The sequence below is a fragment of the Rhamphochromis sp. 'chilingali' genome (assembly GCF_963969265.1).
Source record: "Rhamphochromis sp. 'chilingali' genome assembly, chromosome: 22".
In the NCBI taxonomy this organism is placed as follows: Eukaryota; Metazoa; Chordata; class Actinopteri; order Cichliformes; family Cichlidae; genus Rhamphochromis; species Rhamphochromis sp. 'chilingali'.
The window spans coordinates 28,036,682-28,180,860 of NC_137950.1; the positions used below are offsets into that span (position 1 = coordinate 28,036,682).

Here is a 144,179-nt window from a genome sequence, read left to right on the forward strand (position 1 = left end):
AACTACGACCAGGAGAGTCTGAAGAACGGAGTGAAAACGTAAGAGCGATAATCGTCTCTTACCTAAGAATATATTTTAATTCACAGATCTGGGCTATTTTGACTTTTCACAGGCTGGTGTTATTCAGTTCTTATGGGTTTACCCCTGAAGACCAGGGTAAACCCATAGGTTTTGTTTGTGACAGCTTAACTGCAGAGAGCCATCCCGCAGTTTTAAGGCAAAATATGTTTTTATTCCTGATGGGCTCGTTCTGATATTTTTATTTGGAGAACAAACCATAACACTGTAAATGACTTCAGGACGTATATCACTGTCAGAAATAGAAACAGTAGCTGAGTGGACAGATCCGTTTGATGATTTAAATGGTAAATGGCCTGTATTTGTATAGCGCTTTACTAAATACCTTGTGCAATACTTTTTGTAAATAGTCAACAGTGCAATAGACTCAATGCTTGAAATGTGCAATTCACTTGTATTTTTATTTTTTATTCCTATTTATTCTATTTATCCCCTTTGTATATTTTATTTATATTTGTCTCTGTATATATATATATATATATATATATATATATATATATATATATATATATATATATATATATATATATGTGTGTGTGTGTGTGTGTGTGTGTGTGTGTGTGTGTGTGTGTGTGTGTATATATATATAAATAACAATTCTGTAACTGTAACTTCGGTCGTTGCTGTGCTTTTTTTTTTTTGGAAGTCGAATTTCCCAGAGGAACCCACCCGAGGGATTAATAAAGTTCTATCTTATCTTATCTCTTATCTTATTCCCTAAGGACCCCAAAGCGCTTTACATATCCAGTCATCCACCCATTCACACACACATTCACACACTGGTGATGGCAGCTACATTGTAGCCACAGCCACCCTGGGGCGCACTGACAGAGGCGAGGCTGCCGGACACTGGCGCCACCGGGCCCTCTGACCAACACCAGTAGGCAACGGGTGAAGTGTCTTGCCCAAGGACACAACGACCGAGGCTGTCCAAGCCGGGGCTCAAACCGGCAACCTTCCGATTACAAGCCGAACTTCCAACTCTTGAGCCACGATCGCCCTTTAAGGAGTATAAATCTAGAAATCGAGTTGTTTTGATCTTTTTAAACATGGAGACTACCTGAGTTTGTGTGATATTATTTGAATCTCGCTCTCATGTTCACCCCTCAGCCATAAAAGTCAGACGGGGCGTTTTCAGCGCCCTGCCGGGCAGGTGGCATGGACACCCAATTGTGTGAATGAGGCGATGTAGAAAATTCATATTATAGGTGCATCTAAAAAAATCTACTTAAACGAGCCTAAATTTCAGTGACCTCAACATCATGCTCAAGGTCAGAGGTCAAGTTTTCTGAAAACTTAGGATTTTCAAATTAAAACCACAAGTGCAACTTCTAAGAGGCTGAGAGGAGGTACTGGCAGCCGGCAGTAATTTTAGATTTTACTGTCATGGTTGGCAGCACTAACAGGGGCACTGTTACGGCACAGTCGTTGTTGGAAACAGCAACATGACCACGATTATTGCCATCTTGTTACCTTTGAAATGACTGACTCAAAGACCACTCACAGTCTCTCACTGCCCTTTAAGTCAGCGGTCCCCAGCCCCCAGGCTGGTCCGTGAGTCGTTTGGTACCGGGCCGCGGGAGTTGAGGCTCGGGTGTGAAATGTATGGTTTTCGAGGTTTTTATTGGTTTTTATCGTTATTTTGTATCGCGTTTTATCGTTAACTTGGCGGATAAATACAATAACTTATTTTGTTGTATTTATCCGCAACACCTTAAAGGCCAGTCCGTGAAAATATTGTCGGATATAAACCGGTTCGCGGCACAAAAATGTTGGGGACCACTGCTTTAAGTGACTTTGGTGCTTCAAGACACCAATAAAACAGCAATAAGACAGTGACAGCTGACATTGACTGAATGGGGTAAAGTAGGCAATTAACATGTAAACTGATTGTGATAATACAGGGATTAGCTGTGACAGATTTTACTAAAATGCAACTCTATTGATGTCCACATACACAGAAACGGACTAATTTACATTAACTGCTTACATTCAGAGTCAAGTAAGAAAATACTTTATAAATAGTGACATAGTTTAGAGTTTAGCTGCAATATTACGAGGTGCTTGGCAGCCATGTTTTTATATAGAAATATGATCAGAATACAAGCAATAGGTAATCAGGTGAACTGAATCACCTGCTAAAAAGACGATTAGCTCTCATTGGGACGTGTCTGTATTCATACATCAACTCAAACTTATTTTCAAACCCTCGCTGAGCTGTCCTAGATTGATTCCAGTTATTCTCAGAATTATTCCCACCAAAAGGACAGCCACCAAGTGTTCTCTTAGTCACACGGAGGTAGATGTCCTTTTTCTTGTTTTACTCTGGTGTGACTGAGCCATTAATGAAGCGAGAGGTTGATACTAAGCTGGAAAGAGTCAAGTGTCAGGTCAATTTAATTAGCTTCACAGCAGCAGCAGCTTGATCTCTTTTTGTGGAAGTCTGGTGGGACACCATTAATCAGAACAAAGCAGGGTCTTACAGAGAGCGCCCTTATGTCTTATTTGAGATATTGGATGACCTGAAGCCCATTATAAGAAAAATAAGAGTTTTAATTACGAGTAATGAAAAGCTCCTTTGGATGAACCCAAGAATAAAACTGTGGAGGATAAAATGAGCAAGTTTTCCTAAGAGTAGCTGGGATTTCCAGCAAAACAATTTTGATTAATAACAAACTGCTAAGATGATTTATGATGTAGAAATGCAGAAAATATTTTCATATTTTTAAATTTGACAATTTGCTGAACTTATATCACAAAAATAAATTTTCTGTGCTTTTATTATGTCATTTAAACTATAAACTATCATTTTTTGGACCAATCAGCAATAGAAATATGATCTCTAGCTGGAGCCCGAGTGTGGAATCAGCCTTGATGTTGAAAAGATTAATTAAAACTGAGCTTTACTGTGCCAACACATTGTGCATGACGCATTTAGAGTGCATTCACCTCTGCAGCGGGCACGCAAAGTCAACAATTAGCATTGAAATTGGTAACTCCAGAGCTACATATACAGTGCCATTCATTTTCATTTTGCCAGGAGGGGTGATGGCTTTGTTAACATGGTGATTTTATCGCACAGGATGCAAGATACACAAAGACATTGTCAATGATTAAATGGACACCACAGAAGCTCGGGATAAGGCCGCATTGCTGCGTGCGCCAGATATCTACAGACAAACAGAGAGAGGGATTAACTATTCAGAGAGAGAGAGAGGAGGGGAGGGGGGTATATTCACTGGTCGGGGGGGGTCAGAGAGGGGAGAAAACAACAGCTGTGGAACGGACAGGACTGTTTTAGAGAGCGAGCCTTGCACTGGCAGAAGTCTGGCAAGCACTTTGCTTCTCTCGCCCTTTTCTGAGAGCAGCCACATCCTGGATACATCCTTGCAACTTGTGCCTGACCTCCAAACATAACAGTCAGGACATGATATCCAATCAAAGAGGCAAAAAGTTGCACTCAAGAGTCGGTTCACCCAAATTACAAAACATCCACTCAGGCTGTGACTTATGTAATGAGGTTGCTGATGCTTTTGATTTTATGTGTTTTGGCTTTGAGACATTTGCCACAGCGTGTGCAGTTTTATTGCTGGTACTAAAAACTGGATTGGAAAATGAAATTTACAAAATTCAGAAATTAATTTTTTTTTTTTACTTGACACTGTTCCAGCTGCCTGCACAACATACCGGCCTTGTTTGGAGTTTTTATTAGGACATCAAAGAGCTGCAGCTTTTAAAAAATGCTCACTGTAGTAAAATAGACTCTTATAAGCGACTTTTATTCGTTCCCTACTCTGATCAAAGTTGACTAAAGTAACATGGTTTACAGTCAAGTGTTGTGTCGTTCAGACAGCGGATGAACTGAGGGAATGCAATAAGGCCCAGCATTAGATAAATAAGGATTTTTGAAAAAAAGTTCATGAGTCAAAAAATGAAAATATAGAGCTGAAAATGAGCAGAATACTTCCACGTGAAGTTTTCCTAAAAGCGTCTTGGAGTCCCAGCCGCACACCTTACACCGTGTCTGCACAGGAGTACATCATGCACTTTTTTCTTGTATGCACTAGAGATATAACACCCTCCCTGCTGTGCCCAGTGGTTGCTATGGACACACACAGCCTGGAGTGGGATAACGCTGAGAGCCAACCACGTCAGCTCTGTGTTGACTCTCCTGAGGGAAAGCCAGGTGAAGACAGAGCAGGTACCATACAAGGACATCAGCTAAAAAAGAACAAAGTCAAAGAGTTGCATACAACTTTTTGGCTGATTCTTGTAACTGACTGACAGAAAGGCTCATCGGCGTCCGGAGGCTGTAGTTTGACAACACCAGGTGGAAACTCTGCACCTTCCCCGAGATTTAGCTCCCACAGGGGTGCAAACAGAGCTCGTCTTATATTAACAATGTGGACAAAGAATGTGGTTCAAATTAAAATAAAGTACAGGAGACAAATGTTTTACGCAATCGTTGATTCCTGCATGACTTGGTAAAGTTGGCTTCGCTGCCATGCCAGGACTGGCCCTGTGCCCAACAAGATTATGTCATCGCAATTATGCCTGAAAACCTACTTACTTCCAGTGATAAACACTGAAGATCAAAAGATCTTTCAAGCGTTTTGCCACAAGGCTTAATTTTATGACTTTCTGGGATTTATTTGATTTCACTTTATCCAGAAACATGAAATACTGGTGTCTAGTCTCCTTACTTTCCCAGCTGTTGAGTTTAAAGGAGAGTTCCAGCGTTACTTTTGGATTAGTTATAAAGCTGAACTGATCTGACGTTCAGTCATTCTATAAGCAAAAATAAATATTCACCACCTGCAGCTTCTCAGATGTAGTTTTTAGTCGCTTTTGTGCTTTTTTACAGTTAGAGATCAAACATCTTTGAGTTTCAGACTTTGGATAAGTTGAATAAGACATTTAAAAAGATCTATCTTTGGCTCTTCAAACTCTGTGTGAGCACTTTTTTAATTGTTTGCAATATAATAGCAAAAACTGTGATTTACTTTAAGAATTGCTCTTTGCCCAGAACAGATATTCTTAAAGTAAATGAAGTCTCGAATTTTACTTTAAAACGAGGTGGAAAGCACTTGTAGCTGAAGATGATTTCCACTGCTCACATATGGCAAATCTTTTCAAGACACAAAATTGTTCACTTATACTACAGAGTGGCAGCTTTGTGCAGCTGGGGTACACTCCATCTTCAATAGTCTTATTAATAGCCTAAGTAGTGTGCTGTTCTTGCGCTGAAGCATCAGAGGCTCAATTCAGTCCCGACAGCACCAAGGCAACCAACAAAGAGCCTTCATTTAAACAGTCACGATCAAAGGGGCATTTCTCTAAAAGCCGTATTAGCTAATAATCAGGTAGGATCCTTTTCGAAGGCGGACAGTAGTTTAATGGAAAAAGGGTCATGCCAACGTCGCACAACATGTTATATAGAGCTCGTGGCATTACACATAGCAAATAAAGTTTGCGATTCCAGTTAAAATGAACATTTTGTAAATTCAAAAAATTAAAATTGACCCCAATCTACTTAAAATAAAAGGCTGTTGTGCAGACTAATCACTTTAGAAACACTCCCAGTGTAATTTAAAACCATGTAAAGGACAGAAAATCCTCATCATCTGCCACATTTATATGCAAAAGTCACACAAAAAAATGTGCCAAGGAGAGGAGCTTATTAAAATAGCCCCATCCATCTTTTTTTAATTAAACAGTCACTGCGTTGTTTGTTGTTCCATTCACTGTAAAAGTTGTTTTGTGACTGAGAAATCACGTGGCACATCCGTCTTTAAAAACTGGATTTAAATTCCTCGTTCGTGTGCACAAATAATGACGATTCTGATTCTGAAAAAAAACTGGAAAATGAGACTTAAATAAAAAGACCTGCACAGGTTTGGGGCGGTTAAAACCAGAACGTTGTCATGCTCACACAGTTTCTTGCAAGAGATCACAACAGATTTCAGGAACGCTGCTGTTCTTTGGGTAACATGAGCTGTGCACACATGATGCTGGGGAAAAACCTGCTCAGAAGTCCATGTACACCTCTGCTAAAGAGTTCGCAAAAACACAGCAGGGGTGATTAATGCTGACAAGACCTGGCTTTTTATGGATGCTAATGGTGCTGTGTGTTTAGGTTGGCGTGCATACGTGTGCGTTTGCCACAGTCACCTGGTCTGATGCCCCAGCTGTTCCCGCTGCCTGACTCCTTAGTTAGAGACTCGCCGTTTTGCAGCTCTCACCTCTCCATAGAAACCAGGTAAACAGAGCTTTGATATTCGTGTTAGATTTTAGAACCACATTATATCTGCTTTGCTCTTCTTTTACACAATGACTGATGCCCTGTTTTATTTTATATATAGATAGATAGATAGATAGATAGATGGCTTAATTTAGGGGGTAAAAAAAGATTTGAAAGCACATACAATCAACAGTTGTGCTTAAGACCACAGTGTTTACTGTGGCTCGTCCCTCTGGAACATGGACCTTAAGTACAGGTAAGTGGTCGTTCATCAGACTGCAGAGTATTCCATGTATTTACAGATGATATGACTTTATGACACCCATATTCCTCCCGTCTCCACAAGGTTACAAAGGGTTTGATGCGTATTGTAAAACAAGAATGCCATAAAAAGATGATGACACTGGAATACCTCAGCCTCAAAATGAACTGTTGAACTTAATGTTCACAGATTTCTAGCCGGGATATTTAGAATATAATTTCTCACTGAGCTTCATTGCAGGTGTCAGTTTGGCTGTGAAGAGAGAGCATTACTGTAGAACTGTGCAAACAGCCCGACTGTGATGATGCTATATGTAGGTTAAATGTCAACTGGTTGAAAAGTCTGCATGAACAGCATCACTTAACCGTGAAGCTATCATTGCATGGCAAGTAGACAACTAAACTAGTTAGTAAGCAACCATCATCATGGCAAATCCTGATCTGTCTCAAAAGATTTATACCTGTTAAATCTGAGTAAGCGTGTGTCCTTGAAAGCGTAGGTGAGATAAGTTGATGCATTTACAGCACAGTGCTGTATCATCTTTACCCTCTTTCATTCTCAATGCAAGTCAGCCTAGCTCACCCAGCCGTGTCTGTCTCTCTCTTACCTATATGATGCAATCATTCCACTAAGATGTTATTTCTTTAATGACACCTTGGACCTCAGTGTTTAAATGAATGAATCTTAGACTAGACTTTATAATCCACAGCAAAAGTAGTCAGGTCGCTCCTCCAGTGTTAGTTTCATTAACACCAAAGCAGCTGAGACTGATTAACAACCCTCTCTCCTACTTAACTGACCAGATCAATAACTCAGATGTTTAATAGACTTGATTCTTTACTCTGATTAAAAAGAAGTTTGATTAAATCTATTGAGCAGTGTATAATGCACAAAGTCTCTGTGTGTTTGTCCTCCACCATCAGGAGCTGAGCAACTAAACCTGGCACTCAGGTACAGCTTACTCCCCTGAAGGTTGTCGTCTATATTAGCTGATGTCTTGTTTGTAGTATTTATGCACCAGCAACATCCCATGAAAGCATCCTACTGTTTTAATTTCACAACAATAAGATGTCAGATTAATGAGAGACCCAAAGCAGACAGCTGTGAGTGTTCCAGTGAAGCACTGATGATGGAACAAACCAGCTCAATGGAGCCAAGTGGAATTGAGAAGTGAACCGCACGGGAAAGCCAGAATATGAGACTACAGTAATGCAGGCGCTCCACAAAGGATCCTGATCACATCCCTCGTGACTGGGTGTCAGAGCTAGTCCTTAAGTACTGATTGTTGATGACACTGATGAGCAACAGGTGAACTGGCTGAAAAGTGGGAAACCAAAACTCCACTCAGAGGTGGGCCCTCACTTGCCCAACCCGCCCTAGACTCAGGGACAGTTAGGAGACCACAACAGAAGCAAACCCATGTAGGACTATGACATAAGATCAAAAGTTGAATTATGAATGACATACTATTATATTGCCTAGCAACCGTCTAGCGTCAGGGTAAAATGCCCCATTTTTATCACATAAATAGCATCTACACCCGCTTTTTTTTTTTTTAACTCTCATTGTGATTAAATCCCAATGAGCACAACAGCACAAACAGGCCAAAGAGTGCTGTGGATGTATTTATGCAGCATCCCATTCAAAACCACTTTTATCTGTTCCTAAGCACAGGCATACAAACACACACACTGAGTAAAAAACTGAACTGACATAATATTGAGTCTCCTGGGTCAAAGTACTGTGACCAGATGATGTACACATACGATTAGCAGTTATTGATCCTAATAAAATATTATATACACATTAGCTGATGTCACATGGAAATGAAGCTAGGATGCTATCCATCGACTCAAGGGCAGTTTAAAATCACCAGTTAACAAAACTGCATATCTTTGGACTGTACGAGGAAGCCGAAGTACCGGAGAGAGCCTGGACATGACGGGGGGCGACATCCAAACTCCACAGAGAAATGGCCCTGCCATATGTTGGATGGTGTTAAGAAGACATTCAGTTTGTCCCTGTTGACTAGTGATGGCGATCTGATTATCTGTGAGTCTGAAGGTTGTGAAATGTCTCGTCACTGCACATGCACATATTGACGGTGATCTTCAGTTCAGCACGGAGGACCACTTTCTCAGCACATTCCTTTTTTTGTTTTTAGAAATGTGCTACATAGTTTCTATACTTTCCACATTTTTAGCGATTATTTTCCAGTGTTTGGAGTCAAATCTATGAATTTGCTATACACAAACTTTCCTGAACTAATTACATCCTCTTCGTTTACTTAGTTCTCCAAACCAGTAAAACCTCAAGCACAGAAGTGTTGCCAAAAGCCCTTTTTCTGTTTGTTTTAACACTGTGGTCCATGTGCAGAGAAACTGCGAAAAAAGGTCAAAAAGTAAGAAGTCGATGTTTAACTTGCCAACAAAGCATTACATGAGGAAAACCTGTTGCAGATGCACAAAGAACCACAGGCTTGTGCCTCGGCTTCCTTAAAATTTCAATTTCTTACCGCTGATCTATTTAAAAGTATCTAATTTAATCTCAAGACGATCCGTCTTAATGATGCAATTAAGGAGGAGGAAGGATGGCACAGAGCTTTGTTTCCACATCTAATCAGGATGGCAGGTATTAGGGGAGGCATGAGATGCATCCTGAGATAAAGAGGGGAGGAAAGAGAAGCTCCTTTTATTTGATCATCAATAGGCTGTTTGTTTCATCAGCTCAGAGTCCCCTTCAAGGTGCTTTTGACACACTGGGACCACAGCGCCTGGAGAGTCCACTCTTTGTAAAACTGAGATTATATCATTTTTAAAATGCTCCACAATGACCAGCTTGATGTGAATGCTTAGAATTGGTCATAAGGTTATTCAGTACAAATCTCTTCCCATTAAGAAAGAATGCTGCTAAGGAAACACAAGACAGCAAAGCGAAAAGCTGTTCAGTTTGTGTTTACGAGCCTCGTTCAATACTCAGCTTGGAAGCATCAGAGCGCGATAGCTGAAGGCTGAAACTAAAAAGGGCACCTGTCCCAGCAGATTTACTGGGAAAATCACTTGTTTAGTGAATTATTTAAAAATATAGGACACTAAGGACACATAGAGATTTACCCAAAACTACACCTGCAAAAAAACAAAAGCCAGCAACTCCTTGAAGTCATGAGTTGGCACCATAAACTGGATAAAAAAGATGAACACTGTCACCGATTGGTTAAAGAGAAAGCTCAAATAAGACTGAAAGCACACCTGATTAATAAAGTGAGGACATCGCACGCCCACTGACAAGACTCACCACTTACCTAATAGCCCCCAAAGGAACCCCCTTATCTTTATCAATGATATTAATGAAGAACATCATGTGTTCATTAAGACATTAAAATTCAACGAATGCATTTAGATTCAGTTTATTTATATAGGCCCACATCAAAAACAGCAGTTGTTTCAAGGCGCTTGTAGAGTTATATATTCACGACTACGTCATTTTTAATGAACTGTCACGGTCCTGGGTCATTTTGACCCAGTCTTCTCAGTTTTTCTGTGGTTTTGTATTTTGTTCCTTATGTCCATTGGACTGTTTGGTTTGGTATTTGGATTCCCCTGTGTCCATGCTTTTATTGTGGTGTTTGTTCTGGTACCGTGTTCCCGTCCTTTGTGTTCTGTGTTCTCCTCATCCCCTCGTATTCATCCTTCTTCTCTGCCTCTCTCTCTCTGTGCTCATCTCTGTGTAATGTGTTGTGTTTAAGGTCCACATCTTGGTGTCAGTATTTTCAGTTTCGTGTCCTCCCTGCTCGGTCATGGGTAATTGTCTTCAGCTGTGTTCCCCGTGTGTTCCCACTTCCCTCATTACCTTCTGTGTATTTATGTCAGTGTCCCTTTGTTCTGTGTTGCGTTGTCCCTCTAGGTTGTGTGCATTTTCCATGTCAGCGCAGCTCATTTCAAATTTTACTTTTACAGGAAAAATCACAGCAGTCAGCTCAAGGTCCTTTATACTCTAAGGCAACAGTCCTCAACCCTGGGCCACAGAACGGTCGTTTGGTACCGGGCCATGTTTTCATCGGTTTTAATCATTTTTTGGATGTTTTTTTTTTTTTTTTTTTTTTTTTACATTTGGTTTCCCTGCGTCTTTTCCCGTGTATTATGAATAAATCTTCCTTTTTTAGTACCAGTACTGGTTTTATTTTGTTGTATTTATCCGCAACACCTTAAAGGCCAGTCCGTGAAAATAAACCAGTCTGTAGGGCAACAAAGGTTGGGGATCGCTGCTTTAAGGTAAAGACCCTACAATAATACAGAGAATCAGATGACCCCTATGAACAAGCACTTTGGCCAGTGGGAAGGAAAAACTCCCTTTTAACAGAAAGAAACTTCCAGCAGAAGCAGCTGAGGATGGTTGTACAGAAGGAGTCTTTTAATTGTTGGGCTTTCACTCTATATAAGTGTACATATCATAGATGCCTGGGCCTTGATATGATTTTTATATCCGCTCATTACACAGAGTGTAGGATTCCTCAGTCTGCCACATTAAAACTACTTTTGGTTTCATTTTTGTTAAAGTTAAATACACATTCAGTTTCTTTGATTTATTCATTTCATGACAGTTCAGTGTTTTTTACATGATGACACGCACAGCAGCTCTGCTCCTTCCTGGTTTAACAAAAGAGGAGGATGAGGGTGGAGCTGGGTGAAATCCAGAGGCCTGACAAAAAACAACCATCTGCTGTCAAACCAACTATCAGCTTCTCTCATTTATTTCCACCAATCATTATGACCTCAGTCTGCTTTTACCTGGGCTGGATATAATTATCGGTAACGACGATGATGTCCACAGAGACATGTAGCTGCCTGCACTCTCAGCAGTTTGGCTCATAGTTCACATTGTGTACACACTTTGTTTAGTGCTGACAACAGAGGCAAGGCCAGGCTTTCAGCACGAAAGGTCCTTGTATTTGGAAATCCAGTCTATGGAAGGGAGATTTTGTTGTCTGAGCCTGTGGGTAGGAGTTGGTTAATGTCCACCCATTTAAAGATTTTCCACTGTTTTTAAGCAGCCAAAGAGGTCAAGGCCAACTTGTGATTTTACGGCGCAAGAATTAACTTAAAAGGTATTATTTTAGTATCTCCATATACATGCATTTATTTCTAAAGCTTGGTTTCACTTACAGTCAGTTAATTCATTAAATATTTGAATTTTGGAAAGATCACAATCTAAAGTGAGAATATATGAGAATCAGGTGAAAGACAAACAAGAGTAAATGGCTGGCCGAGACGATATAATGATTCTCATGTGGAAATGTGAGCAGACTGCGGCGTCAAACGAGTCGTTTTGAACTTGCCCAGGACAGCTGACCTTTGACCTGGAGTCGCTTCACCTGTTTCAGCCCCCCTGACCTCTTTTTGTGTTGTGTTTTTTTGTGATCGTGAGAGTCCAAAGAGAATCAAAGCAAAGCTTTGTCTGCATTTCCCAGGAAGTTTCTCAATTTGCTGCTTTAGATCTTTATGAAAAATATAAACCTGCTATTTCCTCACAAAGCTGCCGATCAGAAAACCTTTGCCGATAAATGCAAGTGATTGACAGAAACTAAAGTGCGGAGCTGTTTCATGCACATGATGCACATGCTTATCACAGAATTCAGCAACAGTGTGGTTTCTTAAATGAAAAGGAAAACTAAACTAGTCGGTGCTCTAAAATTAGTAATTGTGCTTATTTAAGAGTTTTTATATGATCAGACCTGTTTTCACATCTTTAAGGTGGTAAAGGAAGTAATCTTTTACTCGCATCAAACATTTGGTTTGCAGCTAATGAGCTGTGCATGCTTGCGGGTGGTACAAGTTTATTTAACATCATGACAATGTAATTAAAAGAAAGGGATTTTTGGGGAGAACACACTGTTATCAATCCTGCTGTGTCAGAGCTGTTAAAAGGCAAACGAGGCATTTGTGAATTCCACTGATAAATGTACAAGTTAATGTGAAGAAATCATTAGTTAAAAGAACGAGAACACAGCTTTTATTTAATTATGTAAACGCATGCCCTGGGAACATTTTGAAAATTACTCCCAGATTGAATCTTTTTATTTCTCCTAAGGATTAGTGGCTGTCCACCTGAACTGGAAAGTGTTATTAATTTGCATTTTATTTGCCAATTTTCTCCAAATTGAGTATGTTTGGATTAGAAGCCTAGTTTCTGTCATAATTGTAAGAACAAGTGGCCTCAAGAGCAAGAACCAAGCAGAGCGATGCAAGTTTAACTCTTTACATTAACAGAATCTACATGAAAGCAGGGGTTTGTGCAACATGGAGAAAAGATGGTCCTGGCTTCAACAGACATAATGATTTGTTTTGCGAGGCTATAATCTGCTAACCTGTGCTGCTGCTCCAATAACCACTCTTGTTCACTCTTTGTTGGTTTTGCTAACGAAGTTCAGCAGAGAGGGAATCCTATCTCCCTCTATCCACCCCCACTCCCCACCCCACCCCCGGGAAATATGGCGAGTCTACACTCAACTAGAAGACTTATTTTGTGACAGTTTATGTGTAGGGTGATGTTAGTTATAGTGCTTAATTTGTGACATGCATTAGCCTGCCTATCAGATTTAATACCTTGTTAACTGATGGAAAATGCCATTCCAGCCCACTTTAACCCATGCAGGTAAATAAAGTCACCATTAACCTATCAGAGACTAGGTTAATGGTGTTTCAGTTATGGTATTATAGTAATGTTGATTGTATATTTTGGATGCTTTATATTGTAGCTTTATTAGAATTCTTTTTTAATATTTAATGTATTTGCATGCTTTTATTTTGAAAGTATAGTTACTTCCTACCCACAACTTCAGCTCATTTACAGCTCAAGCAAACACGGGCAGCAACAAGTTTGAATTTATCTGTCTGGACTATCGTACGGAGGATGTGGAGACGCTGCAGGTGGAGCAGAACGGCAAGAATAGCGTCCTGGTTTTTGTGCTGTGACACAGAAGGAGAAGATACCAGTGGCAGACAGAGCTCAGACCTCTGTCCAAGCCTCCTTCATTAGTTACACCAGACTGGTGTTGGCTTGGCCAAGTGACTGTTGCTGTTTCTCTCGGCACAGGAGGTCTGGGATGGAAGACGTGTTGCTCCATGAGGGTGAACGCTCCACTGCCCTGCAAACCTTTACTGGACTTTTAGGGCTGTTTCAGGAGGCTCTGGGGACTCTTGGCGGTGAAGATTTTATCGTTCTGGTTAGCTCCACTGTTGTAAATTTTGAAAATATATTTTTAGCATTTCATTTTATTCTTTTATTTGTCCCTGGCCAGGGCTGGGTTATAGCTTTATGGTTTTATTGCTGTTACTAGCGTCACTGAATCCTTCTTTCCTCGCCACAGTCTTTGTTGCTCTTCGTTTAATTGGAAAGATCTTCCCTTGTCTTTTTTCAGGAGGTCTGAGGAATGAATTGAAATGAGAAAAATCTGTGGTTTAAGTTCTTGCTTTTTCTGAGTGCAGGTGAGGGAGGCAGTTGCAGAGGACTGTGCAAGTGAATAGACGAAGAATTGCCAGCTCTTTGTTTGCAGGTAAGTTAGGAAGAAGATCCAGCCAAGGTAAAGAGCACAAAAAAGGAGGAGCAGAGAACAAGGTCAGAAAACTAGGAAGCACTCAGTAAAGAGAGCCACAGGTTTGCAAGCCTGATACCACCACAACGGTGACAACGGTCTGGCAAAGAGCAGAGGTTTTAGCTGGCCTTTTAACCTGAGAACTGGTGAGTAAATGAGAAAAGGGTGTGCAGGGTGGCTCAGAAAGTAGGGCAGCACTTCTTCTTTGACCAATCATAATCACAATCACAAAATTGCAGCTGCATCCAGTGTAAAGTTCACTGAGAGACAATGGAGGAAGCATCAAGGTGAAAACTTTGAGTAAGGCAGTTGGAGGTTAGTGTGAGCTACAAACCTGACCATCTGTTTTAGCTGCCTAACCCTAACTTGGCCAGGGCTGACCCATCAGAGCCAACTTTAGACTCACCATCTCCGACAAACTCCCAGTGTGACAAAACTCAATGAAGTATAGAACTGTGCAAAACTCTTGAGCCCTCATTTGTTTTTGCTTCCAGGGAGCCAAAATGTAATTTTGAAGTGGGCTTGAGCAATAGTTCTTCAGCCTTGCAAAGTTTTTCTTTGAGTTTTTTTATTCATAGCAGTAACCTGAAGGCTGTTCCCAATAATTAGTTAATATTTTTACTTCTTCACCGCGTGCGACTCCAGATACTGTAGCTCCTTCATTGTCAAACACTCACCTTAAAGGAGACAACTCGTGAGCTGGAGAGGAAATGGTGTCTCATTAATTTAGAAGATCATCTTCTAGCCTGGAAAAACAGTTTGCCGCTTTGTAAATTTTTACTTATCATTTTTAGAGCTGAAGAAAGCAGAGCTTCCACACTAGCCTGAACAAGCATGATGAGCATGTTGTGAGGGAACCACTTAACCCCTGCTATAATATGTATTTACCATCCTGACATATGACAGGGAGCCTGGAATACCCCCCTAGTGACCCACCGCCGGCTACAAAGCGATGTGTGATGACCAAATCGCTTTATTTGAGAAATTCATCAGCAAAACGATTTTAGTTTTCAGTTTCCACATGTGGGTCAGGGAGCTTTATAAGCCCCGGTTCACATGTGGCTGCTGTAAATCAGATCGCACTCACGCTCAGTTTCTGCTCAGTCATGGAAACGGGAGCATGACTGGGACAATTACATGAAGGCAAGGGCACAGCCTCACTAACCTCCACATAAAACCCCCTCTATTACAAGAGGATGAAATCCTTATTTTCAGAGGCTCTTTGATGGAGTGTCAAGTTGCAGAGCAGTTGCACTGCCCTTCCTGCAGCAGGGGCTGAAACACTCCCAGATCCTCTGGAATCTTTGGATGACACTGGAAACGGGTCAGCGGAGTCTAAAAATGGACGTAAACCCTCCGACAGTTATTGTCTCCTGTCCATCACACCCTTTTTCCCTTCTCTCACAGAAGCAACATGACAGCTGGTTGCAGGGAATGCGCACATTACAGAGGTCAGCATGGTTAGGAACCACACCGAACTGTGGGAAATCCTTGGGCGGGAGGTTCTGAGAGCAGTTAATGGTCAAAAGCATCTGCCAGCTGTTAAACCAATAAAGATGAACGACGATTCACTTTTTATTTCACTTTCTTTTTCAGGCTATTCGGCACAATCAGTTTTTATTTCTCGGTCTTCCCATCATCGAGGGAATGATTTCTCAGTCTGTCCACTTTCTCAGCTGCTCATCAAGTCAGGCACAGTCTAGTTTTGGGTGCACCTAGTGACAAGAGTGTATCCCTGTGTGAGTTTTTACGACCATTTTAATGATGTTAGCACAGAAGCACAGGGGATCCCAGATTATGCAAAAGGAAACTTCTTCTATTGCTACACCAGCACTACGGTGGAAGTTTTGTCTGAGTGGCGACACCTATCGTTAAAGACAACATCGTCAGTGATGGAATAAATGGTGACAGCGCTGTACGGGCACTACAGTTGGCTCCTGACTCAATCCATGCAGTGACCCGTCCCAGGGTATTCCTACTTAAAATCACAGACCAACAACCACACACTCACGTGCACATCTCCCACCACTTTAGAGCTTGTAGATAACCACGGGAATAGAGGACATTTACATGGCGCTTTTCTTGTCGTATTGACTGGAACTTCCTGTTGACGATACTTTATCTGCCTCTGTGGCTCAGGAAGTCACAGCAGGTCATCTACAAACTGGAAGGTTGGTGGTTTGATCCCTGGCTGCCCTGCCTGGCAAAGTGTGCAAGAACCCTGCATGTGTTTAGCGATAGAAATAAGTGCTTGCATGTGTGTGATTGGTGAATGATGCATGTTGTCAAAAGTGCTTGGAGTCCACATGTAGAGAAGAAAAATGCTGTATAAGAGGCGGACATTTAAACACGTGGCTCCATAACCAGCTTTGGTGTATTGTTTATTAGCATTATGGTGAAACTGTAACCTCCCCTCACTCAGATGCTTTTGTGTCACAAACTTCAAACTACTTCAAACCAACAAACAAAAGACAAGAACAAACACGAGTTTGATTTGTGTCCTCAGTGTTTCTGAATTAACGCCGCCTCTTCGACCTTGTTTGGCTCTGGCGTGAGTTTACCTTTTAATTTATTTGCTGTCACCCTCCATTAGTCATTTGGGAGCCTTGGATATTTCCATGGTGGACAGCTGTGATCTAAATATACCGAGGGACTTCCTAACTTCAGGAAAAAGATAGAAGGAAGGGCCGGATTCAGGTCCTCCGGCAAATTTCCTGTAATCTTGTCCCTCGGTGACCAAAGAAAAACACGCGGTAAACATACTGGCAACATGCAGACGTCAGGGTCAAAGAGGTCACAGCCTGGTAGCTTTGGCGGTGTTTTTACCCACCAGTTTGCTCACAGCTTTCAACCCCAGAGTGATAGTCTGTGTTTGCCCTGCAGCAGCCCGCAGGCGTGTTCGACACGCAGTGCTGTTGTGGCGGCGTGGTGCACCTGTCTGACTGACATTTCTGCACGAACAACTGACAGCCCGTCCGAGCTGCTGCAGGCTCACAGACACACCCACAAATGTGGGCTGTGGCTCAACATTTCACCATTGCCGCTGCTAATCCGATGCAGGACTGAGCCGAGGCTTTAGCACAAGTATGCAATGCGGACGCGTCCTTCAGCAGCAGAAGGCTATATCTGAATGCTTCACTCCGTGGGCAGCTATTTTAATACTCTGGCCAGAAACACGAATAAAAGTCCAACATAAAAGTCATAAATGACGTTTGTCAGTAGGTTTGCAATCTTTTCACTTTGAGGAAAAGAGGACACAGAGGTGTTTTGTGATTTACTTTAAAATCGTACTGTTCATTTTTCCATTTGTGGAAGATAAAATTATTGCATTTTGCAATGTAACTTTTTTATATATTTATATATTTCTCTGAGTTGTTGTGACAAGTAAGAAAAACAGATGAGCAGCAGGAATGTAACTTCATACAGTTATACAGTTTATACTTCTATTACTGTAGTTTATATAAGTATTTGTGCATTATATGACCTGTTTGTACGGCACATACAGTGAAATACTTTGCTACTTTGTGATCGTGGCTCAAGAGTTGGGAGTTCGCCTTGTAATCGGAAGGTTGCCGGTTTGAGCCCCGGCTTGGACAGTCTCGGTCGTTGTGTCCTTGGGGAAGACACTTCACCTACCGCCTACTGGTGTTGGCCAGAAGGGCCGATGGCGCGATGTGGCAGCCTCGCTTCTGTCAGTCTGCCCCAGAACAGCTGACTGTAGCTTGCCTCCACCAGTGTGTGGATGACTGGGTGTGTAAAGCGCTTTGGGGTCCCTAGGGGGAACTAGTAAAAGCGCTATACAAATACAGGTCATTTATCATTTACCATTTAGATTTGCTAGTACTGAAATGTCATTTTAGAGTATACTATACAGTAACAGTTTCTTAGTGTAAAATATGTTATCATACTTATATTGACTTATATTCAGTCATTTCATAAGTTTAACAGGGTAACATTTTCTGATGTTTGCAGCACTGTAATGTCCATAAACTGTTATTACTGTTGTATAATATAAGTACATGCTCTCATGTTGAATTCTGAATTCAGTTCATTATTTCTCTTGGAATTTAATAACAATTTTAATGCACAAAAATGTATCATATACAGTTACAGTTTAGTGTAACTGTGTTGTTCGCAGCATGTGTGCGTTTAGGGGAATGGCTGCAGGTAAGGGAAAGCAGCCAAGACAAAACAATGGAGTAGTGGTATAAAAACAATGATAATTTATTAATAGATTTCACAGAAAAGTCAAGTCTTTACAAAAAAGTATTGCCTTGAATTGTTGAGGCGATGCCATTTCATGCTTTTGCCATTATTTACGTTCTCATTCGTTCTCTGAGTTTCAGTCTCTCCGCTTGTTTTGGAGCTCTCCGTTACAGGCCTCTGTTTTTTCTGACAGATTGAGATGAATTGTGTGAACGAGGAGCCTTGGGTCGCTCTGGGGACACCCTTGAGAGGTGTCAGTGTGACGCTTTCACCGGGAGCCGGGAACAATAGGCGGAACCAGCTGCTGCGGGAGTCGGTGTGACACAGTGGGGGAGCTGTTTACAAGCAAGCCGGCCGCTCGGCTCAGGCCGGACGTTGGCCAACGTCACCTCTACTAAAAGTTTATCGCAGCTCGGCCCTGCAGCGCTGCACTGACACATTTCAGCCTCCTCAGTCATTAAGACTTTATTCACTAAACCAGGTTTTTTCAGCACACCTGCTTTTCCACCGTGACTTTTTGTGCACTAAAACTCAAATAAACTGTCATGAAAACAAATGAATAAGTGTTTTCTAAACTTGAAAAGTCCAAAATGATGGAATTTATAACTTTCATCCATTGCACTTCTCCCTTTTTGTTTTAGTTTAGTTTTGATTAAATTTGGCAACAGTAAAGTTCCACTTTAGGCTTCATGTGATGTTTTGAAGCATTATGGCGTAAAGTGAAAGAACCATGTTCTAAAAACAGCTGGGCTGACCTGCTGGATGTTAACCTCATCATCTTGAAAGCTAATCAGTCTGAGTGACAGAATATTTGTGCTTCATGTTAAGCGCTGTTTTCTGATTGGCTGTATTGGAAAACTGAAAGCTAATAGAGTTTGAATTGAAGGGCAGCGCTGCTGGGCTGCACATCAGTGCTCTGCCTCTGTGGTAATTTCCCCAAAGAGAAGTTTTAGTAAAATCTTACTCAATCTTGGTAAATCAACTCTGATTGCAACAAAGTAAGAGCTGACGCAGCTTCCTAGAAATGCATCTCTTTAAGGAAGTACTAACAGCCACTGTTGTCTCCTCTGACCTCTGCTTGCATGTGTCTGTACGAGTATTTCGTGGACTGGCAGCTGTGCCCCTTTACTGACAGGTAAATTATGAGTGCTGCCTTTCTCCTTAAGGCTTCATTCAAAAATAGTTCCTTATGAGCACGTGTCAGAGATACCCAGGCTTGAGTTACTCTGTTGGTGTTTCCCACCTTTCCTATTAACAGAATGATTCCCATTAAGGATCTCAAGTGGGAATAACAGAGTATTTGCACCTCCTGTTGCCCAGTTTTCCACAGCTACAAAAAGAAACACCTGCATGGTTTCATATTGTTTTTTCCGAATCTCGCTGTGTAAATATTAGGGGAGGGTTGGGTTTAAATGTGCCACGTCAGTCACAGTGGAGTGATTATGACTGTGTGCAGCCTCCAAACAAAGCCTGCTGAGTCATTACTGTGCCAATAGAGCGAGGTGGATTGAAGGAGGGTAAGGAAAGAGAGAGGGCAGCAAATTAGGCTTATTTTTAGCATTAATTAGCCATCTGCGCATCTGTTCTACTCACAGAGTTTGATGCGTATCTTGATGTATAGTCAATAAGACAACGCAACAAACAAAGATGATAAATTCACAGCGTGACTCAGAGCGGCCACAATCAGCTGCTATTGTTGTCCATTTGACAACAAACATTACAAAGCAGTTAAGTTATTCCTGATTAATTAAAGCGATGAAGTCGCTGAAAAGAAGCACAAACTGTCCCCGCCCTGTAGAGATGTTTAAACATTCGCCTTTCATGCAAAGTCCTCAACAAAAGATGTGGACATGAAATAATAGTTTCAGAAAAAAATTCATATGAGCACAATTTTCAGTTTCCTGTGCAGACCTGTGTCCTCATACACTGCAAAGCAAATAAGGAAAAATTCAATTTATTTTATTTTCATTTACTTTTTCTTCATCTTTAATGGACCTAAAGTGCTGTCGTATTAACATGAACCAATAAAAGTGTAAAGGACAAATCACGCACCCATAAATGCCACATTTTTTTGTGATGACAATTTCTGATTAAAGGTGAAAAGTTCTGAGACATTAATATATGTACTGGTTCAGTAAACGGGCCATTAGGACATTTCCCCGTGTGCTGATGGTTGTTTTGGCTTGCTGTGAACTTCTTGCCTACTGATGTTACAGACTCTTCTGAGTCCATGTACAAGGCCTGACTCTCGTCTGCTGTGCACACCGGCTATAATGTGCAGCAGAGGCTCATAAAAACACACAAATCCATCTGATTAATAAAAAAAAAACTTTGATTGTGCAGCCACAGGCTTGGCACACCTGGAAAACTCAGCATCCAGACAGACTTGATGTATATTTTTGCATTAGTAACCCATTCCTTTATGAGACAGCTTAAAAACCTTTTTATTATAACCCTCTAATATCTCCAGTTGTTTTGGAGCTTTCAGTTAAACGCTGTGCAGCAGTACTGTTGCTTCATGGTTGCTCAGACCCATCAATCAAGATCAACCCAGCTTTTCACACTTGCTATTTGAAGGGATGCATATAAAGATAGGCAGACAGATGTAGTGAGCCATTACAGCAGATGCAGAAGTTTCCGGGTAGATGTTCAGCAAATCTAAATTTAACTCTTTCTATTTTCTTTTTAACAAGGGAAAGAAGCCGCAATCAGGGAACCTGATCAGGCTTTTCAAATGGAAAAAATGTAACGAGTCAAAGCAGCAGCAGAAGAAAGAATACACCATCTCTGGGCTTTTTTTTATCCATTCAGCAACTCCTTTGATGTTCTGGTTTTACCCCGAGACAGTGTTGGGGGTCTTGAATTACACAGAGGAAGAGTGAGTGGAAATAGAGAGGAGCATACAATGGATGCAAAAGGGGAGAAGTTGTGTGCGGCTGCCAAACATCTCTGCAGCTCTGCTTTCTCCTAACCTTTGCGTGGATTTGTCTGGGAAGTTTACACTTTGGGAATCAAATCCTCCCTGCGGTCTACCACGTGAAACAATTCCATGACTTGTGCACAGTGTGGGGCTCTTATTTTAGATTTTGCTGACATGATGTTTTCGGTTGATGGAAAATGCTATTGTTCAGAGTTATTGCCCTTTCTGTAGTCTTCATATTTAATCACAAGAGGTCTTTCTGGACTTATTAACTTATGGCTATTGAAGAGTTTCCAAAAGAGTTTGCAGATTTCACTTATTTAAGTTTATACACTTGACCGTGCGCCTTCATTTACAGGCGGTCTGTGTATAGTCTATCTACTCGCTGTACTGCTGTTCTTATAGCATTTGTGTCCGTTACTGGCAATGACAAGTAAAATACTCAAAAGACCCAGTTTATTAGGCACACCTGGCTGAAACTAATGGAGCCTAATAAACAGCCGCGCAGTAAAGCTGCCTTCATGAGGACAATAATCAGTTTTTGATTAAACTGTTTCAGAGCTGCTGATCCAACTTTATCACTTTATTTATCTCTACCATTACATGTGGTAAGTGTTATCCGCACGGAGGTTCCAGGTGGAAAACACCTGCCATCATGCCATTCTCCCTGCAGCTTGTGCTTTTTGTAAACTTAACCGAACATCATATATTTATATAGTTTCCACTGCAAGGGTGTTAACAAGAACATAAAACTGATTTATTTATGTAAGATCAAAGAACAGCAACTAGACAAAATAGACCTACATTTGTCTGGATGGATTCATTTTAACCCTTTAAAAATATGTTTATGTTTGTATAAAAAGGTAAAGTCAGAAATTCACCCTCTCATGTTTTTTTGAGATCTTTACGGCACCGGCAGTGGGCGGTGGGTCCACTGGAGTGCTGGCCCATGCGGCTTCTTTGGGTTAAGCCCATGGGTCAAGCCACCGGGGCTATGAGTCTTCTGATTTGTGCTTGGTCTGGATTGGGGGGGTCCAGGGATCTTAGCAGGTGTGAGGTGTGTCAGGAATGTCCTTGCAGAAGGGGCAGACCCAGGACACTCCGAGGAAATTACAGCTCTCAGCTGGTTTGTGAATGTCTATTTGACCAGAAGATGGATTATATTAGAGGCAAAGTTTAGAGTCACGGTTTGGAAGCTCAACAGAAAAACTGAAATACCAGCCTGATGTGAACTGAGAATTCATTTAAAGGTGACATCGTCTAGCTTCTGAAAATAAACCTATTTCCAAACCCAATCACAACCCTGGACCCAAGAATTTTCTTTAGTCTTGTTAATAAACTGAATGTTTTAAATATTGTTTTGTAACAGTAATAAATAGCACCTCTCTGTGTACGTGATATTCTTTGCTATTTAGAGGTTTCTTTAAAATTAGAAAGTAAACCTTTGGTTGTAGTGAAGACGTTCTGGTGTCGTGCTTCTGTAACGAGAAGCTGCCTTCATACACGTGAAGGCCATGTTAGCTTGTGACTCCAGAGGTTGTTTACCTCGAGGAGCTTGAGAAGACTTACTGAGGCTGTTGACCTCCACTTTGTCCCTTCAAGCATGGAGGTGCGTTGTTGTTACCGGGTAGAGTTTCACGTTTGTGGCATAGCACGGCTGCCTTGCGCTGAAATGTGGGAGAGTGGAGATAATCCTCAGTTCCTACTTCGGCGGCCCTGAACTTGTGCGACCTCGGAGCAGCCGCTGTGAGACGTGTGAGCGAGGCTCAGCGGACGATATCAGGTTGGTCACACTCGGTGGTCTGCAAATCGTCTGTGTGAAGGTCGACGTTGATGGAGGCCATATCAAAGTGCATTAATTATATCTGTGATACACAAATAGAGCACATGATTACCATCAACACTTGGAGCTCAACATTATGGACTCAGATCTTTCATCATTCTTTGCTGTCGTGCTGGTGGCTGAAACATCTTTATGCTTCTGGTGTCTCAAGTTTAAGATGCTGGTTCACATCCAAACACCATCAGTGCTGAAAGGTATGTACAGGTTTTAGAGCAACATCAAAAATATGATACAGAAGACTGTAGATTAGTTGAATCCTCTGACAACATTCCTCCCAAAGGTCCGGCAGCTGGTCTCCTCAGTTCCCAGATGTTTCCAGAGTGTTGTTAAAAGAAGAGGGGATGCTGCTCAGTGGTAAACACGGCCCTATCCCAACTTTATGAGACATGTTGCTACTATCAAACTCAAAATGAGCTCATATTGAGATTAAAGTTGTGCATTTTGTTTATGAGATTTAAAAACCATTGCATTCTGTTTTTATTTACATTTAGAACCAACAAGCCCAACTTTTTGAAACTGGAGTTCTACCACTTTAGCAGGCAGGTCTCTGGAGGTATTTTTAAGCATTCAGAACATTTTATCTGTTCTCTTATACATCATTTATGTATGATATGTTTTCTTGGAGCTTTTTTTGAGCTGCTCAGGAACCTTTGAGCATTAGGGGAAAAAATTAATGTATTGCTTGTTGCCAATGTCTGGATGGATGGTAAAGTATTGCTGGTTGCTTCAAACATCCTGTGGGCTCATTTCTAAACTGTGGATATAATCATAATGCATCCTTTGGATAATGTTGGATAATAATGATAAAATATTTTTTGCTGGCCTTGGTCTTATTCTGGAAGTTTATTATACACACAACATGCACCATGTGAGAATCTGAAGCCTAGAGTGATGCATTGTCCTCTTCAAACCTAAAGTAATTCGTGTTCTAAGTTCCCAGTAAAGAGACTTTGCCAATGCTCTTCATTGTAGGTTAGCACATGGATCAAATCCAGGTGTGTTATGGTGTGGTGTGTGTGGCCTTTGATCACATGTCATGTGCAAGTTGTTCTCAGCAGAGGGACAGGCTGCAGCTCACTTTGTTCTAATGATGGTCTATTATCAGGATTCTTCAGTGGTCACTGTGAATCGGTTGCGACTGTTGAATTCTCCCAATTCTTTGAATCTTTGGGCTGAAGGAGGGACAATACTCGGTGTATAAATGCTCAATCAACAATCATTTATTTCCATACAATTCAACAGTCAGAGCATTACAACGTCCGGACGGGAGAGATGCTACCAGAGGGTCAGGCACATGTCTCAAAATGGTGACGGGTTGCTCAGCTTTTTATAGTCTCTATTGGCCCCCAGCTAGTCGTAAAAGCCAAAACATCACATTCTTTCTCTGTTACAGCGCCTAAGTTATGACCTCGGCAGTTGTTTCTCTGCTTTCTGTAAGGTGGGGGTGTGGAATGTGGTCTGTCTATCTCCCCTGTCTTTAGACACAGAGTCTCCTGCTTACAACCTTCTCTTCATGATTCAACAATTAAGCATGTCAAGAAAACAGTGTAACACATTCCCAGCAGATCAAGGATACAGAGTGATGCACATTTATCTAATGAACTAATATGTGAATATGTTCTGTTAACTCAAAAGTATAATGAGAACTAAACTACATACAGCTCACACACTCTATATTAAAGGGTATAATGTGATCTACAGCAGTATTCTAATTCAACTACTTTGATTACATATATAAGGTAACATATAATAACAGAATAATCTAATAATTCCCCCTTTTGATCTCTGAAAGAGATCACTTACAACATGCACTCCAGGGTCGCAAGGTCCAGGTTTTCTTGATCCTGAGGCCCTCTGTCCCCCTTTAACGGGTGGACCATATGTGGGATGACCTCTGTGTTCACGCAGTTCAGATGCAAGCAAAGTTAGATTTACAACCATAACAGCAGTTACAGATGACTCTCCCATCACTCCCCAATTCTCCCACAGCTTTATTTTGGTGCTCCAGTTTTCCACTCCCATTTTAATGCCCCCTTATACCTTTCAAATGTACTTAGACTAGAACCTCTGTCTAAGGAGCTTTTAACCTTTATTTTTATTGCTGCAGCTACCAGTGTCTTCCAGTTGGGTGATTCTCAGCTTCTTTCTTCGACCTCCGGGGTTAGACCACCCTTTAGTCATTGCACAGTTCTGGGGATTATTCTGCCCCGATTTCAAACAAAGATCTGTGTATTTTGGGTTCACCGGCGTGTCCCCCTTTTTGCCAAGAGCCTCTTGAACCTCGTTGGTCTGGTGTTCCTGGTTTTCGCCAACCCCTTCATGGTTATTGCTGTGTTTGTGGGATCCATCTTCTCCAGGAGCCCAAACGTCATGACACTTGACCCCAGTTGCTGTCTCGGCAGTCCCTACATCTGTCTCTGCTGCGAAGGGTCCTCACATCTCCGGGTCCCCGTCTGGTGTCTGTTCCTTTCTCTGCAAGAGACAGAAAACCAAAACACCTCTCTCCCTAGCCTTGATAATCTAATATTGTTATCCATTGTTCTTCTAATGATTCAAATTTGGTTTAAAATATTATGTTCAGAACCTATTCTAATCATAATCTATGTGTGTGTAAAAGAAATCAAAAATTAATGAACCATTTCTAAGTCTACCACATTATAAGCTTAAGTTTTACCATAGCTAAATTATTAAACACACAAATAAAGTCATAAAATGTTCATAACACCATTGTTTGATGTTCGGACTCAACTCCCCCTTTTTGACACACTCCCATGTGTCAATTCATTGGAGCTAGACACTTAAAAGAGAAGGTTAGTGACATCATATCTGGTAACTGGTCCATCCAGAGCTGTAACATTTTGAAATGTACATACAACAAGCCAAACCACACCTTGGTCACACCAACCCTCTTCCGCCCCGAAGATGTCCAATGCCATCCTAGTATGGACTGTCAAAAGTGGCTTTAACGCTGACTATCCTGACAATCCATTTTATAACGTTTCCTGGTCAGATTTGCCAATCTCTGCACCAGGGTTTTAAACTTTTCGCCATTTCCATTAGTTGTTATTTTTATTTAGTTTCGACTCCAGATTTTCAATTTTTACCAGTTGTAATTAGTTTTTACCAATTCTTTGCTAGTTTAGTGTAGTTTTTATTTTCTGAAAATCCTTAGTTTCAATTTAGTTTTATTTGTGTTTTGCAAAAATTAAGTGTAACAAAATCCCAGTTCCATCATATCAGTCATGCTCTTCTGGTTATCCTTGGGTGTTGAGACTAATAACTATTAACTCTTGCCGCACCGTGTGGTCCTAATTTTGGTTGAAGTGAATTGATAACCTTTTGAAGGCGATTGTTTCACACCTTTATTTAGATGTCCCAGTCCTGTTGTCTCGGGATACATCACGCTGCCTTATCTGGGGTTAGCTGTTTTCTGGGGATGCGGGTTGAGTGGGTGAGCTCTTCAAGGAGGGGGAGTGTGCTCCCCCTGATGAGGTCTTCTAGGTAAGCTAGGTTAACCTTCTTGTGTGAGCTTTTCAAGTGCACTTTAAGGTTAGTGGGACTTTTAGTTTTATAAATGTCCCTCATGTCCCCCTGATGACCCAGTATTTCATTTTTGCACACTGTAGTACACATTTTAGTTTTTGCTTGTAGCTCGCATACTCTACTTGCCACTCCTCTAATTCCTGATGTTTCTTAGAGAGGGCAACAGTACCTTTAAAATTATATCACATGTGTGGGGGTGTGGCCTTGCCAATTGCTTTGCCCACCTTTTCAAAATGGCTGGCGTGCCCACAAGCACATTTCATGGAAAAAGAAAGGTAATCTTGATATTTACATTTAAAATGTTTTGTTAAACTCAGATTTTTATTTTATTCTTTTTGCAAGTACCCCTCCTCGGTGGCGAGAAACTGTTGGTGTGGTCAAGTGGGTGCTCTAGAAACAAACGCTCAGGACAGAACAGTTATCAGTCATGTACTTCCTACAAATTTTGCATATGTTTTATTTCATATTGATCCTCTGTGTAATGGTACATTTTAATTTGAATTTATCCAAACTAAACACAATATTTTCTTTATTTACTTTGCTCTTGTTCTTTTTCAGTACCACATCCTATCAAATGTCCCTGTCGATTATATTCTACATTTAATAACTTACTATTTCAAGTGAGAACCTAAATCACGTGGACCAATGTTTATTATTGCATATGTCTATTCTGAATGTGGCCAGTCATTCATAGGTATTGTTCAATTTTGGCGATTTTCCTCTATAAAATTTAATTGACTTTTTACAGTGGCCTGCTATGGTTAATAATAACATATTCCAGTCATGAGTGGCATCAAAAGTCTTCTCCACTGTAGCATTTGGCATTCCCAATAATATAACATGATACCTTACTCAAAACACAGCTAATATAGCACAGTTTTCTTAATGCAAACATCGGTAACTCAAAATCAGCAACCACAGTGTTAAGTCTGCAGTTCATACTTATGTGAAGCTAGAGTCTCCTCCTCCAGTCTCTCTTATCCTCCTGCTCCTGAAAAAACAAAACAAAACAAAGCGAAGCATCCACCCTTCTCTTGTCGGCTGGGTGAATTGTTTATTGGCATTTACGAATCCTAAAGTGGGTGCAGTCATTGTCTCAGTATCAAGTCAGTCAAAACTTTTAGTCGTCAGTCCATCACAGTCCATTCACATGCATACCTCCATACACATTCATACCAGATGTTGCTGATAATGGAGTCTCCCGCGCAACCTATTCGAGCCTCCATCACCAGCAAGATGACGTCATCATTTTAAAGGAAAACAATTCCTTGTTGTTTTTTGGGCCGGATTGACTCGGTGCAATCCTTTTAGATCAGTGTTCCCTATAAGTGAATTTCTCCCAAGCCAATTACAATCATGGAGAAGCACACTTTGCAACTGTTTACAGTAAGAATATTTCATAGCGCTTTAAATTTCAATCTTTCAGGCCTGGTTTAAAGAGCTGATTGTTAAATCATGAACTCACAAAATATCACCATATCACCACCGGTGGATCACACCTCTCAGATGTTTTTTCTCCAGTGCACTGTAACAAAAACGAAAACAGACATAACCAACAAAACACTACTAACAATAACATAAACTAGGGCCCGTTGCAGACATGTCCAAGCATAAAACTATCCCTCTCTCGCTTACGAGAAAGAACACAAGCCAAAGCTCACTGATAACATCAAACTAGCGCTAAACAAAACCAAACAATCAACCAGAAATTCACAGGAACATTTTGCTTCCTGCCGGGACAATATTGTGTGGGAATGAGAACCTCAGGTGCCGTAACACCTTTTGTTCCTCCTTGAATTAAAACTCAATCACAGAAAATGCCGTACTCCGACCTAAAACTTACACTATTAATTCATCATTTTCACTCTGTGCCACTGTTCCTCATCAGGGCTGTGTGAAGCACAGCAAAGAATTCAGTCAAGGCCTTGAGCCATAAACAGACATCACGCACAGACATTGTTTTCATAACCAAACTGTTTTAGACCTTATTCCTAAAATCTACACAAATGCCCTCTGGGTGACATATAACACATTCTAAGTAATCAATGGAAATCAATGGCTCCTCATAAAAATTATGCATTGGGATGTTTGTGTGCAGCATTTTGCATATCAGCATAAGCAAAGCATTCTTCATTGCATCAGCGTGTATGTGTGTGTGCGTGTGGATCACTCTTCATTGCACAAGCGTGTGCATGTGTATGTGTGTGCATCACTTCTCAGTGAATCAGCATTCCCGCGTGTGTGTGTGTGTGTGTGTGTGTGTGTGTGTGTGTGTGTGTGTGTGTGTGTTCATCACTTTCCTGTTCTGGTGTTCTGGGTAAACCACGGCCTGAAGCGTGCCCTGGGGTCCTGCCCCCCCTCCTTTTTCAGTTTGTTTGCGACCATTGCTGCTGCTGCTGCTGCTCAAAATTCAGTCCGTCCTGGTTCTGACCCCAATTGGGGCAGTCCTTTCTCCAGTGTCGATGTTCACCGCAGGTGAAACCTGCATCTTCTTCTGTGTTTTTGTCCATTCTGAGGTGCCTTCTGTCCTCAGTTACTCCTCTTGTCTCGGTCACGCCCTTTTTCGCCACCCGATCATCCGTGTTGGTCCATCACTGTCCTGCACAGTGTGAATGCAAAGTTATCAAGGTCAGCATTCTTTCGCTCGGCCTTACTTTTCATTCGGGCTTGGCGGGCGTCTCGTCACAGCTCTGTCAGCTGACGCAGTCTGGGAATTTTCCCCCGTGTAGTGAAACGGGCCTTAGGTTTAGTGCTCTCCGTCTCGGCTGCATGAGATCACATTCCTGCAGGTCTGTTGACATTCTCAGGTCGTTGTTGTGGGTCCAGCTGTTGCAGCATTTGGTCAGTGTCACGTATGGGGGAGAGCAGGAGTCCAGTCAGCCTCGGCTTTCAGGGCCGGCAAAGCAGCCTGATAGAAAAAACAAAAACAAAACAAAAACAAACGAACAGGAAAATGATGTTGTGTTGGCTGTGTTATTCAGAGGGGAGACACACCGGGACCAGGCCCTGTGTCAGCCTTCTCTCCCCCTTTTTTTTTTTGTTTTTTCTCTCCCGATATAATCAACTCCTAACCCACTAAGTTGACAGGACAACACCGGTATATGTTAAAATTCTTAAGATCATGTTTAAAAACCCAAAAAAGGAACTTTCTTTCATTCAGTAATCACTTTTATTAATCAATCAACAGAAAACATGTCACAATTTGAATCTTTTAACCACTAAATTTGTTGCGTCTTGCCTGGTTGGTTAGACCAGTGTTCCTTTTTTTTTTTTTTTTAAATTAAATTGTTGTCCTGCAACCCAGAGGGTTTCTTTGTCAGTAATGTATAGACTTCATCATTTAAGTATGTTAATTTTTCTTTAACCTTGCTGGAAAATCTTCACGTGTTCATGAGTGTAAGCTGTTTCTTCATTGCGTGTATGTGCATTTGTATAAAAGCAGGTTAATTTTATCTTTTCTCAAACTAGGCGTTACCTTAAAAGGAGCCTTTCTCTCAGATTTCTCTGCTTGTGTGTGTTTTTGTTTCACCTTTTTGTTGTGATGCTCCGGACGCCTTCCCAACCTCCACAAGTCCGTTGGCCCCAATTTTATGTGTTAAAACTTCTCTTAATTTCTCCTCTAATTCTCTCCTCGCTGCTGTCTTTTTCACAGCTGCTGATTCGTGCTGGGTGTGGTTCCCATTACCTATAATTTTGCTTCGGCCGCTGTGCTTGTGGGGGCAGTTGGTCCGGGTCCGCAGCTTCCTGTATTAACACACTAAGAGATTTATTTAATTTCATTTTCATCACATGTTAAACCGATAAGCAGGCAACCCGCCTACCTTGACAGCGTAAACTGTACGCCAGTCTCCCAACACATTCCTCTCTGTACTCCTCCATAATTCTCCACTGCACACCTCTTACTATCTCTCCTTTTTATTTTTATTACACCACAGAGTAATACACCCAATTATGCCCGTCTATCTCCATGTGGCTCCAAATTCCCTCTTTATTTAATTTCACACTCGTCAGGGGACAGGCACACAACAATTTCAACCACTGAAACGAGGAATTCGACCTTTTTTTATATTTCTTTACTAATCTAGACTCAACCTTTGTTCGCAAAATGTGTCTTGTTCTAGTCCGGAATAAATGTGAACCCGTGATTACACGGCCGTTCCAGTGTTATTTCCGTAGCTATGCGGGGGCCCTCACCTCCCCAAGTCACCACCTCGGCATCCGGACGCCGCCGGTCCTGGCCGCGCGTCCACGAACAGGAGGGTCGCCACTCCATAGGCAAAATGTTCCACAGGTACACTAGACATCAACCTTTGATCCTAAAATGTGTCTTTGCTCTAGTGTCCTCCTAATCAAACACATCAACCGTCACTGTCACTGTGTTCAGACTTCACACACAGAAACACACTCAGCGTGCCTCACACATAGCCAGAGCGCGCCTTACACACACAGCGCGTTACACCATCAGTGAGACACACAGAGAGCGTTCCTCATCAGTGGAAGATTACACAGAAACTTCTGAGCTCAACTGTTAGATCTTCTTAAAGCACACTGCACCATAGACCAAAATACCCCTTTCTCTGCGCTTATGACCGCCACAACGGGGCAAAGTCGCATCATAAAAGTGATGCTTGCATCCCCGAAGTTATACCTGACATCATAAACCAGGTTTTGCTCTATGTACTTAAAATTTTACTTTGTATTATGACCGCAGCCCTTAAAACTCGACTGACGCCACAAACCACCGTCAAACCTCTATCCAATGTACTAAAACTAGCACCAACCACTACTGCACTTCACGGCCGCACCACCGGAACACGCCGTATCATAAACCAAACCTACGGACGTGTTTCGCTCTCGCGTTGCCAGCGTTCAACTGCACCGCTAAGCCAGCATCTGCTTTTCCTTAAATCAACTTCTATTTCATAGCCGGCAAAAGCCAGGACGTCACTGACACCATAAACAAAATAAACAAACCTCAACTTCAATGTACTGGACTAATGGCCGCGTCTTCAGAAGAAATTCTAACGTATTATTGCTACAGAAGCCAGTATTAGACAAAATTAAATGTGGAAGGTAAAGTGGCTGCAACTAGCTCAACGTAGTATCTTATTAGTTTCTCGGTAGAAGCAGTTTATTTAACACACTGGAATTCAGCCTCAACTTATGTTGTTAGTATCTTGCGCCAAAAACCAGACACCGACAAATTTACTGTGAAATACATGTGACTCAGTGAACAGATTAATTTGGAAAGCCCAATATGCACATTTGGTATTTATAATACAACAGGCTGTGCTTACCTTTTTATTTTTGGACCGGTCCTCTGTTCACCTCGCCTCACGATCTCACCAAAGGTCAAATCTGCACCTCCTCAGCACACCAAAGATCCGGGTCACACGGCACCAAGTTGTTGAAATCTCCCAATTCTTTGAATCTTTGGGCTGAAGGAGGGACAATACTCGGTGTATAAATGCTCAATCAACAATCATTTATTTCCATACAATTCAACAGTCAGCGCATTACAACGTCCGGACGGGAGAGATGCTACCAGAGGGTCAGGCACATGTCTCAAAATGGTGACGGGTTGCTCAGCTTTTTATAGTCTCTAGTGGCCCCCAGCTAGTCGTAAAAGCCAAAACATCACATTTTTTCTCTGTTACAGCGCCTAAGTTATGACCTCGGCAGTTGTTTCTCTGCTTTCTGTAAGGTGGGGGTGTGGAATGTGGTCTATCTATCTCCCCTGTCTTTAGACACAGAGTCTCCTGCTTACAACCTTCTCTTCATGATTCAACAATTAAGCATGTCAAGAAAACAGTGTAACACATTCCCAGCAGATCAAGGATACAGAGTGATGCACATTTATCTAATGAACTAATATGTGAATATGTTCTGTTAACTCAAAAGTATAATGAGAACTAAACTACATACAGCTCACACACTCTATATTAAAGGGTATAATGTGATCTACAGCAGTATTCTAATTCAACTACTTTGATTACATATATAAGGTAACATATAATAACAGAATAATCTAATACGACCGAGTTCACGTTGGCTTCATTGTTGATTTCAGACAACTGCAGCATTAAGCTCCACTCTGATTGTTAACACAAAAACAAGTAACTGATGAAAGAGCGAGGGCGAAAACAGCAGCAGGGTGGCCCTGGTATGCGTGCATCATCCTCTCTTTCCAGGGCGTGTGAGGTGTGATTGCTACAAGAGTTCTGATAACAGCTGAACCTGTCAGTGCCAGCCGACCAAACAAAAGCCAGAGGGGTGGCCTTTGGCAGGGGTGGTACGCATGTTTTGGCACTGGGTCACATCACGTAGGCACAGCAGGAGCACCTACAGCCCCTCTTGACCAGACAGGCCCATACGTGTCTGACCGGACACACAGGAATAGACCGGCTTTAGGAATCAGATGGCAGGGAAGCTTAAACACGTACTCGCCAAAGTTTTCAACATTAACCAGCAAAACGAAAACTCTGCTTCATTTTGGTAACTGCTTCTCCTTATTTGCCTGTCTTCCCACCTCTGTATGGCTTTCATGCTCAAAAATAAAAACTTTGCAAAAAAACATCATGGTCACATGATTTTTTTTCTTGAGCAGTTAAACCCCTTAAAACTTGGCTCCCCTAGCTGTGGTCATGGCTGCTCAGCCTGCCAGCTCCTCATCTTCTCTGCTATCCAGCACCTCAAAGGTCCCGCTCCTCTTCTTCTCACTGCTGCTCACCCTGCACTCTGGTTAACAACGCTCCATTTCCAGTTTCTTCAGGGCCAAGTCAACCTCAAATCACCTTTCCTGTTCCAGAGCCTGCTAGCATTAGCTACAGCCATGTTCGCTTTAGAACCACTCAGTTCCTGAATCAGCTCCAGAGTCACAGACGCCTCTTCCTGCTGCTACTGTTGAAGATTCTGCTCCTGGATCCACCTTCATCTCTGCATCTCCTCTTGTCTGCTCTCCTGTCTGCATCTTCCTCTCTCCGCTGCTCTGTTTGCGGCCTAGCTGCAGATTTGTAGCAGATTAGCTAACTCAGGTGATGCAGAGCTCAGTTTATTTTTTTAAATTGTATTAAATCTGCATGCAGTAATATATTTAAGGTAGGCGTACATCTTCAGATGATGACTTTTCCATAAAATGTTTGTCGTTATAAACAATTTACAGTCGAACGCAAAATGGAAAAACTCTCCTTTTATTTTGCAAAAAACCTTTGTTTTTGCTTTGGTGTGACTAAACAGACTTTTTTTCTTAACCTTCCTGTCGTGTTCAGTTATAATCTGACAGATTTACAAATTTTTAAAACTCATAAATATTGTGTTTTACATCCGATTCCTTCGAGGCCTTATGACATCCTCCACACTGTGCATTTGAACACATAAAAGTGATAAGCACCTCTTTCGTTGAATTTTGAGTGTTTTAATCAACTTTGTTACATCTGTAGTGTTCCTATGACCACCATAGGAAATGAATGGGAATCCACCCCACCCCACCCCCTTTGGCCTCTAACCCGCTGAATGACCCATTGATCTACCCACTGACCTGTATTTGGTGGTGAAAAATGTTTCTTGTGTTAATTTAAGAGCTGTTAAAACTAACTGGTCAATTGTGACCGGAACACTACAGTTAGGGGCGTGGGGGTGCACACAACAGGAGGGTGAACGTGACATTTTTATTTTTGCACGTCAGATTTTTCTTCTTCAGTTTTTCCTGCCTTTCCTGCACAGCTGACATTACTGTCCAGAAACAGACAGGAAGCAAGATTCCCGAGAAGAAGAAAGTATTTGCTGCTCACTGAGTTGATCGTCTCGGGAAAGCTTTTACTTTTAAGTTACTTCCTGCTCATGCAGGTGTATCCCAGCTGCAGCTGTTATTTTATTTTTGGTTGCAGCACGTTTAGGACTCCTAACTTGTGTGTCCATTTTTACTTCTATTCATGGTCTCTTATTTTTTTTGGAATGATTTCATGTCCCTCTGAATAAAGGGGATTTCTTCAACATATGTAAAGTACCCCTCTCCCATTAACCATGTGATCCCTTAAACACTGCTCTACTCCTAAACTTCACCGATGACTGCAAACATCCTCTTTTTCTCCCGCTCTCCAGCTTATTTCACATTTTTCAGTTTAAGCCTAAAACCCTTGATGAAAACAGTTCCTAAGCCAGAAACAGAAAACCCAGACTGAAGAGAGGCGCAAATGTCCAGATCCAGGGATGAAAACATCCTGCACCTATTATCTCGATTCTGATGAGCCTCATCAGATCACTGTCGGCTTCAGGTACAGCGCTGCACAACCTGCGGCTGATAAGGGCTGGCGGAGAGCCAGGAACATGGCTTTGTCAATTCTGCTGCTCTGTTGCATCACAGATTTTATTCAATAACTTCATAATGTCCAGTAATTTGATGTTCTCTGCAGTTTAATAAGCTATCCGTGCTGCAAGTCAGGAGGTGTGTGTGTGTGTGTGTGTGTGTGTGTGTGTGTGTGTGTGTGTGTGTGTGTGTGTGTGTGTGTGTGTGTGTGTGTGTGTGTGTACTCAGGAATGTGTCTGCTAAAATGAAAAACATAGACTTTCCATTCAGGAGTGTGAGGACCTCTATTGAAGCTGGCTGTAATTTCTCGTGGGTGCTGTATATTTTCCACCTGTGTGTTGTTGTTAGCAGGTTCACGTCTGGAGGTTCGAGTTCTCCGTTTTCCTCTGCTCTCCGCTGCCCGTCCTTCTCTGCTTGTTTTGTGACATTGTGGGCAGGATCAGGAAGCATTTGTTGTGCACAGGATGCCCCCTAAATGCACCGTTCCCACTCGGCTAATAACTTTAACACTTCTTCTTCCCCTTGGCCCCACATACAAGTTACATGCTCACTTCCTCCTTGGGCCGTTGCTTCCTCTGTGGTCCACAGGCATGAGGAGCACTCTGTGCATGTGTGGTTAGTTTAGTAAAGTATAACAATACTTTATGCAAGAAGCGTCTCCCCAAGTTTTTTCAATGCATTGCATCAGCTGTGCGACTCAGTCTTTGCAAATGAATCAATATGCTGATGAATTACGGAAGGCAGTGCTGCTGGGCCGAAGCTGTGGGCCTTTTTCGGGTTTTTCACTATTAAAGACTTTTACTTTAAATAATCCAATGAAATTCAAGGTATTGAGAGAAAGTTATTAGATTTAAAGCCAATAAAGAGAAGAGGTTTTATTTTTCTGATAATAAAAAAAACAGTTAAACAACATTCCCATGACCCTGATATCTACATTTTTTCATGCAGCATATAGGGTATAACTTACATACATCAAAGGCATTTTGTGGTTTACTATAAATGCTGATGATTTGGAGGAAAAACAATAAGCTACTGTAACAGCCAGGAGCAATTTGATGATATTTCCAAGCATGTTGGAGCACCACATCACGGCACTATATCCATAAATCTTCTCTGTGGTATTCCTCGTTTCCTCCTGCCTGGAAACTCCATCCTTTGCAATATATCAACTATCTCTCCTCTGCACACGTCCAAACCAGCTCAGCCTTGCCTCTAACTTTGTCTCCAAAACATTCACCCTGAGCTGATGTGCTCATCTTCAGCTCGTTCTTCTCTCTTCTGTCACTCCTGCCTGTCTGTTGCATTGATGTTTGACACCAGGTATTTCAACTCATCTACCTTCTCTGCCTCTGTTACACCTGTCTCCTTCTCATTCACACACATGTATTTCTTGCTTCTACTGACTTTGATTCCTCTTCTTTCCTTTCTGCACCATGGAAGCACACAGACAATAAATCTTGATTCCTTCCTTTCCCTCGATTATATCAGTCAGCTCTCTCACTTTACATCTAAAGGCCTTCCTCTCACCACCAAACTCCTGCTCTTCTTTCCTTCTTTCTTCTTCCTTTATCTTCAGCCAACAGTAGCACCATTTCCACCAGTGCTCCGTTGACCAACTTGGTTAACAACAACCGGAGGTGAAGTAAGGTAAAGTGACTGATCTGGTATGGAAAACTCATCTCCATGAATGATTTTGCAATGATTTTACACCAGATGCCCTTCCTGATGCAACCCTACCCATTTATCCAGGCTTGGTATTGGCATTATGTTTACCCTGGTTTATGGCTCCACGTGGCTGGGTCAGCTCAGTCAATCTAAAGGAAATTAAAAAGTGGCTCAGATTATGGACAGTTCCACGCAAATTCCGGCTGGGAGAGACTTGTGGACTGAATAATCAGGCCCCATCTTATCTTAATGACCGTGTAGTACCATATCACCCTATTAGAGCACTTCGCTCTCGCTCTGCAGGCCTACTTGTTGTTCCTAGAGTATTTAAAAGTAGAATGGGAGGCAGAGCCTTCAGTTTTCAGGCCCCTCTTCTGTGAAACCAGCTTCCAGTTTGGATTCAGGAGACAGACACTATCTCTACTTTAAGATTAGGCTTAAAACTTTCCTTTTTGCTAAAGCATATAGTTAGGGCTGGACCAGGTGACCCTGAATCCTCCCTTAGTTATGCTGCAATAGACGTAGGCTGCCGGGGGATTCCCATGATGCACTGAATATTTCTTCTTCAGTCACCTTTCTCACTCACTATGTATTAACAGACCTCTCTGCATTGAATCATATCTGTTAATAATCTCTGTCTCTCTTCCACAGCATGTCTTTATCCTGTCTTCCTTCTCTCACCCCAACCAATCACAGCAGATGGCCCCGCCCCTCCCTGAGCCTGGTTCTGTCGGAGGTTTCTTCCTGTTAAAAGAGAGTTTTTTCTTCCCACTGTCGCCAAAGTGCTTGTTCATAAGGGGCCATATGATTGTTGGGTTTCTCTTTTTTGTTTGTATTACTGTAGGGTCTACCTTACAATATAAAGCACCTTGAGGCCACTGTTGTTGTGATTTGGCGCTGTATAAATAAAACTGAATTGAATTGAAATGTAAACTGCCTAATTCTAAATTAATCATTTAAAAATGTTACAATGGATATTTTTGGTGTATAATGTATAATGACATTACATGATTGTTCTGTTTTTACAGTAATAAATGTTTTTGTATATTTCCACACACGCTGTGATGTAGCAGTTCAAAGCTTTCAAATCCAGCTTCCAATAATGGGGAATCTTTACAGGTACTAAGTCTACGATTGCAAGGATTTAATATTATTGAGGAGATTTATATGGAACGCGTAAAATAAGACACGTAAAAGAATGTTTACTGTGTTTTGTTGTTTTCTTTGTAGTAGTTTTTTGTAGCAGCGCGTCCAATTCCATTTTCCTGTTTTTCACTGTTTGACTGCTATCTTGAATTACGGGCTAAGTGAGGAAAGCATGGACTGACTTTAGGCACGTATCACTGCAGCAGGTTTCCTCGTTTTTGCTTTGTTTAGTGCATTTTCAAAATCTCCTTAGTCACTGTTTTTCTTCTTTTACCTCCCATCCCTGTACTCCAAAAAAAATACATCAAGGAAGTAATACCTGCACCAGGAAGCGTGTGCACGGCTGGATGTGATTCACAAGTGTTACAGTATTTGGTTGTTGGAATTTTTTTTTTCCCAGAGCAGGGATCAGTTTTACTATGAAAGAAGTTGCGTCACAGTCAGCAGTCGTATTTTAAGATTAGAGCAGAGTGATGATGTGTTATTGTGTTTTCATTCCCCACATCAGGATCAGACAGGCGCTTGTTCCCAGAGGGACTATTTGAATAAAAAAGATGAATGAACATGTCAGGGGCAGATGGAAGTTCCCCCTTACCCATCCCACCCTTACACAAGTCTAACTCCGACTGATTCATCTCTTTCTCTGTCTACACTGAGGAGCAGGAAAACCCGCATAAACATTTCTGGGATACGGTGAGGAGAAGGAAAGGAAGAGGTGGGGGGTTGCAGGATGTTGTTTGACTTCCAGATCCTGTTTTCTTTCCCAAGAAGCTACACTAATGCAGGTGCATGGGCCGCACTCCCCCTCTGCACCACCTCCAACTTCACCACCACCTCCAGGGCCGGCCCTCATCCTCCTTCCAAATAAGTCCAGTTCTTCCCCTCCTTTGTGTCAGCTCTTCTCCTCACAAAGAGTTTTTTGGCATGCCTGGTCTATTAGCAGCCTGAGGAGATTAAGGATCTGGGATTTTTGAGGAGAGCTTTTTTGTTCATGTAACATCTTTTCTCACCTTGAGAAGACTGAAAATATTCCCAAAACTGCATTTAAGCTCATTTCAGAGCGGAAAGAGAGAGCTGAGTGAGTCTTTGATGAGCTACATCTACAGTTAGAAGCTGTGGGGGCTCCTTTAAGGCCGCACATGTCTGCAGGCTGGACATGGCAGGATGTAAAAGCTGCTTTTCGTTACCTAAAAGCATAAATTTAATGAACATTAAAAAACCTTTCCCCCCTCAGAGTCCAGCGCCGAACCCAAACCTCCCTGAAAAAAAGTCCCAGGGGCTGCATTTCATTATAAATCATTCTCCAGTTTTTTAAGTGCGCTGCTCAGAAGAGTTTCCATGACATCATCAGCTGTCGGTATGGGAAGCCAGTCGCTTATATTCAGAAATTCAAACCAGTGCACGCAGCAGCAACAGCAGCAGGATGGCAGGCGTGCGGCGAGGAATCTCCTGCTGGGCTCTACGTATAATTGGTGGCTCAGATCCTGCAGCACGAACGCTGTGCATCCGGGGTCAGCAATTAGGTTCATCCAGGGGCCAGTTTTTTCCATCTCCGCTGAACATTTTTTGGTTATATAGTATTTCATGTCATTTGAGGTTTCATTTAAGATTCCATATGATGGCTAACAGAGCTAGAGGGCCCTATTTAATGCTCATTTGGTAAAACGAGCACACAAAAACAATGATAGTGGGTGGTTTCATTTACTTATTATTATTTTGGTCGTATTTCTTTGGATAAGCTTTAATTGCACTGCAACATACAACGGAACTGTAAGGTATTAGGGAAAAATCTGGAACACAAACATTTCATTGGAAGGCCCCTGCTGGCCTATCCCTAGTGTATATGACCATGAACTGCCAGAAAAGACACAAAAGAGAGGAGAGCTGAGAGGTCTTTATTGCAAGAATTGAAAAAGGAAGTCATGGCAGCAGGAAAGTGACACATCCCACACTGATCGTTAATCAAATTAACAGCTGAGGCGGCTGTTTTACTCGTAAACTGTTACTTTCCCGTAACCACGCTGTGTTACTGCGTTACTAAAACCGTGATTTTTTCGCGAGAGTGTTTCATGACACTGACGTAAGCGAATAATTAGTTACTGATTACTTTTTTCAAGTAACTTGACCAACACTGCCCAGGACTGGTCGCCAGTCTGGCTCACAGACAACAGCTCACACTTACAGTCACACCTATGAGCAATCATCTTCTGGAATTGAACTTCCTGAATATTTTGTTATTGTCTTTTACCTTGTAAATGATTCTTCCAACCTTCTTGCTGTCAAACATGTGACTTCCTTGCTCGTACAGACCTGCCAGTAGGTGGAGCTGTCTTTAATCACAGGCTCCGAATTTGTTAGTTGTTGTTTCTCATAGGAGACCAAAGATTATTTTTTGTTTTATTATTTATTTTGAAGGCTGAAACTTCAGTTTGAGCCAGTTATGAACATGTTGGGTTCCCTTTGGTGTGAGCATAAGCATGATTTTCATGATCATTGAATTTCGCTGTCCTGCTTTCATGCACAGCATCTCCTAAGGTCCCGTCAGCACATTTCAGCTGGGTTGGTGTCTGCGCTTTGACTGCGTCACATTGAGGTTTTCTTTTTCAGCCTTTCTGTCGCAGATTTGCTGCAGTGTTTGGGATCAGTGTCCTACTGGATGACCCAATTGTGCCAAAGTTTTGCTGTTATACAGATACTTTAAATCTTTACATTTACATGGTTGACATTAAATATCATTTAAAAATTTTAAGAGTACCAAACTAATGTCTGTAAGTTATGTGCATTAATTTGCTATTAAACAATGAAAACCAGAAGCTGTTCACTAACACATTAAAGTTCATTTAATATACATGTAATTATTTGTAATTTGCAATTATTTATAGACAACTGCTGCCATATTTCTAATGAATGCTTTGACTTTTTGAAGTTTTGTTTTTTATGTTTTAAATTAGCGATGATGAGATTGTGAATCATCCTCAGTGCTCGGGAGGCTTCAGGAAATATTTTCTTATGTTGGGATTTCAATTTTGTTTACATCCAAAATGTTTCCAACCATGTTAAAAGCATGTGTGAGTCAGCTGCCAAACAAAAAACCTTTAATCCACCGTATGAACGTAACTCAGTAACACACCGCATGCAAATTCTTATTTAAGCACCTGCACATCCATCCAAAGATCAGTCCATTCAGTGGGCGTTTTGTGGTTGCAAACACAAAACCTTCCACCTGCTGTGTGAATGAACAATAAATCTGAATACCTCTGTAATACATAAATCAAAGTGTTGTGTAACAGTGACACAGTAAACACACTCTGAGGCAAAGAGGAAGCTCAGATGACGTGAGTGATTCACGGATAAAACTCATTAATGGGGAATTAAAAACTAAACAAAGAAAAAAACTGTTGATGAAAATAAAAAAAACAATGTGGTGAAGTTTACTGAACAATAAACATAAAATTGGTGCATGTTTGAGGCTTTATTTTCGTTTCTACGAATGCAGGATGGGGGGGTTCCAAACTGTAGGCTGAACTTTGGTCCCCAGGGGCAAAGAGATGGCAGGAAGGAAGATGTTGTGTGGTGCAGAATGAAGCTTAAAATACACTCGTCTTCCCAACATTAAAGTGGATGAGTGGGCGTGGGGGGGGGGATGTGCGTCAAAACAGGCAGTATGCAGGAGCAGGTGGTTCACATTGTCGTGGGCCTCCTCGCTCTTCGTCCAGCCATCTCTCAGCACTCTGTTTAGCTTCTTTGTTTTCCTTTCATAGCCCCTCACGCGCTCATCCAGCTCCATGTTTTTCAGGGTATTCAGGAGATTCTGTGTTTTTATTTTTTATTATTATTGTTTTTGTTGCACAGCATATCCTCACACTGTACATGCGGGGAAGTTCAACAGGTCCAGTTCCCAGCCCTGACTGAAGCGCAGCGCTTTGGAGCTGCTGCACTACGTGACTTTTTACTATACAAACACATCGGTCGCATGCCAGGAGCCCAATCAAAGGAAAGAAAGATAAGAAAGCAAGTCTGCTGTGATGTTTAGTCTTTTAAAAATAGATTTGAGAAGTAATACGAATGACCAATTACTTCTTCATTTATACCTTAGAAAATATGTTTTGTTTTTTACTTTTTTTTACTGTTTATCACATTTACAGACAAACATGATCTTTGATGGAAGCTGGAAAGCCCACTCAAAATCCCCATTTTATTAATGTTAAGTAGTTCAGCTGCACAGTGATGAAAGTTTAAAAATTTAGACAGTATGTTGTAATTTTTCTACATGTATGTAATGCAGAAAGCAATCTGTCAGTTTGAGTCTTGGGCTTAAATTGTCAGAAATAAATGTAAAAATAGCAGAAATAATTTGCTGTAGTATGAGTGGCTGTGGGAGAGATCTGTATCAGTGTGAAAAAGTTGTCCAGGGGCTGGATTAGAGTTTGTTTGACAAAATGATTGAAACTTAAATTGTAACATCTCATTTTTTGAGCTTTTGGCTAACAAATCTGAACACACCCCTAACCCAACATGTTTTATGGTAGATGTTCAGTTCTGTGTAAACCTCTCTAATCAAGACTGAAAAAAGGAATTAAAATTTGAAACTGTTTAACAGCAACAACTCTGTGCTTTTCATTTCACCTCCAAGTCCGCTTCTCACTTTCTAGTACTTTAGAAGATTTCTGGTGAGCTATTAAATCAATAAACAAAGGACGGTCTCCTGTGGATGGATCGCCTCTCGAACATCTTGTTTCTTACACTCAACAAAAATATAAACGCAACACTGCATGAGGCAAATGGTGGTCACACCAGATACTGACCGGTTCTGGGTCCCCAGACCCCCAATAGCGCAAAAAACTGCACATTCCAGGGTGGCCTTTTGTTGTGGGCAGTCTGAGGTACACCTGTGCACTACTCATGATGTCAGATCAGCATCCTGATGTGGCACACCTGTGAGGTGGGATGGATTATCTCAATATAGCAGATGTGCCCACTACCACACATTTGGACTGATTTGTGACCACTGTTTGGGAGGGATGGTTATATTGTGTATCTGGAATGAATTTTAGGTCTCTACGTCCATCCCATGGGGAATGGGAGCAGTAACAAAGGTGTTGCATTTATATTTTTGTTGAGTGTAAATTGTGCCTATTCAACATGTGGCTAAAGCAAAACATTAACCCTACACAGATTGCTGGTTATGCGGTGTTACCCAGTGCTACGGATCTGAATGTTCCTCCAACAAAACTGCTTCCGTTCATCAACATTTCTCGGATGATTGAACAGCTCACTTCAGGTTCCACAACAGCACCTGGATTAAGGGCTTTTCAAGTACTGAATTGTTCTTCACACACTTTTACTTCCAAATCTGTTGGTTGCAAAAACTGGGACGTGCTCCACGGATCAAGGCAGTGCCAGATCCCACTGTTTGCAATTATTAAAAGTGTGACCATAAACTGCTTGTTTAACATCAGGTCCTTGACGACTTTTATCACCTTTTTTAATATATTAGTTCCCAAGTAAACATATTGCTTTTAGGTGCTGATGTGGGCCTAAACCTTGATGTTCACTCCACCGTGCTTCACAGGAATGGAAGGTTTGTGTGAGGTTAATGAATGAGGTTTCCATGTTGGTGTGCTAAACAGCTGGTTTCCTTTGTGGTGTCCTTCCATTAACATCAGTCCTATTCACTGTTTAAGAGTGTACACATGAAAGCTATGGTAAGACTTCTAGAGGTGTTTTTTTTTAATTTATTTATTTATTTTTATCTTTTTCTAGATTACATGTTTTGATCTCAGTGTGATCTTTATGACAAAACGACATTATTTGTAGAGAGTTTGTCTTATTTTGAAAAAAATGCCTCTTAGAGATTTTGATGCAGCTCTAACGAATCTTCTAAAGATCTTTTGAAAGCTGTTGAGATCAAGTTTTTCATCCAGTTCTGGAAATAAGCAGTTTGTTAGTAACTTTGTACGACTTTAGTTATGGGAGGGACACTTCAGTAGCTCACACATCTCATCCATCACCTCATAGTGCCGTATCACCCCATTAGAGCACCTTGCTCTCAGACTGCAGGCTTACTTGTAGAGTATTTAAAAGTAGAATGGGAGGCAGAGCCTTCAGTTGTTTAAAAGCATGTAGTTAGGGCTGGATCAGGTTTCTTCCTGTGAAAAGAGTTTTTCCTTCCTGCTGTCACCAAGTGTTTGCTCATAGGCCGTTATCTGATATTGGGATTTTCTCTCCCTTATTGTAGGGTCTTTACTTTACAAAAGTATACTAGAGGTGACTGTTGTTTTGAACCGGTGAATTAATTTGAGTTTCATTTTGTAACATCTGACTCTAAGACGCTTTTGAAGAATTTGTAGCTCAGGCTGGACAGCGAATCATTTCTCACTGTGTTCAGTAAAGATACGCAAAGTATAACTGTTTGTATGTAATTTATTGAGAGAGTGTCTGTCTGTAATTCAGGGTTAGACAAAGATCAGATCACGTTTATGAGGAATCGTAAAAAGGAAATGTCCGTAATTCCAGTCCAGATGTCCAAATCGAGATAGAAGATACCACCGTGTTTCAATGTGGGCTTGTTCCACTGTTGCATCTCCATTTTTATTGTGGTCACTAAACTCAAACTAGAATTTATGAGTAAATAGGACATTTTTTCCATTATGAACTGGTATGTCGGTGGTCTCTGAGAACCTCGAGCTTTTGTCCTTGATTCCTGCCTTCTTTTGGCAGAACTTTTCGTCCGTAATCCCCAATGAAGTTCTTTTTTCTATTTCTCAGTGAATAAAGCTCGACGTACTGACACTCTGGTCATGCATTTGATTTAGCTGATCCGATAAAGCCTTTAGCAGTCTTTCCTCCCCACTGCTGTCAGACTCCATAATAAAGACTTTAACTGATCAAGCACACACATCCATACATATGCAATAATACTAAGTGCAATAATCCTTTCTGTCATCGTTGTATTTTTACTCAGTTGTATATAGTATTTGTATTCTATTTTTATCTTATTGTATATTTATTTTATTTTATTCTACTGTATATAGTATATTATTTTATTCTATTCTGTACAGTTGTGTACTGTATTTATTCTTATTGTATTCTAATTTTTGCCTCATAACTTTTGCACTGTCCACTTCCTGCTGTGACAAAACAAATTTCCCACGTGTGGGACTAATAAAGGTTATCTTATCTTATCTTATCTTATCTTAGTCCAAGCATTGTCCCTATAGAAACCTTCAGCTTAGCAATGATCAGATGCTCATAAACCCCGTTTGCTCCAAATAACAAACTAACACTTAAACTTAGTTGCCATGTTTTCAACTATATCTCAATGCGATACTAATACACCGCTGATGAGTAGATCAGATCCGCCTGAGCATCATCTGAATGCTGCATCAATAGAAGGATACAACTCAAGCGAATATGACCTCTTGTCCAGTGGAGTTAACGTGGTCAGTGCCACTAATGCGCTTCAATTTAATTTGTGATCTAGAAATAGAGCAGCATAGGAAATTTTTCTTGATTTTACATGTCAGAGCATCTTGTGGTTTTAAATATCTCTCATCAGCCACGCTACTCAGCAGATTTGGCTCAATACGACTTTGTCGTCTTCTTCAAAATTCAATTCCCGTCGAAGGGTCATTGCTTTGATATACTAGAGGAGCTCCATGTGTAACTGAAAGTGTTGTAAAGCTGAACAAGAAGACCATCCTGAAGACGTCCGCAGACAAATTTAAATCAGTTTACAGATCTATAGTAGATTAGAAAATCAAAGTACACATTTATTGTGGAAGCCCCCTTAAAATCAGATACTTCACTATTCGCAGAATTCCTGCCATCGCTGACGAGCTTCAAACTGTCTTCAAACAAAAAACAACTTTTCTTTCACCCTTTTCAAAAGTGTGTAACAAATGGGTTCAAAAAATGAGTCTAACGACAACTCTCCAACTTCACAATTTGGTTCAATCTAAGAGGAATGATCACTTGATCCCTAAACTAATCAAACTAAATACTAAACTCCATTTAGCAGAAGCGTGGCCAGAGGCAGGACAAAAAACATTCTCTGGCTGTCTCTCTCCACCCTGCTCCTGTTCGGTTTACGCCAGGGGTCTCAAACTCGCGGCCCACGTCGGCCCTACTTGCAGACTACATATCAAAGTGAAGCAGTATAACGCAATTTTGCCCTTGAAGTTCCTTTTTTGTTTGTTGTTGAGTTAAAATAAGTTCTTTAAAAAGCAAAAAGTGATTTAACATGAAGAACTCATCATGAGCAGAGAGCACAAAAATGCTGAGGGACTGGCTGAGTTAGCTCAGTGAGAGGGTCAAAACTAATGTGTACACTCATGTCTCCATGGTGCTGGTCAGGAGCACAGAGCCCTGAGGATGAGTACTAGTGGATGATCGGACCTGAGGCCACCCTCATGAAGTCTGTTTCTGATCGTCAAAGGAGCTTGCAAAGAAAAGCGTCTGGACTTCTTTAAGTTGCTTGAAGACGTTTCACCTCTCATCCGAGAAGCTTCTTCAGTTCTAAGGTCAAATGGTGGAGAGTCCCAGATATAAACCTAGTGGGAGTGACCCCCCACAGAGGGACTTAGCAACTTAAAGAAGTCCAGACGCTTTTCTTTGCAAGCTCCTTTGACTACGATGACCTGGATGACTGAGAACCTTCACAGACATCTGTTTCTGATCATTTGGTCAGACACGTTCATACCGGTGTCCTGCTGGAGGTCATTTTGTAGCTCTGGCACTGCTCACCTTGTTCATCCTTGAGACTGTGCTAAAAGACACAGCAAACCTTCTGGCAATGGCAAGTATTGATGTGCCATCCTGGATGAGTTGGAGAGATCTGTGCAACCTCTGTAAGGTCTAGGTATCACCTCATGCTACCAGTAGTAACACCGATACTAACCAAACGCAAAACTAGTTTAAAAAACAAACAAAACAAAAAAAAAAACAGTCAGAAAAGACAGGGCAGGAATCATTCCTATTTTGGTGGTTGTCTCATCGTTGCCCCTCTAGTGCACATGTTAATTTCATTGACACCAAAGCATCCGAAACTGGTAAACAATCCCCTCTGCTACTTAACTGACCAGCTCAATATCCAGCTTGATGCTATCGGGGTGATTGTGGCTCAAGAGTTGGGAGTTCGTCTTGTAATCGGAAGGTTGCCGGTTTGAGCCCCGGCTTGGACAGTCTCGGTCATTGCCACCTACTGGTGGTGGTCAGAGGGCCCGGTGGCGCCAGTGTCCGGCAGCCTCGCCTCTGTCAGTGCACCCCAGGGTGGCTGTGGCAACAATGTAGCTGCCATCACCAGTGTGTGAATGGGTGGATGACTGGTTGTGTAAAGCGCTTTGGGGTCCTTACGAACTAGAAAAGCGCTATACAAATACAGGCCATTTACTCTGATCAAAGTCTTCCTTTCATTTTTTTTGAGCATAGGTGCTTCACCTGAACCTGAGAGAACTTAATCAGGGGGGTCTGGGCTCAGATCCATTTCTTTATAAGATGTCAGACTTTTGTCCTGCTTCTTTCCATGTTGCATGTTTGTAACAGAAAATGTTCTATGGTTACAATCATGCTAGATTCTTTATAAAGTAGCAAGAAGTACTTCTTGGAAGCAGAGTTATTACTAAGCGGCTTTCCGTCGCAATCTATCCATTGCCTTCCATTTATCTGAAGTTGAGTCGTGGTGACAGCGGACATCCTTTGCCTCAGTGGTTTTCCTCCAGACAAGATGTAAAACCTTTCCAGTAACTTTTGCGGCTGCTTTGAGGAGTTTCCTCTTTCTTGGGCATTCTTGGAAGGGCTAAAGTTAGCAGCTAATATTAGCAAGCTTGGTTATCAAGCTGCATGCATTAATCATACTGGTGCAATCACTGCACACAGCGTTATAGAGAAACAGGTCACTGAGCACGTGGCGGGCAGTTACCTGCGAGAAGTGTGTATCCACGTCTGGTTGGTGAGTGGTTGCTGGCAGCTGCTGTAGGTGAAACTGGTTGCAAAGAGGTGCAGCTCCGAAAACCTCTTCCTTGCAGTTTCCTTACCTGCTAGCAGGTTGCTCCGGTCAACTGTAATTTAAATGAAAGATGCCCTGTTGTCTGCAAAGCCATGCAAAATGAATACGAGCATTTTAGTGTTTTAGCCTAATTTTAAAGTTAACCAAGTGTTCTGTATAATAAATGCAGTTGTAGCATTTGTGTTAAACCAAACGGTCCCATTGAAAACTGTCTGCCATCTCTGCCTCCATGACCTTTCACCTTCTAGAACTAATTGTAACAACAGAGCAAACGGAGCTTATTGTGTAAAAATACCTTTTTATTGAATTTCCATCATTACAATTGCACACAATCAGTTTGAGCAATTTAAAATATTTATAGAAATTCATTGAGCTCTAAATGAACAGTCATCAGTCTTTAGCAGAGGCTTAAAAGACGTGTAAATATACTGAGAACTTCACTTCCCATGGGGCACAGCGTCCCGACCCCCCGAACCCACCCGACAGCAACAAAAAAGGCTCTCTTCCACATACAGTAGCATCTCTGGATTATTTTGCAACCTCCCACCCCCCCTCCCCGAATAAAGGAAAACAACACCGCAAACATCACATACAGCTGTGTGTACCAGCAGTTTACCACCTGCGACTGAGAAACAGAAAGCGCCACGGTTCACAAGTCTCGTTGTAGTTTTCGACAGACGGCTCAGCACGGTTCACAGACGACAGATTTACACTCGATATAATCCGGCCAAACGCACGTCCAAAGGCCCGGAGGAGCCTCCCACACAAAGCAGGCTTTTTTGATGCATTTCATTCATCTGCTGACGCATTTGGAGGACGAGGAAGAAGGTGAGCAAAATTTCCTGATTCTCTGTCTGACATTCAAAATCAAAAAAAAGACGAAATAAATAAGTGTGTGGCGTTCCAGTAAAGAACAATCGTCTACTGGATTTAACGGATGCCTGCTGTTGGACGCTGCACGGATGAACTTGGAGGTTAAGAGGGTGAATTGTGGAGGGATGTGAAAACAGATTGCTCACTAAGGACAGTTTCCACTCGGACATCCTACCCTTGCTGATGCACAGCGACAAAGCTTTACTCAGCAGGTGAGAGCGGGCCACAATTAGACTCATGGATGGGAATTCCCACGTGTGGGCAGGCATGTATAAAGGAGCACTTAAACAAAAAGGAAAACCGTTCTCTGGGTGCAGCTCTGACGAAGGAGGAGAAGCATGATGACTGTTTTATCTGGCAGCATCTTCCCAAAGAGGAAGAGCAGAGTAAAGATAGCAGAGCTCTCTGGCCAGCACAACGATGGGACAGACAAATGTGCACGCACACACACACACACACACACACACACACACACACACAGAGGAAAATCCCATGTGACGTGTGATTAAACTCGACTCTTTTCTCATTACAGCCTATTGAAAAGTGAACATGAATCAACTGTGGACCAGAAATGTCAGCGCTGAGCAGAGGAAACAAAGAGTTGTGTGGAGTTAGAAGGGTCTCAGACAAAACCTGCTGCGTTTCTCATTAGTGTGTGTGTGTGTGTGTGTGTGTGTGTGTGTGTGTGTGTGTGTGCTGTCTATACAACTGTCCTTTGTGGAAACCCAAATATATAATTTAATAAAATGTTTATTTTCAGTGTAAGAGAAACTAAAGTAGCTTTAAGTTATGAAGAACTTGATGCAACCACATAAAGTGACTCTCCCGCTTCTTTCTGTATGTCAGTAGCACGTGTCCCATTACTTAGCTGCATACATTATATATTCTTGTGTTTTGGCAGAACAAGCAAAACTACAAAATTAAAATTCTTTCTTCAACACAAATCTAAAGAATTTTTTTCAATTATTTTGTGGAAAAAATTTGTGAAACTACTAAAAAAAAATGCAATTTACCATGTGCACATTGTGTGGACATGTTTGGAAAGCGGCGTGCAATCCAGAATGTCAGAATTCTGTCTTTTATGAGTTCATATTGTACAGTGGCAGCTATAAAATATTTAATTTAATCTCCTCTGAATTGCAACCATAAACTTAAATTTTTCCCACTGATTTTAACACTAAACCCACTTAAAGTTGTACAAGCTCTCGGCAGACGTTCAGTCACGCCGAGTGAAGCCATTTTCACACGTGAACTCAGGTCAGGGCACTGGCCGAGGCTGCCCTCGCACCGAGCAGACAACAGGAAGCCGCCTGTCTCCTGACAGCCAATCACCAGTTAGTCAGCTCTACACTCACAGTAAACTGTGTTTAACCTTCAGGTGACTGAGTGGCCTCATTTATAACCCCGGCCGTACAGTTCTGTGGGTAAAAATGCTGCCACATCTTTTTAAACCGCTTCTCCTACAGAGTGTCGTTTAGAGGAATTGGCCTCGTGGTGGAGCAAAGAGTTTAACAACTACATTGTGATGTTTGTGGTGAATCAGCGCTAACAGAACGAGCGCTGTGATTTACTGCTGCGTAAGGCTTGAAGCAAATACTGGACGCCAAAAGTTAGGCCACACAGCTATTTTCACTCTTTGTCTGCATCAAAGACAAAAAGACATTAGAATCATTTAAAAATCTTTCATAGATAAATGAAACAGGTCAGGTATGATAAACAGTCCTGTGTAAAAACATAACAGGGTCATAAATAAACCGAGGCTTCAGCTTTACGTTTGCATCCTTGCAGTCTGAGAGCTTGTGTGAAAATGGCTCATTTTTATTTAGACTAAAGGGTTTTGGTGTCGTTTATATGGTGGCACTAAATGTTTCCATCTATATTTGTGGGCAAGAATCACTACAAGGCCGCTAACCTGTAACATGATAACCAAACGCGATCCGCGGGCTTTTGCAAAAAGGTTTTTCACAATAAAAGCCTTTGCTCTGTAACAGGTTTCCGTCGGGTCAGTGTCACCCTTCATCTTTGATGTTGACAGCTGTACAGACTAAGCATGGCCGACGAGTGCAAACAGCAGCAAAAACAAAGTGAGCAGTTGAAGAAAAGCTTGGTATTATTTCAGAATTTTTACAGTATCACAATTTCAGTTAAATAAAAGTCAGAACCTCTAACTCCAAACTCTCCCTCTCACAAAAAAAAAAAAAAAAAAAAGATGGAAAATGACCACACACAGGGCAACCCTTCATCGACTGAATGACTGCTTCCTTACAGTAACACACTCGTAAATGTGACAATGTGATATGACTCCTTGGTACAGTGCAAAACATCACAGCAAATTGCAGTGTCAGTGGGTCCAGGACAGGAACTGAAGGACCAAAACAGTGTTTAAGCATCAATCACGAAGACAGACAAGTGTTTCAATGTAAATGTACACCACAGATATGTACTGTTAGGCACTTAAAACACCTACGAACGCCACACAAACCTAAATCCACTGCTCCGAGTCTACGCGTGCCATGACGAGTTCGACTACCTTTCCCGGCCTCCTAAGCCTGGCTCCAGCTCTTTGGTCACATTTGCTAAGTTAGGTTAATAACCATTTTTCACTAATGGAAAAAAAAGAATCTCGAGGTTCGACCTGTGATGGATAATTTTGCTCTGCTTCCAGAAAGTGTGACTTGAATTTTGTTAATTTCATCATGGCCTAAAAACACTAGGGGCAATTAAAAGTCTCTCCAGTATATTTCCATCTTCGCTACAGAGATGCACTAATGAGGAAGCCCTTAAATGTCCTCGCCGCGATGACTTCTGTCTGCTGCCAGTCCTCACATTCAGCTTCACCACAGAGAAACAGTTGGTGAAGTCAGAAAATGAGAACTATAGATGAAAAATAGAGAACGGTGAGAGCTTCATAAAGAAAAATAAGACAGCTTTGTGAGGCGGGCATGGGCGTGTTCGCAGTACTTCAAGGAATTATCTAAGCCAAAGGTTGTGGGACTGGAGCCCAACGGGGAGCAGGTTATAGGGTGAAAGGAAGGTTTTTACTCTGCATCAAAACAGGAAACTTCCCTGATAACATGACAGAGCGAACTGTACTCGACTGAGGGCAGGAGACTTTGTTTTGGAGTCTGGCAAAACAGCAGAGAGAACATTATTTCTTTAAAATAGAGCCCCAGAGGTCCACAGATGATGTTTTTGGGTAAATGTGGTTGCTCAGTCGTAAAATTGTCCTGGTTGACAAAAAATAAAAGCTAAAAACCATTTTTCCCAACCATGAATCTAGGAGTTTACAGCCCTCAGCACTCACTGAGCTGTCTAAGCTCTGCATCGACTTCAGTTTGGTTGAATAGCGAAAGGTTGATAGGCGCCAACCTTTCTGCTGTTCACTTGGTTACCAGACGGCTTGATCAGACACCCACATGGGTCTCACTGCGTCCCGGATCGCTGTGTTGGAGTTGGTGGTGACTTATTTCCGGACAATCAAAGGTGTTGTACCCGCACGTTCAGGCAGCAAGTCGGACCAGCGCTGCCTCCCAGGAAGATCTGCCGAGTTAGTATTGAGGAAACGTGTCCTCTGACTTTTCAGTCAAAGCTCATCATTATTCAGACGTCTTCTATGAGTTTAACATGTTTTTGAACTTCAGGGAGGACAGCTAGTCGGGTAAAGGCCCAGTGCCACACAGGTTTGTTTATTCCGACTACATTTCCTGTGTGTTTGAAGCCTCTACACAATGATAAATCAAGTCCAACTGGGTCCTAAGTCAGCTTCAATCGGGTTCAGGGAGGGGTGTGTGTCTGTTTTGCTGCTGCACGTCTCACGACTGTGTTTCAATATCTGAGACCTGGACGGATGCGTGCACAGTATGATCCTGGAGACAGGAATGATGGAATGGAAAACTGAAGTCTTCTTAATGGACGTGGTAAGGAGGAATTAGGAGCATTATCATCTCCTTCCACTTTGTTAGCTGGAGTTTGTTTTCTCTCAGTTAGCTCTGATTACAGCTGAGATTGTTTGAGTTGTTTGCAGGTGTGTATACCGGATCTGTTCTGATATTAGCAGCAAACCACGTCTGAGGGAGTGTTGGCAGACAGGAGTGTCCGGGGAAGAAGCCTTTTGTTGTGATGACCTTAAGCATGAATAGATAGAAGCAAATATGATGCGTGTATAGGACTATAAATATCAATGATATGTTTACAGGGTGCTGTACCCCCGGATGGCCCAAAAGTTCTTTCAAATTCGTATAAACTAATAATTTAATACAGCTTTAAATGATGTTGATGTCCAGTTTGACTGCAACTCTAACAGCTAAATCGACTGAAGGTGGACCCCCGAGTTTTAGGGTTTGTGGTTGTATAGTGACGATTTATCGATGCTGTAATGTCGAGCAGATTCGGGGGTAAAAGTCTTGTCAGAACAGATTAGAAGTGTTTTTGGTTCAGTTTTTGACACAGTTTAAGGCCCCAGAAGTCAAAATTAGAAGAAATCACGTGATAATTCAGCTCTGCCACTTAAAACACTTCAAGTTTCCCGTTTTGACATCAGAGTAATTCTTACATGACATCTAGAAGGCGTCAGCTCGGCCTCCACAGAAATCACTGCGAGAAAGAGGCCAAGAACAAAGGCAACGAGAGAGATGAACACAAGCATAAAAACATAAAAAAAACGAGCATGAGCTACGGTACAACAAGGAACACAAAGTGGGATTATGATGCCATGCAGCGTGTGAGGAGGGAGGGAGCGGATCCCTGCATCATTCTTAACATCTCATTTTCCTTAGACGGTTTCTATATAGAGGCACACAGAAGGCTTGCAAGTTACAGATTAAAAGCATTTCACGTGTTTGAGCCAAGAAGAACACGACAAAAAAAACACAAAGAAAAACAAAAACCATACACAGCTCACACAAACACGTGAGGAGAGTCTCAAATGGTTCGGTCAAGTATCCAAAGGGAAAACAGCAGTTATAATAAATAAGAGAAACTGCAGTAAGTATGTCGAAGGGGGGAGAAAAAACCTGGATCTAAATAATAACAATAATTAATATTAATAATAATAATAATAGCAATAGTATCCAGTTCTTTTCATGGTGAGTGGAGAGGGTTGTGATTGGCTCAGTACAGACAACAAGGAGAAAATCTTCCCCCACACAGCCCACACGCACACGCAAACACACACCCCGACATTTAAAGTGTGTGTGAGCGACACGAAGCTGCACGGCTGCGACTCGGCTCCGCCTTTGTCTCAAAGATCTGCGATTCAGCTTCACGCAGGAAGGATCAGGGACGGAGCAGTCAGTGGCTTCAAACCAGCCAAAGCTGCTGGACCTCAGAATCTCATATCTATTGGACTTTGGTGCTTTTGGCTACATTACTTTACAATATCACGGTAAAGTGTAAAAGTTTGAGATCTATTCGCAACTTTCATTGTTCTCACATCTTTTGTTTGGGGTCTTTTGAGGGGTCAAATTAGAAATACATTAAAAATAAATGGACGTGTTTGAACCAGCAGTCATCGCTGAGTTTGCTGATGGGGCACCCCGACCACATGGGTACAGTCACATCAAAAAGCACAACTTCACAATTTATTTAGACGCCTTTCAAATTACAGAACCTTGCTGACACGGTGGCGTCATGGTGGCCATTTCCATCTTTAATATACAGTCTATGCTTGTACTAGACTACCATACTAACTAGTTTTAAAATAAAGCTCTTTATTACATGCGTCACATTTGAACATGATGTGCAGATGCACAGTCGCCTGTACTTTTAAAGCAACGTAAGAGTGTTGCCCTGCCTGTTGAGCTCTTACAGGGGCAGCGAGGCTGCAGAAAATCCATAAAAAAAAATGTTGCGGAGCACGAAAACTGCGTTTCTACTTGGATTTGGAGCCGTGCAGCTCTGTGAACATGCCCCACACACACATGTCATGCACCAGCTCGCACACATTCACGCTCACAGGCAGCCAAGAGCCCAAAATGTGTAGTTGACCTCCACTGTAATCAGGGGGGAAAGCAGTGTAAGTGCAGTACCTCTTTGTGACCACTGGGGGGAGCCCCTGAAGTCAACAATCGGACTCTCCAACTGTTCCTCACTGGCCACATGAGCCCGTCTTTACCCAGAGAGAAATTCTGTACATGCAGTCAATTAATAATCTGATGCAACACTTGCTTCGAGTATGCAAACATTTAGATTATACACAGATAGATTATATCATTCTTCTTTTTTTTTATATAATCTGCACATCTTCTCGCTTCTGCTTTTCAGCAAAAAAGAAACTATGACTCGACCCTTGTGGAGGCCACAGAGTCAGCGCGCTAACAACAGCGCTCGAGGAGGAGCGCAGCGGCGGGGCAAATCGAATCAAACGGGGAGGCTTTGCATACACACATCATAAATTACTCCAGATTCTGTGTGAGGCTCCCGTCTCCCAAACTCCTCCCACCGTGCCAGGTGATGCACAGAGGGGGGGGCTGAGGCCAGGTGGGGGGCGGGGACAGACTCCTCGTTCTGCTTCGTCAGCGGCTCCTCTGGGCTCCGTTTGTCTGCCACTGGAGGGAGGGGTGAGAGGGAATCCTGCGGGTAAATGGGATGGTGGGGGGGGCTGCGATTGGTGTTTTTTTCTTGGATTTTTTTTTTTGTTTCCTCTTTTTTAACAGATTCCTCCCCCTCCCTCCAGTGCACTCAGTCTCCCAAGATGACTTTCACAAAGCTAGCCACGTCGGTTTCTTTGGCCTCGTGGGAAGTGAAGAAGAGATGTTGCTGAGGAGGAAACGGACACCGAGTTAGTCGGGAGCCAAATCAGAAAAAAGCAATTAAAGCATCAATTCCTTGAACTTTGAGGCTGTCGTGTTGTTGTGTTGCAGTTTGCATTGTAATTATGGTCATTAGAGCATTTCTTTGCAGCTGTTTTCAATCTGATTTTAGTTTTTGACACTTGGTTTACACTCATTTGTTGTCATCTCTTGTAGTGACACCTTTGTTGCCTTTTCTGGTCAAATTGTATCTGGTTGCCATACTTTGGCGCAATATAAATTATATTGAATTGAATTTTTTTCAACTTTTCAACGGCACGATTTGCATCTTTATGTGGACATTTTGTATTTGTTTATAGTCGGTTCATGAATCTTAGTTGTAAACAATCCGATTGTTGTCCTTATGCGCCGATTTCACATGTATGTGCATCATTTTGCTTCTATTCATTTTGTTGGTGACTTTGCAGCTCTTAATTCTGTGTCTTCTGTTGATTTCCAGTCATTTGAGTTTTATTTTGCATCACTTGGTCATTTTAGAGCTTGTAGGAAGTCTTGGTTCATGGTCATTTTGCACATTTAAAAAAAAAAAATCATTTTTGTGTCTTTTGTTGTTCGTTTGCATCCATTTCGGGTCTCTTTGTGCTTAATTGATTAAGCTGCAGCCATTCAAACACCTGCACCCCCTGATACTCTGAGCTTTTACTGGACCTTTAGTAAACCTTCCATGGATGAGACCAGTGAAGCATCTTGGCTTCAAGCGTCAAATACAGGGTTTGTAAATAACAATCTAAGTGCACCCCCCAGTGTTTGATTAACAGCATTACAAGGTGCTTGCAGGGAAGTCATGCTTATAATCTGTTAACACAGAAACACTCACCATGAGTTCTGTGTAAGTCGGCCGCTCTTTGGAAACTTTCTTTAAGCTGCAGAAGAAGAAAAAAAAGCAAAGATGAAGATTAAATGGTGGACTTCCCCACTCTTGCCACAGATCTGTTCCAGCGTCTGATTCAGTGTTATTCTATGAAAGCGTCTGAGAAGTCGCAGACTGCCAGCCTCCGAGGGTTTCAAGGTAACAGAAAAAATACAACCAAGCACGATGAGTCACCCAAGCACCAAAGAACATAGTCACATCAGTGTCTTTCTGCATTCTGAGTACTGCTCAAAGTGCGGCATCATTTTCTGATATCACCAGGAAACAATGATCGAAACTGGAGGACGACTCGTTTCTCAGTGTGATCGAGTGTTATTTCAGGTCAGCAGCCATACATCATGTAAGCATTTCAGATTCACCCAGATTCACAGAACACCATCAGGCAGGCGTCTGACCATCACGTTCATTCAGCAGCTGCACATTAAGCCTGAATCTCCCATAGGAAACCAGATGAACATGCACTACTCCAGCAAATAGCCGGCCCCCAAAAAGTTCAAAACAAGCCAAAAAAAAAAAAACATTACAAAGAAAAGAAAAACAATTCAATAATTTGGCTTTGCTTAAAGGCAGCATCACTTTACATTAGTGACAGGAAGAAGAAGTCTGCTGGTGTTGGCAGTGCTGGGCGAAAAGAGTTCAGTATTCACATCACTGCCACAATTATGCAGTTTCCACATTACTAAGGTTCTTCAGTTATTTGCATGTTAAGCATGTTGTGGGTGGGGTGGGGGGTATTTCAGTTCTATGTGGAACAACCGGTAACAGGAGATATTCTTGTCAATGTTCCAGCTGTTGTTGCATGCCACTGTAAGCTCTCAGTCTTCCAAAGGCTGCCAGACTTCTTTAAGCTTCCTGAAGACATTTCATTTGTCTTCCCAAACACTTCTTCACATCATCTAAAAGTTGATCACTGAAAACTGAACAATACACGAGTCAGATCTTCAGGACAAAGCTCAGCGATATATTTGGACTGACAAGCAGAAGAGACTCTCCTGAGCATCCAAACATTTGCATTCTGGACAGAGAAGACAGACGATTTAAGATGGCCCTACATCCACCTGGACCACCTCCAAGGTGACAACCCAACAGCTTTCAGGAAACCTCTCTGGTGTGAAACATCTTCAAGTACCTAAAAAAACAGACCAGTTGCTTTTAACTCAAGTTTAAATAAATGTTATTGCATTTTCAGCTTGGTCGTTGCTGCAGTGCAGGTGGAGTGAAACAGTATTTAAAATATTGGCAACCACCAGTCTACCGATAAGCCTTTCTTCCTGTTGAAAGGGAGTTTTTCCTTCCCACTGTCACCAAAGTGCTTGCTCACAGGAGGTCATCTGATTGTTGGGTTTTTCTCTGTATGTATTATTGTAGGGTCTACCTTACAACATAAAGCGCCTTGAGGAGTCTGTTGCAGTGACTTGGCGCTGTATAAATAAAACCTCATTCTCAGGTCAGTGCATTCACAAAGCTTTCAGAAAACTTGGACAAAGATTGAGATCACTGAGATCCAAACTTCGGGATTTTTAGTATCTACACCTGTGGTATCATTTTGAAAATCCTCGGTGACTTCCTGCTTAAGTTACTGCATTCACAAACCTAGGTGTCCATGTCGCCGGCCCACCAGTGAAACAATACCCCACCAACCTTTTACAGCTGAAGGGTAAAAATCACCAAATCTGTCCACCATATCTGCTTTTCATCTGTGATTTTTAATCTCTGAAGGTTTTTTGCACTTCTTCCTCATTCCTTCTTCAACTGTGGTGGCTGTAGCTCAGGAGGAAGAGCAGATCTGCTGATCGGAACGTTGCTGGTTTGATCCCTGGCTGCTGCAGCTTGCACGCCAAACATCCTTGGGCAAGATACTAACCCCAAGTTGCTCCCCAATGCATCCATCAGATTATGAGTGTAGAAAAGCTCTGTATAAGAATCAGTCCATTTGCCATTTAACCAGCTGACATTATTACTTCATGAACCCTCATCACTGTGCATCACAGCAGCCTCTGCAATTCCTGAACTTCCAGAGCTATGCATGAATACAACTTCTGACTGACTGGACATCATTTGCACTGGAGTAAGGTGAGGTTTACACCTGCATCATCACGGCCTCCCTTTTCTTAAAGGCAAGGTTGTGATGCCCGTCTTAAATTAAGAAAATCCTTTCAGCTCACTCGCCGTACGTCTTCTCGCTGCACAAATACCTGCATGTGTCACTAAGCAACAAAGAAAGAACAGAACCAAAGATTTTTTGGCATGTAGAAGATCTGATCTTGGAGGCACAAACACAATAATCTCGTTCTCAATGGTGCGGTTACAGTTTGGAGGAGTAACGTTACAGAAGAGGATGCACGAAACAGCCGCTCGGCTTTTGACAAACATCCAAAAACGATACGCAAACGCAAAGACATCCCGCTTTTCTCTCTTTACTTTTGTTTATACTCCATCTCTCTGTGCTCTTACTCACAACAGGAACTTGATGAATATCTCAAACATAATTATTTTCGTTTCCAACAATTACGAAAACAATATAATCAAAAACTATACTCAGTGTTTAGAGACTATTACAACTATTAAACATGGAAACCCCTGAGCAGTTCATTCTCAAAGACCCGTGTTTTTCTCTTTAGAATATTTATTATTGCTCGTTACCAACTAACCACCGCCTCATTTTTACCGCCATCATGTCTCACATTCATGCAGTCATCTGCTAACAGCGACCTGCGCTCTCCTGCCATCCTGCCTGTATGACCCCCAAACCTGCCAGCCTCCCGCCTCACCTCTGTGCACCCTCACTGGTTCACACAGTATTTATGCTCAAAACAATATTTGCAGCTCAGTTCTTGTAAATTACAGTGACACAAAATTACATAATTAGAGTAATTAAACTAATACGTAGGGATCCGTAAAAAGTGCACAGTTGCATGTTTACAGCATATTCAGATAGTCCCATCCTGTGAAAACAAGAATAACAAAAACAGCAACAATGAAGCCAATCGAATAAAGGGGAAATCATCTGAAGCCCACTCAGCTGGGATCAGTACACATCTCTCTGTGATCTGTAGCAGCTTCGCGACTCTGCAGGCTTCTCCTGTGTAAAGATCTGGGTGTAAATCTGAGACGTGGATCAGGCTGGAAGAAAGTTGGACAAAGCAAGAAAGTAAACCAGAAAAACACGAACCACTGAGAGGTGAAGTCCACAAACTCAGGGGAGAACTGGTCGGCGGGAAGCTGGGGCGAAGGCTCTTCCACCACCTGCTTCAGCTGCTGAAAAGGTGTCCCCCACGAGTCGTACGGGAAGCGCAGGATGGCGAGCTCGATCTGAGCCAAACAAGACAAAAAAACAAAGAGGTCAAGGAGCGTTTTTAGTGCTTTAGTGAGCACAAACACATAACCTGACACAAACATATCTGCACAGCTGCATTCATGTGATTTTTCACCCAAATCCATCCCACGTCGCAGCGTCATTTAATGACTGACCCCAAAACAAGCACACTCTAAAGATCCCACTCATCTCCAGCAGAGCGGCACACACGTGGCTTCCCAAACATCCGTTACAGTTTTTAACATTACTGTAGTTTTTCCTCTCACTGCTACTGCAGCATTAATGAGTTTCACACTAAAACCTCCTCAGCTGCTTCACCTCCTTCAGTTCAGCTTTCGAGGAACAACAGGTGCTCCAACAATCAGCGCCCGGCAGGTTTTATCCCACACGCTGATCGCTCAGTCTGGACCACTCATTCTTGATTTTACAATTATTACAAAAACCTTCCACTACTCTGAAATCACAATTTTCCTCTTTTATTTAAAACCCATTTAGTGCCCTTTTAAAATTCAGACTGTGCTGGAACATTCGCTGCTCGAACAGCCGATCGAACAGGCAGAGACGAGCGCGAGTCAACTGCTGAATCCTTGATGCCAACATCCTCCTCGGTCCGGCCTGAGCTGCAAAGCTATGAATATTTCACGACTTTTTCATTTTTAACTGATAATCGTGTTTTTTTGCAGCGATGCAGAAAAGGTGAACAAACGTATGCAGGAGCGCGAGGCGGCTTTACCATCGTGATTCCTAAACTCCAGATGTCCGACTTGACGTTGTAGCCTTTCTGGTTGGTCTCAGGATTGATCCTCTCCGGCTGTGGACAGACAGAAGGTCACATGATGATGTCAATAACTGCAGCCGTTGTCAAGGATAACCAGCCCCGCTGCCCCGTAATCCCAAAGCTCTTGTGCACACACAGACCGAGCAACGTACCTGGCTCTAAATACCCTCAGCCAACCAGTGGCCTGCCGAGTGGTTAAAGAGTAACTGGCTCATTAAGCGTGTGGATGATAATGAGGGACTCGGGGTCGCAGATCTAAAGACACTTTTAATGCACAAAATCTACGTTTGCAGCCAAAACCGACAGGAAGTATGTTCTGGTCTACGTTCCCCCCCCAGGTAAAAATACTTCCCTTTGTTGTCCGTCCAAAGCGGGATACCTGCTCACGTATCCACGTGTCGTAACATTCGTCAACATTCAGGCTGACGTGGGTGCTGCTGCATTTTTATGAGCGCAAATCCTCAAAATTCAAAGAAACCTCTGAAGACACCAAGACTGCAGCAATAACAGTGTCATTAACAACCATCCAGGCAGTCAGACTTACTTGTAATTTTTTTTAAAGCGGCCTTGAACAATAGTTCTCCGGCTCTCTGGAGATATTTTAGCGTTTCCTTTGGACACTGGCCGTTTTTCAGCCCAGTCCTTGTATCTGACCATTTTCAGAGGAATGCTTTTGGTACGCAGCTGAACACTGACCTATGAATCACTGAAGCACTTTGTTGTGAACTGGTGCTATATAAATAAAAGTGAAATGAAGCATGAAAAAGAGCACCTAATTCAAAGGCTGAACCAGTGTGGTGTCTACATGTTACTGACAACTTAGCAAAGAACCAATTTTAAGTGGTGTATGTAGACACTTAGTTGCTAGCAGACAGAAAAACATTTGTTCACATTTCTTTATAATAATCTTTGAAAGTTTGACAGACATAAAGCACAACAGGAGTGTCTGTGAAGCACAGTGGAGGCTCCGTCATGGTTCAGGGGCTGCATGTACCCAGTGACTGAATTTTTACTTTTACGAGCACCAACAGATTTTTATCTGGAAAACAGCTGATTGGCAGCAGCTTAAAGTTGGCGATGTATATAACGGGTTTTTTTTATTATTAACAATCTTTGTCTAGTTTCTCTGACCTGCATGGACTAAATCCAGGTGCTGCTGCTCTTCAGCCTGACCTTTAATTCTTTGTGATTCCAAGTATTGGCCAAAATGTATTTTAGAAGCATAACCTTAAATCTTTGAAGTGTACCAAATGATGTTTGAATGAGGTGCGTGAGACGAATGTTTCCTCCGGTGGTCATGAACACTGGTTAAACTGAACAGGCTGGGAATTATGTGCTTCCATGAGACTGGATCCTTGCGTAAACTAGGAGGCTTTCTTGGAATTTTAAGTTATCCAGATCGTTCCGAAAGACGCAGCATTATTTCATTTTTATAAGAAAGTTTTCCTGGAAATCCAAAGAGTCGCTTCTTCAATCCAGGAAAACAGAGCCACGTTTCTCTCAATTACACTGTAGTTTTCTCTTGTCTACAAGGACACACACACTCCTGTAACAATCAAACGCTTCCAAGCTTTCAGTTTTAGTAAAGTGTAGAATTACTGCCTCGTAGTTAGATGCATCAGCCAACCTGCTGCGGTTTATATTTATTGCCTTTCCAGATGATAAAACGCATGTAGCGAGCGAGGCCCTTGAAGGCATTTAACAGGTGGCCACCAAATCAGTATTCAAACAATTGTGAAATAAGGTCAAAGTCTCGCCTGCTGTTCCCGAGTTGTGTGCTTTTGCAGAACGCCGTCGCAGTAAAATGACCTGTGAACTTTTTGTAAATGTTAAAACTCTGAGACGTTTGGCTAAAGCGTATGAATTCCTGAGTTGTGTTTTGTAAGGTCAAAGTGACCGTTGACTGTCAAAGTCCATTTTAGAATCCAGACGAACGGACGATCACATCACCGGCATGCATAACAGGGAGCAGGAGGAGGGAGGGGGGTGTTTGGGACGTAACAACAGGTACACAAACAAAATGACGCTAAAAGCCTAAAAAAATGTCTATAATACCTATAAATTTAAAGTTTTTCATATAGTTTCCATTTGTAAACTACTTCTGATTCATTAACAGGTGTAAAAGTTTCAGTACTTGTCCTACAAGAATCCAAAGCCTTTGTGTTTTAAACTTGAAGAACCTCCTGCTCATGGTCATCTTCTCCTGCATCTCTGGACACAGCTGCTGTCTTTAGATCGCGTCATTGAAGCCCTCATATGTCTCCTCGTGTTTGTGCCCCTGCAGTGAGTGCATTGGGCTCTCCTCCTGATTCAAAGTCATGATTCGTCTGGACAACAACTGGACACTGTGCATCCTCCTGGTCTTGCTCCTCACCTGCTGAGTTACCTTCCGGTTTGGAAAGTTTGGACTGATAAATACTGCATGGTCGTATTAGGAGGCCCAGCGTTCATAACTAGTAAAGATAAATTAAACAGAGTTGATGTTTGCACTGTCCGATCTCGCCACAGAACATCGTGAAAGTTTCCAGAAATGGCGTTCGGATGACGACAAGCAGACGTCGTATCGTTGCATGGAGCTGTCAGCTCACACACTCAACTTCACGTTGGACGTTATAACAAAATAATATCAATCAAACAATCAACAAAGTGAGAAGATTTTGAGCTGTGTTTGGTGGCTCTTTAGGAAGCTCACACTGGACTTTTTAAACTTTTAATTACAGAAAGAATTTTATTTTACACTTCATTTATTTTCACTTCATTCCTTAAAGCATCGCGCTGCTTACCGCCATGTAGGGTTTGCAGCCAGCGTCCATGGTTTTAGCCACAGAGTCCACCAGGTAGCCGCTGATGCCAAAGTCGCACATCTTCACTTGGCCCTGAGTGTTGATCAGGACGTTGGAGGGTTTCACATCTGGAAAGACGGCCAAACAAACAGGACTTTTAGCGAACAGTCGCTCTGTTAGTTCTGTTTCCCTCTGAGAGAGCAGCTGGCTGACCTAGCTGCAGACTGCGGTCGCTGTTACAGACCGACGGGTGTCTTCATTTCTGTGACGTATAGCTGCTTTAACGGTGACTTTGACAACTTTGACCCAACAACAGTAACACGGTGGTAACAGAGGTTTGACACAGGAAGGATCAACTCTTAAAATACCAGCATGAGGTTTGTAAGATTTAGTTCTGTGGCTACAACATATTAGTTCAGCAAAGCTTCTGCTGCTCATCCTCAAATGTGTGTTTTAACTAAATCTATTATATGCATTTAACAAAATGTTAAATTAATGGCAAGTCTGAAGTGAAAAACTACCAGGCTTAAAGTCAGATGCTTGCAAAACGTAGCAAAATATGTATTTTGTTTACCTGAACATACTGGAAAAAAAGAAAAAATTATCACAAAAAACTTTGATAAAAATACAAAAATAATTAGAGAAAAATAATTAAAAAAAACTGAAAACAAAAGCAAAATTTAAAAAATAAAAAACTTTGTTTGTTATCCACTGCAGCGAACACCAACATCATGTATCAATGTATTTTACAGATAGCCATTGTACAAACCACACTTCATTTATCACATATTTGTGAAGCTATTTAAGAATTTCATAATTTATTTTGACAAAAACGTACTAACATTTAATGATAAGTGGTGCAACGATTCTCCTAACACGTGAAAACATCATTATTACATTACGTGACATAAACTGTGTAATTATTCTTAACAACTAAAGACTGTTTTGGTCACTAATATCTAGGAAGCTAACTTTGTACTCTATGAACTGCAAAGCAGAGTAAGAATTAGTAGCACAAAGTAAATAAAAACTCTGCTTATTTACGAAAAATCTGAGCATTTTTATTTTAAAGATTTGTTCAAATTATTGACAAACCAACTAATTTAGGCCTTCTTTTACATTTCAACACAACATCATATCAGCATCGTCTCTGTAATGATAGTGATTTGAACATAATAATAATTTGTGCGTATTTTGAGATGCGTTTGTGTTCCAGTGCAGATCAGGCAGCGATGATGCTTTAACCCAGAGTTCCCCAACCTTTTATGCACCATGGACCGGTTTATGTCCGACAATATTTTCACAGACTGGCCTTTAACCTCCTGAGACCCGAACTCTTCCACAGCATGCATTTTTAATTTCTCTTTGCTATTTGGGCATATTGGGGCCCAATAAATGTAAAAACAAAGAATTACCAGATTTTTTTTTTTTACCTTATTTTTGTCTTTATGAAAAATAAGAGCCACATATGAAGATATTCGTTTAAAATGTTGATAGAACAGTAGCAGTATAATGTCCTCGTCAGTGGATATCAGGCCCATGTAGAGCAAAATTGAGTATTTCAGTCTAAATAACCCAAAATGGGATGTACTCACTCCAAGGACAAAAAGAACATTTTCATAAATTTAGCAGAATCGTGTTATTGTCTTAAATAATCCGACAGCTAACGTTCAATCTAACTGCGCTCGATACATGTGCTGTCATATGCAGCCCCGCCAGCTGAGTGGTCTGAAGCACTCGGTCCAGTTCAGCGCCCCATCGCTGCTGAGGCTGCACCAGCCGGCCTGACGACCGCACACGTGAGGCTGCAATCCACCGTTTTCTGACCCAGAACCAGAGACGGATGCTCGTTTAACTGCTTTAACACAGACGCACTGCTGTGGCTCTCCAGTAAGATCTGGCAAGAGTCTGAAGGGATAATGGAAGCGGAAAACAGAAGCAGCCGCGTGCAGCTGAGAGGAAATTGGCAGTGAGAGTTTAATGGGTCTCCAATCTAAGGCTCTTACCTCTGTGTATGACTTGCAGATTGCTGTGGAGATGCTCCAGAGCTTTTACTATCTGTAATGAGAAAGGCCATCAATAAGCAAATGAGCGTTACATAACCCGTATGTGTCATTAAGCTAAGTTGAGTGTTCGCATTAAATTTTAATCATTCACATTATGCCGCTTTAAGTGAACCTACTGAGACAGCGATCTTTCCCAGGATGTCCTCGGGGATGGTCAGGCCCTTCTCAATCACCTGCTTGTAGAACTTGTCGAGGGAGGTGTCCATCAGCTCCATGCAGATCCACACGTCGCCCTGGCAACAGACAGGCAGATTTGGAAACAGATCAGGACAAAAAAAAAAAAAAGGAAAAAAGCGGCAGAACAAAAAGGCGCCGGCCGGATTCCAAACAGACAGGAAGTGACAGATTTTCCAGTGATTCAGACCCAGTGAGGAAATCCTGAACATCCACTCACTGCTGCAGGAAGTTTCTGCATCAGACGGTCTGCAGAGGTGCCCCCCGACCCCACTCTTAAACTGTTTTAGTCTTTATATCCATTACTTCTTCAAGACCGCTCTGTGAGAGATTTGAATGACTCTGTCCTGACTGGTTGAACAACGGAGAGTTCACTGTTTTTGCACTATGGAATATATTAAGATACTTTCCTTCACTCCTCTCTCCAAAAAGACACACTGCCACGAACGCACAAAGAAAATGAATAACGAGCAGCAGCCTTTCTGTGACTCTACCTCTCTGAATAGTGCTCCGTAGAAGGTGACGGTGTAAAAGCAGTCCACTGTCCTCATGGAGATGTCCAGATCCATGAGCAGCCTCTTCTGCTCCTGAGTGTTCACCGTGGCCCGAATGCGCTGAGGAAGGATGACAAGAAACAAACCGTCAGAGCGAAAACAGTCGCACTTTGTGATGTCAGCAGGGAGACAGGCAAGAAATGTGCAGCCTCTTCACGGGTAGCATTATCCTACTGCTGGTCATGAGGTGAAGAGCAGACATGACGTTTTTTAATCTGGGTTAGAGATTAGAGAAAGGCCAAAAACTGCAGATGAGGGGAAAGAGCAGAGCAGCTCAAGTCAAAGTTTAAAATCAAGTAAAACTAAACGGAGTCTGAATGTGATTACATCCCCACCTCAGCTTTTCACTTTGACTTTTCAGTTCCCCATACCACATAATGAGGAGCAGAGAAATACAATATTTACACCATCCAATCACTATCATTATAAACTTAAATTAAATAATAAATAAACTCATGTGTTTTAGCTTTGCAATAAAAACTAATGCAAGAGAAATATGCAACAGAATGAATGAAGCAATAAATGCCCAGGAAGGATATTTGCAAAGTGTTTCCTCTGGAGTAACAATGGTCGGTAAATAAATAAAAGCAAAGCTCCAGCTGTAATACCCAAGGTGGTGACGAAAAAAGAGAAAAAAGGTTTGACACCAACACAAAATCAGAGTCAGAGTAACCTGGCAGCTGGACGGCCAAGAACACCTGATCTGTCAGCCCAGCAGGAGAAACCCAACAAATGTCCACAAGATCCTTAGGTTTGCTTTACAAACCACTCCACCCACATACGTTACTGTTCACTGCCATACGTAGAGTGATGTGTGCGGTCAACACACACAAAACTGCACTTTTATGTTCAATTCAAAGAACAGCAATCAGGATCACTAATCAAGCAGGAATCAAAAATCCTTCATAAACTCTAAAACTGCTGAACGCACAGATTCAGATTTTTGACACAGATTGGGGGAACCACAGATTAAACCTTTTGTATTTCTATTTGTGGAACAAAAACTATGGAACAGTTTTGTAATTTTCAAGTCTACATATTTATACTGACCTTTATATTTATATTTACACACAGACTTTGCCGTTGTCTCTGTTTTTGTGGGCCAAGTGTGACGCACATGGTAACTCAACAGTGGATTAATGAGTGCATACATCTTCCTACTCCAGGACTGAGTTGTTATTTTATGTCATGTAGATTGTGTCGACTGTGTTTGCGCATGTATGTGTGTATATATATCAGTATGTTTGTATTTTGGTTTGATGTACAGGTGTTTTGCAGGCCTACGGATCGATCATCATCATTAACATCATGATGAGATGATGATGAGAGTCCCATCCTGACCTCCTTCCCTGTGCGCTCTGCAGTTTTTGCATGGAATAACTGGATCTCCATTTATAAAACGAGCAGTTTCCATTTCCATTTCCAAAAGCAGAGCATCAGGTGAGGAGCGAGTGTGTTTTGTGTGTTTGTCACTTTGCTTTAATGGGCTCGTGGCTAAATAAACATTCCTGAAGTCTGGAAATCGTCTTTCCTTTTACCTTAACAGCCATGATCAGGCCACTCGGCACGTGTCTCATCTTGTCCACCACGCCGTACGCTCCTCTGCCGAGCTCGGAGATCTGCTCCAGGTCATCTGCCTTCACCTCGAAATTCTGCACAAATGGAGGACAAGTTCCAGTGGACACCAAACCCACAGGGCGAGGAATCTCTCATGTCTCTTTAAAGCCATGCAAAAGTCTCCTCCACGATGCAGCAGGATACTTCCTAAATTTTTTTTGTTTCCAATTGTTCAAACACGAGAAAAAAAGAAATCTCTTTGACTTGTGGCCAACTCGAACAGAGAACGAGCAGCCAGCCCTGCCAATGGAAAATTCCACTTATTTGAGGAGTTTAAAATAAATATTTTTACTGCCTGATGGGCAATAAAAAGCATTCCAGTCTAACCACAATCAGAAGTGTTCAATTCGGCTGTAATGTTCATCAGGACATTCTTTACAGCCAACCTATGTGGATCGACCAAAATTACACTGGGAGGAGGAAAAAAGTAAGAAGTTATGTAAGAGACCGCGACGAGAGGAGGAAAAACAAGCATCAAACCCTGAATGGGATTAGGAAAGGGGGAAAGAAGACAGTAAATGAGCCAAAGGAATAAAATTACCTTCTCTCCGATTGTTACACAAGCTTTCGAATCCAAATCTCTGGGGGGTCTGAAACACAAAAACATTTGGTTACATATGAGCAGATTAAAGTGTTCTTTAGAGGACACGTCGCACATTTCAGGCACAAAACAGCAGAATTTATTCTTCTGCAAAAACCACCAACTATGAAAAGATGCTTCTGGCTTTCAATTCACTTCAATTTTATGTTATTTACTTCCAACAGCAGTCGCCTCAGAGTGCTTCGTATTGTAAGGTAAATGTCCTTTGCTTTGGGAGCAGCGATTAAAATTAGAAAAAGTCAGAATCTTGAAATAAATAACTGAGCTTTTTCCCCATCAGAGCCAGTGGAGAGAACACAGACTGTATATGAGAGACGGAAGCAGCAACATCTGTTTGGTATTAAACCTAAAACTGAGTATTTTTACGATCTTGGTTTTGAGACAGGATGTAACAAGACCTGGCTTCAATTCAGTTTTATTTACACAGCACCAAATCACAACAACAGCCGCCTAAAGGTGCTTTATATTATAAGATAGAACCTACAATAATACATACAGGGAAAAACCCAACAATCATATGACCCCCTATGAGCAAGCACTTTGGTGACAGTGGGAAGGAGAAACTCCCTTTTAACAGGAAGAAACCTCCAGCAGAACCAGGCTCAGGGAGGGGCGGGGCCATCTGCTGCGATTGGTTAGGGTGAGAGAAGGAAGACAGGATAAAGACATGCTGTGGAAGAGAGCTCCACTTTTCAGGACTGGAAACTGCGTCCATCCTTTATACCACAGGTGTCGAAGTCCAGGCCTCGAGGGCCGGCGTCCTGCAGGGTTTAGATGTGTCCTTGATCCAACACAGCTGATTTAAATTGCTAAATCTCCTCAACATATCTTGAAGTTCTCCAGAGGCCTGGTAATGAACTAATCTTTGATCCAGGTGTGTTGACACAGGGTGTTTTCTAAAACCTGCAGGAGTTCGACATCCCTGCTTTATACTATTCGCTTAACCTGTTTATACTACAGTGAAAAAAACATAGTAAACAACTAATAACAAAACTATATAAAAATATTAGATTAATTAGATATATTAAATAAGATGCAATACACAAAATAAGAAATTAAAATAAGCAGAAAAATACTACACTATTAAACAGATACTTTTGTAATTTAAAAACAATGAGAAGCACAGTTAAACACAATAATGCAGCCACAGTGTTTCTGACATTTCATCTACAAGTTGGCTCTGAACCAGAAACGCCTCTGCAGCTGCAGGTTTCTTAATGAAGAGGACACACTTTAAAAATACACTGAACACTAACTCTTTTTGTTGGTTGCAGAAAACCTGTTCTTATCAAAAGTCAGCTGCAGACTGAGCTTCATGTTATCAAAAATGTGGAGAAAGAGCTCCAAACAGAGGCTTTTATTGTGGCGAGAACGTGCAGTTATCAGGGTAATTAAGACCAAAGAAATTTACTCTTTCATGTTCACACACTGCTTGAGGGTGTGGCTGACTGTAAAAGCGTGCTTACAGAGAAAGATGGTATTAGTGGGAGCGTAACTTCCTCCTCCTATTTCCTGCTGCTGCACAGATTTTCATTTCACATATTCAGCTTTCTGACTTGATTTAAGAAAGGGTCAGACGTGCAAACCGGGATAAATAATCACACAGATAGAAGCATGCGTGCATGTTTCAGTAACATTCTGCAGAAATGACACTTACACTGAGCTGGTACTGGTAGCCTGCTCAAACGCCTCCTTGGGGAGCTTGAGCACCCGCTTCCTCTTACCTGAAAACAAACACAAAACAACACGAGAGAGAAGCTGTGAGAGTTACAGCCGCATGAACAGTTTGAAATAAAATACACCAGGAGATGTCGTCAGAACCACTGACTACAACTGGGGAGTATTTGATACAGCTTGATGATTCAAGCCACACTGACCACCAGCATTAATGGTACAAGTTAATTGTGGAGCTGCGAGCTGCTCAGATACAACAGGGCAGCTGTGCATGTGCAGCTCTGCACGAACGAGGAGAAAGGAGGCAGAGGGAGACAGACACCGGGGAGTCTATTTCTGTCTCCCAGTGAAAGAACAGCAAAAGCTTTTTTTCCCCCCAAACTAATTGTTGACAAGCAAAACCTATCCATTATCTTCCAAATATCCAAAGTTAGGCTGCTGTGGCAGCAGGCTCAGCAGGGCATTCTAGACGTCCTTGTCCCCAGCAGCACTTTGCAGTTCCTGCTGGCGTCTCGTCCCAGCTGGGCGTGCCCCAAACCACCTCAATTGGCTCTTTTAGACATGAAGGAGCAACGGCTCTACTCCGAGCTCCCTCAGCATGTCTGAGTGCCCTTACTCCGTCACCCCGGAGCTCGTCCTGCTCGTGCCTGCAACCCTATTCTTTTGGTGACTACCCGGAGCTCACAGGTTACAGGCTCTCATCACCACAGCAGTCCAGTACAAGCTCATTACTGCTGGCTCAGCAACAATCCACCAGCCTGCCACCTCTCAGCCTTCTCAGCATTCCTGAAGATTCTGAGATGAAGTGATTTCAATGAATTTATCCTTAGTGGTCCCACCTGGAGGATGACCAACTTCATGAGAAATTTGGTTTTAATTCACTTAATGGACTGTTTGTTTGTATCACGTTTCACTTAGGGATTTGTGATTAATGAAACTCAAAGTGGTGAAAATCTTTCCAACTTTGTTGCACATGTGACACAGAGCTGAAGTGTGGAAGCAACGATTTCTTCATCATCTACCTGATCTGTCTGCCGAGGTTAGCTCCTTGAACTGGTTTGTGGGTTGCCAAGATGTGGGTTGAAACTACACAATCTGGCAACATTGTATATGTATTTTAGTTGTTCATAATAGAGTCTGAGAGTCATACAAATGACTACATTTTACCTGCAATGACTGCAAAACTGTGAGATTGTCTTAAAACTTCCATACAAACAAATATCAAAGATCTGTGACATCAAACCAAGAGAAGAATTCTTTCGACACTTCTAGAAGCAAAAACCTCAAGATGACAGTTTTGGTTGAATTACAGTAAATCACATATCTGCTGCAACTCCCTGTATTTGTGCAAACTTGTGTAACAGTGGAGTCTGAGTGAAGCTCAGAGCAGCACAGAGCAGACTCATGAGGCTCCGGAGGATGGGTTCACTGGCAGTGGAGCGTACCCCAAAATGAAAGCATACTTAACTTCTTAACATAGCTCAGGATGAGAGATCAGTTCATCATCCTCCTCGGCCTTTGTTTTCTCCCCTTCGGCAACACCAGAGCGCTCGCTCTGTAAACCTGATTATGTGCATTTTTCTGTCCATTCAGCCAACGTGCAGCTGTCAACAACATTAAAAGCGGGAAATTCATAAGAAATACCTGCATATATCTGCACTCCAGGATGATCAACTGTTCAAACACAGATGACCTCATACTTCTTCAACAGCAACCGGCCACTGAAAAGCCAAAAACGCCCACTGCTGCAAAAGGGACCGAAAGATCCCGCAGTTAGCACTCCCTGACCTGGCCTGGATCAATCTACAATGCGGTGCTTTACGTCTGCATTTTTCCATTTTCTGCTGATACAGCATCTTATCCGTACTCACGCTTGGATGCAGTGGGTGAATCCAGATCCTAACTGACACTGAGACACAAGAAGCCGAAGGAGAAAAGGAGATCTGGGAGCCCAGGTGTGCTTGCTCCATGTGGAGATGCTACACTGACAGTTTAACGGCCAGACGCCTCGTTAATGCGCGCACTCGAGTGTGTCGATGCTCTCCTCGTCTGCAGGTAGCAACTGACTCCAACCTCCTCAGACTGGCTCTTAGCAGCTTAGCCCAGACAGAGTTTGCTCATCGTCAGATTCATTTCCAGATGGGTCTTAGGGGGAAGAAATGGATAGATATTGTGCCTCTGCTCACCCCCATCAGCCTGCTCTACAAAAAGCAAAACCATGCAGTTTACACCCACATGCAGGTCTGACCTTTGGTATGAGACACCTGCTTTCAGTTTAGCAGCTCAAAACAAATGAGAGGAAACCCTGGTGTCTATGCATGTTCAACGGGCCAGGAAGTGACCCACTAATATCCAAATATGCATGTCTGAAAAATAACAGAAATGTCTGGAGTCAGAAACTTTGCTCTACAATTTCACATCAATTACAGAGTAAATTGTCAGTTAAATTTGACCACAATAAAGACCAAATATGGGTCAGATTACTGTCGATTCCCAGTAATGAAAATAACCTGCGGTGAATAAACATTAACGGGAGCTGAAGTTTAGCTCGTTGTTTCCAGCTGTTGTGTGGATCCTGCTACAAACACACATTTATGTGCATTCACTAAACACCACTCACACCGCTGGTAAGCTAATGAACTATGACAAATTCCTGATACGTGAACGCTGGACTGATCCGACAGGCGAGCAGTCGCGCGCAGAAAAGTCTCAAATCTGCCGTTAAATCATTTGTTAACAGTTATTAAAGAGTTTCACTTATTTTTGCTCAGTTTGGTTTTTTTATTTCATTATAATTTATAACTGGTAACAGAGTGAGTGCCTGAAATGAATGAATGCACTGTATGAACGTGTGAAAGAAGCACTAAGAAGCACTTAAAGTAGAAAAGCACTAAATAAGTAAACTACAGCTCCATAATAGATGGCTGTAGTTACTGAGAGATCATCGTCTCATTTTAGAGCCTTGAGATGAGCCTCTTCATCACCTTCACCTTAAAAAAAATAACAAGACTTGTAATTGACCACTCGTTAGCCAATGAATGTGTGGTTTCACAACACAAACCCTCCATTTTGAAATATTTTCAGAATGGACTTCTTTTTTTTTTTAATGAACCAAAATGAGTAACTGGAACCGGAAACTGGGCAGGAAACGGCTCACAGACTTCTGTAGAACCAGAAGCCTTTTTGCAACCACAGCAATCAGATAGAACGCAGCTTTGATGCACTTCCACGCAGGCTTCCTTTTTCTGACCCCGAAGCTACGCCCAGGTTTTATTCTGTCCTTGCAATAAACACGTGTGTCTGTACTGTTGTTCTTCATCTGGGTTGTGAGTTTCATCAAACTGACAAAACAACAGCTGTTTGAGCTCAATGTGTCATTTCAGTTTGTTTTTTATTAATCTAAAGACACTTTTGCTCATTTCAGTGTGTATGGACACATTTCTATGTGGCCTTAGTGATAATAACTACTTCAATGTGGCAACAGGTAGTCTATAATGCACATTACACACATGCACACACAAAAAGTGCACTCAATAATTACACAGCCATATATCCAACAGGCTATATCATGTGCAGACAGCATCCTGGAGGATGAAATAAGGAATTGTCCTTGTCCTGTTTCTTTATGATGAACATGTGGAGAGCACAGACATGTCTGTAGATCTTGCGTAATTCCTTCCTTCCTGTACTCATAATGATTTTTGGTTGTTTTTTTTTACTCATAGTGGTTTACACCCACATGTGTATCCGAAATGCTGAAGAAAGCCACGTGCTATACGCATAACAGCGAGTGCTGAAATTCTTATTAATAGTCTAATGACAAAGTTAGCACATTTTATTGTAAGTGGCTGCGGTCAGAAAGCAACACTGTGCAGCTCCCAAAGACACAGTCGCCATTCACACTTCTGGCATGTTGAAAGTCATGTGTGAATGAGACGTGCACGGACTGGTTAAGGTTTCTTAAACAGTCAAACTATCACAGAAAAATGGCCACAAGATGACCCGCTCTCATTCCCGCAGAGTCAAACACAGCTGCCGATCTGCAGGCCCCGCTGCAGCACGATTAGATGCATAGGAAAATCTGCTCAGCGTGATATTCTGACACATGGGTTAACCGTTCTTCATGTTGTGAATGGACACATTTAACTCAAACCACAACCTCTTCTCAAAGTTGACCCGTGAGTTTTGACCAAACTCAGCTGTTAGTGAAAGCAAAAGTAGATAAGCAAGTGAAAATGAAAGTAAACAGTGGCTGAAACAGGAAAAGAAGAGCGGTCTGAGTTCACCGTCTTGTGATTTATCACTGCCATATCACATGGCCCATAATATGCCCTTTTAAACAAGTTTCAGACATGACAATGATGTTTACAGATAAACCTAAAAAAAAACACCTTTTATTGATGATTCTTATCATAAGGTGCTGCCAAATTTTACATATGGTGACTGATATTGTGGGACCTTATGTAATGTAATGTGCTTAATTTAACCATTGCTCAGAATACACTGCTGCTGCTTATCGCCCACATTTGGGGGCAAAATTCAACCCCAATGTTAAAATACAAACTTCAGATCCTAAATTTGAACATGTTCCTTTAGACCCTCAGAGACAACAACAGACAGAACAATTAAGAAAGTGGGTGAAGCTGTAGTTTTTCTATGTGTATAACTCGGCAGAGTTATGCAAAAACTGTCATTAATAAATTTATGAGGACACAAAAGCATGAAGGCTGCTTGTCAAAGGGTAATCAAACCACAGCGTTTGCTGCCAGGCAGTCATGTTGGATCTGCTTGCGTACTTCCCAGTGAATGGATGGAAAAGCATGCGATGCTTGGAGCAGCTGATGCACGCTCAAAGGTAACATTTAAGGAAACCACAGAGTCTGCTGCCCTTTGATGTCGTGACATGTTATTTAAAGGAAAACTCAAGGTGTGGCTCTTCAAAATGCTGACGAGCACTGCCAGAGCAATTACTCGGATTTCTCACATTGCTATCCTGAGATAAAACATACACACAAGTGACTGTGAGCGGATCTGTAATTTAAAAAAATAATAAATAAAAAAGCTTAAGTCAGATCAAACACACTCCTGTGTGCCCACATTTTTTCCTAACAGGGTGTGATGCCGCTGTGCTATGCGGCCCTCCACCGGTGGCCTCTTGCTGCCGGCCTCCTGGTCTCCACTTTCCAAAGATGCTTTGTTATACCAAAATGTCACTTTGAGCCCCTCCTACGTGCATTTACACAGACAACAATAGCAACTGGAAACCAGCACTGTGCTAACAACTCACACTGAAGACCAGAAAACACTCATAGAGATGACACCTGCACGGAGTCTGCACAACACACTTAAGCAACAGCCTTGTAGAGACATACTTAAGTATGTTTTCAATGTGCCTTAACAAGTCTGGTGGGTCTCTGGCAGCCAAGGCAGCTTCAGGAAATACTTCATTCCTGGCAGGAATTTTAGGTATTAGTCAAAGAATTCTTGGTTAAAAGCTTCAAATGAGTTCCACTCCTGAAAAAAAAACACAGCCAGTGTGTTTCAGTAGGAGACCAGGAGACAATTATGTTTTATTAAAGTGGTTTATCACATTAGCAACTAAACAAATCCCCCTTTCCCCCCAAATACTTGCATAGATAATTACAGGAATGTTGCACAATCCCCATAAACAATTCTTATCAATGGTGCTGTGAAGTGAACTGCAGTGTAGTATAAAGCTAGTATCCTCTGCTATTATATTCCTCTGTATCTAATGTATATCTCCAACAGCAGACAGACCAGTGTAGATACTGTACACCTGAGTATCAGCAAAATAACAACAACTGTACCTGTATATTAATTGTATAGCCAAAACTACAGCTAGCTGGCTAACCGTTCCCTTAGCAGCCACTCCAAATGTTAGCTTCAAATCTCTGCTTTGTTACAGTCTATGAACTGTTTGATATTACACTGAGATAAGTATCAGAGTTTTGGGAAGCTAATCAGCTACCATTCCCCCATATATGATTTTGTTTGTGATATGTTAGCAAGTAAGATATAAATAGTGAGCTAACGGCAACTTAGCTAAGCTGCAGAAACAGCTAATGGGTAGTTCATAACGATTAAGCAAGTGGACAGATAAGCCCTGGAATAAATTAGGGGATTTCTTCCCTTCACAAAAGTATTTTACTTAATGGGATAGCGTGCACATTACCTTAAGATCAGATAGAAGAAAGACAGCTTAGGAGAGTATTTGATCCAAAAACCAAACAATCCTTTTAGGAATCAAATAGTAGCCTAAATCATCATTCAGTCAAACAGGCTTCATTAGATAAAACACTTTTATTCTGGTTTATGTTAGCTAAACTTGTCTGCAACATCCATTGATGCTTATCACAGCAGCTACCTGGCTAATCTTAGCCTTCCTCCTTGGCAGCAAAACACTGCCTGAAATAGTGAGGACTGCATTTACTGGATATATTGTAAAACATGCCTTAGTTTATTCACCTGATAAGAAACATAGCACAGGCAAGATACCAAGAGCACCAAAGATGCTCCCACTGGGGGGGAGGGACTGTAGTTATAGTATTTCTAACAGAGACCACATGGTTATTATGGATATGGTTATACAACACAAGCTATTGTAGAGTAAGTTCAATATCAAGTGTCAACCACATGCCTAGAGACCTGGTGCCAACAATCTGCAAACAACCAGTCTACCAGTCAATTGCTAGTGTGCAAGGTTGCAAGGAGACATACAGTGTCACAACTTTTAACAACTTTGGTTGTTAACAAATGGACAGCGACTTGTCTGCAAATGCTCAAACACCTGTACTGCACCTGAAAAGTTTGATGCAAACTGAAAAAGAAGAATGTTTGCCTTAAAAGTAAAAGTTCCACCTTTGTAAATATGTTACAATATTAGCACAGCCTTTCCTTTGAAAGGGAACATTCTACCCTTCCAACTTAAAAGTTTCACTACATCTCAGAGAGTAAATGGCGAGTGTTTCCAGACACATTGCCATCTTCTACACAAATGGTAGGCAACCAAACGAATCACACTGAGATTTGTGGTGATTTCACCTGGCAACAGCCAGAAACCTCCAGGAACCAATCACCAGCCGGTCAGGAAATACACTTTTTTTCCTAAAACACTACCGATTTCCGGGAGGTCACCAACCAGTCTCGAGGCCTGTATGATGGAGATCTTAATAAACTGTGCTCAGAAAGGAGGAACAGATAAAAATACAGCAGAGGAAAATCCTAAATTTATTCCTGTTATAATGTAACAAATACATCAATTAATGAAGCATATTCACAAATTTAGTCCTTTTATAGAAGCTCAGATTTACCAGCTTTTGCTCTGCGCTCACAGCACCATAAAAATAAACATGTAATTTCTCTTTGACTTGCTTTAACACATCAGTCCGTTGATGAAGATCCAAAGATCCCTCCATGTCTACATTTTACCGGAATATACAATGTCTACAGCAGTATATTATAAAGAAACTACAAAAAAATAAAAATACAGCATTAAAGCATGAATGAATCAAACCATCCACTTGACAACTGCCACTGTTTTTTCTCCATTTTAACATCAGCTGGCATACTAAAACAGCATTCAAAGTGAGTGCTGCCTGGACAAGGCCAAAAGATATTTAAGGAGATAAAGTGATATTTATATGATGGAGAGATTTGAGACGCCAAAGCATGACTGCTAATTTGCCACAAATGCTTCTCGCTAGCTGACTGGAATGACTACAAAAACTCCACTTCCTGCTGTTACAGTAACTTCACACTAAGTGCAACACAAACAATGAAAGCTGACAGGACACGGACCATTTCATTTCAATAGTTTAACGCTGTTTTTAATTATTATTACTTGCAAAAGATTTGTGAATGCAAATTTAAAACTGACAGGAAGAAAAGATACGAACAACACTAGTGTTTCCCTTTAGGAGACATGGGTGGATTCTATCACTATTCAAAAAAGATGCAACATGATAAACAATCAGTTTAAGCACTAAACACAGTCAAAGAAACCACAGCAGAACAGAAGTAATGAGTTCATATTTAACTTTTGCATAAAAGGCCAATAGCACTTTTTAACATAATATTCTCTATAGGTGAGAACAAGAACCGGCAATAACAACAACTCATCCGTGCTTCTCAGCCTGATGGAACTTGAATTGGATTTAAAAGGTAACCTGGTAACAAACAAATAAAAACACAACCTCTGTAGCGGAAGTAACGACAAGTTCCACATTAAGAGAAAGGAAAGATTAGCACTGTTGTATGCATTAAGCAGACCTGGAAGTTTGTCAGATGATTGACCTCAGTGTCAGGACAAAAGCCTCACTGTGTGATCACACTGAAGCGACAGCATCCTTTTTCCTCCACAAGTGAAAAATGCTTCTGCCTTACAGCAGCAAGGAGATCATGAGACAAGAGACAACATGTTCCTCAAAGCCAGGAGACAGCGTTATTCTCCACACTATTGCGGGAATATTAACATGCATGGCATATTCCAGCAAAATCAGTGGCAACATGCAGCAGGGCCAACATGAACAATAAGGGCAGTAGGTGCAAAATGCATCTAAAGCGCTGCTTTAGATGCATTTTGAGGGCTGCACAGCTCAAAATCTGCTGCAACTCTGATGAGAAATGACAAGAAGAGAGGAGCAAACAGAGGTGTAGGAAAGAAGCCGAGAGAAGGTGGTGGAGGGTTGGAGGGGCAGAGCATTATGTAATCTCTGTGGCTGGAAGGAAAATGCACAAGCTCGGCTTTGTAACAAAATACAAGACCACATCCTTAAATTATGCTTCAAGTAAGGATGTTATAGTGCCAAAAATTGACAATCAGCAATTTCACAATTTTTGCTACACTCTTCAAGTAAAAGGACAAATGAGGGAAATGAATTTAAACGAGGGACCTGCTCATTGGCAGGTCTCTCGTTTAAATTTACATCTACCAGAAGAGATTCAGACGCTTTTCCTCACACTGCAACTTTTTATACCCCATCATTTAAGGGCCACGCCTTGATATCTTGGTTATGTAACGTAACCGCAGATTCTATGAGTCCAGGCTACCTAACAGTTTACAAATGCTAACACAAAAAAGAAATGCTAACACAAAGAAAACGCTACATTACATGGTACACAATATTTTCATGCAGCGTTGTTAGCATTTCCCAAATTACCTGCATCATGACAGCTAAAGTCTCTGCTAGCCAATGCTAGCTAAGTTTAGGTTGCACTACAAAGTAGCCCTCAACAGGTCAGTGTTCACTGGCTTCAGATCAGATTTTAAAGTTTACACATACTCCACACAGCTTTGGCATTCATGCAGACAGTTAACGATAATGCTAACATTACACACATTAACTGTGCTACCTCCTAAAACATTGGATATTGCAATAAAAAATAAAGAGCTTATTTGGTTCACATCCGAAGGCGAGCCAAACAAACAGCATTTCCTATAAAACAGCTCACTTTGCAGTGGACTTTGGGTTTTCTAACCATGCAGACCTTTTACACACACTAGAAAACTTTAGCACTCAAGCAAAAACTTTATACATACAGTCCATTTTATTCCAGGTTAAAGAACAAATTGCTGCAAAGCGAGAGCTACCACTTAGGTTGTAGCCAGACAGACAATGTAAAGCTAAACCAAAAATCCATGTTAAGGGAAAGTTAAAGACTTAAAAGCCAGCATGGAAACTGTAATACAGAATTTGGATTGAAAGGAGGAAACAACTCAAACTTATCAGATCTGAATGCCTCAAAGAGAAAGAGTGTGAACACAGTCTTTCCATTTAGCTACTTTCTTCCTGCTTTGATGCAGAGTCCTGGTAATTCATTGACTTTGGTGCCGACTTGTGCAAACTACTATATTTCAGTTTGATAGGTAGTGGAGTGGAATTATAACATAGCATAGCATGATAAACTAAAGTGCTTATAACTCAAGACTGCCCGTCAGTAAAGTACTTGCATAAAAAGGCATTTCAAAGCATACAAGGAAGTGTAGTGAGCAAGCTAAAACTATTCTTTCTTCAGATTATGTTACATAACTGACATGCACAACTCCTTTTATTCTTGCTGAGCTCAATATCAAACTTGAACACTGTGGTAGTGGCAGTGTGGGTTAATTAAAAACAGCAGTACATATCATTCCCGGTGATTTGCAGCACATGAGCTCAAGTATGCAGTGAAATGCCAGAGGGAGGCCACGGGAGATGAGCGCCTGCACGGAGACACTCCTTGTTCCCACTGAAACCGGCGAGAACAAGGAAGGTGAGTAATTAGATATAACACACGCAATTATTTCCGTCTCAAGAAGTGACGGTGACAAGAGAAGAGCCGAGGGAGACAATGCTTCCAGTTTCTGCCCCACCCAGCATGAGCATGCAACCAGCCTTGCATGTCATGCATGACAGTTTGAGAGCAAGAAAAAAGGAAATAATGCAGAGAAGAATGTTTGCAGGAAAGACAGTGCTGCAGAAACAGAGGCAGAGTGCATACAGAAAGCCTCGATGTGTGAGGGCCTGAGGGCTAATGAGCCCGGATGACGGGGGGAACGCATGGTGCCAGCTGCTAACCCACACATGCACTCCGGCTGGAATTCCAACAATCCCAAGAGTTCCTCAATGGAATTCCACAGAGCCAGAGGAAGAGAGATCAATCACAGAGGGAGGGAGGAAGCAAACAACAAATACTGACACAAGGACAGTAAAAGACAGCAGCACAGAGGGGAAGGCGGCTGGTGGCTGGTTTGAAAATAACTCCAGCCAGAGCCCCTCGGCTGTTTGTCCCCCCTCCGACCGCTCTGGCAGTTTGTGAGATACTCTACACTTCCAAAGATTGCAGCTCCTTTAGGTTACAGCTGTTGGAACCTCCTTTGGGAATCATGTCGTCACTGGCTCCTGCTACACTTCCTTTGCACTCAGTTCAACCTGAATGATTCGCAGAAAGCGGGGTGTCGACTTCAGGTCACTTCAGACCACAAATGCTGTTTCAACAGGCTGAAACCAGGTCAAATACCTGAGAACAAGACTGCAAGGCCTCCCAAGGCTTAAATATGTGGGGACATCAAAGATCTTGCTGGCTTAAACACTTCGCTTTGTGTCTACTTGGCTGGCTAACTGACTGGTTTGCCAATAGAGTTGTCCCATGGGGTCAAACTAGCGTCACAAGTTTAGATAAAAAACATTTAAAGCTTCTCTTAGACGACTGGAAAGAAAAGCGAGTGGACTTCAAGTCTGTTGAGGACTTTTCACCTCTCATCCGGAAGCTTCTTTGTCCCTTTAATGGGCCGTTGACCCACTATCGATCATGTGCCCCATCACACAAGTCAAGGTGTGAAAAACTGTGTGAGTCATTATCAGCCAAGATTTCAGGTGAAACCATTGTGAGACCTTGCCTCACCCCATCATGTGACCTATTGAGATCAACTGAGGCAAGATGTGAGCGGGCGTTAAGGCGCCTGGGAAGGATCTCAAAACTGGATCGTAGGTGGATTGTATGAGGGGTGAAGCATACATAAATTAGTTCAGTCGCTTTTCTTTCCAAGCGCATTAGATTACCATGACCTGGATGACTGGCATCTTCCTAGTGCTATTTTTTAATTTGTTGCTCAACAAGTTGGAGAATATTTTCATGTGAACAACTACAGACGACATGAATTCAACGTATATCAAAAAATAGATAAATTACTGACGTAGTTGGGAACCAACATCCTGGACAATCCAGGGGCAAAACCAACCAATGTGAATGTGGATAGATATTCAGTGATTAATTACTGGGCTATTTTTCAAACCAGTAATGACAAACGTATAAGCAAGCATTCAAAATAGCCACAGAAAAAAAAAATGACAATTTCTCGAAGTGCTTGCTTTTTTCCACCTTCAAATTCAGTCTAGGGACTAAAATATTGCGTAAAACACAGCCCCTCCCTTGAGATACTGTCTAAAAATGTAAATAACATGAGGTTTGAATCCTTTTACTGATCTACAGCCCAGCTTTTTTTTTTTTTTAAATCAAGCACTTTTCAGAGTCAAAGTCAAAGCAGCTACATTTTTACAGCAATTCCAAAGTGACTCAAGTCTGACAGGCTACATGACAAATACGGCTATTTTAATAATGTACCCACCAGCGGGGAAGAGTGTTGACTGCCTCTTGTACTCATGATGGTCAACAAATAGGTCTTCACCTCCAGAACACTTAAAAAGACTGAGTCACCGATGCGGCATGAACTATAATTTCTGCATCCATACAGTTAATATGGGAGACCGTGTCCTTGCATTAAGCGTCCTTGTAAGATAAACCGAAATTAACATCTTTGACCTGTTTTAGATTACATATGGCTGTTTGTGTTGCTCCTGCAACTGACCAATCACAATGTTTTGATGTTAAAGCTTTGCAAATTGAGGGAAAATACTAAAATAGGACATGTAATGTGTTGAGATAAAGAGAAGCCACATAAAGAGAAGACCATGGGGGGGTCAAATAAATGACAAACTCGGGGAGTAAATCTGAAGATATTCATTGCTGTCAGTTTTTGGTTAGGTTTTGCCACATTAACTATGGATTAAAATACTTTTCAGGTTGGCCTTTCTTTGTAGCCGACACACCGGTAGACACATTTCTGCCACGTGCATCTTTATCACTCCCAAGGTGCCAAGCTGTGACAGAATGAAAACCTGATTAGACAGTTACATTGATGGCCCTGGAGCCATCAATAACAATATGAAAATATCACACTTTGCCCTGTGATGCCAAGGAAATGTATTCGTCCATCCCAAGTCAAAATTCGATCCACGGCCGGAGCCAGAACATGTGGAATGAACAGGCAAACAACTCTGATGGAATTGGTTACTCATCAATTCAAAAAAAGAAAAGAAAAACAAGGATCAAAGGCAGAGGACATGAGAGTCCGTTCATTGTCTTTACATCCAATCACACACACACACGTGCACAAATTAGAGAAAAAGAAAAGTTAAATGTACATTTAAAACAGTACTGTAAAGGGCAGTCCATTACAATTATAAACACACCGAGCCACAACAAAATCAAGGCTAAACAACCCATTTTAAACCGCGTCATTAAAATTGCAGCCATCTGCACGAAGTACTCTCATTGAGAAATCTAGCTGTTACAGTGCACGGTGGACAAAACATAAGAGACATTAATGAACTGACACTGGGACAGTTCAGGGTCAGTAGCTGAAGGTTCAGACTGTCCTCAGTAAAATATGATGATTTGATGATTAAACATGCAAAAAGAACCAAACGAGCAAAGGAGAAACATGTTATAACTGTGATTACCTAAATGTTCTGTTAAATCCAGCCATCAAAAAAAATGTATTTTCTTTCGGTATGTGCACAAACATGTAACCAAACATAACCTGGCTGAAATTGTCCTTTTTGTCCGTCCACTGCCGAGGTGCTAACTGCAACCGGTGATGGGTTGTTTTATTCAACACAAGTGCTTAAAAAAATAAATGGATAAAAGCTGTTGACTGCTGGGTAATGTCAGCATGAAGAGTACCTTCAGACTGAACTCGTACAATTTATACAGGTTTTAAATTCTAGCTAGAGAAAATAGCTGCCAGTAAAACCACTTTTCTACATTGTCGTCTAAATGAGGAGTGAAATGCTGGAGAATAATTAAATTGTCTTCAGGCAGACGTTCAGCATTCAAATCCAGACAGTCACACATCGCCCCACTGAAGGGGCGAAAGGATGATTTCAAATGCATGGTGCTCAGTGTTTTATGGAGCTGGCATGTAAGCAGGAGGACTGATCATCAATCTTCATATATTTTTCAGGCAATTCTAAATTTAGCAGCACAGACAGAAGAGCTGCAGGTTGGAGTCAAAAAGCCCACGGGTAAACATGCAGCAATTACAAGGAGTACATTAACATCTGCATCCATCTGCACTCAGTTTATTTGCCTTCACTATCTTACAGTGCAGAGCTGTGTAATGAGATCCTCGCCCTCATTCTCATCTCGCCTCAGCAAGAAAATCTCAAATCCTGCTTCCATTGAGACATTTTCTGCACAGCACACACACTCTGGAATATCTCATTATTCTCTACACAACAGGGCTGGAATAAAAAGGAATGATTTGTTGTCTGGATCCAGTGGATCATCTGAACAATGCTCTGAACAACTCTACTGTAACTGCAAGAGGGGGGAAAAAGCCACTACAGAACTGGAAGCAGACCAACAATCAGTCCGTCGAAACAGCAAATTTAGTATCCGCGCAGCTGAAAACGCAGCCTCCATTTGCATGACAAACGGGACATTTGTGCAAGGGGTGCGAGGGCCGGCCGGGGCTGCAGGCGGGACACGAGCTGGGAGGGCCGTCACTGTGCACAGTGCACAGCAGTCAGGGTAAAAACCTTGTTGGGCAACATTCAAGTAGAAGCAGCAGCAAGACTTTTAGCCGTGTCAGAACAGAAGGAGAGGCAGCTCAAACCTCATCACATTCTCTTCTTCAGTCACACTTCTGTCAACGTTAGTTTTTCTTAAAACATTTGACTGACCAACATTTAAGAACACGAGTCGTTTCTCTTGGGGAGATGAAACATTTGAATATTTACCTCCCCTAATCATTTGAATCCAGTCTAGAATGCATATGTGAGCAATTTCTGAGCCCCTCCCAGGCAATAATTACAGCTGAAATTACCTCCTGTTTTTCTCGCTGTAATTTAAATCCCATCCGGAGCCACGTCCTTACATTTCACAGTAAATCTTTCAGGGTTTAGAGAGAGGGGAGACATTTGCTGTGGTAATGTGGGCTCCAGGTAGGCCTTAATGTTCTCTTCAAGTCTCATTTTAGGCCTGTATTTGTTATTCATTAAAAGCATAGAGGAACATACATTGCATATGAGTGTAGTTCACATATTACTAATGGAAACTAAAGAGAAATGGTTACATAGTTACCTTGATGATACACATCAGTATGTACAAATGAATAACACTGACTCTGGTTCACTTCTGGGGTTCCACAAGGTTCAGCACTGGGCCCTTTTAACTCTTCATATTGTACACAGATGGTATGTGTTAAAATTCACTTTATTTTCTGCTGACACTAACTTATGTTGCTCTGGTAAAAGGTCTGGAACAGCTGCGGAATAAAGTGGAAAGGGAACTGAAAGTTTTAAAGAAACAGTGTGGCATTACTAAAATGTATCAACCCAACACATGGAATAGGGCTGTGCCATATCAAACCATGCACAATAATACTGGTATAATATTTAGCTTGAGTTGAACTCGTATGACAGGAAGAACAAGCTGCGGATGGAAACTACTGAACACCTGAAGTTATATGGGAGGTCAAAAAGCAACTGGTTAAAAAACTCGGCCCAAGATACAACATCTCAGGTGGAAAGTAAATTAAAGTAAAAAATTTCAATTTTATTATCTGGCAATACTGTGCAGCTCCAGAGTTACTTTAGTAAGCAGTTGCTTTCTACTTTTACTTAAAATGTCCAGAGAAAACACTACCCAGGGTAGGGCTGTGCGATATGACCAAAATCTCATATCCTGATATAAAACATCCCGATAACGATATAAATCACAAAGATTTAACATTTTCTGTAAATTCTGTGAATCTCGGGCAGCTCGACTTGCGTGAAGTGTTTCCAGCTGTGCGTCGTGTACCTGGAGTCGAGTGTTTTAAATGATGCATTTTTAGATATAAGTTGTAACGGCCGCCGTTTTCTTTGTGAGTATTTATTACACGGCGTGCTGCGGGGAAAAGGTTTACTTTTTAGCACCTGACGGCTCTTTTTTGCTTCTTATCCGTAAATACTCTGCATCTTTCACGTGATTCAGGTTTTTTTTTTAAAAGTCTCAACAGGATCTTGAGCTTTATTGTGAAAGGTTTATGTGGAAAATAAACAAGCGGACACACGATGGTTTTACTGTCGTTGTTGCTAACGACAACGCATAAAAACAGGTGCTTGTCCGTCTGTAGTGTGGTTATATTAAATATAAGAGAAAGAGAGAACTTTAAGAAATTAATATAGCCACTACAGTGACCATCAAAACGATGAAAAAATATTGCCGTAAACAGTTTATTTTGCGACACCATGAAACAAACGATGGCGTAAAATGAAACGATAGACGTTTTTATATCGTCATCCGATATATATCGTTATATCGAACAGCCCTAACCCAGGGTACTTTGCTCTACTTTTTCTGCTGCTGGCACATTGGGTAGTTTATCATATTGATGTGTCTGCTGTGACGACCCCTTAAAAAAAAAAATAAGGGAGCAGCTGAAAGTTGCTTTATCATCAATGACAGTCGCTGGTTGAAACTTCCCTTTAACCTAGTTTGCACTAATAACTGTTGGTTCCTGTGCGCTTCAGTTACCTCTATATCGTCATAAATGGCATTACTACAAATTTTCTTGAAATATCACAACATAAATTATGAGGCTATTGATAGCAAGTAATATGTAATGTAATGTAACCAATAAACGCAACATTGTGATGAATAATGATGAAATATAGTTCATGAAAATAGACTTTTTGGGTGTGATAACCAACCATAAATTATGTTGCAAAGCGTACACATTTACTTCATAGATATTTTTCAATGATTTCTTGCATGCGTGCATATGCACTCCTGCAACAAACAGAATATAAACCCACGAGAAAACGCTGGATTCTCCTGTTTACATAGCAGGTCAGAAAATTCAATAAGCACCTCTGAACTCTATTCAGTTCTGTATTTGAGCAGTATTTTGTCTGTTCGAGTCAAAATATTTGTTGGCTCCAACATCTCTGGTATGAGAATTTCACTAGAAATCAGAGCCGTAACAATTATGAAAACCCAAAGATAACCAGCGTACTATGATGTGCGACAAAGTAAATTATAAAAAATTTTTTTATATTTTATAGTTGACTTATTACTGCTCTATATTACCCTAGTGTACAAAGCTGGAATAAACAAAATGTGTTCTAGGTAAAAGGCCTTTAGGAGTCCTTTTATTTCATATTAAAATGTATTTTTTCTCATCCTGATGTATTCATGTCTGAACAGATTTTTACCATAGTAGTTGGTGGAGCTATTTTTAACTCTTTTATACACAGCTCTGTAATTTCATCGGTCTATAAAAGATCACATTTTGTAATCTGTTTTAATCTAATCACATATGTGACACAGCAGGTAAAAAGCCAAGAAGAAAATGAAGAAGAAAGAGCCGCACTTTCCAACATTTCCAAAATCTGTTTTCTTAACTTCACTTTCTGCAAATATCTCTCAGAATTTTGTCTGAAAATGTAGCTTAAGGAACAGCTTTTGATGCATAAAATGCAAATACACAGCGCACCTCTACAGCATGAGGTGAAAATACTCGCTCAGCGCAACCATAGACACACACACACACACACCTGGGGGCGCGACCTGGCCAGCCAGCCAGCAAAATGTGCCCCCGTTAACAATGCTGCCAACTTTTCCGTCTTTAGCCTGTGGCGATAACGCTGTGTGCTCTGTGATCAGCCGAAGGGTTCTTGCAAACCTCAGTGGAGTTTTTAATCAGAAATTTAATCATTTACAAATGTACTACGAGAGCGTATTTATCTATTAGTATTGATACTAATCCACAGAAAGTCAGAGAAACAACACATCTTTTTAATTTGTTTTGTTTTTTTGTTTGCATTTCATTTAAATGATCGGTCTGAGGCTAGTTTTTACTGTTGTGATGTTTACTGTTTCACACTAAAGGAGAAATATTTGTCAGGTCCAAGATGTCAGAAGCTTTGAGCAGATGTTATAATGACTTGTCATCGTGCAGACATCAGTAAATATATTCACCTACTGAGAAAAGCTGCAGAGCGATCACCAAATCATCTCTCAGCTGAAAGGTGACCAAGTGGATGTCATTTTAAATCAAAGACGAGATCTTAACTGGGCCTACATCCACTTTTCATGCGACTGCACATGTGCAGTTTTCTGCTTCTACCGACGTCAATGGATGACAACAGAAACCGACTTCTGCTCTCAGGAAAGTCCCAAACCAACTCATTCATCTACAAAACATAAATAAAACGTGTTGCATTATTCACCACGTGATAAGCTGGCTGCAACAAGACAATTCCTCCGTGTGGGTGGACACTCAACTGGAGCAGATAAACAGGATCTGACCATTAGGGGGGCTCTTGCTCTCTCCTACCTGTTCACCTCCTGTGCAGCCTCTCAGTGCGTGCATGTGTGCGTGTGTTAGAGAGAGAGAGAATGCTGCATGTTGTGCAACAAACCAGCCTCACTTTGCACTTCTTGGAAATCACGGTGAGAGGAGAGAAAAAAGGCCCGAGCTGCTCTCACTGCAGCTGTTTGGCTCTTCCACTGCAAGCTCCATTCACTGATGATCTTAAAGAGGCTGCAGGGGGGAAGCTGAGCACAGCTCCTCCTCCACCTCTTGCTGCTGCAGGGTGGTAAAGTTGGGTCAAAAGTGTGACAGGCATGCAAAAGGGGGAAAGCTGCACATCGGTGGACACCCAGGGGTTTGACACATATCCAGTTGCTGGACAGAAGCAGCAGCTGACACACTTTGCAAAGCGCAGAGAGTGCGCCCTGTTCCTGAACCCTCCACCTTAAAGCTCGCGGGTCGCTTTGCCATCAGTTTGTTGCATTTTCTCTCCTCACGACCTGAAACAAATTTGCAGCCTACAAACACACAAACTTGTCCACTGACAGCTGCAGGTTGTCACGTCATGCCACCCCCCACCACCCCCTCCCCTATGCACCAAACCACATATTTAGAGCCCTGCACGCGACAAGGCTTTCATGATTTACCCCGAAAAGCGTGCACGCGCCACGCGTCAACTCGTGCAGAGTTCCTAATAAAGACCGTCTATCTCGTGACTATTAAGGCGCCCCGTGCTCTACATCCCTGCCTGTGCGCTGCTAATAGCGCCAGTACTAGTGAGTCCACACAGCATCGTCTTACCAGGAACTGTGCAAAGGGGAAGATCTCAAACAGGAAATGCAACTGACCCTTCTTAGCCGTCTAACTTTAAAATGCACCGGCCGTTCTCGACCTGCAGCGGTGCACGTTGCAGCTCGTGCAGCCGTGATTGCATATCGCTAGTTTTGCACACATCGGTTTCATATTCTTACCTCCCTTCGACTGAGACATTTCCCCTTTGCTTTGATGAGGGGGAGGGGAAGCACAAAAGACTTTGCCTTCTTTCTCACTCCCTCCCTCCATCGCCCTCGCACTGGAGCTTCAGCGGCTCGCTTTCTGCAACAAAGATGCAAAAACACAAGCCTCGATCTTCATGCACTTGGAGCCTTTTCGCGTCCGAAGCGTGCGCGTCCGTGCGCAGGGCGCCGGGACGGATGCACGGCCGTCGGGAAATCAGGTAATTCTGCAAATGCACTGCAAAGAATTCTCCGCAGCACTTACATGATGGGCCAAGGCTGGCAGCGGAAAGCTCCTAACTTGGATCAGTGTGAGCCCCTGCGAGAGAACGTTCTTCCTGCTTGGGCCGCGGAGGCTTGTGGGAAATGTAGTGAGCGCTGCGGCGTTTTATTTTCGAAACTGCAAAGACGCTGAAGTTTGTAACGTATCCTAAAAAAGAGTGGGTGTGGGTTTCGTCTGTGCACACAGGATGCAATGGAAACACTGACTGTTATATTCATTTCTGGTGGGTTTTGTACATTTTCAGCATCGATTTCATGATGCAATAGTTTGTAAAACACATAAAAAAAATCTTGCACCAGCTAAGAAATCTGCACATTCTGTAATAAATTCAATCTGTATTCGTTAAAAAGTCACTCTCAGCTTCTTTTCTTATTATTCTATATTATTCTTAGAGATATTAGAGAGTGAACTCCTAAGGGAGCTCTTGGTAACAGCAAGGAGGAAGAACTCCCTTTTAACAGGAAGAGAGTTCCATGAGATTCAGACTCATGCAGGGGCCATACGCTGTGACCTTTGTGGGGTTTTTGCTTTCCAATATAAAGCCCCTTCAGGTAACTGTTGTTTTGATTTGCCACTTAATAAATAAAACTGAATTGACTGGAGACAAATTAGAAAAGCGAGGCTGAAAGAGTTTAGACGTGTGCTGAGGAGGGATCGTGGATACAATGGACAAGGGATTTTAAAGATGAAGCTGCCAGGAAAAGAATGAGGATCACGGATGTAGTGAAGGAGGACATTCTGAGGGTTGGGGACAGGGTGGGATGGAGGCAGCAGATCCACTGTGGCAACCCCAATAGGGAACATCCGAAGGAAGAATTATGATAGAAATTGGTTCAATGTTTTTTAAATTAGCTGATTAAATCATACCATGGATCAAAGTCAGCACAGAGAAAGCAAAAACAGTCAGTGGGAGAAAGGTGAGTGTGGCAGGTCAGTAAGGTTTAAACCCGTGGCGCTCAGGGATTACTCGAGCCTGCACTGATTTCTTTATTTGAGACTGAGCAAGTTTAATATGAGCAACGAGCAAAGTACAAAAGTTCAAGCACTGATTATGCAGCAGAATTATTGCTGCATTATTATTACTGTTCCTTTCATTTCTGTGCAGCTTTCTGCTGTTGAGCTCTGTGCATCACTTTATTATTTATAGAATTATCATCTGAAGAGTCAGCAGTGATGTCAGTGCAGTGAAAAGTAAAAAAAAATATAAATTTGCATAAAAGGAAACTTGATCAAATGAATCGCAGGTGTTTTAAACACTCTTTGTTCAGGTGTCTGCAAAGAATCCAGACAGAAAACGCTGTGAACCGTAGAGCAATAATATCACGTTAATAAGACGTTACAGGGGCTGCGAGGTACAAAACACAACAATATTTTAGAAATCACAACAACACTTGACTTTACAGAAAAGTTCATGATGTTTTTTCCGTTTCAGAAGATGAAACCAAGTCCTCGGTGACGAGCTCATGTCACTTCTTCTTTCTGTTGTCTCAGCATGTTTTTGTTAGTAAGTTTGAAAGAGGAGGATGGAATCGACGTGATCTGTTTTCTGAATTTTTGCCTTACACCTGAGAATCACAGTAGAAGTTAAACACAGAAATATATCAGGATTATCCTACAGTACATGTTAATGAAGCCATAATAGTACATCTATGTGATAAAAACAAAAAAAACTTTTATTTGCATGTAATAAAGCAGTTTTGTGGTTTTAATAAGAAAAAATATCATAATAATTTTTCATTTTTCTTATTTATTTTAAGTCTATTAGATTTGGAGGGGATGTTACGTGTTGTGTCCATCTAAGGCAAGCATTTTTTTTTGGTCTGCTTAAATGAAGCAGTTGCAATATCAAATCAAAATTTATTTCTATAGCACATAATAATACAACAAAGTTGACCAAAGTGCTTCACAGTCGGTCAGAGCAAAAGGATAAGACAGAATAAAAAGAAACAGTTAAAAGGAGGGCAGGAAACAATATGACAATATGACGATCGTGGCTCGAGAGTTGGGAGTTCGCCTTGTAATCGGAAGGTTGCCAGTTCGAGCCCCGGCTTGGACAGTCTCGGTCGTTGTGTTCTTGGGCAAGACACTTCACCCGTTGCCTACTGGTGGTGGTCAGAGGGCCCGGTGGCGCCAGTGTCCGGCAGCCTCGCCTCTGTCAGTGCGCCCCAGGGCGGCTGTAGACTGGATCAACTCAGAGGAATGAATATAAGGAGTCTGGGAGCTACGACAGCAAAGGCCCGATCACCTCTGGACTTCAAACGAGACCTCGGTTGCGTCAGGAGTTTGATAGGGAGTTCGTTTATTAGGAAGGAGTTTGCATAGATAGCTGGGAGCCAAATGATTTAACATTTTAAATGTAAGCTTGGTTCTGCTTACTTACATGTTTTGTTTTGTTTTATATCTGACAAATAAATTTGATAAAGTAAAAAAAAAAAACAATTGATAAACTGACATTTGCCAGAAAATAATTTTTTGCATGTGGTGACAAAACATAAGCCGGAAGACAATCAGGACAATATTCAGTTTAGTTTTTAAAACTTATGAAACAATCTTTATTACCAGGCGACACTGATTAATGCAGCAGTGGATGTAAGTAACAGCATCGATCACATTAATGGATTCGCTAACGAGGTGCTGCGACATCGGTGAGAAGGAGTACAGGTTGGGTTTCTAAATAAGTTATAACATACAAGTAGAAGAAAAATGTTTAAAAAAATCAATTTACTTTCCAGTAAGCACTGAATTAACAATTTACTGATTTAAAAAATTGAGCCATCTACAATTTTTCAACCATATTTCACAACAACACAAAATATAATCAAAAAAACAAAAACAGCTAATACAAAATCCATCAGCAAACATTAACATCAGGGTATAATTTAATCAGCAAAGCTTTAGATCAGTGCACACCGGGCAGTGAATATCAGCTGTGACCCCTTTATGTGTAAATGGGGTATAATAGCACCAATAACAAATCAGTGTATGACAAAGGAACAACCTCAAGAATAAAGGACGAAGCTGGTGATGTTCTGCATTTTCCTGAGTGCCAATAAATCCCATAAAAAGACCAAAATTATTAGCGTGTTAGCCCATACGTCACTTTAAACTTTAATACCCAAGGTTTTTATGGTGCAGTAATTTTCTCAGATAGTTGGATGCTGTGTTTTTATTAAATACTCTTCAGCCTGGATGAAATGGTGCATTTCTTGGGGACTAATTTCAGTGGCAGATTAATTTCTGTTTGGTCCTCTAGTGAGTTTTTTTCAGCACTTGGACAAGACGAATAAAGACTGTCACCATCTTTCCATTATGATTTTACCCTCACAAAATGCTCTCAGGCAGTCCTGAATCAGGATCTTTGTTTTTTATTTGCTCAGTGACTCCAATGACTCAGGTCCACGTCTCCATGATGGGATATGAGTGAGGGTTGGAGTGAGGTTAATTCTTGGTGCTTATGAGGGTTTGGTACAGTGGCTTCACAACAATATGGAGGAACAGGGAGCTGTCCATGAGATATTCAGATGTCCGGCGGTACAGGTCAGCTTCGGCCAAGAAATCGCCGTTTTCCTCTGTGCTCTGGTGGAAGTTGTAGACGTGCTTCACCACCACCTTCCCCTGCTGCTGAGCCATCACCAGCACCGTCTTCTGGAAGCTCACTCCAGCAAAGTCGGTGCTGGACGTGGCAGGCGTGATGATGATGCGAGGACGCCCGCCTTCTACGCGAGTCGGCTGCATGGCGCCCGTCTCGGTGTACATGGGCCTCATGCTCAGGGGCAACCAGCGCGGGGAGAACAGGACGTTCCAAGTCACGCGTTTGTTGGTGTCATGGTTGCTGGGCCCCAGCTGGGTCTGGAAACTCATGCTGCGGTCGTCCCGTGTCGGGTTGTTGACGATCCAGGGGGACCCCCACACTGGGGACAGGTAGTTCCTGGGCACAAAGAGGCTACAGTTCACGTCAAAGTATTTGGCCATCTGTAGTGGCGAGGCCGAGTGAAACTGGTAGGACATGTAGAGCAGGTCACGCACCGACTCCTGATAGCGAGCCAGGATTGTGGACTGGGTTTGTAGGAGGAAAAGCTCCCGTGGGGGGATCATGGCGTAGCGCACAGCTCTCAAAGCGTTCTCAGCCGTCAAACCGTCCGGATCGTTCTGGATAATCCACGCCTCCAGGGCTGAGAAGAGCTCCATCTCACTCTGCAGGATGAGGTCTGAACGCTGCAGCAGGGACATAAGCAGCTGGCTGCTGATGGTCACCCACTCGCCGCTCTGCAGAAGAGACGACAGGTTCCAGGCCATGTACTGAAGACAACTGTCCCTCAGAGTCACATCCCCGGCCTGCAGGGCATACTCGTACCAGCCTGCCACGTGGCCTGACGGGGTGTCCCTGGCCAGATTTTGGGTCATGTACTGGGTGATGCCCTGCTGGAGACTCAGCACCTGATACTTAGTGGCCAGCTTGTGTAGAGGAGTGGCCTGGTCCAGACGCAGAGAAAGCTCCCCACAGTACAGATACCTGCACAGAGAAGAGAAGCTGACTCTATGACCACTGCTGGGTGTATTTTAGACATTCTTAGACTCATGCTAAAGCTGGAAAAGCTGCATTTTCATAGCAGACATCTTAAGTCTTAGCATCCACTGCCATTAAGTCTAGAGTTAGGTTTAGGGTTTTGACTATGATACCTTTCAAATTAGGTATCATAGAAAAATTAAGTTAATACAATAATTATAACATTGCACTTTTTCTGTTAATGCGGTTGCAGGTAACTGGGACCATTATTTACTAAATTACCAACTGTACACATCAAAGGGGCTGAGGGTAACTTTCCCAAAGATTAGTATGTCAAAACCTAGGCCGCATCCTTCGGAGGACCCGGCCTTCGCGGTCTACGTGGGCCGGGTCCTTCAAAGACCGATAACGCCGGAAGTGCGAGGCTGTGAAATGGGAGGGTCTAGCCTTCAGATTTGCGTCACCGCTGTCTCAGTGGTGTTTAATAAACTCAGCTGTCTGCTCCTTGCCATCTAAATTATGGCAGGACACTGGCGTAAATTCTCAACCATCTCACACTTCTGTTTAATCAGTTTTCTGTTTGGTGTTTATTCAGCTGTGTGAAACCCACGGAAGATTAATAAAGTTTATTTAATGTAATCTAATCTGATCATTTTAATCTCAGCCAAACCGATTTACTCAGGAACAAATGAAACACTGAAAAAAGCCAAACAATAACATTTTGAAGTTATCTAAATGACTTATATATCATGTTCAACATGAGTAGCGACAGACCCGTGGGGGGGGGGGGGGGGGGGGGGTTGAAAACAATGTGCTGGGAGTTCACTGTTCCCCCGGCTTTAGTGACCCTTGAATCTCCGGATAGCTATCGATCTGATGGGTAACAGACGTCTCCGAAAACATCAGAGCACTTGTGCAAATATGTGATGTCTTGATAAACGGCAGATGTTTCAAGTTTACACAGCTGCATTTTCGTCTGAACATATTTTAAAAGTTTATTTGTGACCCAGAAAGTGTAATTAGAGTAATATTAAAACTAAGTAGCTGCCGTCATTGTTGGAAACTGGAATTGGCTGGGCCGCGCTATCAATTCTGGGATAGGTTGGGCCACGAAGGATAAGCCCGACCCATCGTTCAAATTCGGGGGAATGAAGGACGCATTTTTCGGCTGCGTTTGGAGCAGCCTTCGAATTGGGACAGCCTTCATCGCCTGGCAGTGAGGTAATCGGTCTACAAATGCAGCCTCCAAAGGATGCGGCCTATGTTTTGGGACACAGCTTGAATCTTTTATATACAGTCTCTGCTTTAAAGTATGACAGAACAGGGGTATTAGCAAACTAACTTAATGATAGCAAAAAATAATAATAAATCCCAATTTAGGTTAACACAGAGAAATGTTAGCCTTCGTTTGTCCCCTTCAATCCATAATTTACTTAAAAATCCTTTTTCCTCACATACAAAATCTTGAATCATCAGGATTCGTAACATTTTAAAGACCTCATAGTGACCTCAGGTGACTCTAAACCTCTCTTGTTGCTCCAGCAGCTGGAAAGCATTCTTTGTTGATAATGACTGAGAATGAGTCAGAACAGTGGCCTCCTTTCATGATGATTTCCCCCTCACAGAGTGCTCTCACGTAGTCACCAATCCAGTTATTTTTGTTATTTATTAAATTTTCCTTAAAGAAAAAGCACTTGGATGAGCAGATTAATGATCCAAACATCAAACCAGAGGCAGTTAACAGAAAATACACCTTAAGTTAACATCAAAACGAAGTGGTTCTCTTTAGAACAAGAAGGTTTAATCGAAGCAGAATAAGAAAAATAAGCGTAATGTGTGATTTGATTAATCTCATTAGCAGCTGAGATAAAAATAGATTTGCTTATTGATTGCTGTTGCAGGCTTCTCGGTGCTGCTACACTACAGCAGATGCTACTGAACAGCACAGCAGTTTCCTCATTAGTCAATTTGCTTTACATTGTAATCATTGATGGGCTCATATTTAGAGCTGCAGTTTCACACTTCCTCCCTCTAGAGGGTGTGCTAACTCAATCAAACTTAGTTGAAGTGACCCTGAAGGACAAAGGTGTATGTTCCCCTGATGCTGGGGGGGAGGGGCATCCTCTGTTCCCGCCTCACCTGATAAACTTGTCAAACACAGAGGCACAGTCGGAGCTCTCTCTCAGGACCAGCATGCTGCTGTTGCGGCTCAGCAGGATCTCCTCAAATACAGGACTCTGCAGGGAGAGCACCAGGGCGTGGGCCTGGATCACCTTCACCTCGTCCGCATTGGGTGTCTCCACCCGCAGCGACACGTCGCTTCCATTGCCCTGAATCAGGAGGGCCTCCAGACGCTGCACCAGGACCAAGGAATGGCTGATGGTGTCCCCGTTGCTGCCACCATCCTGGGCTCCTTCAGCTTTCGCCATGCCTGGGTTTTTTTTTGAGAAAGCAGAAGGAGCTGGTGAATTTAAAGGATTGGATGCATTTCATAAATAAAACAAAGCTGCGTGTGAGTTATTTATTAGGGCAGATAGTGGGGTAGTATCATCCAAATCCATGCCATTGATCAGCCCAGCTGCGCTCGCTGTCTGGATAATGAAGGATTGTGGGTCATGTTTAATTAAAGCTTTGTCTCAGCTGAGGCGGTTGCATCGCAGCGCACCCCCGCCACCCCTCCTTCCTCTGCTAGACCACAGAGTTACTGTAACTGCAGGGATGTGAGCCTCGATTCATATTCTCAAAGTATAGTTGCTCTTTCTGATTCATTATAAATATTTGACACTTTCTTCCCCACGCTGACACAAACAGAGCACGCTGTCAACTTCTGTCTGTCGGCTGTGATGTTCAAAGGAGTCTGAAGGAGAGGAGACCATCCTCAAAAGAGTCCAGATGATGAGAGAACCACAGCAAACAGAATTTTAAATAGTGTGTTTGGCTACATATTTGAAGATTCACTCAGTGAATACAGTCTCTCTGATTTTTGCACTTTCTTAGGGAGCTTACACAAAATATTTGGTCTGAATCATGTGTTTATCTTAAAAAAATGTCCCCCACATATATTTTGTTTTGTTCTCTGGACTTAGAAGCTTTGAAGAAAACTGCTTTTATTTACCTCTTCCGCCACCAGTTGTGTTTGGTTAACATCTGCTTCTTTTTTATAATTGTTTTAGCAGTTTTAAACACCCAAAGTTGTTTATTTCTTTACCTTTTAGCTTCATATTTAACATCAAATAAAACCCAAACCTAACCCCTGATGGATTCCCAGCGAAAAGGTGGATGTCAAGAGTTTTAAAAAAAACTCAGTAACAGTAGAGCCACTGTTACTGTACAGCACTTATTATTAGAAATAAATCTACTACTCATGCACACGAGAGACCAGTTTCAAATGCATGTGGGAAAGTGCACCAATATGAACTATTTGATTGTAAACTGCTAAAAATAAATACCAGTAAGCCTGAGTTTGAAAAATAAAAAACCTGCTATCACTGTGTCCCAGAAAAAAAAGAAGAAGGTCAAGTCACTTTTTCTTTCATACAGCCGCCAAAATGTAAAAAGTGATCTCAGTGAAAACTATTTCCTGCTCCTTTCACAGTTTGGCTCTTTAAATGTACTTCTAGAAAACACATCCTTAGTACTCGTTTGCTCTCACTCAAAATCAAAATCTGTTTCCATGAGAATGAATTCAGTTCAATTTATAGAGACATTTACAGATAAATAAGGCAATATTACAGAAAGACAACCCAACGATCTTCTAAGAGCAAGAATTGACTTTTAACACAAAGAAACTGCCGCATGTCTCAAATGTTCTGTATTTGTGCTCAACGTACCTGCAGCAGAAGCGGCAGCCTCCATCTGAAGGCAGACAGCCAGAAACAGCATCCCAGCGTGGACGCGAGCAGCCTGTTTCACCATCTTTTCTCCTGACTGTCCTTCCCCGTCTATCCTGGAATTCTGCTTCCTGTTGTTCGGAGGATGATGGGGTCTGCGCCCGAATGACGGATAAGACTGGGGGTTCTCCTCACCACGTCCAGCCCACCACCACTACCAACACCATCGATTTGTGGGTGGAAGCAGGCCGGGGTTGTTTCCATGACTACCGCTTTGATCCTGACTTTCCTATCCTTGGGTATCAACGCTGGCTGGACATCATTGATCCAGCAGTGATGCTGTGGGGAACTAACAAAGCTGAGGCTGGGGGGGGTAGAGCTGGGATGTTCAAAAAGACGAAAAAACACAGTCATCTGATAATTTGTTAATGCCTGCAATCATCCTAGTTGTCAAGCTGACATCAGTCTCTCTCCAGGCCACAGACAAAAACACAAAAACACCTCATATAATCTTAATTATTTATATTTACTTATATATAACAAAACAAAACAGTCCTGACCCTGAAGGTGTGCTGCAGTATCTGGCAACAAGATGTTAACAAGATGGGCCGTGGTGATCAGACGGCCATATTCCGTTGCCCACGTGCCCATCTTTGGTGCCTTCAGCAGTGAACGGGGAGTCCGCGTGGGAACGCTGGCTGGTCTGCGGCTGTGCAGTCCCATACATAACAAACTGCAATGCTCTGTGTTGTCTGAGACCTTTCTATCAGAACCAGCATGAATGTTCTGCAGTTTGAGCTGCAGCAGCTCCCCACGTGCATCTGTGAGTCTTGGCTGCTCATGACCCTGTTGCTGCATCACCACTGTTTTTTCCTTGGACCCTTTTTATAGATCCTGATGATTGCAAACCAGGAACACCCCACCACAGCTGTGTTTTTGGAGATGCTCTGTCGATCCATTACCGTTGGGCTCTGGTCAAAATCACCCAAATCCTTATGCTCAGCTTCGAAGATAAAATGTTCAGCATGTTAATAAAGAAAAAATGATCATATTTAAAATTGAAGGAATAAGTAATGATGTGGGTGTTTGTCTTGTTGGAATGGTGTGTAGATATGTTGATGGTTAGAAGAAGAAAATATCGAAGTCTGTGAGAGAGCTGTCAATATTTTTTTTCTAATGGTTAAATTTTTATTTGTTAAGAAGTTCTGCTTTCAAAGAACATACAACACACAATCAGAGACATGGAGCCACAGACTGGGGGAAAAAGAGGCATCAGAAAACAGCACAGTATGTTACTAAGTGATGGAGCTGTGAAGGCAAGTTTCATTTATATGTGCAGCCAGTTTTATGGCAGCAGGTAACTTGGGATCTGGGAAACAGGCTAAGAAGGAGCTGCAAGAACAAAATTATTGATTTAGATGTCAGATTCAGGGCTTGTGAAGCTGCTGTGAATGCAAGTCTACTTGAAGAAGCAGAATTAGAGCACATTATTTTGCTTTTACTTACTGACGATTGTTTCAGGGCTTATTATAAACAACCTATATGTGAGAAGGCTGCGTAGGACGCATTACATTCATTTAGACTAAATTAAAGCATGATAATAAATTACATATGCCTGGCCCCGAGTGAAACTGAATCACTTAAGAACTCTTATTAGGAGTCCAAATGCAAACAGAGGCGTGGGAGACCTCTGGAGCGGACTCACGGGACTGTTAGTGTGTGAATGTGTGTGTGAATGGGTGGATGACAGGTTGTGTAAAGCGCTTTGGGGTCCTTAGGGACTAGAAAAGCGCTATACAAATACAGGCCATTTACCATTTACCATTTAGTGGTGCTGTCAAGCTTTAGTGGTGGACTAAATAGTCCTATTCAGTTACTGTAGTAATCCATTATGTCCAGAACGACTCAAATCCTTCATTTAAGACATGAAAGTCAATCAGCCCAGAAAATTACAAAATCCCACAGGGCCGCCGCTAACAGATCAGAGACCACATCAATGCTTCCTGTAGTTCAAGCAGCAGACACATCAGCTGCTGCGAGGAGATTGAATCAGGCCTCTGTGACAGAACGGCTGCAAAGAAACCACTGGGGGGCGCGAGGAGAAGGACAGAAACACAATACATAGACTTTAGAGCAGTGAAGTTCTGGTATTTTTGTATTTTTGTGTGTTTTTGGGGTGATTCAGAGAACATGATTGGATGGTATCTGCATGTGGAGGAAGAGCAGTGAGGGTGTTTGCAGCCCCCTGCAGACACACACAGTCTCATTTGGTGGAGATTAGCAGGGCAACAATGGGCCAAAAAACATCTGGAGGCTCTGTAACAGCTGTATCCCATAACCTGACCTCCAGAGTCAATCTAACCCCCCGGAGATGGTTTAAGATGGTGAGTCCTATTATTAATATTTTACACAGGATAGCAGTAGGAGTGCCCCGAAGGTGTTCTGGTTTGGTGGTGAGGATGTCTGACATTATGATGTTGAGCTTTTCAGTCTTTTTCATTATCAGTTTAGTTTTTTTTTCCCAAAAATGACCCCAAAATAAATTGCACAACACATTTTCAAGCAATACATTTTTAAAAAAAGGCAGAAGTAGCGAATATGATGTAAATTAAAAGACATATTTACAGGTTAATATTACATTTTTTTATTTTTTAGAATAAATCCTCCACTTTCAAAAACTTTACATTTTTTTGTAATTATTTCATGGTTCAGGCTTTAAATGAAAAATTGAACTTGACAGTGTGTAGTTATTTATCAAGTCAAATAAAGACCGGTGAACTGACATATTTAAAGCGTAGCAGTTTTATCAGGGATATCCTCCCGCCTGCAGTTACAAACTCCACATCCTGATAAGTGTGTCAGTCTGTTCACCCCGTTCACCACATGTGCGTGACACAGAGACACAAGCAATTTATTCACAGCTCCAGGCTACGGCACGCTTCATCAGGACCGTGAGTAAGTTAAACCATCGATAACCGTCTCTAATTAATCTCCTCATAATCTCCTTTTAAATATGTATAAAAGCAAAATAAAACTCAGAGTCCACAGCCGATGTCTTGGCTGTTTATGTTTATCGTGTTTAGTGCAGTCGATTCTAAATGATGTGATCATGTGACTGTTCTTATCACGGTCTGACTCTGGATAGAAACGAGGTCTCTGTGTCTGGATGTTTGGTCAGTCAGTGATAGTAGCCTTTTAGTGGCCTCGCCTTCCTGTAACATTATTTACTTAAATTATATCCAGTCACATTCATGGGAGCAAACATTTCCATCCTTTAGAAGATTTACAACCAGTCGGCCTGGTCGTCTGCCTCCAGGCTTCCAGGTATCTCTGATTTATGTCATAACATAATAAAGTGATAAAGATAAAATTTCCTCCTGTGATGCTCACAGCTTTCTTTTAATTCAGCAACATTTCTTTCCATAAGTAATGCTTTCGTAAACAAGTACAACACCTTTTCATAAAGAGAGAATCAGACTAAACAGATACAAAGAGGGAAGCGAAAAACAATGTTAGAGGACCATTCAACCTCATCAGCCAAAGCAACAGCAATATTAATGCAGAAAAAGGCTTTGACAAACTCTGGTGGTCCTTCCTACTTGGATATTTAACTGCAAACATACAGTCACCACATAGAACTGCTTGCCATTTTAGTACGTCAAAATTTCAGCATCAAAAGCTATTTAGTTTAGAACACAAAATTAATTTCTACACTGATCGTCATGTGGGCCAAACAGACTCAAGTGCAGATTCAAAGAACGTGGAATAAAAGTCAAAGGGTTTATTTAGAGAACACCAGGCGTTAGATACAGTGTGCAGGGTAGAGGGCACCAAGGGTCCACCGGAAGGAGGGAAGGGTAATGCACGCTCAATTGCGATCACACACGCCATGCTCCTTCTCGCTCCACGCCACTCTGCCAAAACACTCACGCTCAGGAATCCAGGAAGGGAAACAAGGACAGGTCCAGGGTAATCTATATACAAGAAACAGACGATTAGATCAGCGCTAGAAAAGTACAAGAGATCAGAGAGTTGAATTAAGCCAGAGCTACACTAACGCAGGTTGCACAGTGATCCAGCGATGAGAAGCAGTGAGCCACTGCCTTAAGTAGTGGCCATGAGAGTCAGGTTAGTGAGCGGCAGGTGAGTAAATGATCACAGGTGTGTGGGTGGAGCCAGAGGAGAGAGAGAGAAACATATGCCAACAGAGTGAGACACAGGGACCATGACACTGATAATATATTACTGTATCTAAAAGAACCCACAAACTACATAACAACAAAAATATCAGACTTTCTATAAACTGGTTTAAATCAATAATTCTTCCAATAACAGAGAAATCCTGGAATCCTGCACAGCAACAGCCACACTTCTCATTCCCAGCAGGCAACATCAGGTACCGAGCTATAAATGTCTCGTCCAGACTGTCAGATTTAGTTCACCTAAACGTCACTCCAGGTATTTATACAGGTAGTCCCATTGCAACCCAATGTCTCATGTACAAGAGAGACTTATAAGAGAGAAAATGGGTCTGAAGACACTTCATTTTTAATAATACTAGCTAACCAGATCATCAGATGGACTCATCTCAGTAAAGCCCCCAACTCTTGGATAGATTGTAACAGCGTCAGACTTCCAGACCTATCCTTTATCCTTCTTCTATTAAACTCCATTAAAGTGTTTCAAGAACCCGGTGATCTCCACCTTGACAGCTTGGTGGAAAACCCTTGAGATTGGAAACCTGTAGTCTTGCTTCAATTTCCAGATGATAAGCTCATGACAGCCTGTAATCTCATTCAAAGATTTGGATTGGGCAACAATCAAAGGTTTCCTACACTTCACAACCCTTCACCCTCTACAAACATCTACATTTGTAAAAGAGATCTCAAATCTTTAACAAGCAAACAAAACTCTCTCAAAACTGTACAGAGTAATTTCAGTCACAGAATCATTATCCATCTCCCAAAGGACCTTTCAACTGTCTTTGGAGCCTGATTTTTGGACATGGAAATTCACTCATTCAATGCAAAATCTTAATCACATAACACGGGTTGAATAATATGGGTTTCTCTGATTCTGACATTTGCACTCAATGTACTCAAAACACCACAGATGCATATTTCCATGCATTGTGGCTCTGCTCACCTTTGCAGCATTTTTGAGTTGAAATCCCTGAAAAGATTTCCTCCTCATTTGTGCTTACTTGGTTGCATAACCTCGATTTATCTTTCAACAAAGCTGTTTAAATTCACACTCACTGCTCTAACCATCTACAAGAAAAAAAAACTTGTTAACTAGAAAAATTAGCAGATGCTCAGTATTGATACCCTAATAATCTCCTAATTATTATATATAATTAATTATAATTATAATTATTAAAGAATCACAGCAAGTTAATTGGGTGAAATGAGATCTCTGTTTAACACACAACGTACAAACTACAAATATTATTATTATTTTTTTATTTTTTTATTTTTTTTTTTTACAATCAGTGTGTCCCTCAGATCTGACTGTCAACCCATTGTGTGAAAACAACTTCTTCTAATTTGATCCATCAAAATATCAAACATCAAAAATATTCCCAATCCTGAGATTATATAAATCTCAAGCCCACAGACATTTATGTAGATGTGCATTTTTCTCTATAAAAAATGTAGTTTTACATCTGTTTCTACATATTTACTCCTATGACCTGTGTTAACCTCTAAAGATGATTTAGGTAATATTTCTGCAGTTATAACTGTGTAATATATAGAGTGAATTTTGGTTTTCTAAATTGTATTTTTATTTCTTAGAGCGAAGAAAGAGGTCGATGATGTCATTGGGATGAAACGTGACATAAGCTATGACGACTTAGGAGAGCTGGTCTACCTGTCACAGGTACATGTGGTAAATTTAGTTATTCATTTATTTATTTTAATAACTCACCCAAAGTGTGCACTTCTCATTGTAACCTTCCTTCAGGTGTTAAAAGAGACTCTAAGAATTTACCCCCCAGCTCCAGGCACGTCTCGTGATGTTGCTGAAGACATGGTGATTGACGGTATCCACATACCCGGGGGATTTAGCGTTGTTGTGAGTCATTTTCTTTTTAATATGTTTGTAAGTCTAAATGATAACTACATACTAAAGACAACAAATATATGAAGCAAGATATATGGAGTTATGTAGCGAAGAAAAAAAGATAAATAACTCTAAATATGTTTTATAGAGTCCTTCAAGTCCCTTAACTTTGTTGACAGCGCTGTAAACTCTTGGCCTTCTCTCAATGAGCTTCATGATGTAGGCACATGAAGTGGTTTCAATTCACAGGTCTGCCTTTGTCAGGGTTCATTTGTGGTATTTCTCTCCGCCTCAATAGAGTTGGGATAATCAGTTGTGTTGTGCAGAAGTCAGGTTGGTACACAGCTGACAGCCCTTATCTGATTGGTTCTCGCCATAATATGAATTCTAAGTAAAGAAAAAATGACAGTCCTTCATTATTTTAAGAACTGAAAGTCAGTCTGGAAAATTGCTTAAACTTTGGGGACACATTCAAAGATCAGCAAGTGCTACGACGAGACTGACTCACATGAGAACGGCACCAGGAAAGGAAGACCAACAGTCGCCTCTGCTGCTGAGGATAAACTCATCCATGTCACCAGCCTCAGAATTAGCAAGTTAACAGCAGCTCAGATTAGAGCTCAGATAGATGCACACAGAGTTCCAGTAGCAGACACATCTCTTTTTTTTTTTTTTTTTTTTTTTTTAAATGACTACAAATATTATTAATTGTCAATCATAGTAAAGACGTATAAGTGTTACTGTATAAGACGGTAACACTTACTGTAGTTACATGCTGCGTCCACTAGAGAGCAGACTGACTGCAGCCAACATTCAGGACTGCTGTGCGGGATCACTCCATGGAAACACCAGGGATGGAAAGGAGTGCAGCACTTTATCACTGTAGCAGATCATGTAGCTGCAGATCAGCTGGAGACTTTGAGTCTGAATAGAATAGAATAGGCCGTAATTGTCGTTGTACATGACATCATGGGTGCTCCACAACAACTGTGCAGGAATAAATAACAAACCGAAGAAATATATACAAACCAGAGGAATATGTATAAAACAAGACAAAGGCACACATTGGAGGACAAACTCCTTGGAAGTGCAAAAGAACTTGGTCTGAGTACAGAGACCATACGTGAGTGGACAGAGTGATGAGGGCCACTCAGACCATGGCTCAGACTGGTGTCATGGGTCCAGGTGACATCAGCAGAGATGCGGTGCCCTGAAGGTGTTCTAGTTTGGTGGTGAGGATGTTTGGTATTGTGATGCTGAATGCTGAGCTATAGTCCACGAAGAGCATCCTCATGTAGTGCTTCCTGTTCTCCAGATGGCTCAGTGCTCTATGAAGGATGATGGTGATGGTGATGGCATCCTCCGTGGACCAATTTGCTCTGTAAACAAACTGGTGGGGCTCAGGTGAGGGGGGAAGAGATCTCTGATTTGCTGAGACACTATCTGCTCCAAACGCTTCAGACCTGAGGTCAGCCTGGTGAGGATCCCTGCCAGTTATAAATAACACTACAAATAAAGCCAAACCTAAAAGGATACAGATGCTTATGCAGTGTGAAATTCTCACACAGCAGAAATTCAACAGGACCTCATCATAAGAACAGGAAGAACATAAATACTAACTGTTGAAAAGTCAGGTAATCATATGCATCTATATTCATTTAAAGTTAATTATGGCCATGTGAAATTAAAAAGGGAAGAAAAAAGAAAGAGAAGTAGAAATAAAGCTGTCAAGGTGAAAAAAATAGTGAAAAAAGGTAAGAGGGAAAGATGCAAAGGTTTTAATCCCGTATCAACAGACTGTGATGGTGTCGGCTTTCTGTTTTGTGTATTTGATGAATATTCTTCCTTTGTGTTGTCATATCTTATGTCAGTTTCTCTTTGTGGTTTGGATCACAAACACTGCTCTGCTTTATTTTGGTTACTGGTATTGTCTGAGTCCTGTGTCCCCTTTTCAAACTAACAAGGACAAAACTATGAACTGTCATTATTGATTCCTTAACATTAAAGTGCAGCAGCTGCTTTAATTCTCATGCATAATTAATTAGGTTTTTTTTACTGTTAAAAATCAATAAAATTATAATTATGTGTACTAATGATTAGTAATGTATATTTATGTTGTGTAATAAATTATTAAGATACACTAATTGAAGCTACCTTTGACTGCTCTGTTATTCACACAGGGCGGTGACTTTATAATTTACTTTACATGTATGCACTGTAGCAAAGCTGATAAGAGGCAGTTACTATTACAGTTTGATATTTACACACAGATTATGGATTCGTTGACTTTCCCTCTGTGTCGAATATGCAGTTTAGTCAAAGTGAAATCAAAATCTGTCCGTTGTTGCTGATCTCAAACCAACCTGTTCTACTTCCTGTGGCTCATAAAGGAAAGCAGGTCATCTACGTCTGAACGCCCAATATCCTCGGCCAAGACACGAACCCCAAGATGCTCTTCGATGCATCCATCAGCATGTGAATGTCAAATAAAAAGCATAAAGTAATCTAAAAAAGAAAAAACTGCTTGATATTGTTAGTTCATTTTTAATATGAGCATCCATCACTTAACAGCACAGAAAAGTGAGGCAGGGCCCCTATAAGATCATTTTTCTGCATAAAAGGTTAAAAATGTTTTTTAAATGGGTGCATTTGGGAGGTTTTAGTTTCTACTGAGTTAATAACGCAGCGTTAAGTGTTTTTAGTGTTTGTGTTTTGAACCCCAAATACACTTATCATAACCTAACCAAGCTTTTTTTTTTAAAGGAAAAGAAAGGAAAGGAAAAGATCTTCTTTGAAGGAAACTAGATGAAGAGCATTTTAATATTCCCACATTTTTTACAGCACGGTCAGAAACTGATTTATGATTCCAGGTCAGTGTGGCTGGATGGGGGACCCAGTTTTCCATGGATGCAGGCATGTTTGAGAGGGCTGTAAAACATGTGATTTATAAAACCAAAAGCAGCGAGTTGTAAATTCATATTTACGGACATTAAGTCAGGGTCGTGTTTACATTTCTAAACTGCCATAGATTTGGGACGAAAGGCAAATATAATGAAGTTCAAATTCAGAGCGAAATAGTTTTTCCAGAGGGCCAAATTTGGCTCACATGCCTTCCACTGTTATAAAGTCCTGTCTTATTATTAATGATATACTCAGGCCTGGTTGTGTTGTCCACACCGATGTGTTTAAATCTAACCGTGTAATCAGATTAAATAATGATGTTATCATGATGTGCTTGTTTGCTTTACTGCAAAATGTCACACAGAGGTCGTTCTTAAATAAATAACAGAGAATCGGTGCCAGATAGACTCAGTGCTTTGGTATGACTTGAACAAATAACACAGAAATGTAACATCAGTCATGGCAGGGGCAACTACTGATTACTGCTGCACGTATGGCAAACACACCAATTATTTTATTTCATTTCGCCTCATATGCACATATGCAAGCATGAAAAATAATGTAGTATGAAAACACGCTAATGAATTCCAGCCAAAAGGAGAGCGTGAAGTCATGAGTGTGTGCCTGAGCGGTGATAAGGTGGTCGTGTTTGTCTCATGTTTCAGCCTTTGAGAGTCTTACTGTCTGAAAGCTGCACAGAGTGACAGTGCGGGAAGCTGAGGCAGCATCCTGGTGGAGGTGACCTGTGAGACGGGCCCAGCCTCCGCATCAGTTTATCTCTCCGCGGAGGCTCCATCACTTCTGCTTTCTTTTTGGTCGTCCTACAGCTGCTGTTGTTTTCCACCGGTTGATCTACAGCATGCAAACAAAGGCTGACTATAAATCACAGCTGACTCTACAAGCATGAAATCAGCTCGGTGAGTTATACATCCTCCACAGATAAGGTGACTAAATAATTGAATACAACCGCCTGGTGTGTAAACACATACAAGAAATAAGAGCATCTTCTAGAAAAACATCTGAAGGGTTATCGTTTCATGAGTAACAAGGAGCTATTAAAGACAATAACCATTAATAAAAAATACAATAATGTCTGATTAAGACACAGAGGTAGCAAATCAGGGATAAGGAGACGATGGAAGTACGATGCACATGAGACAAAATAAAGCAGGAAACAACTTACGCCAAGATAAAGACTCAAATATCCAAACGTCACATGGAAACACCTACAAGGACGAGACTGGAGGAGCAGAATGGGAATTCACAAACCTTTAACCATGTAAAGCCAATAACTAAAGGCACAAATGACAAAAAGCACAGAGGAATATAAAATAAAACAGAACATGAACCGAAGAGCATGCACAAGCGGTGTGATATAAATGACTTTACAAAACCCAAAAGAAATCACAAAACTTAAAAACTGTGGCATTTTGCTGCCATGATCTAGGTCCGCTTGTCCTTTGAGGTTGAAGGGTCACTGCAAATCAATCCAAAGTTGTTCTGGGTGATTACTTCTGTCCAGTGACCAAATATTTCTGATCTGATGAGAGCAGTCTCTTCTGGGATTACAAAGTCGTTGGGAACAGAGGGACACGCTTGATTAGGATAAAAGTCACCAGATTTCAACCCAGATGAACATCTGTTGAACATTTTGAACTAGCACGTTTCACCAACTTGAGGAATGCTTTTCTATCTCCTCCGATTTGTAGGATCAATACAAAGCATGTGGAAGGTTATATAATGGAGCATGTCCTTCTCATTTTAGAAAGAAGCAGGTCACTCCCAGAAGTAAACTGCTGTACCCAGTCATATTAAGCAGATATAGGAAGGAAATTTAGTGGCCATTATCCCATTTATGAGTACCTCTATATTACTGCTACCATGAATGTACCTTTGTATTAGTACAGGCTGTTGCTTAAGTGATAAAATGTGGACGTATCCTGCCCATAAAAGGAGCTGCACCTCGGCTCGCTTCACCAAAATCAGCAGAAATGTGTTCTCTGTGCATCGTCCAGCAGGACTGACCAACGACAAGCCGTGTCTGTGCATGAAGGCTCATTATTTGCTCGAGTGACCCTCGGGGCCACGGCGGCGTCCGAGCTATAACACGCTATGTGAACTAAACACACAATGACATGCAGCTGCAGGGCGAGGGCAGCCATGCTGGGTCAGAGCGAGCTCACGTAGGGATCAGGTTTGCAGATGGTTTGTCAGCAGGCTTTGGATGAATTAGTTCTTGAGATCCGCTCGTTTAACGCGCTGTTTGCTTTGGAGCTTTGCTATCGTCAACAATTTGCAGACGTGAGACGGGCTTTCTCAAAGGGTTTAGCTAAATTAAGGGCGCATTTGTCATGTACGAAACAACAAGTCAGCTCCCATATCCCCTGATGTCAGTGATTTCCTCACTCATAATCATGCTACTTTCAACTGCTGCTGAGAATAAATAGAGGAAATTAGAAAGCCTTTGCAGCTCAGAGCCATTATTCTTTCTAGTAATGAGACAAAAGGCAGCATACATCATAATAAAGACTCTTTGTTAGTATATGTTTATTAGAATGTAATTGTTTCTTCTTTATGTGCTTAAGATTGTGTTTTGTGCATCAGATGCTGGTTTAGAGATTTAGAAATCAATCCTGATGTTAAAGTTACTAGTTCGGTTATTTCTTCCAACATTTGATTTTTGTTACATCGCCGACAGCAACATGTTTGGATTCTCCATCTTTTCTTGCTGTAGGTGGAGTTTATGTTTTTATGGTGCACTGAAATATGGGCCACCAGCATCCATCGACATCATCGTCCAATTTAATCTAATAAAACAGTAAAAACTAAATCATATTTTCCCTTTTTTAGTAAGCATGACTTTAAATGTGTCACAGGATAAAAACCTTAACCCTAGCATCTCCTGCCCCCCCATCAGTGGCCTAAAAACCTACTATAGTCAGTGTGTGTGCATGGCTGGGGCTTGCTGAGCCTTGGTGCCTATGGGACATGGTTATGGAGGGAGGGGTTCACCCTCCCCAACACTCCTCCGACTGTTGGTCCTGGAGTGCGTGGCTGGATGTTCTGGCATGGCTTGTTTGTCCTTAGCTTTGGGGTATTTCCATACTGTATACCACATATAATGTAGTAACTTTAATAACATGAATCGAAATGAAGACATAAACAGATAAACCCTGAACAGGATCTCTCTTTAGCCGTCAAACCTTCACTCAGAAATTGTTTTGATTTTTGTAAACTTTGAGATTTTCCTCTATTTACTTTCCAGCAGTGGGACTCGGTGGTTTGTCAGCATGGAGGATAAACTCAGTGTTTATCCTCCATGCTGATATGTTATAGTATAATTCATTTAGCCTTGTTAGCCACACAGCACCAGCAGCGTTCTTGTGCTCTCGATGTGTTTGTGACCAGAGGGTGTTATCAAAAAATGAGTTGTCCCCACGACCTTTCTGTCTCTAATAATGAAAATGAATCACAAAATTAATTTAATTTTTTATTCAGTTTGACTTCAAAGCCATAAACTCATCAGGAAAATGATTATTGAGGTCAAAGAGAAATGGAGATGAGGGTCATTTTCTAGTAGACTTGCATACAATCCAATCTTTTTGGCATCCAGAAGAGTCGCCATCTACTCATCATTAGAAAGCGAGTAGATTTATAGTACTTCCACTTTATTTCCCCGTCCTGAAAACTAAACTATGGCCATCTTTTAAAAACCGTACACACTCAGGCCATCCTTGGATTTCCCCACACAACCATCTCCAGGGTTTACAGAGAATGTTCCAAAAAGGAGAAAATGTGGTGACAGACATGTGGGAGAAAATACCTTGGTGATGTCAGAGCTCAAAAAATAAATGGCCAGACTGCTTCGAGCTGATGGGAAGGCAACAGTAACTCAAATAACCACTCTTTAAGTCAAGAATGTTGTTGCTGACCATGTCCACCCCATCTCCTCATGGCTGCTTCCAGCAGGATACCACACCAGCTGAAATCATCTCAGACTGGTTTTGTCACAATCAGCAGGGCTGACTGTGTGTAGAGTGAAGGGTGGACCCAAATGCAGACGAAAACAAAATGTGAAACATGACTTGAATAACAGAAAACGAGCCGTTTATTGAGGCTGGCAAAATAACTGTAAACAAAAGGCAAAATGCTAACAAACTAAACTGGGTGAGCTAAATGAACTAAAAACCTACAACAGGAACATGGACTTGACTAGAGGAAACTTGAAACTACTTCTTGGCTTGCAAACAAAGCAGACGATCTGACAATGACACACTGAAAACAGAGGACTTAAATACACAGGAGGTGATTAAGGGAAGTGGGAACACATGAAGGAACAGCTGACTGACATGAGCCCAATGACAGGACAGGGGAAGTGAAACTAAATACAATGAACAAAGAACACACGACTCCTTCAAAATAAAACAGGAAACACTGAAACTAGACATGACAACACAAGCTTAAGAGACCTAACACGTGATGAACGATACAAGAACTCAAACATAGAAACCAAGGAAACAATACATAATAACTGCCTTTCCTTAACTAAAGCTAAATAGGAATGACACAAACTAATCACAAATCTAAAATGAGACAAATACAAAATGAACTCAGAGCGCCGGGTCAGAGACCCAGCCTGTGACAGGTTTCTTGAGCATGGCAGTGAATTCACTGTACTCAAACTGCTTCCATAGTCACCAAAGCACCTCTGGGATGTAGTCCAACAAAAGATTCATTTAATGGATGTGCAGCTCACAAATCTGCAGCAACTGTCATGTCAACATGGACCAAAACTTAAAGCAGCTCTGAAAACAAGAGTGACCAATTCAATACCAATAAGGTGTACCTAATAAAGTGGCTGGTTAGCTATATATATGGTATAAAAGTGTACGGCCTTGCCTCTCGCTGTGTGGATGTGCTCCTGTCCTGTCCTGACAAATGTATTTTTGATTCATATTCCATTTGCTGACATGAAAATGGAAATATTACTGATGCAAATAATCTCCCTTTACTAATTCTCACTAATATTCACATTTTAAATGAAAAAAGAAATGCTGTGAATTAAAATTATACAAATGTTTGTGTCAGTGCGACTGTGTTTCTGCATTTCAATCTCTGCATTTTAATAAGATGGTAATAATAATTATTATTATTCTAACCTCATTGAAAACAATTCCTAGGATGGCCCATATTTTGCTGTATCTACGGGGTGATGGAGACACTTCCGTTGGAGACCTGTCACATTTGTCATCAGTATTTAGTGTTTATGACGTAGCTGCTGCTTGGAAATGTTTCACATTCCCACAGCCTGCTTTACGTGTCGTCCCTCATGTTGTTCGTATATACTTTGGAATGTGGATCAATCCGACTGCTTTGACAGGTTATTTCGTTTGTCACATTTCCAGTGTGAACACACTTCACACCGAAATCCTGACGAGAAGCTTCAACATGAGAAGTGATCACTTTTTGTTCCCACTCGAACTCACTGTGGTTTTCCATCTTTTTTCCCCACACCCTCTCAATTTATTCTGATCCATTTCCTGCCTCCTTCACACATCAGTTCCCTCCCTCACCCTCCCCTTTACTTTCACTCCCCTCTTCCTCATTACTCCCCTCTCATTCTGTTCACTCATAGCAGTAATGTACCGGCTGCCTGGATTCTTCTCCTCCTCCTTGTCTCCTAACCGGATTGTCCAGCAGGGACTCTGTAGGAGCCTCTGGGGGGAGTGACAGTGCAGAGGACCGGCTGTACCCCAGGTGGAGAATCCACATTGAAAACTGGATGTGAAGGTAAGTCTGCTGGCGATGAGACTAAGCCAAAGAAAACCCCTGTTTGTGCAGAGTATGTTGTAACAGGATAAAGGTTTCTGTTTGTCCTGCAATTAGACTTGTTCCAACTTCAGATGATGGATCAAAGTACAGTTATTATGAAGTCATTTGGAGAAGCGGGTCTGGATTGTGTTGCCTCCAAATGTTTCATAATTGGCTTTGCTTTGACCTGAAGTGTTTTTCTTGTTATTTCACCCTTTAATCTGCTACGAAGCAGGCGTTTCTCATCATACGTGCCTGTTACTTTCTGCCAAAATGCTCTTCTGGATTCTATCTTCTTAACAGCCACAGCGGTGACCGTGGCTCAGGATCTTGCAGCATCTGCGCTCCTGATCAGAACAGCTGGGAGATTTCTCTCCACTGCTTCCTGTCAAGTTTTGATTTTCACAGAAAATTATTTTCCTGATTTTAAACACCAAACGTCTTCAGACTTGCTGCCACGCGAAACCCTGATATGTTTGCAGTACAGTTATGCTGCCAGCACCCTTTATCTCCACGCGCTGCTCTTTCAGGTGCAGCATCTCTTGATGAATAATTAAGTGGAGTACAGATAGAGTTCATTTCAGCTTCGTGGACACTGACCCCCCTGCAGAGCTCCGATAGCTCCAGCTGCATTTGGATCCTGGGAAAACTGTGTCCCTTCAAAAAGATAGAGGTGTGTTTCTGATTAAGGCTGATGTGCACTGACTCTACTGTCCCGTCTGTGCTGCTGACGTACTGAAAAGACTGTAAATTTTAGGATTTAATAAAACACCTCTAAAGCTCTGAGCTGCATTCCCACCTCCAGAATCAATAGCACCCACGGGACACGAGGCGTAGATGTGAATGTCTGCACGAGAAATTTCTCAGCTAGTGGAGACACAGAACTCTCCAAGCTTCAGGATTTAAGAGGTCCTTGGCTGGCGTGTAACACGTCTGCTGGGTTACTGACTGCCGGGAGTAATTACGGTCCCCTGTGCCACGTTTTTCTGGCAACCTCTCGACTTTCATGACGATCATCTTTCTCACTGCGGCTGCTGCAGGCAGCTCACGAGGAAACAGATCAGGTGTCGTAGCAGATAAGACCGAGTGAGTCTCATGGGTCCACAGTGGATATTTCACCTTTTTTCACATGCAGCTTATTCGGCTTAATCTGTGATATTACACTGTAGTTTCCATTTGATCTAGGAAGAGAATTTCTGCAAATGCAAACATTAACGTTTTGTCAGAATGCAGCTCTGATGTGGAAATATGATGAAGTGTAAAACTGTACCTGCTGCACAGTCTTCTGTGCATGTCTTTGATGGTGAACAGTTCCACCTGCTATCAGTAAGTAAATAGATACAATGTCAGGGCTTTTATAGAAATAATTACACAATGTCAATACAATGGTGTGCATTACAAAACAAAGTTGATTTAGTGATAGTGTTCATAACTTGAGTCATTCTTTACACATAAAATTAACCAAAACAAAATAGAGAAACTAGATTCTTCTTCCAGTAACACTAAATTTTTGAACTATGATACGGTGGCCCTGAGGCAACAAAGCCAAACCCATCATTTAAACACAAAACAATAAGATCAAAAAGAGGAATAAAAGTAAAAAGTGTCATTTTGTTGCTGTTTTTCTTGTTTTTACAGCCACCGTATTATTCAGACAGCACAAACAGTTTGAAGGACTTAATAAGTTTATACTATATTTGAAGTTAGCCATAAAAACATCTCATTATTCATCTTCAGCGCAGCAAACATGCGTCATTTTGTCTGAGGTCAAACACTGAATGCATCTCTGCATACACCTTACACCTCCTATGGGAGCTGAGCATCTATTAATACTAAATAAGACATCCTATCTGAGCACGTGGGAAGCTGTTCCATAATAAGCAATGAGATAAGAGAATATTTCTAATTATAAACAAAAAAAGGGTTGTAATGGTTCTATTTTGTTACTTCAGAATCTGGGAAAAGTCAAAGGACGCAGCTTTTAATTTATAGCCTGGACTTAAGTCTACTTAAATGTAATTCTTAAACACAAACACTCTGGAGCCTTTGGTCATATAAGTACAACACATAAATCCTCATACGTATTTCTTTTCTTTACTCTTTTGCTATGAAATTACAGAAGCTTCAGAGTTGAGGGTTTTAATATATTTGTAAAACACCTGTTTTATTGTTTAAGTGTAAATAAATTTAATTTAACCCTAAGTTTTAACTTAAAAGATTCTCAGATATCTTTTTAGCAGGTGAGTGAAAGACTCTCGGGTGATGTTAGAATATAATGTTATAGGTCGTGGATGAAATGTGCGTATCTCTGTGAGTAATTCACTGGAGAGAAGACCCAAATGCACTGAAGTAGGTTAAACAAACAAAAGAACATGCCTCTAACGGCTGATAGAAAAAATAATAATAAAGATGCACAAAGTCCAGTACGCTAGTGAAACAAAACAGGGGAAAGGGGGAAGGAGTAGCAGGACAAACAACAGAAGGACAAACTGACGAGTGACACGAGCAAGCAAGATCGTATTTACACACACAGGGTGTCATAAAGAAGGGATAAAAAGGAAGCACAAATGTTATTACCCAAATAATACAGGAAGTCACTGAGAAGATGAGGAAGACGTAAAACAAAAGCACACATGGCACTGGAAGGAAACCAGAAACTTCCAAATGAAAAAATAAAATAAAAACTCAGTGGATCGCACAGGGACCTGGACAATCTCCAGTTACTGATTTCCACCATGAGACGATCACTAAACAGCATCCTGCCTGATCCCAATCTCATTCACAAAGTACAGATTATATCACGGACAGCTCTCTGATATATAAAGCTAAGAATATCTTTTCAGACTGTCCTTCAATTAGAAATGGTTGTGACAGCAGCCAGAGCCCGTCACAGAGCCTGTCCACTTTACATTAATGCCATTGTTTTAAAAAATAACTGCAGTTCACCTAGAGGGGGCTGATGAGACTGAAAGAATTAAATGCTGTCCTAATAAAAATCCCATATTTAGTATTAATTACATATATCAGTACTGAACTAAAAATACACTAATATCATTTTTGATTATTTTCCAGGAACATCGCCTTTAAAACACAAGTATTAGCTAATGCTTGCTGTTTGGCTGCTTAATGAAAACATCTCATACAAAAAGCTGCGTGTGGTGATGTACCAACCAGCTGTTACTTACTTGACAGAAGAAATAAAAAGGGCAGATGCCAAAAAAATGGCTCTTGGTGTTTAAACTATATACATTGTTTCTTTCCCTGTTGTCTAAAATGTCACCTCAACTTCTAGTGACCAAAGAGTTGGTGAAAGAAGGGGTGCTCTAAAAAATATCATAATATCTGGAAACAAGCTACATAACCTATCCTAAAACAGAATTATTACAAAGCATCTGGAGTTAAATACGGATTACTTTGCACCCAAGTCTCATCTGGTTTAATTTTCACACGCTAATACTTTCATCGAGTTAGATTACGGCTTGGGTGTAACAGCATCCACCACAGCTAAAGGTAACATCAGACAGTAGTAGTCCACAGTAGTTTGTGGAGTGGGGTCTAGTATACTTCTTCTTCTGTCTAAACTAAGACACTAATTCAGAAAACGCTTCATATCATATCAGTGAGGTTTGGAGGACTTGTGGTGAATTTCCCACGGGACTAAATTAAGACTCTATTGAGAAAAAGGGCAGCAGGCAGCCTCCTTCATGTCGACCTCTCTCCTTTGTACATCATTGATCTTCATGATTGCATTTCTCTCCTGCTGGTTTATCGGGCTGTGGTGAATTAAAGCTGTCGTGCACTAAGCTATTCGATGCTCCTCGAGTTTACGATCATATTCCTGCTACGGGCCATAAAATGTGCCAGTCATATAGTTTATATGCAGGGCTTTGGCTCATAAATAGCATTTGGAAGGGCAGTAATTTAAAAATGACTACACGTTAGTGATAGTGATTGTCCCGCTTACATCATGAAAACACCGACAAATGGGGTGATTGTGGCTCTGTGATAATGTGTATGTTGGTTGAGCAACTACAAATGGTTTGTCACTGAAAGCTCGAGAGATAACGCAGTCCAAATATTGCCTCATGGATGAGGGAAGTAAATAAGGAAAGCAGGCAGATGGAGAAAAACAGGATGGCTGGTGCCCAGGTGAAAAGGTTAAATTGGGGACGGGAAGATAATGACCTGTGGTGGTGGGAGAGTGGAAGGGTCATTGCTGTCAGCCCATCTGCTGTTGTTGTGAACCTGCAGTTTAATTGACTGAGTCCAAACTAAGTGGATTTAGCATATTTTTGTTTCCACGGTTTATTTCTGAAACAGTTTGGCTGAGCAAACATCGTTTATCAGACGTCACCGAGCAACTCAGAGAGAGCGGTGCATCGTCTGCAAAAGAAGATCTGTCATCATCTTGTTCCTCCGAACCACATCCATGTAAACCAGATCATATTAAAGAAATATTCCACTATAGTTTAAATTGTGCTTTCTTAACAAATATTCAATATTCGACAATGAACACCTTTTGATTATTTAACATTGTTGTCTGGCTATTTTCAGCTCACCGCCCAGGGGCCCATTCTTCGTACGTCGCTTACTACATCCAAGATCAAATGACACATCCAAGATCAAATCATCGCGCTAACCGTGAGCTCGCTAATCCGGTTCCCCGAACACACCTGCTGTTGACGATTAGTACAGCTGGACGCAGTAATGTGACATCACTGGGTGTCATAAAAGGGGCTACGCATCGATAGTAGAAACATTGATCGGCAACCCTCTGATTGGTCGGCGAAAATGTCGACGGAGCGCGCTCGGCTCGGTATTTTTCGGCAGCAGAGCAAGAACTCTTGAGTGAGGGATTTCAGGAGTTTCAGAGTTTAATCAGAACGCAAGGGAACACTGCAAAGGCTGCAAAAGCAAGGAGCGAGGGCTGGCAGGAAGTTGCTGACAAATTAAACTCGTAAGTAATTTAATAATAACAATAATAATGGAGTGGATTGATATAGCGCTTTTCAAGGCACCCAAAGCGCTTTACAATGCCACTATTCAGTCACTCTCACATTCACACACTGGTGGAGGCAGCTACAGTTGTAGCCACAGCTGCCCTGGGGCAGACTGACAGAAGCGAGGCTGCCATATTGCGCCATCGGCCCCTCTGGCCAACACCAGTAGGCGGTAGGGTAGATTTATTATATTACACTATATTATCCAATATTATATTACATTATATTATAATATGTTATATTATATCCCCTTTCACATTAGAGCCACGACAGGACCCACTAGAACATGGGAACAGGTAAAAGTGAAATATAAGAATATTCTACAGAATGGTAATATTTATCACTTATATTGCTTTTAGTCTCTTGGAAAGAGACCCTGAAATAATCTGTTTGTTTGTTTATAACAGCAACCAAGAAAAGGGCAGAGCAAAAAAAGACAGGTGGTGGTCCTGCACCCCCTCGTCAACAAGTTGGTTAAGTGAATAATACCCTCACGGGAAAATCGATATCTCTCTATGAGCACACTGTCGCGCTGAGCTAAAGGATCCTGTCTGTCCCGCAATATACGCTGAATTCTGAGGACTCTCCTTATCAATCTTGCACCTTCCGCAATGGGTGGCTCGCGTATACGGACAGGACATGGCTGCGACAGGCTTCCCAAATCCACCTTCGCTTTTATAGCCGTGGTCTCTCATCTTGATTACACGAAGTAATTTACAATTACTACTCTGAAATATGAATTAAATCTGTAATAATCACATACATGTAATAGAATGTTAATAGTACATTTCCCTTTTTTAGGAAATGACCTGTGTGAAATCAATAAATGGATCAGGTGCTGCATTGTCTTTAGTTACATTGATGTTATTTATTTATGGTGAAACAGTGGTGGAATATCGCTGTTGCTTTCGTATGATGACGCGGACATACCTGCGTGGCCGCGATCTAATCCTGTTTACATAAAGTAAACCTGCTCCCGAGCAGGTTTACGCTTACGGCTCTGTTGCTATGACAGCAAGTCCCGGATGAGCTTCGGGGAACCGACTGATCCAGGATCACGCGAAATCGTCAACAACCTAATCCGGCTAACCTACTTAGCGAGGTACGAAGAACGGGCCCCTGTTTTTTCATTCTCACCTGGGGATTTTTGTACAGTCAGTGTGAGGCAGAAAGATGCCTGGTTAGTGTTAGAAAAATAAGATGACTTTGACTTTGACTACGATGACCTGGATGACTGAGAACCTTCACAGACAAAAATAAGATGAATACAATTTCTTGGTTTCTAGAATCAGGGATCCATACTGAGGAGTTTCAGGGACATCCATATTGCAAACATCAATGTCTGCCTTCATATAAGACATTTAATCTCATTAGCTTGGGTTCTACCGTTTTCAGTTGTGTTATCAACTAAAAAAAACAATCTGAAGTTTGTCAACTCTGTTACAAAAACAGGTTTTTAGTCTCAGACACTCAATTTGTTAAAAAATAACTTGAAAACATGAAATACAGAGACTTCAGAAACATCCAACTAAAACTTCAGTCCTGCTCAGTGTTATAGATAAAAGTTACTTTAGATGCTCCTTTATGCATTTTAGGGGGCAGCTCCACATATTTCATATGGCAGATTTTTACACCGGATGCCCTTCCTGAAACCACCCCCAAGGAATTTGTATCTCCTCCCAGGATCAAACTGAGGATCTTTCACTTGTTGGGTGATTGTGCAAACCACTGCACTGTGGAGCCACTTCTGCTCAGTATCACAGATGGCAGGTTTAAAACACAGAAAAAGACTAAAGCCAACAACGTATGTTGGTTTTGTATGTTGGTCTGCAGACTGCCTGACAGCAAACTGCCTTTGGCTCTCACAGAAAGTTGGTAAATCTTTAAGAAAAACAATTCCACATATTTTCCAATTACAGAACAGTAACTTGAAAAAAAATGTGCCAGTAAATGGAGTGTGTGTTGAGGGCTAATTCTGAGCAGTGGATGAATCAAGAGTTGTTGCTCTAGTGAGTATTTGAAAATAAACTAAGTTAACTTAGTTAATGTTGGTTAATGGATATGAAGGAACAGATCACCAAGTGGAGCCTGGGGAGACATATTTGGACAGAGATGTGTCTTTAAATCTGCATTTGGTTGAAAATAAAAAGACACTCTTCCTTCTTAAAATAGCCTAGCTTGTGTAACTCAGTCATGACCATTTTAGTCAATCAAACGTTGTACAAAAAAAACAGCGAACATAAAGATGTATTTTCATTTTAGAAGCAATGGCTATGTGATCTTCAATAACATGAGGGGTGGGTTACATTTTAATAACCAGTTTAGTCTGGTTCTGGCACAAAGAGCTCCAGGAGGGAATTGGTTTACACATGTTCACAGTGGTCTGCATACGTCTTCCAAAATCTGTGACTGAATGCACTTCAAAACTGAGCTTTTCGGTGTATTTGAGGGGGAAATAAGGTCTGCGTATGAAGTGCATCAACCCCAGATGTGCTGAAAAAGTGGACTGAACTTGTTTTTCGTGTTGAGTGACCCGATGTTTGTAAAGCTCTCCTTGCTAATCAATTGCAAACATAATTCTCTCTTTTTAACTTCGCCAGGGGAGCCGCCAAGGTCATGATCGACTGGCCCAATGTGACGGCGTCCGGCAACCAGGAGCTGGGCCTGAAACCCGAGGAGCTGCAGAAGTCCAAATGTGTCCTGGGTTTCATTCCCGTCATCTACTACAGCATTCTGCTCTCCATCGGAGTACCAGGTACACTTTTGAACCGAGCCAGCACATAAACCAATCAGAAAACAGGGAATCTCACATGACTCAAGAGATCAATATAAATGTGAGTTAGAGGTACATTAATGCTTCTATAATGGGGACTGGATAGTGGATAATACACTCGGGGATGTCTGTTTTCACAGTTTATGTTAATTTCATTAGCTGATAATGAGGTTGTGTGGGAATTTACCCAATTATTATCCCTCACTCCAGCCAACCATGTTAGGATCAACTTGCATATCAGACAGCACTCACACCAGCTACGTCTTCATTATCATGTTTCACTTTTACAAGTCAGTGATGACGTGAAATTGAGGCATTCAGATGTCCTCTTTGCTGTTTCAAATAACTGCTCCCAAAGGGAAAAAACTCTCAGGGCCGAAGAGCCAACGTCTGCAATCCTGGAGGGTCAAAAAACTATGATCCAAATAGCTGCAGTGGAAATATCTTACTGCTGACAAGACATCTGAGATGAAATAGTACAGAGGAGATTGTGTGTCTGACAGCGTGCAGAGAGACAATAAAAACAGCGTCTTTTTTTAACATACTCTAAAAAGCAGAAGCAGAAACTCTGAGTTTGGAAAACAAGGATTTAAACAGAAACATTTAATGCTTTATTATTAACTGTAACGTCTAAATATTAATGTGCTCCATCTCAGTAATTTAGTCTCTCAAGTAAACTGCAATGCCAAATTGATTTAATTAACTTTTGGGCTGATTTAATGTTTCCTATGTGATTTTATACTAATGAAAAACACTCACAGTCAAATGCTACACAGCTTTAGATACTGTGCTTTTGCCACTGACCTTTCATTGGCATCACCAACTGTTCTTTAGGCCTGTGTGAGGCCTTAACTTGGTTGTATTTATCCTTCACAAAGACGCTGCCATGCCATAATGTATTTTTCTTTGCTAAGTTTGCTGTCATTACGAATATCCATAAAATACTAAACAACGATATTGTCATGAATTACAAGATGAGCGACCACATGCAGGCTGTTAGCGAAATGAAGTAACAAAAGGCAACATTTCATTTCAGCAGATAAAAGTCTAACGAAAAATGAAAGCAAACAGCTGATATAAAAAATAAATCTCCACCCGCAGTGTTGGTTTGTCCTTCAGGTTGAGGGCCCTGCACACTATCTTAGAGAATAAAACTGATCATTTTAAAACACAGAAATAGCAGTACAGCAAGTAAAACATGAAGAAAGTAAGCAGCAGAATGCATACACAAAAGTAAACTTAGCTTGATGAAACCAAAACACACCGGGGAAAACTGAGGGAATTAATTCATATAAACAGTAACTGGAACTAAGAACTAAAGACTCAGAAGACTGAGAAAATACACAAAGAAGCCCCTGCCACAAATGTAAACAACACGCAAACTAAGAATCAAAAAGAAAATATTTAATAATAAACAGAATTACAAGGTCCAAAACCTAAAAGCCCCTGGGTTTAAGTCTCGGACTTAAACTCGGGATGATGGCCCAAATATTGATTTAATTTCCCCTGAAATTCCCTGAAAGTTGTGCAGACATGCAGCACAGTGCGGCGCTTGTTCTCTCTGCCTTTTAAGAAAAAGATGAAGTGAACCGTTCCCATTTCACAGATTTCTTTATGCAGCTAAACCAAAATCCTTGTAGGATCTAGTCTTGCCAGAAAATCTTGGGGGGGGGGTTATTATTTGGGCCGTTATCCTTAGGTTGCTTTATTTCAGTATTCACTGGGACATAAAAGTGATCACCAGTGTCAACAGTCAGATCGAATAAAAACCTCTTAAAAGGTTTATTAATCTACTCCAAAATACAGATTTAAAGAGCTTTTATTTTCATGACTTTTATCCTTTTAATCTCATTTCTGCTTCTTTCTTTGTCCCAGTAAACATCCTCACAGCAGTGGCCTTGTGCAGACTGGCGTCCCGCACTAAGAAGGCTCTGTACTACTACCTCTTGGCAGTGACAGCCTCAGATATTCTCTCCCAGCTCTTCATCATCTTCGTCGGCTTCCTTCTGGAGACGGCAGTTTTTCACCGGGATGTCCCCGCTCTCCTGCTGCACTCTGTCAGCGTCGCCGAGTTTGCAGCCAACCACGCTTCCATATGGTCCACCGTACCGCTCACTGTGGACCGCTACGTGGCGCTGTGCCACCCCCTCCTCCACCGGCAGATCAGCTACCCGGCACGAGCCAGGAAGATTATCGGGGTGGTCCTGGCAACATCGATCGCATCGGGCGTGCCTTTCTTCTGGTGGTCAGACATGTGGAGGAACAGCCATCCACCCACAGCGCTGGACGCCGTCCTCATATGGACACATGTGACTATCATCTACTTCCTGCCGTGCAGCATCTTCTTAGTGCTGAACTCTCTGATAATCCACACACTGAGGGTGAGGCAGAGAGAGCAGCGCTGTCAGGAGGAGCAGGGGACAAAGTCGGTGCCACTGCAAAGACCCGGGAAAACCACGGCCATGCTGCTGGCCATCACCTCAGTGTTCTCAATCCTGTGGGCGCCCAGAACCATCGTGGTCATCTACCACCTGTACGTGTCCACTGTTCATCGAGACTGGCGCATCCACCTGGCCTATGACCTCTCCAACATGCTGGCCATGCTCAACACCGCAGTCAACTTCTTCCTCTACTGCTTCGTCAGTAAGCCTTTCCGCAGCGCCGTGCGGGATGTCATACTGCTCAGGGGGTCGCCGCTCTACTCTCGCCGCGCTCTGCCCCAGCAGCAGGTCCCCACCAACGCCTCCATTTCCTCTCTGTACAGTGGGAACAGCAAGCGGTTTCAGCGGGACTTCACCCCCTTGTCACCTCATGGGGCCAGAAAGCCCTCATGACCCTGTGACTTGTCCTCTTAATCCAAAACACCCATCATCCCACGGTCCCGGTGCACTCCTCACCCCAGGGACGCGTACTGTGTTCCAGCTACGACTGTGGGCAGCGACCGGTCGGCCCTGGGGCGCTCTCAGAGGGCCTGATAGCGGCTTAGCATGATTTTCGTCTTACAGTGTTTGACCTCGTGTTGTTTTTCCATGTAAATCAGATAACGTGACAGCCTATTTATTTTTCTTGAGAAGAATCTGAGGAAATAAAAGTAGATTTTTTTTTCCATAGATGGTAGTAATGTGACTGATTTGTTTATATTTTTACAAAACAAAACAGAAGGACAAAATCCCTTTTTGAACAATAATGTAAGCTCAGATGTAGATTCATGTTAATATTAAAGACTTTTTGCATATTAAGTGCAATCAGTGATCGTTGCTGTTCCTTCGGTCATGTAACGTGGTGTGATATTCACTCTGGAAGCTGCAAAGATGTCAGAATAAGAGTGATAATGTTGAATAAACAGTTTTTTTCTGCAGTTGTATAAAGACAAGGAGTGAATCAATAGGCAGTGTGACAGGACTCTGTCACTGCACTGTGCTCCCAGCCATTAAAAACCATCCAACTTGACAAAGCCTCAAATGAAAGCTCAGTTTTTTAAGCCACAGGAGTGAAGGCCTGCTTTTCAGACAACTGTATCACTCACCAATGTGGCCTCAGCTCTAGCCTGATAGTCTGCACTAACACTAACACTACACTCACAAGGAAGCGTGGACGCTTTTGCATGCACAGCCACTGCATTTCCACCAAACGATGTAAAAGTTGCAAATGTTCTACCATCTAATTGTAAATATGCACAAATTAAGACTGTTGTTGACCTTCAACATTCAAGCATTAGGTATCTTAGTCTTCTGAAAGTAGACATGACTGCACGCCCCTGTTTGTAATTTACCATAATTTACAAATGAGCTTTATGTTGTGTTCATTAAGACTTCAAATACGTGATTGAGTCAATGCACTCATCACAAAACTATTTACTGAAGTCCTATCACGAGGGAGCCGAGGGAGGTTTTCCCCTGGACATTTATATAAACAGATGTGTTTTTACAACCAGAGGCCTCATTTTCAGTCGGATGTTCCTGGAAAATCATTTATTAATCATTTAAATGGTAGAAAAAAAAGAAACAAATCAGAGTAGTTACTGTTCTGAAATAAAAAATCAGCAAACGGTTTAAATTGTGTAAAATTTTATGGACATGGTTAAATATTTTATGTACTAATATTTCAAGTGTATTTAGGACGTATTTGAATCTCGTTCCTCGATGGTGAGAGTCTGTGGACTGCACACTGTGCACGACAGCAGCCTTCGCTCCCTGCACACACACAGCTCCAGTCATACCAGTTCACTCTGACACAGCTGTCGTATAACCGGTTAAAGTAAACCTACTGCAAGACGGCACTGATTAGAAACAGCTAAATTGGTACTGAATAATAATTAAATATGATTAATTAGCTTAATGGGTTCGTATTTCTCTTGCAGAATAGTGAAGGCAGCAACATTTTAGCATGTAAGTTGCCAAAAGGGCACATTTCTACTTGCAGTCTTAGAAGTTCCAGCCTTTATATACAAACTATGATATAAAAGAACAAATCATTTTCTTCCTCCGCACTGCTTTCAACATCAAACAACACTGGAGCCTCATTTCATCCTAGTGTTCAAGAATTGCACGTAAATGATCAGTTTCCATGAACGAGCTCAGAGATGAGAACAACTAGTGTAACTTAATGCATTTGTCAGTTTTTTTATTTGTATTGGTGAATTGTTTTTTCTTGTGGTTGGATTTTCTTTGATGGTCAAAAACTGTTTGCATTCAATAAAAATCGAAAATGTATTTAAACTGTTAAGAAGTCTTGACTCGTGTGACTTTTGAAATTGAGTGACAGAGCGGAACCCGGTCAGAGGGGAGGGGTCTGTGGGAAATCAGAATACTCTAATTGAAAATTGGTTGAAAATTCAAATAACTGTAATTGTGGGAACACTTCCCGCTTCTATCAGGGAAACTTGGCATCATGTTTGGTGTATGAGATTCAGCTGTGAGGTGACGGAGCGGTCTGCTTCTGTCTTATTCTACTGAGCAGTGGAGCAAAGAACAATGTCCCACACATTCTTTATTTTTACCTCTTCACATAGATTTCAGTTGCATTTTAGCCACATGATAAACAAACAGTTTCAAGAACTAAAAGACTTTACTTTTCAAATTCCTTACATTAATTTTAACCTCAGACTTCTTTTATAAATCCTCATTTGGGGATTCAGAGGAGCTGAAAGCTCCATGAACAGGTCACTGGTGACCGTGTGGATGTTAAGAGTTTTTAGGTTCCACGTGGCTGCTTGTACTTTGCCGGAGACAGGCTGGTGATTTTATGCATTTTGTGTCCTCTCACATATTTGTCAATTCATTTTTAGTTTGTTTACAGAGGTAGCTGTCATGGATGAGCCTAGATGTAATAATAATAATATAATAATACATTTTATTTGAGGGTGCCTTTCTAAAACCTAAAAGATATCACTACAACTGTAGATTCAAATAAATTTAAATGCTAAAAACAACAAATAAAAATGAGAAAAAACACAAAAAAACCAAATAAACAAGTTTTGAAAAGTAAGTAAGATCTGTATTAAAGCGAGTGAGCCTCTTTAAACAAGTAGGTTTTGAGCTGTGACTTAAATAAGAGAAGAGAATCTATATTTCTTAAGACTGAAGGAAGTGAGCTCCAGAGCCGAGGAGCAGAGCGACTGAAAGCTCTGTGCCCCACAGTGATGAGACGAGCAGAGGGAACAACAAGATGAGTGGCAGATCTGAGAGAGCAGGAAACAGTCAAAGACACACTGACATCAGTATCTGCAGTAGTGACTGTGACAACATTATTAGTGAACGTGTGTGGGCTACATAAATAATGTAACCTCTCTAAATATCAATAACTATCAAATAATACCAACATATAGATGACAATTTATTCATTCGTTACATTCTTCTTCTTCGTGGTTCAGTGTTTTTCTATAAAGAAAAGCACTAAAGTAATGGCCAAGTTTACATTGACCATAAGGAAAACAGAGTGTGTGATTTGCAAACCCAAATATGCTCACAGTGCCAGACACAAACATCAAATGTTTTTCCTAAAAAAGTTCATTTTTTAGGAAAAATATTCCGAAATATTTTGAATTGATGGCAGTGACACAACCTGTATATACACTTCAGCCATGATGGTGCCTTTCCAGATGTGCGTAGGAATTAATGCACCTCTGTACCTTTGAACCGAGTGCTGAAAACAAGCTGGATGGTCACCCTGTTCTTTAGGCTGGACAGCATGGATCATGTTGCCTCAGTTCGTTTTAAATTAGCTTTGGTTCCGAGAAGATGACGGTGTTTCTGGAACGTTCATGTTCACTTATTAGTGGCATGATGGAGCTTTAACCTGCATTTGTGGACGACACGGTCAGCTGTGTTTCTGAGCCCGTGCGTGTTTGTTTTTGGTGCAGTGCTGCTCGAGGGCTTGAAGATCATGGACATCTACGGTTTAGTTCTGGCCTTGTCTCTTGTTCACAGACAGATGTACTGTGGCTGATACTGTCTACCACAGACATTTAAAGTCTTTGCAATTTTACATCAAAAAACATTATTTCTTAAATTGTTCTACAAGTCGTAGATGCAGTTTTCCTCTCTAACACGTTCCTTTTATACCCAGTCATGCTAATGACCTGCTGCTAATTAACACCATTGGCTGCAAAATGTTCCTCCAGCTCTTTTCCAGCTTTTTATTTCCCCATCCCTCCTTTTTTGCTACCATCCAATTAAAAATTGAGTAAATACTTTTCTGGGAATGGAACATTTTCTTCTTTCAAACATTTGATGTGTGTTCTGTGCTCTATTGTGAATAAAATATGGGTTTATGAGATTTGTGACTCACAGGATTCTGTTTTTATTTACACTTAATACAAAATCCCAGATGTGCATACTGGGTTTGTACATCTGGCCATCCTTTCAGGTTAAAAGTTTCTAATCCAAGCCCCCTGCTGACCCTCGTCCATCCTGAGTCTTCACCGTGTTTACTGTAACGGTACATGTAGCGTTAGAGCCCCACCAGCAGGCTCATGTGGCCCTGCTGTCGGCTCACGCTGAGTTCTGAGAGTTCGTACGGAGATGCAGATACAAACGGTTTCTTTGAAGATGACTCCTGCTGCCTCACAACAGCAGAGGGGGGTGAGAGAGAGCGTGTGGTGGCAGCAACCTTACGGTGGTGATGAGAGTGGGAGTCAGAGATGAATGATCAAACATAACACAGCGCAAAGATGTCCAAGCAGGCTTTGATTTACTCGAACAGAGCTGCTGCTGATCGTATTAGGCAGCAGAGCGGTGACACTGGGGGAAGGGCACTGTAGAGGAGGTAAACCCCGGCAGCCACACGGCCCCCGTCTGCCTGACACCTGTCCTTTGTGCCTGTTCAAACACCTGCTGATGGCCCCCCACTCTGCTCCTATTGAGCCCTTCCTGTTGCTTAGCAGGTGTCACAAGGAATCAAATGAAAAGACAGAGCACAGCAGAGAGTGATGGCGTCCTATCAGATGCACTTATGCAATAAACACAGGAAGTTTACACTACACAACAAAGGGAGGAAGTTTGCCCAATTTACTTACTTAAAGAAAAGTTCAGATTTTATGTAGTTTCAGTAGCAATGCAGGAAGTAACACTGGCCAAAAGACATTTCATTCACTTTTCCCTGAGGTTGCTGGTGCTAAAAAATGCTAAGCTGTTGCAAAGACTTGCATTCAGCTTGATTTCAGCCTTTCATCCTTAATAATTTTATGCTTTGATGATAGGAGTTTCTGCCACACAACATCCACTCAAGAAAAAAAACGACTTTTTAAATGTCCGTGACTTTGAATCTAAAGACAATGAGTGCATGTTGGTTTGATCCTGCATGTAAACACTGGGGTAGTTTCATATGAAGGGAAAATAAAGGTTTAACAAAGGATCAGTGCAGTTTAATTTCCATTGTGTAGTTTCAGGTGTTAATTTCAATCTGGACATTCAGACGAAAAGAACTTGTTTGAAATCTGGCCTTGTCATAATAATAATAATAATAATAATAATAATAATAATAATAATAATAATAATAGCTTTTGATCATATTAGTAATAAAGGAAGATGCCAGCTGATAAAATAGGTTTCATGGGCACTTTTTAGTCCAGCACAGTGAATCCGAATAATTATTTTAATCTGTCTTTACTTTATCTGTCTGCACTCTGACTTTTTCTTCGGTTTCAGATTTAATATCCTGTTGAAATAAGAGAAAGAAATCAGAGTGATGAAATGGGGTTTGCCAGAACAAAGAATAATGCATCACTACCTCTGCAGGGATTCGCTTTAACAAAATATGTCTGATCTTTATCTGGAAACAGACAACTGATGGACACCAGGGCTCTGCTGGAAGGAAGCAAGGAGATGTTTAGTTCTCAAAGAAAAACTGTTTGGTTCCAAGGCCAGGTGAAGGACCTAATTTTAGAGAATGGAAAACTGAAAGCATAATTCTTATCAGTGATAGCCAGATGGAGGAGCTAAAAAGTGAGAATGAGAATCGTGAATAAAGAAGCCAGCAGCCTCACTAAGGGTAAATGAGGCAGGAAGCATCAGAAGGTGATTTATAAGCATGAGGGTCTGTGTGGACTGGTCTTTTAATCATTCCCCCAAAACCTCACATGCACCTAATTCTTCACCTGTACTGTCAGCGCTTACACATCGATTTCAAAAGAGGTTGTTTTTTGTTTTTTTACTCCATGAGAGTCACAGAGGGTTGATTATAGCACATAAATGCACATTTTTCACCTGCAGCGAGCATCAAAACATTCTGTTACTGGGGAAGAGCTTTTAAGAATTTCTAGCTTATGTCTTTAAATGTTGAGGCTTTAAATAATAAAAGTGTTGACATTTTGGCTGCAGTTGCAACAATGTAACAGTCAGAATGTATTATATTATCAGAGTCCATCCTTTTTCTGAACTATAGAGCGAGCTCGTTGTTCCAGGTGGGCTGTAGCCTGACCCAGGACAGGTCACCGGCTCCACTGGTCACAGGGCATCGCAAAGAGGCAGGCTGCCTCATACTCTCACATCCACGGATGATTTAGAACCGGTAATGGACCTAATATACATGTCTTTGGACTGCATGAGGAAGCTGGAGCTTCTTACTGTGAGGCCGCAGTGCTAACCACAGCAGCTCTTTTTATCTGTGAAGCTGCATTAAAATGATTGAGAATGAGCAGAAAAGGAGCTTGCTGCCCTCTCTGGGCTAACAGAGGTATTGCCAGACAGCAAAATAAAATAAAAGCTTTTCTTGAATTGTCAAAATTTGGGCAAACTGGCAGCTTATCACATCCACCATTTAATATGAAATTGTGCTTCGTCTTTATTGAATTCTGATTTACTTTTATTTATTAGCTTTACCTGGATTTACTGTTTTTTATTTTCATTTGATGGTCAAGAAACTAAAAATGAAATGACGAATGAATAATGAAGAAAAGAAATGTGGTGGCCTCAGCCATCTTTTATGGTGTGGTCTGCTGGGGCGGCAACCACTCTGCCGGGGACAGGAAGAGACTGAACAGGCTGATCCGCGGGGCCAGCTCTGTTCTAGGATGCCCTCCGGCCCCAGTGGAGGTTTTGAGTGACAGGAGAATGGAGGCTAAGCTGTCATCCCTGTTGGACAACATCTCCCACCCCATGCAGGAGACTGTGACAGCACTGAGCAGCTCCTTCAGTGGTAGCTGCACCCACGGTGTGGGACGGAGAGATTTTGCAGGTCTTTCCTCCCCACTGCTGTCAGACTCCACAACAAAGACGTCAACTGATCAAACACACACATCCACACATGTACAATAACACTAAGTGCAATACTCTTTCTGGCATCGTTGTATTATACTCATATTGTATATAGCATCTTATCTTTTTGAAGTATCTCTGAGCATTGCACAGTATAACCTTCGGGTGAATTTGCTGGGATGTCCACTCCTGGGTGTGTTAACACACACCTGAATGCTTCAGACTAACAAACTGCCAAAACCTCTACAGAGGTGCTAACACTTGATAATGAACTGTTAATCAATTAATTAGAAGTACATTTTTCCCATGAAAAACGCAAAAAAAATCTTTTTTTCACAGGACTGCATTCAGATTTTCTGCAAAGGAGATTGGAGGAGAGATTCTTAAAGATGATTTGTAGAAATAAACACTTGCAGGTGTTGGCGTCCTTCACCTGCTGCTGAATTCTTCGAATCCTCCACTAGATGTCTCTACACACCACTCACACGTTCAGGTAGCCCAGCTGTTCACTCAAAATGTCTGTTTATCATTATCAGTGGAAGAGTGACTTAAGAGCTGGTTGTGAGCAGAGCCACATAAAGTGGCCTATACTGAGCCTCTGTGTGTGACCCTTACAGGGACGCTTTCAGTGGGGAAAATGTGGCAGTGTCCTGGAAGCTACCACCATAAAGCAATAAAACAGAAACTGTTCCCATGACTGAAGGCTGACGCTGAAATTGGCTGAGCTCACAGCTTCTGTGTGGAAGCCTTTCAGAGGAAACAAATAGAAACGGTGTCATTTAAGGTGTGAGGTACTCATACAGAACTGAGTGGCCTTTCACTGGAGAAAAACATGGTCATTACTGTGAAGGGGGCCACAAGTGAGAAAACACTTATTTTAGCTGTATTTTGTTGTTAAAAACTTTTGCAGAGTATGATAATGACTTCTATCAAGAGTCTAAATTTCTTTGCAAATGAGTTATTTATACAAAACAGTATTTACTCCTTTTTTCGCCTGTAGCTGCTGCTGCACATGCCCAGTGTGCCCTGCACTAATCTGCACGCATTTCTAACACCGAGGCCCGACTTCTGCCGTTTTTTAAAGTTTTTAAAATGTGCTTGATTTACAGGGCAGCTGTAGCCTTGACGCTACAACAGGAGTCAATAACATCCAGTGTGTTAGGATGTGATTCATTAATATTAAACAATATTTTAAAGACTGTTTGTGACCTGGTTTTACGGATATCTGTGCTTCAAGCTGTGTAACATAATATCCTAGAATATTTGATACAAATCAGATACTGCCGGGCCATAAACGCTTTAAGAAAATCATTCGTGGGTTATAAGTCTCCCGGAAGTGCGGGTAGGTCGCTGTAGTGTCCTTTGAAGTGATGAACAGCAGTGCGCGCGTGTGCGTCTCCGTGCGTGCTCGGAGAGACGAAGAGGGGAGAGGTGGAGAGGGGATGACTGTAGTCACACCGAGAGGAAAAGCTCGTGAAAGGATTCCTAAACTTGGGAGCGGTCGGATCAGCTGTGCCGCAGTTTGCTTCTTCTCCGTGTAATTTGTGCCCAACTATAGCGGCGCGTTCGCAGCAGGTGAAAACCAACGAGCCGCGCCCAGCAGAAATCTGCCGAGAACAGCCAGGTAGTTAAACTCCTCACAGCCATCACAACCTTTATTCACGCTCACTGAAGCTTTACTGCCTGTTTCTGAGCTTTGCGTCAGATTGATTTCTATATTTTCTGTGTATTTAGACAGAGAGAGCAGGGGATCGTTTATGGAAGACCGTTTGTGCCACTAAATTAACAACTAAAGAAAAGTTATTCACTGAAAACAATTCTATTAAAATAGATTTTAAATAGCTGTGTTTAGGGAGAAATCAACAGTTAGACACGTTAGCTCGTGCTTTCAAATACTTAAGTTATACATTGTTGTGTTTGATTGTACAGCTGAAAGGAGGAGTAGAGAATATAAGAAAGATTCAGTTGCATAATGTAGAAAATCAGATTTAAGTAGAGTTCATCCCGAATTGCAGCATACTCTTCAGTTCATTTTCCTGATGGAAAACCCACTCCTGTGATCCCATGGGCTCACGATAAGGTTAGATATCAGTACGAGAAATACACGACAGAGTTATACCTAGACCTGAGGACAGTACCTGAGGACAGGACCACAGCAAATAGATTAAAGTGCAGGGTGCAATATGTATTACCTTCAGCCGCAGTATTGTGTCTGGCACTTGGCTTGTAGTCATAGTAATGGTAAACTTGTCGTCCCATTTTAGTGTCACCTCTTAATTTTGACTCACTGAGTTATTCTTACTGTTATAAGTGGCTTCTTTCTTCATATAGACGTTTTTTAAAGCTACAGTGAATAGGATTAGTAGACTTCATTAAAAAGGCCATATAAGAGTTTAACCCTTGTGTTGTCCTCGGGTCAAAAATGACCCCTAGGTGAATAGCAAACAAGTATATGGGAATCCCGAGGACAACACAAGGTTAAAGGAGTAGAGGAGTATGAGTTTGGATGCTAGATTTTGTACCTGGAGTGTATGTTTTGTCTGTGCTGGTCAAAGTGTAGAAGCCCTATTGAGTCATCTGGAGGCGCACAAAGTAGGTTTTACCTGTGCGAGTTTGTGGTAAAGTAGCTAAACATATATCATAAGTTAGAGAAAACTGAAGAACCTTTTGACTCTTGAAAATCCACTTTACAGATTACATTTCTGTGGTTACATTTCCAGTTATTGCAACAATCAGATTCAATGTCTTGTATTAATTCAGGGATGTAGGCCGCATATACCCCACTTTGATCCTAAGTGGGTCGAACGGGTGAAAATCCACTTTCTGTGAGTGTGAAGGAACTTAACTTCACATTTAAACCCTGGGATATCTCAATATAAGAAAAATAAGTGCAATGTCAACAGTACGTCTCAGTTTGTCCACATGATAAAGAAATGCTGCTGAAAGAAATGAAAGAAACCTGTCAGCATGACTTAAATTCTTAAAATTAAAGCAGTTAATGTCCAGAATTACAAAAAGTCTGGTATCTCATTGTCCAGAATGGCCTGTTAGTATAAAGTTGGACAATTTTTCTAATTCACAGAAAAATAGAAAAAAATAGATATTTCTTTAGTATATAGTCAAAAAACAGGAACTTCTTTGTTATTTGATTGTTTTTACTTTATTGCTGTAGTATGAAAAAGATGTCACATTTATGAAAATAAAGGTAAAATCCCAAAATGTATGCCCCTCTTCACATTTTCCAAAGATAGCCATCAGACTGTGTTGGAGTCTTTGCCAGGCCGACTCTGGCAAGACATCATTTGACATTCTCTAAAGTTTCACCGGCACAAAAATCCTCAAAAAAGGCCTAAAAAGTTTAGAAAACCAAAGTATTGAAATTAAAGATGTGCCTTAAATATGCTTATAATATTTCCCCTGGCAACAGTTACAAAAAACAACTCAACAAATATTAAAATGAACGGTCTAAGAACTTTGTTTGATCGGTGGTCACGCCCTGAAACTGGGAGTAAATGTATTAGTTAATTCTGTCTGTTTGAGGAGTGACAGAGTGGAGGACATGTAGAAAAAGAATATATTTGCCTCTTTGTTCCAGAAAGATCTGTCTTCCTGATTGAGTAACAGAAGGTCAGAAAGACCGAATGTCCGCACGCCGCATCTATCGATTTGACTCAGAGACCGTCCTCAGTTTGGTGTAATTGGATCTGATAGGGACGAAAAGAAACAGCCAGACGAGGCAGAAAGACAAAACCAGGATTGCAGAGATGTTTATTCACAAAACAGATGCTCAGATTTTATGTAATTCAGCAGAAAACACTAAAAAGCAAAACCTTTGGATTTGAGTTGACCAGAGTTTTAGCAGGTGAGCCTCAGGTTCAACGCACTTTTTCCTCACTGTTGTGTAAATGTGCAGAAACAATGTCTGTTGACAGATGTGTTAATCATTAACATTAGAGTTGGGAAAAAGCCCAGCAGTGACATTCCTCCCACATTTTTGGAGTGTGACTGCAGATCCCTGATTCTCTGAAGCTCTAAATAAAAGCAAAGCACCTTTTTATAGAACGTTTTCCAGGATAACATGACGACGTTGACTCATGCAAGTGTGATATTTGCTCAGCTGGGTGTAGACAACTGTATCCTAATGTAGCTTTGGTGACGTGGTTTAGCTCTTTGTTCAAATCTGTCCCTATCGTGTCTCTCCCAGACATTCCCTGTTTGTCCATCTGAACAGGTGCTGCTAGAGTCCCAGAGCAACTCCCAGGCTCCATGGCCAGCAACAGTACTCCTAAGGGCTGCGGCCCAAACGTGGATTCCATTTATTACAATCTGTGTAGCACTGAAGCTGCATGGGGCATCGTGCTGGAGGCCTTAGCGGCAGCTGGCATCGTCTTCTCCTTCGTGCTCTTCATCTCGCTGCTGGCCAGCCTGCCCTTCCATAAAGACTACAACCGCAAGAGCTCGGTAGCTCTTCACGCCTTCTTCCTGATCTGCACTGCTGGTCTCTTCTGCCTAACCTTTGCCTTCATCGTGGGAGAGAACTTCTCCACATGTGCTTCACGGAGGTTCCTCTTTGGGGTGCTGTTCAGCGGCTGCTTCGCCTCCCAGCTGATGCAGTGTGTGAGGCTGAACATCCTGGCCAGACGAAACAGCGGGCCTCGAGTTTGGGTCTTGTGTCTTGGGGCGTTGGGGCTGTGGCTGGTGGAGGTGATCATCAACACAGAATGGCTGATAATTACAATTGTGCCTTCCAACACCACAGCTCAAACTAGCAAAGCTATAGCCGTGCCTTGTGACATTGCTAACGAGGACTTTGTCATGGCGCTCATCTACGTGATGGTGCTGATCCTGGCTGTGGTGGTGGCGAGTCTGACCATCATGATGGGCAAACACGCACAGTGGAAGAAGGAAGGCGCTTGCATCCTTGTGACAAGCCTCTTTTCAGTGGGTATTTGGGTGGCGTGGATCGTCATGTACGTGTATGGGAATGGGAAAACCGGGGGTCCAACGTGGGATGACCCAACCTTAGCCATCGCTTTGGTAGCAAACGCCTGGGTCTTCATTATCATGTACACCATTCCTGACGTCTGCTGTCTGAACAGTGACGATGAGAGTCAACAAGACTACACAGAAGATCTTTGCCAAAACCAAGGAGTCGGATACGAGACGATCCTGAAGGGACAATCCTCCCAGAATGTGTATGTGGAAAATAAGTCTTTCTCCATGGACGAGTCCAACCAAGGTATGTAGCTTAGCCTTGGAGCTGCTGTAGAAAACCTTCAAACAAGCAACTTCACAAGTACGCTTAACTTTGAAGGGTTTTTTCAACTGTTATAAAGGGATTGTAACATCGTCATGAGTCTTTATGGCTTCACAATTTTGCACCTTGTCCAAAATAGACCTTCAGATAGGACGCCTGAATCCGCAAAGGCATCATTTAAAAGGGTCCCAGGACAAATAGACCCAAAGCTGATTACAGTGGTCAAAATGACAACCAGTCAAAGGACCTAAAATTAGATGATGAACACAAGACTGAGCATAATTTTGACAAGGGGGATTATAAGAGTATAAAAAATGAGTACATAAATGTTAAAACCAACACGTGAGATCAGTTCTCCAAGTGCTTAAGACTGTTTAAAATACAGTTTACAGATTTTTTTATGGATGTTTCGGTGATTTTTTACTGAATAGATGAATTCATGAATGACTCAATGTCACATTTTTACAAACTTACAATTCTCAAACTTAAAGCTAGTCTAAAGTTTAAAAATCATGTTTTGGAATTTATAAGCTATGATTGGGTAAACCTGTGGATCTCACATCAAGGCCAGTTTAAGGCAAACAAGAAAAACACTAAAAATCATTTGGATTTGGGCAATACATGAATTCATCGATTCATCTTCTCTCCTTTGTGAAAGAGATAAAGACTATAAGCTGGGGTGATTTTGTCCTTGTAATTTCCAAGAAGAAATGTTGTGTTGCCTCGAGGTATTCAGTGTTATTTGTTTCATCAAAGCAAAGTGGAGCTGATGTTTCTGGTGGTAGTTTAGCTCCGTCTTTTATTTCCTTGAATATGATGCAATAACATTTACATAGCAGCAATAAAACCAAATATTCCTGATTTTCCTGTAGCAGCCATATACAACATGACCGTGAAATAAAAGTTCTTCAGAGCAGCTACGCTCGGTTTGTTTCCTAAAGGCAAACATTTCCCCGGTCATCTATTTGTCTGCAAACCGAACGGTGTCTGAGCTCTTCAGTGCATTCACCCTGACACGTTTTCAGACAGTAGCCATCCTTATGAGGTTCGCTTTAGTGTTATTACAAACTCTGCCTCTCACGATGACCTTGCGCTGATGAATGAATGTTTTCTAGCCCTCGAAAACACAAGAACAAACAAAATATGCAGCAAAATGTCCTGAAAGGTTGTTTTCTGTCCACATGATGACACCACAGAATCTGATCTGCTGATCTGAGCTCAGTCCAAAGGATCAGAGCAGTAAGTCTGATAGTTATCACGGATCGCTAATGGAAGATGGTTCTTTGTAGCAAGGATGGTGATGTGCCTCTGCTTATAAGCTGTAAGGGACTTTTTTGTATTATTAGGTAGCTGTGATGTAGAGGTAGAAAGAGTAGCTTTGGCTTTGTGCTATTCTATTGTAAGGAAAATATGTTACTATACAGATAAGCACAATGTGTAAGAATGCAGAGGAGGTTCTGCCTCTTACATTTTTCCTGATTAGCACAGACTAATGTGTGTCATAAAAAGTCTCAGAATTTGCTTTGAGCACATTTGACTGTAATCATTAACTTACATTAAGTCTTACAGTATGACTAAACTGCCATTAACTGAATATCATCATTCCCACCTAAAATTTTACCTTCTGAATCATTCTTGTTAATAAGTGTCTGACTGCATCTGTGAATGCTGTATCACTCCCACTAGAATCATTACGCCATCTGTTTGCGCTGTCTCCACGGCGACAAAGGTGTGGCAACTGTTTAATATGGGGGTTAGTTATATAGTGCCATCTCTGCAGGGCACTTTGTAAAAGATGGAGGGCAGGCAGGTTGTAATATGAAGATGAAGGGGATTATTGCCAGGTAGCACTTAAGAGGGCCACAGATATCACACACTGATTGTTGGGTGATTAAAAGATTTATTTTCTTATATCTGTTCATCACAGATTCCAAGCCCGTGTCTCCATACAGCGGCTACACTGGTCAGATGCGTAACTCGGTGTACCAGCCCACTGAGCTGGCTCTCATCAGCAAAGGAGTTGGAAATGTGAGTATAAAAGTGATACATTCACAGAAAAACACATTTGAATATGACCACTCCACTCGCACACATACCTGTCTCCTGCACTAGGCAAATTTTTATGGAAATAAGTGGTGACAGTAACCTTTTACAGAGCGTGAAAACCTCATCAACACCATATACACATAACACCAGCAACCATCACTTCCAAGGTACTTTAGTCCATATTTGCATTTTAATTAACAACAGGCAAAGGAAAATGGGAGAATGAATAAAGCAGGTGGACATTTAAAAGTTGTCAGGAGCACGTGTGGCCTAAATCACAGCTTTAATTCTAATGTCACAGATGCCAGGGGTTAAACATCCAGCTGGAGGCGTTTCCTCGGGTTCTAGAAAAAAGTGCATTATATAATCACTAGATTCAAAATGGCATGTATTTTGTAAATTATGCGCACCGTTAGTGTCTGTAAAAACCACAACACCAGGTACGCTTTAGGGTTGAGCCAACCTTGTGACTAAAGAGCACTTGTTCTTCTTAGAAAAGCAAAAGCGCAGAGGTCACATGGGAAGATTTTCAACTTCTGACCACAGTCTGTATATAAATGAGAGATTTACCCAACTCAGTAATAATTTAGACCCACCTTAAACTAAACTGTAGTAATAAGGACACAAAATAAACATCCAGTCAGCTTGTGAGGCCTGAAACTACTGACTAATATCACAAACTCTTTAAAAATGGTGCAATGAGGTCACAGATTAAAGTAACTGAACGAGCTAACGTTGTCCACCATATTGCATGTGATATAACCCCCGGTTGCTAGTGAAATGTTTATTCGCCGGCTGGTTGGCAGTAGTTGGAGGTTTCTGGCTGTCAGTGGATGAAATCTGTTGCACCAGAAACCTCCTTGAGACTGATTTTGTTGCCAGTAGTTTTTCTAGGCAATCATTTTCTGCTCTCAGTCCCCAGCAACCAATCACAACAATCTCATGGAATGCTCATTTTTCCTACTACCTTTGGTTACTAGATGGTCGTGGATCGGTCTGTAGGCCTGTTTGCATGGGCACAATCAGATTTCCCCACGCTGGTGCTGTTCCTATGTCATCATAACAGTTTTGGTCCAGGATCAACGTTGCAACTGACCAATCACATTGCTAATGCTAACTGCTCAGCCAAAGAAGTTAACTGTTAAAAACTTTCTAACATGACTAATATCAATTTGGCTAACAGCAAATCTAACTTGATGAAATATTTATTATACTCCCTTAATGACTTTGTATACAAGGTCACCATTCAAATGCATTTTGAGTGTAGTATCAGTGCAGTCAGGGTTTATTTAGTGGAAAACACAGAGTTCCCAGTTAACTCAAAATCCTGGCAGCTATCTAATTAGTTAATGCTACAGTTGTACATGCAGAAATCATATCCTTTCTGTGCCGCTTCCTTTGCAAGCAAGTCAGCTCTGTCATACTTTTTCAAATGTCCGGTACCTGCTGCGGAAATATCTCAAGAGTTAGTATGCGATTTCTGTGAAAAGTTTTTTAAAAATGTTTTTAAATGCAGTGAACCACCAAAGGCATGACGGTTATGTTTCATGTAAAAGCTTTATGAAGTCATTTGAATTCAAGCAGGCAGTTGTGAACACACTTCGTCCCTATTCTTGGATGTTTTTGTCACGGCTTTGTTATGACTTCACACAGCAGCAGCTACCAGACCCGTCCTTTGACATCTTCATTCCCAGAGCTTCCATTGGCTCTGCGGCCAACAGCGGGAGCAGCACACTGTCAACATAAAAGGAGACCGGGAACACAGCACGCACACACAAGTGTAGGTCGAAAGCAGCTGACTCGCCTCCTTCGTCACTCTGCAGTTCTCCTCTTTATCACCTGCTTGACTCCAGATGCTTTTCTCTTCGTGGCCTCTGCTCATTTCCGACCTCTCAGGTCCTGCTGTATCCATAGCAACTTCTTCTACAGGTTGACTATGAATCACTTCTTTGTCTGGATTTTTTTTTCTTATCTTGCGCCGTTCACTCTCTATAGGCCTTGTGTCTGCCTCTTCTGTGCATATGCTCCTGGACTGAGCGCACTCTGTACTTCTTGTGTCATTCCTCTGGGAAATAATCAAAGAAAAAGATGTTGATGAAAAAGGTAGTGCTTGATTTGGGGGACTGGTTTTCACTGCTTGTCATTTATCTTAAAAAAAAAAAAAAAAGTGAAATTCTTGCCTAAAGGCTTTAAAGGTGTCTCTGAAATGTGTGCAGCTCTCTCATTCATGGAGGAAGGCAGCTAATGTTTCTATGTTCATGGGCTACAAAAACGCAAAATTAGACTTTTCGTTGTCACCTTTATTTAATATAATTGCATTAGTTAATGTAGAGATTGACTTAAAGATGCTAAAATATGCATTTAGACTTTTTCAGGAGTGCTTAGGATTTCTTTGCAGGAAGTCATGATATCTATATGCAGGTGGGACTGTGAGCGTGTCATTAGAAGTGTTGCTGGTTTGTTTTGGTTTTTAGATTTGCAAAGAAAAACAGCCACGCACGTGCTGCCATGTTTTAAGTAAAACATGAGCATGTGAGTGGTTTCCAGTCAGTTTGTTATTTTTAAGTTTCTATAAATATTTCTTTAGTTTTTCAACATCCAGTCAGGTTCAGGTTAGTTTGTATCCGTAGGTTTTTTTTAGACCTTTATAAAAGTTGTTTTATTTGCAAGTTCTACAAGTAACCCTAAAAATGTAACTTGAATAAGTTTCTGTTCTTTACAAAGTGTGACGACAAACGAAAGAACAAAACAGATTCAATAAATGCAAAACAGATAAGATGCAGTTCTGTCAGCGTGGCTATAAAAAGTGATCATTTTTATAGAAGTAATAACTCTTAATGTAGTGATAAACATAAAAAAGCTCTTGTTATGAGAGTAATGTCTAAGTTCGTTTTTATCATGCTCAGCTTTTATACTTGTGGGGTTTTTTTGTTTGTTTATTTGTTTGTTGTTGTGGAGGGTTTTTTTTGGGGGGGGGGGGGGGTTACCTTATGTCTAAATTTTATTTTGCCATGTGTATTAGATTTTATTGCTACTATTTTTCTTGTGTTATTGTAAGGTGACCTTGAGGGTCTTAGAGGTGCCTATAAATAAAATGTATTTGTATTATTATTAGTAGTAGTAGTAGTAGTAGTAGTAGTAGTAGTAGTAGTAGTATTATAATTCAGACAGTTATTTTACACCAAATGGGATAGGTAAATAAACCCTACAAGACAGTGTGTGAAAAGCAAAGGTAAACACAAAACAGTCCTGTGAAACTTTGAGACACACAAATGTAGCTGTTGTTCAATTTTTATTAGCTTTAGGACGAGCTCGGTTTCAGCGATGGTGGCAGAGCAATATAGGAGGTGTGCAAATGTCAATGCAAAAGGAAATGGTTGTCGGTTCCACTGACTAATACTCTTACATTATGTAAAAGAATAAGCAAACAAAACAGTAATAAACCCACAAAGGGTGCAAAAGGGAAACTAGGGAGTGGCTGCCAGTGATCATGTAACTCATGCTGACGATATCCTCCATTAGTGAGCAAGCTGAACACTTTTGAATCCTTCAGAGGGTATATAACACCAAAAAACAAGTAATTTCTTTCTTATTTTTGCAGGGGCATGGTCTGCAGAGGACATCCCAGTGGTGAACGTGCCTCAGCTCGCCAGACCCCATCAGAGTAACTTCGGTTCACATTTTCTCGGTTATACTTGCTGACCTTTTGTTTTCTATTGTTTGTGGTTCCCTAAGCTGGTCCTAAGAGGAACCTTCATCCCCAGTACATGGAGATGAATGGGAGGTCATCCCACTGAGGAACAGATAAACCTCCCATTGACTGATTTATTATGTTCCCCTGGGTATCAGACAGTCAAGAGCTTCATTTGAAAGTCAAAGCACGGAATGAAGCTGCGGCTTTGCTGCAGAACAAAAACTTGTGCAGTGCTCGGCTTTTTCTGACAGGGAAGCGCGAGCTCAAACACACAGATGAAAGTCACGTAACTGATGCCACAAAAACTGGGAAATGTTTCAAGTGTCTTTGACTCAACATTATTTTCAATTTACGCATTAAAGTTAGATTGCATTCACTTAGATTAGAAGGATATTTTGCACAGTTAAATGTAATTATTGAAGTCATGTTTTTGAGCCCGGGTTGTGATTATTGTTGATAACCACAAAGTTAACACATGAAATGAAGTTTTTGAATTAATTTAAATGTACAATGCTCTCAGTGAGTCATGATGCACGAATGTACTGGATAAATGTATATATGTAATACTGTCTAAAGCACTGCTGTGCCATTTAATTATGTTCAATACATGTTACACTGGAGAGACCTGCCTGTGGTTAGCCTGTTTTGCTAGCTTATTATTAATCAGTATATTTCCTCATAGAAGACTTTTTTTCATATCTGAAAAATCAACTTTTCTGTCAGTATTTCTTTGGATAAAATTAAAAAAAAAAATTCTAATTCATTTGAGCAAAAACTGAAAAAAAAATTATATATAATTTTTTTTTTTTTTTTAAATTCTTGAAGGAAGTTTATCATAGAGTTGAATGTTGTAAATGTAACTATAAGAACTGCTATTGTATGAGCAAAATTGGTACTGCCAGCAGAGAGGGGACGTTATTTAACTATGTGGGTGTTAATGACCAGAATCTGCCATTATATCTTTTACATTTTAGCTTTCAGTTACCTTTACTAATAGTCTTATGCATTCTTTGTTGTACAGTAGTCGTCCTATAAAATGTCATATACCATAAAGTGAACTCTACTCCACTGAAATCTGTAGTGCCTGTTGTTTTGGTGAGTGTTCCCATATCCCTTTCACAAAAGCTCGAGCTCAAGCAGTCCAGCTGCTTTTTTTGGTTGTTTTTGCAGCTCACATTAACAAGTGGATAATCTTCAATGATTTATCATCTTAACGCATACGTTTTCTCTCACTAACTGTCATGTGACGGCTGTGTGCAGGCAGGCATGGTGGACCCAAAATGTAGACTCACGGAAACAAAACGTGAACTCAAAACAGCTTTAATGCTGAACTCAGAAGGGTAACAAAACTAGGAATACAAAATAAGCTTACGCAGACAAAACACAGCAAGACGAGGGTAGATCACAACACCAACAAACTGAAACACGGGGCTTAAATACACAGAGGAGCAATCAGGGAATGGGCAACAGGAGGGAAACACAGCTGGGCAAATCAGGCCTAATGAGACAAAGGAAGCAAAACCAGACGCATTTACATGAGAGACGGACTTTCAAAGTAAAACAGGAAACATAACACAGACTGAACTTACAGACACAGAGCAGACAGGGGAGACAGCAACTAAGGATGACACAGAGACATAAACCATAAGACAGAACTCCAACAAAGAAACCAAAGACTAGAAATGATAAATAATATAATAAACTCAAAACATCCTAACACTAACCACCTTGACCAGCATGTGATGTGGAGGAATTATTGTGCAGGATCAGGAACTCCTTTGGAACATTAACCAAGAAAATGTGTGGCTGAATAAACGAGCCAAGTTGAAGCCGTGGAGGCTGCATCAGCATTATAACATTAGCATATATGAGAAACAATTTGGTTGACTCATTGCAGTAAGTTTAGCTGTTTTACTAATACACCACCTTTATTTTTCACTAATATTTTTAATCCCTGGATGTGGATGCGACACTGATCTATGGTGGTGAAGAGAAGGCTGAGCGTAAAAGCAACCCATGTTTAATTCAGTACGATTGTATTTACTTCGTGTCAAATTACAGCAACAGTTACCTCGAGGAACTTTATATTGTAAGTTAAAAACCACCTACATGAGCTGTAGGTAGTGACGAAAAGAATGAGATCATGGATAGTAATGGCACAAATGGGCTTCCTCTGAAGGGTGGCTCTCCCTTAGCTATAGGGTGAGGAGTTTAGTCATTTGGGAGGGATCCGAGTAGATCAGGGGTCCCCAATCCCAGTCCATGAGGGCCGGTGTCCCTGCAGGTTTTAACTCTCACCCTGGGTCAACGCACCTGAATCATATGATTAGCTCATTACCAGGCCTCTGGAGAACTTCAAGACATGTTGAGACTGTAATTTATCCATTTAAATCATCTGTGATGGATCAAGGACACATCTAAAACCTTTTTTTTTTTTTCTTTTTTTTTTTCTTTTGCCTGTCCCGTTTGGCTCTTTTGCCATCAGAATTGTTGTCTGAAGGCAAAGAAAGATGCCCAACGGATTTACTTTACCAAACTGACCATCCCAGCCTTGCCGTAATGGTCCATTTGATTCACCTTTTATTGTTCATTTTATTTTCACTTACTGAATACAGGACAGACTTGACTGGGGGAAAGAAGGGGAGAAAGAAAGAGGGAAATAGAAACAGCTGAGAAGAGGCAAAAGACAAAAACCAACAGAACGGGCAGAAAAAAAAGAAGAAGAAAAAATTGCATATATCAATCACCTGGATCACCTGCTGAGAAAGAAAAAAGAAAACAAGCAGAAGAGAACAAGAGTAATAGAATAAACAACATCACAATGATATATGGGAATATGACAGTAAATACTAAATATTAAACATTATTGTGCAGCACATAAGATCAACAGAACACAGTGTGCTTTGAGGTAGGAGCCAAAAAGGGTGTAGTTTGTGGGTGTGATCACCCGTGTGTACACCTGTGAGCATGGACACGCTTGTTTTTTTTAAAAAAAAATTATAAAAGGTTCCTTCATGTAATGATCTGCTAGAGGGTGTGGGGGGGGCCACAGCCCCGTCCTCCAGGGCATGAAGCAGGTATGGAGGAGATCAAAACTCTAGACATCCAGAGGCCCCCAGAACACAAGAGAGCAAGGAAGACCAACAGAGGAGCAGCCGCGCCACTGTCCCAGAAAGAGCTGAGGAGAGTCCCAGATGAGGGCTCACTCAGCAGCCGCGGAGCAGAAGCCAGGGGGAGTTGCAGTGACGTGCCCGTGAGCT

At 41.5% G+C, this 144,179-nt stretch overlaps 4 protein-coding genes and 1 long non-coding RNA gene across 9 annotated transcripts in view; 2 read left to right on the plus strand and 3 right to left on the minus strand.

Moving 5' to 3' along the window:
* Nucleotides 1–24,339: 24,339 nt before the first annotated feature.
* LOC308391362 lies at nt 24,340–32,712 on the minus strand. The gene is made up of 2 exons (XR_013970594.1): nt 30,506–32,712; nt 24,340–29,592 (listed from the first exon to the last, which is right to left on the minus strand). It is a non-coding gene; the product is annotated as an uncharacterized lncRNA (long non-coding RNA).
* A 17,015-nt stretch (nt 32,713–49,727) lies between these two features.
* Nucleotides 49,728–89,537, minus strand: map2k6 (mitogen-activated protein kinase kinase 6). Its single transcript, XM_080872316.1, has 12 exons — nt 89,036–89,537; nt 69,906–69,972; nt 68,189–68,237; nt 67,569–67,682; nt 65,971–66,090; nt 65,419–65,535; nt 65,243–65,294; nt 63,237–63,364; nt 60,409–60,486; nt 59,532–59,671; nt 56,306–56,351; nt 49,728–55,435 (listed from the first exon to the last, which is right to left on the minus strand). The coding sequence occupies exons 1-12, from the start codon at nt 89,124–89,126 to the stop codon at nt 55,358–55,360; spliced, it is 1,080 nt and encodes a 359-aa protein (XP_080728442.1). The 5' UTR covers nt 89,127–89,537; the 3' UTR covers nt 49,728–55,357.
* Nucleotides 89,538–91,948: 2,411 nt separating this feature from the next.
* btbd17a (BTB (POZ) domain containing 17a) lies at nt 91,949–97,782 on the minus strand. Its single transcript, XM_080872302.1, has 3 exons — nt 97,680–97,782; nt 95,989–96,280; nt 91,949–93,855 (listed from the first exon to the last, which is right to left on the minus strand). The coding sequence occupies exons 1-3, from the start codon at nt 97,762–97,764 to the stop codon at nt 92,781–92,783; spliced, it is 1,452 nt and encodes a 483-aa protein (XP_080728428.1). The 5' UTR covers nt 97,765–97,782; the 3' UTR covers nt 91,949–92,780.
* Nucleotides 97,783–112,296: 14,514 nt separating this feature from the next.
* gpr142 (G protein-coupled receptor 142) lies at nt 112,297–124,796 on the plus strand. Its single transcript, XM_080872315.1, has 3 exons — nt 112,297–112,433; nt 120,055–120,209; nt 122,103–124,796. The coding sequence occupies exons 2-3, from the start codon at nt 120,071–120,073 to the stop codon at nt 123,059–123,061; spliced, it is 1,098 nt and encodes a 365-aa protein (XP_080728441.1). The 5' UTR covers nt 112,297–112,433; nt 120,055–120,070; the 3' UTR covers nt 123,062–124,796.
* A 6,534-nt stretch (nt 124,797–131,330) lies between these two features.
* gprc5c (G protein-coupled receptor, class C, group 5, member C) overlaps nt 131,331–144,179 on the plus strand; it is a 23,638-nt gene continuing 10,789 nt past the window's right edge. The window contains exons 1-5 of one of the 5 annotated variants that reach the window (XM_080872308.1): nt 131,331–131,546; nt 134,127–135,161; nt 137,107–137,207; nt 138,879–139,005; nt 140,827–141,987. In XM_080872308.1, coding sequence (XP_080728434.1) covers nt 134,189–135,161; nt 137,107–137,207; nt 138,879–138,971 — 1,167 coding nt within the window. In that variant the 5' untranslated portion in view covers nt 131,331–131,546; nt 134,127–134,188 and the 3' untranslated portion in view covers nt 138,972–139,005; nt 140,827–141,987. Of the gene's footprint in view, nt 131,547–134,126; nt 135,162–137,106; nt 137,208–138,878; nt 139,006–140,826; nt 141,988–144,179 lie in introns of those variants that run through there. The other 4 variants (XM_080872310.1, XM_080872309.1, XM_080872311.1 and 1 more) reach the window with 4 other exon arrangements.

Coding starts and splice junctions, on each gene's coding strand:
- gpr142 (XM_080872315.1), top strand. CDS start 120,071: ATGATCGACTGGCCCAATGTGACGGCGTCCGGCAACCAGGAGCTGGGC. Junction 120,210..122,102: donor GCTCTCCATCGGAGTACCAG/GTACACTTTTGA, acceptor TCTTTGTCCCAG/TAAACATCCTCACAGCAGTG.
- map2k6 (XM_080872316.1), bottom strand. CDS start 89,126: ATGGAGGGAGGGAGTGAGAAAGAAGGCAAAGTCTTTTGTGCTTCCCCT. Junction 66,091..67,568: donor GCCTGATCATGGCTGTTAAG/GTAAAAGGAAAG, acceptor ATCCTTCCTCAG/CGCATTCGGGCCACGGTGAA. Junction 59,672..60,408: donor GGAGTTTAGGAATCACGATG/GTAAAGCCGCCT, acceptor TGTTTGGCTCAG/ATCGAGCTCGCCATCCTGCG.
- btbd17a (XM_080872302.1), bottom strand. CDS start 97,764: ATGGTGAAACAGGCTGCTCGCGTCCACGCTGGGATGCTGTTTCTGGCT. Junction 96,281..97,679: donor GGCTGCCGCTTCTGCTGCAG/GTACGTTGAGCA, acceptor AAAAAAACCCAG/GCATGGCGAAAGCTGAAGGA. Junction 93,856..95,988: donor GTGTTTGACAAGTTTATCAG/GTGAGGCGGGAA, acceptor TTCTCTGTGCAG/GTATCTGTACTGTGGGGAGC.